The 144,179-nt window shown below is 43.6% G+C and overlaps 1 protein-coding gene and 1 long non-coding RNA gene across 4 annotated transcripts; one reads left to right on the top strand and one right to left on the bottom strand.

The window, feature by feature from the left end:
• Positions 1-39,529: 39,529 nt before the first annotated feature.
• LOC125517290 (uncharacterized) lies at positions 39,530-45,199 on the bottom strand. Of its 3 annotated transcripts, none has more exons than XR_015603593.1 (9): positions 44,236-45,199; positions 43,752-43,950; positions 41,581-41,687; positions 41,244-41,488; positions 40,835-41,093; positions 40,473-40,652; positions 40,215-40,370; positions 39,644-39,933; positions 39,530-39,576 (listed from the first exon to the last, which is right to left on the bottom strand). XR_015603593.1 is itself a non-coding variant. In XM_048682490.2 (9 exons), the coding sequence occupies exons 4-9, from the start codon at positions 41,596-41,598 to the stop codon at positions 39,772-39,774; spliced, it is 1,020 nt and encodes a 339-aa protein (XP_048538447.2). In that variant the 5' UTR covers positions 41,599-41,687; positions 43,752-43,950; positions 44,236-44,330; positions 44,447-45,199; the 3' UTR covers positions 39,530-39,771. The 3 variants fall into 3 exon arrangements, 2 of the variants coding, with proteins under 2 accessions (XP_048538447.2, XP_048538454.2); XM_048682490.2 differs by having other exon boundaries at positions 39,530-39,933; positions 44,236-44,330; positions 44,447-45,199; XM_048682497.2 differs by having other exon boundaries at positions 39,530-39,933; positions 43,752-43,832; positions 44,236-44,330; positions 44,447-45,199.
• Positions 45,200-45,947: 748 nt separating this feature from the next.
• On the top strand, positions 45,948-81,806 carry LOC125517285 (uncharacterized). The gene is made up of 5 exons (XR_007287536.2): positions 45,948-46,112; positions 46,207-46,292; positions 46,891-46,975; positions 47,065-47,171; positions 81,415-81,806. It is a non-coding gene; the product is annotated as an uncharacterized LOC125517285 (long non-coding RNA).
• The last annotated feature ends 62,373 nt before the right edge of the window (positions 81,807-144,179 follow it).

Raw genomic sequence — 144,179 nt, 5'->3', positions numbered from 1 at the left:
GTATAATCCATGGACTTAACATTAGTCATAGAGAACTCACATACTTATTGCAAAAATCTATTAGTTATCGAAACAAAGTACTACGCACATGCTCCTAGGGGCATGGATTGGTAGGAAAAGACCATCGCTCGTCCCCGGCTGCCACTCATAAGGAAGACAATCAATAAATAAATCATGCTCCGACTTCATCACATAACGGTTCACCATACGTGTATGCTACGGGAATCACAAACTTCAACACAAGTATTTCTCAAATTCACAACTACTCAACTAGCATGACTCTAATATCACCATCTCCATATCTCAAAACAATCATCAAGTATCAAACTTCTCATAGTATTCAATGCACTCTATATGAAAGTTTTTATTATACCCATCTTGGATGCCCATCATATTAGGACTAAATTCATAACCAAAGAAAATTACCATGTTGTTTAGGACTCTCAAAATAATATAAGTGACGCATGAGAGTTCATCTATTTCTTCAAAATAAAACCATTGTCGTGCTCTAAAAAGATATAAGTGAAGCACTAGAGTAAATAACAAACTACTCCAAAAGATATAAGTGAAGATCAATGAGTAGTCGAATAATTATGCAACTATGTGAAGACTCTCTAACATTTAAGAATTTCAGATCCTGGTATTTTATTCAAACAGCAAGCAAAACTAAATAAAATAAAATGACACTCCAAGCAAAACACATATCATGTGGTAAATAAAAATATAGCTCCAAGTAAAGTTACCGATGAACGAAGACGAAAGAGGGGATGCCTTCCGGGGCATCCCCAAGCTTAGGATTTTGGTTGTCCTTGAATATTACCTTGGGGTGCCTTGGGCATCCCCAAGATTAGGCTCTTTCCACTCCTTATTCCATAGTCCATCGAATCTTCACTCAAAACTTGAAAACTTCACAACACAAAACTTAACAGAAAACTCGTAAGCTCCGTTAGCGAAAGAAAACAAAACACCACTTAAATGTACTGTAATGAACTCATTCTTTATTTATATTGGTGTTAAACCTACTATATTCCAACTTCTCTATGGTTTATAAACTCTTTTACTAGCCATAGATTCATCAAAATAAGTAAACAACACATGAAAAAACAGAATCTGTCAAAAACAGAACAGTCTGTAGTAAACTGTAACTAACGCAAACTTCTGGAACCTCAAAAATTCTAAAATAAATTGCTGGACGTGAGTAATTTATCTATTAATCATCTGAAAAAATAATTAACTAAATAGTACTATCCAATAAAAGATGGCAGCAATTCTCGTGAGCGCTAAAGTTTCTGTTTTTTACAGCAAGATCAACAAGATTTTCCCCAAGTCTTCCCAACGCTTCTACTTGGCACAAACACTAATTAAAACATAAAAGACACAACCAAAACAGATGCTAGATAATTTATTTATTACTAAATAGGAACAAAAAGCAAATAACAAAAATAAAATTGGGTTGCCTCCCAACAAGCGCTATCGTTTAACGCCCCTAGCTAGTCATGATGATTTCAATGATGCTCACATAAAAGATAAGAATTGTAACATAAAGAGAGCATCATGAATAATATGACTAGCACACTTAAGTCTAACCCTCTTCCTATGCATAGGGATTTTCTGAGCAAACAATTTATGGGAACAATAATCAACTAGCATAGGAAGGCAAAACAAGCATAACTTCAAAACTTTAAGCACATAGAGAGGAAACTTGATATTATTGCAATTCCTACAAGCATATATTCCTCCCTCATAATAATTTTCAATAGCATCATGAATGAATTCAACAATATAACTATCACATAAAGCACTATTTTCATGATGCACAAGCATAGAATTTTTATTGCTCTCCACATAAGCAAATTTCTTCTCATGAATAGTAGTGGGAGCAAACTCAACAAAATAACTATCATGTGAGGCATAATCCAATTGAAAACTAAAATCATGATGACAAGTTTCATGGATATCATTATTCTTTATAGAATACAAGCCATCACAATAATCATCATAGATAGCAACTTTGTTCTCATAATCAATTGGAACCTCTTCCGAAATAGTGGATTCATCACAAAATAAAGTCATGACCTCTCCAAATCCACTTTAATCAATATAATCATCATAAATAGGAGTCATGCTTTCATCATAATAAATTTGCTCATCAAAACTTGGGGGACAAAAAATATTATCTTCATCAAACATAGCTTCCCCAAGCTTGTGGCTTTGCATATCATTAGCATCATGGATATTCAAGGAATTCATACTAACAGCATTGCAATCATGCTCATCATTCAAAGATTTAGTGCCAAACATTTTAATGCATTCTTCTTCTAACACTTTGGCACAATTTTCCTTTCCATCATACTCACGAAATATATTAAAAAGATGAAGCGTATGAGGCAAACTCAATTCCATATTTTTTTTGTAGTTTTCTTTTATAAACTAAACTAGTGATAAAACAAGAAACAAAAAGATTCGATTGCAAGATCTAAAGATGTACCTTCAATCACTCACCTCCCCGGCAACGGCGCCAGAAAAGAGCTTGATGTCTACTACACAACCTTCTTCATGTAGACGTTGTTGGGTCTCCAAGTGCAGAGGTTTGTAGGATAGTAGCAAATTTCCCTCAAGTGGATGGCCTAAGGTTTATCAATCCGTAGGAGGCCTAGGATGAAGATGGCCTCTCTCAAGCAACCCTGCAACCAAATAACAAAGAGTCTCTTGTGTCCCCAACACACCCAATACAATGGTAAATTGTATACACTAGTTCGACGAATAGATGGTGATACAAGTGGTATATGGATGATAGATAAAGGTTTTTGTAATCTGAAAATATAAAAACAGCAAGGTAACTAATGATAAAAGTGAGCACAAACGGTATTGCAATGCTAGGAAACAAGGCCTAGGGTTCATACTTTCACTAGTGCAAGTCCTCTCAACAATAATAACATAATTAGATCACATAACTATCCCTTAACATGCAACAAAGAGCCATTCCAAAGTCACTAATAGCGGAGAACAAACGAAGAGATTATGGTAGGGTACGAAACCACCTCAAAGTTATTCTTTCCAATCAATCCATTGGTCTATTCCTATAAGTGTCACAAACAGCCCTAGAGTTCGTACTAGAATAACACCTTAAGACACAAATCAACCAAAACCCTAATGTCACCTAGATACTCCAATGTCACCTCAAGTATCCGTGGGTACGATTATACGATATACATCACACAATCTCAGATTCATCTATTCAACCAACACATAGAACCTCAAAGAGTGCCCCAAAGTTTCTACCGGAGAGTCAAGACGAAAACGTGTGCCAACCCCTATGCATAGGTTCATGGGCGGAACCCGCAAGTTGATCACCAAAACATACATCAAGTGAATTAATAGAATAACCCATTGTCACCACGGTTATCCCACGCAAGACATACATCAAGTGTTCTCAAATCCTTAAAGACTCAATCCGATAAGATAACTTCAAAGGGAAAACTCAATCCATTACAAGAGAGTAGAGGGGGAGAAACATCATAAGATCCAACTATAATAGCAAAGCTCGCGATACATCAAGATCGTACCACCTCAAGAACACGAGAGAGAGAGAGAGAGAGAGATCAAACACATAGCTACTGGTACATACCCTTAGCCCCGAGGGAGAACTACTCCCTCCTCGTCATGGAGAGCACCGGGTGATGAAGATGGCCACCGGAGAGGGATTGCCCCTCCGGTAGGGTGCCGGAACGGGTCTAGATTGGTTTTCGGTGGCTACGGAGGCTTCTGGCGGCAGAACTCCCGATCTATTCTTCCCCTTGAAGTTTTTAGGGTATATGGGTATATATGGGAGGAAGAAGTACGTCGGTGGACCTCCGGGCTGTCCACGAGGCAGGGGGGCTCGCCCAGGGGGGTGGGCGCGCCCCCACCCTCGTGGGCAGCCTGGGACTCCCCTGGTCCATCTCCGATACTCCGTGGGCTTCTTCTGGTCCAAAAATTAGTTCCGTGAAGTTTCAGGTCAATTGGACTCCGTTTGATTTTCCTTTTCTACGATACTCTAAAACAAGGAAAAAACAGAAACTGACACTGGGCTCTAGGTTAATAGGTTAGTCCCAAAAATCATATAAAATAGCATATAAATGCATATAAAATATCCAAGGTTGATAATGTAATAGAATGGAACAATCAAAAATTATAGATACGTTGGAGACGTATCACTTGCAGAGGCCTCAGCAGTGGCAGCAGCAGCAGAGTCTTCATTGAATTTCCTCACTGCTTCTCTTGCTTGTCTGGCCAACTTGGCCTGGCGCTTGGCCCATTCATCAGGATAATCCTCACCGCGCTTGAGGCTGGTGGGATCTGCTTCTTGGCCAGGTGCCAATGGAGGTCTTGGGCATGGAGGATTGAGAGCGAATTTCTTCATGTAGTTGGGAGTAACATACCTGTACTCCCTCCACTCTCTTGCCCATCTCCTCTCTATTCTTTGAATGCGCACCTTGCGCTGATTTTTGTCCTCCTTACCAAACTTGGCCTCATCAGGAGTGCAATAGTCCTTGTATATATCATCAGGGATCTCAAAAGCAGTATTGACCTCAGGCCTCTTTCATCCCTTCTGTGGCTTCTTTCCATCAGCCATTTTCTTCAGATGAGGAATTTGAACAATGGAATTCTCTAAAGATGTATGCAACTTTTCTTCGAGGAACACTGCAAATAAGTTAAGTTGATGAGAACCTAGTATTCAGCAGCTGCCATGAGTACCTGTGAACAAAGTATAGTTGCGAGGAATATGGAGAGGTCATATGCGTTCTCAAAGGTTTTTCAAAAAGAACAAGTTTGAGGATTTTGACCAGATGAGTCTTGAAGAATTTCACTAAGCGTTCTTTGTCTTAGGTTCCAGCGTTGTATAGATCGAAAATCCACACAATTGAGGAATCTTGAAGAAAAAATATAGCTTAGAGAAATGGATCAAGAACAGATGACATGTGAGGTGTTCAGTGTGTGACGAATTTGAAGAATAAACACCTTTGAAGATTTTGTAGTTATCATTTGAATCAAAGAGGGCAGTAAAAGTAAATTTTAATTACCCTAGATGAAGAACACGACGAACTGAGAGGTGTAGATGTGAAGTTCGTCAGTTCAGATCTTCCACGCCCTAACTTGGCAAAGGAAGACAGCTACGGCGGCGATGGAGTGAAGAAATCCGCAACCGGCACGAGTACGACGGCGACGAGGTCGAGGTAGTGAAGATCTTCCTCACCGGCGACGATGAAGTAGCGGCGGCGCTAGGGTTTGAGAAGCTCGAGCTGGAGTGAGAACGAGCGGAGTAAAAGTGAAGTGAGGAAGGGAAGGGGTATTTATAGCCACGGTGAAAGAACTGTTCGCCCGAAGAAATTGGACGAACGTGCCCCTGACCCTTCTCATTCGCTTGACATGTGTCACCCACGTACTGAGAAGTGGAGATCTTGGGTGAATGGATAAGTATTGTCGTGGGATGTGGAATGGTTTGAGCGGCAAAGCCGAAAAATTAGATAGGATAAGTTAAAAGTTCCGTTCGCAAATTCTTTAGCTGACAAGGACATAGTGAAGATTTTGAACGAGTTTCAAATAGAACGCACATGAAGAATTTGTGAATAGATTGGGTTGAGTATAGCATAGAGGGGGAAGGGTCCGATCACATTCACTTAGCAGGAAAGACAATATGAAGAAATAGCTATAAGTGAATGTTGTAGAGGACATAAACTCATATATACATATATAGCCAATGAAGAAAAACGACGGAAATGGTGAAGACAATGCAAGTTGAAAAACAACTGAGGAATTCCAAAGAACTGGGGAAAAACTCAATTGAAGATTTTTAACATTTTGTGGTGGCGTGACCCACCGTATAAAAATGATGATTTCAGACACCGCGTACAATTGTCGTAGGGTTCTGAGAATCAAATTCTTCGTTAATTTCTTCACACTTAGAGTGTTAGTCTTCATTGATTGAAGAAAAACGTTTCTTCATGTGTTGCACATCTAAGTCATCAATTTTGCATAAGTGTTAGGATGAGTGTCCTTTTCAAAGAACATTAGAAGATTCTAGGATATTTAGCTCACACTGCAACTTGCTAAATCTCTTCTCATCCGAGGCTTAGTGAAGATATCGGCTAGCTGTTCTGTAGTCTTCACATGCTCAATAGAGATGTCGCCCTTCAACACATGATCACGAAGAAAATCATGACGAATCTGAATGTGCTTTGTCTTCGAGTGTTGAAATGGGTTATGAGCAATCTTGATGGCACTCTCATTATCACAGTATAGTGGCACATTCTTCACGTTGACGTCGTAGTCCTTCAGAGTTTGCTTCATCCATAGTAGTTGAGCACAGCAAGAACCAGCAGCAATGTACTCAGCTTCAGCAGTAGACAGTGATACACAGTTCTGTTTCTTCGAGGACCAACAGACCAAGGATCGTCCGAGGAAATGGCATGTGCCAGATGTTGACTTGCGGTCCACACAATTACCAGCATATTCAGAGTCTGAAAATCCAAGGAGATCAAAAGCCGAGCCCTTGGGGTACCATAATCCAAGTGTTGGTGTGTGAGCTAGATATCGAAGAATACGCTTTACAGCCTTATGGTGTGATTCCTTTGGTGTAGCTTGAAATCGGGCGCACATGCAAACACTAAGCATAATATCTGGCCTAGATGCACATAGGTACAATAAAGAACCAATCATGGAGCGGCATACCTTTTGATCGAAGTCAATACCATTTTCATCAGTGCATGATACGTCTCCATCGTATCTATAATTTTGATTGTTCCATGCCAATATTCTACAACTTTCATACACTTTTGGCAACTTTTTATACTATTTCTGGGACTAGCATATTGATCCAGTGCCCAGTGCCAGTTCCTGTTTGTTGCATGTTTTTTGTTTCGCAGAATATCCATATCAAACGGAGTCCAAACAGGATAAAAACTGATGAAGATTTTTTTGGAATATATATGATTTTTGGAAATAAAAATCCACGCGAGACGATGCCCGAGGGGGCCATGAGGCAGGGGGGCGTGCCCCAGGGGGGCAGGCACGCCCCTAACCCTCGTGGCCACCCTGTAAGGCAGTTGATGCCCTTCTTTCGCCGCAAGAAAGATAATATCCGGATAGATATCGTGTTAAAATTTCAGCCCAATCGGAGTTACGGATCTCCGGGAATATAAGAAACGGTGAAAGGGTAGAATCTGAGAACGCAGAAACAGAGAGAGGCAGAGAGACAGATCCAATCTCGGAGGGGCTCTTGCCCCTGCCACGCCATGGAGGCCATGGACCAGAGGGGAAACCCTTCTCCCATCTGGGGAGGAGGTCAAGGAAGAAGAAGAAGGAGGGGGGCTCTCTCCCCCTCGCTTCCGGTGGCACCGGAGTGCCACCGGGGGCCATCATCATCACCGCAATCTTCACCAACAACTTCACCGCCATCATCACCAACTCTTCCCCCCTCTATGAAGCGGTGTAACCTCTCTCTTACCCGCTGTAATCTCTACTTAAACATGGTGCTCAACGCTATATATTATTTCCCAATGATGTATGGCTATCCTATGATGTTTGAGTAGATCCGTTTTGTCCCATGGGTTATTTGATGACCGTGATTGGTTTGAGTTGCATGTTTTATTATTGGTGCTGTCCTATGGTGCTCTCCGTGTCGCGCAAGCGTGAGGGATCCCCGCTGTAGGGTGTTGCAATACGTTCATGATTCGCTTATAATGGGTTGCGTGAGTGACTGAAACACAAACCCGAGTAAGGGGGTTGTTGCGTATGGGATAAAGAGGACTTGATGCTTTAATGCTATGGTTGGGTTTTACCTTAATGATCTTTAGTAGTTTCGGATGCTTGCTAGAGTTCCAATCATAAGTGCATATGATCCAAGTAGAGAAAGTAGGTTAGCTTATGCCTCCCCCTCATATAAAATTGCAATAATGATTACCGGTCTAGTTATCGATTGCCTAGGGACAAATAACTTTCTCGTAACAACAAGCTCTCTACTAAAACTAATTTAGTTGTGTCTTTATCTAAACAGCCCCTACTTTTTATTTACTTGCTCTTTATTATCTTGCAAACCTATCCAACAACACCTACAAAATACTTCTAGTTTCATACTTGTTCTAGGTAAAGCGAACGTCAAGCGTGCGTAGAGTTGTATCGGTGGTCGATAGAACTCGAGGGAATATTTGTTCTGCCTTTAGCTCCTCGTTGGGTTCGACACTCTTACTTATCGAAAACTGTTGCGATCCTCTATACTTGTGGGTTATCAAGACCTTTTTTCTGGCGTCGTTGCCGGGGAGCAATAGCGTGGGGTGAATATTCTCGTGTGTGCTTGTTTGCTTTATCACTAAGTAATTTTTATTTGCTGTTCTTATTTGTTCTCTATCTTTAGTTATGGATATGGAACATGAAATACCAAAAAAATTAGGTGTACTTGCTACTCATGGAGATGAGGAACCTCCTAAAACCCTCGATGCTTGTTATGTGACAGAAATTATGTACTTGATAATCCTGAGAAAACCCCATTCAATCTGGTAATGGGAGTAACATTGGATCAACATGAATACTTTAGGGATTATCGCTTGACACAAAAAGGGAAACTATTATGGGATCAAATTTATAGATTGAATTGGTATGCTAGGCAACTATGCTTGAGATATGATTATACTTGTTGCTCTAGGATGAAGGCTCCACACCTTCCCTTCTCATGTGAATTTAATGATAATGAAACCTTACCTTCTTATGCTAATGGTATATATGATTACTATGATGTGGAACAAATAAAAGAATTTGTTGCTTTTAAGGGTGCTTATGAAATTGAATCTTTGTTTGAAAAGTATGAAGCTTTTGATGATGATGTTTATAGGCTTGAAAATTTAGCTATTCTAAAATATTGCTATGATAATTATGAATATAATTCCTATATTAATGTGCTTATTAAGAAAGTCTCCGCTGTGCAAGAAGAGACTAATATTTTGCAGGAATCTATGGAAGAAGTTGATGAAACTGTGAGCTCATTGGATGAAAAAGATGAGGAGGAGAGCGAAGAACAAAATGAGGAAGAGTGGATTGATCACCCATGCCCACCTTCTAATGAGAGTAACTCTTCAACTCATACATTGTTTAATTCCCCTTTGTGCTTACCGAAGGATGAATGCTATGATAATTGTTATGATCCCGTTGATTCTTTTGAAATATCCCTTTTTGATGATGATTGCTATGCTTGTGGCCAAGATGCCAATATGAATTATGCTTATGGAGATGAACTTGCTATAGTTCCTTATGTTAAACATGAAATTTTTGCTATTGCACCCACACATGATAGTCCTATTATCTTTTTGAATCCTCCAAACTACACTATATCAGAGAAGTTTGTGCTTATTAAGGATTATATTGATGGGTTGCCTTTTACTACTACACATGATGATTTTGATAGATATAATATGCATGTGCTTGCTTCTCCTACTTGCAATTATTATGAGAGAGGAACTATATCTCCACCTCTATGTTTCCAATACGATAAAATTGCAAGAAACTGTTTATACTATGCATTGGCCTTTACTATGTGTTCATGAATTGTTCTTTTATGACATGCCGATGCATAGGAAGAGAGTTAGAATTCATTGTTACATGATATATGTTACTTTGTGCTCACTACTAAATTACAAATCATGTTAATTAAAATTGGCTTTGATATACCTTGGGATCCGGGTGGATTCACTACTTGAGCACTATATGCCTAGCTTAATGGCTTTAAAGAAAGCGCTGCCAGGGAGACAACTCGGAAGTTTTAGAGAGTCATTTATTTCGGTTGAGTGCTTTCATATAGTTTAAAAACAACAAAAATAAAGAGGGGAACCCAAAACTTTATCAAAGAGGAAAGTGAAAGTGAGAGAGACAAGCATTGTCGAAGTGGGAGCTAGCCTTCAACTTTGTTCATGCTCACAGAAACTTTGTGAATCTTGATTACAGAAACTTTTTAACAAAAATAATTATCCCCTTGTACAATTCCATTGTATTATAAAAATAATGTGCCAAGGCTTGCCTTTAGGATGTTTACAAAGCTTGTTGGTTTGTGCGGTGGAGGACAGAAACTTTGGCTGTAGTGCGCGATTTTACATTTTTTACTGGAACGTCAAATGGTTCTGATTCCTTTTGCACTGTCTTTCTATGCAAATTTTTTATTTTACCTAATTTTGGAAGAATTTTTCAAGTATCAGAAGTATGGTGAATGTTCAGATTGTTACAGACTGTTCTGTTTTAGACAGATTCTGTTTTTGATGCATAGTTTGCTTGTTTTGATGAAACTAACGATTTATATCAGTGGATTAAGCCATGGAAAAGTTATATTACAGTAGACACAATGAAAAAACAAAATATGAATTGGTTCGCAACAGTACTTATAGTAGTGATTTGCTTTATTATACTAACGGATCTTACCGAGTTTTCTGTTGAAGTTTTGTGTGGATGAAGTGTTCGATGATCGAGAAGGTCTCGATGTGAGAAGAAGGAAGAGAGGCAAGAGCTCAAGCTTGGGGATGCCCGAGGAACCCCAAGTAAATATTCAAGGAGACTCAAGCGTCTAAGCTTGGGGATGCCTCGGAAGGTATCCCCTCTTTCTTCAACAAGTATCGGTATGTTTTCGGATTCGTTTCGTTCATGCGATATGTGCAATCTTGGAGCGTCTTTTGCATTTAGTTTTCATTTTTATTTTATGCACCATGCTGGTATGAGATAGTCCTTGGTTGATTTATAGAATGCTCTATGCACTTCACTTATATCTTCTGAGTATGGCTTTATAGAATGCTTCATGTGCTTCACTTATATCATTTGAAGTTTGAATTGCCTGTTTCTCTTCACTTAGACAACCGCCATTTGTAGAATGCTCTTTTGCCTCACTTATATTTGTTAGAGCGTGGGCATATCTTTTGTAGAAAGAATTAAACTCTCTTACTTCACTTATATCTATTTAGAGAGATGACAGGAACTGGTCATTCACATGGTTAGTCATAAAATCCTACATAAAACTTGTAGATCACTGAATATGATATGTTTGATTCCTTGCAATAGTTTTGCGATATAAAGATGGTAATATTAGAGTCATGCTAGTGGGTAGTTGTGGATTGTAGAAATACTTGTGTTGAGGTTTGTGATTCCCGTAGCATGCACGTATGGTGAACCGTTATGTAACAAAGTTGGAGCATGAGGTATTTATTGATTGTCTTCCTTATGAGTGGCGGTCGGGGACGAGCGATGGTCTTTTCCTACCAATCTATCCCCCTAGGAGCATGCGCGTAGTACTTTTTTTCGATGACTAATAGATTTTTGCAATAAGTATGTGAGTTCTTTATGACTAATGTTGAGTCCATGGATTATACGCACTCTCACCCTTCCATCATTGCTAGCCTCTTCGGTACCGTGCATTTCCCTTTATCATGTCAAGAGTTGGTGCAAACTTCGCCGGTGCATCCAAAACCCGTGATACGATACGCTCTATCACACATAAGCCTCCTTATATCTTCCTCAAAACAGCCACCATACCTACCTATCATGGCATTTCCATAGTCATTCCGAGATATATTGCCATGCAACTTCCATCATCATCATATACATGACTTGAGCATTCATTGTCATATTGCTTTGCATGATCGTAAGATAGCTAGCATGATGTTTTCATGGCTTGTCCGTTTTTTGATGTCATTGCCACGCTAGATCATTGCACATCCCGGTACACTGCTGGAGGCATTCATATAGAGTCATATCTTTGTTCTAGTATCGAGTTGTAATATTGAGTTGTAAGTAAATAAAAGTGTGATGATCATCATTATTAGAGCATTGCCCCAGTGAGGAAAGGATGATGGAGACTATGATTCCCCCACAAGTCGGGATGAGACTCTAGACGAAAAAATAAAAAAAAATAAAAAAGGAGAAAGGCCAAAAAAAGAGAAGCCCCCCAAAAAAGAGAAAAAAATAAAAAAAATGAGAGAAAAAGAGAGAAGGGGCAATGTTACTATCCTTTTACCACACTTGTGCTTCAGAGTAGCACCATGTTCTTCATATAGAGAGTCTCTTGAGTTATCACTTTCATATACTAGTGGGAATTTTCATTATAGAACTTGGCTTGTATATTCCGATGATGGGCTTCCTCAAATGCCCGAGGTCTTCATGAGCAAGCAAGTTGGATGCACACCCACTTAGTTTCAGTTTGAGCTTTCATACACTTATAGCTCTATGCATCCGTTGCATGGCAATCCCTACTCCTCACATTGACATCAATTGATGGGCATCTCCATAGCCCGTTGATTAGCCGCGTCGATGTGAGACTTTCTCCTTTTTGTCATCTCCACAACCCACCATTCTATTCCACCTATAGTGCTATATCCATGGCTCACGCTCATGTATTGAGTAAAAGTTGAAAAGGTTTGAGAATGTCAAAAGTATGAAACAATTGCTTGGCTTGTCATCGGGGTTGTGCATGATGTGAATATTTTGTGTGAAGAAGATGGAGCATAGCCAGACTATATGATTTTGTAGGGATAACTTTCTTTGGCCATGTTATTTTGAAAAGACATGATTGCTTTATTAGTGGGCTTGAAGTATTATTGTTTTTATGTAAAATGATAGACTATTGCTTTGAATCACTGATGTCTTAATATTCATGCCATGATTAGATATGTGATCAAGATTATGCTAGGTAGCATTCCACATCAAAAATTATCTTTTTTATCATTTACCTACTCGAGGACGAGCAGGAATTAAGCTTGGGGATGCGGATACGTCTCCGTCGTATCTATAATTTTTGATTGTTCCATGCCAATATTCTACAACTTTCATACACTTTTGGCAACTTTTTATACTATTTTTGGGACTAACATATTGATCCAGTGCCCAGTGCCAGTTCCTGTTTGTTGCATGTTTTTTGTTTCATAGAATATCCATATCAAACGGAGTCCAAATGGGATAAAAACTGACGGAGATTTTTTTGGAATATATATGATTTTTGGGAAGAAAAATCCACGCGAGATGATGCCCGAGGGGGCCACGAGGCAGGGGGCGCGCCCCTGACCCTCGTGGCCACCCCGTAAGGCGGTTGATGCCCTTCTTTCGCCGCAAGAAAGCTAATATCCGGATAGAGATCGTGTTAAAATTTCAGCCCAATCGGAGTTACGGATCTCCAGGAATATAAGAAACGGTGAAAGGGTAGAATCTGAGAACGCTGAAACAGAGAGAGGCAGAGAGATAGATCCAATCTCGGAGGGGCTCTCGCCCCTCCCACGCCATGGAGGCCATGGACCAGAGGGGAAACCCTTCTCCCATCTAGGGAGGAGGTCAAGGAAGAAGAAGAAGGAGGGGGGCTCTCTCCCCCTCGCTTCCGATGGCACAGGAGTGCCACCGGGGGCCATCATCATCACCGCAATCTTCACCAACAACTTCACCGCCATCATCACCAACTCTTCCCCCCTCTATGCAGTGGTGTAACCTCTCTCTTACCCGCTGTAATCTCTACTTAAACATGGTTCTCAACGCTATATATTATTTCCCAATGATGTATGGCTATCCTATGATGTTTGAGTAGATCCGTTTTGTCCCATGGGTTATTTGATGACCGTGATTGGTTTGAGTTGCATGTTTTATTATTGGTGCTGTCCTATGGTGCTCTCCATGTCGCGCAAGCGTGAGGGATCCCCGTTGTAAGATGTTGCAATACGTTCATGATTCACTTATAGTGGGTTGTGTGAGTGACTGAAACACAAACCCGAGTAAGGGGGTTGTTGCGTATGGGATAAAGAGGACTTGATGCTTTGATGCTATGGTTGGGTTTTACCTTAATGATCTTTAGTAGTTGCGGATGCTTGCTAGAGTTCCAATCATAAGTGCATATGATCCAAGTAGAGAAAGTATGTTAGCTTATGCCTCTCCCTCATATAAAATTGCAATAATGATTACCGGTCTAGTTATCGATTGCCTAGGGACAAATAACTTTCTCATCACAACAAGCTCTCTACTAAAACTAATTTAGTTGTGTCTTTATCTAAACAGCCCCTACTTTTTATTTACTTGCTCTTTATTATCTTGCAAACCTATCCAACAACACCTACAAAATACTTCTAGTTTCATACTTGTTCTAGGTAAAGCGAACGTCAAGCGTGCGTAGAGTTGTATCGGTGGTCGATAGAACTTGAGGGAATATTTGTTCTGCCTTTAGCTCGTCGTTGGGTTCGACACTCTTACTTATCGAAAACTGTTGCGATCCCCTATACTTGTGGGTTATCAGTGCATAGATGGCCATTTGTGGGCATAGGGATTTTGACTCCTTTGCAATCTTGCATGCCGAATTTCCTCAGTACACCCTTGAGGTATTTCTCCTGAGATATGAATATGCCATTGCGTTGTTGACGAATTTGAAGACCTAAGAAGAATTTCAATTCTCCCATCATAGACATTTCATATTCCTCCCTCGTCATATAACCAAATTCATCAGTATAACGTTGGTCAGTACAGCCAAAGATAATATCATCAACATATATTTGGCACATAAACAATTCACCATGATAAGATTTAGTGAAAAGAGTTGGGTCAAGTGAACCGGGTTTGAAGCCTTTCTTCATGAGGAATTCCTTCAAGGTATCGTACCACGCCCGTGGGGCCTGCTTGAGGCCATAGAGGGCCTTATTCAGCCTGAAGACTTTGTCAGGATGCTTTGGATCTTCAAAACCTGGGGGTTGAGCAACATATACTTCTTCCTCAAGATTACCATTGAGGAATGCACTTTTCACATCCATTTGATATAAGATGATATCATGATGGTTAGCATAAGCAAGTAATATGCGAATAGCTTCAAGTCTGGCAACAGGTGCAAAAGTTTCATCGAAATCAATTCCTTCAACCTGTGTGTAGCCTTGAGCTACAAGCTGATACGTCTCCAACATATCTATAATTTTTGATTGCTCCATGCTATATTATCTACTGTTTTGGACATTATTGGGCTTTATTATCCACTTTTATATTATTTTGGGACTAACCTATTAACCGGAGGCCCAGCCCAGAATTGTTGTTTTTTTGCCTGTTTTAGGGTTTCGAAGAAAAGGAATATCAAACGGAGTCCAAAGGGAATGAAACCTTCGGGAACGTGATTTTCTCAACGAACAAGACCCAGGAGACTTGGACCCTACGTCAAGACACAAAAGAGGAGGCCACGAGGTAGGGGGCGCGCCTACCCCCCCAGGCGCGCCCTCCACCCTCGTGGGCCCCCTGTTGCTCCACCGACGTACTCCTTCCTCCTATATATACCTACGTACCCCCAAACGATCAGATGTGGAGCCAAAAACCTAATTCTACCGCCGCAACTTTCTGTATCCACGAGATCCCATCTTGGGGCCTGTTCCGGAGCTCCGCCGGAGGGGCATCAATCACGGAGGGCTTCTACATCAACACCATAGCCCCTCCAATGAAGTGTGAGTAGTTTACCTCAGACCTACGGGTCCATAGTTATTAGCTAGATGGCTTCTTCTCTCTTTTTGGATCTCAATACAATGTTCTCCCCCTCTCTTGTGGAGAACTATTCGATGTAATCTTCTTTTTGTGGTGTGTTTGTGGAGATCGATGAATTGTGGGTTTATGATCAAGTCTATCTATGAACAATATTTGAATCTTCTATGAATTCTTTTATTATGATTGGTTATCTTTGCAAGTCTCTTCGAATTATCAGTTTGGTTTGGCCTACTAGATTGATCTTTCTTGCAACGGGAGAAGTGCTTAGCTTTGGGTTCAATCTTGCGGTGTCCTTTCCCAGTGACAGTAGGGGCAGCAAGGCATGTATTGTATTGTTGCCATCGAGGATAACAAGATGGGGTTTTCATCATATTGCATGAGTCTATCCCTCTACATCATGTCATCTTGCTTAAGGCGTTACTCTGTTTTTAACTTAATACTCTAGATGCATGCTGGATAGCGGTCGATGAGTGGAGTAATAGTAGTAGATGCAGGCAGGAGTCGGTCTACTTGTCTCGGACGTGATGCCTATATACATGATCATACCTAGATATTCTCATAACTATGCTCAATTCTGTCAATTGCTCAACAGTAATTTGTTCACCCACCGTAGAATACTTATGCTCTCGAGAGAAGCCACTAGTGAAACCTATAGCCCCCGGGTCTATCTTTATCATATTAATCTCCTACTACTTAGTTATTTCCTTTGCTTTTTACTTTGCCTTTATTTTACTTTGCATCTTTATCACAAAAATACCAAAAATATTATCTTATCATATCTATCAGATCTCACTCTCGTAAGTGGCCGTGTAGGGATTTACAACCCCTATTCGCACTGGTTGCGAGGATTTATTTGTTTTGTGCAGGTACGAGGGACTCGCGCGTAGCCTCCTACTGGATTGATACCTTGGTTCTCAAAAACTGAGGGAAATACTTACGCTACTTTGCCGCATCATCCCTTCCTCTTCGGGGAAAACCAACGCAGTGCTCAAGAGGTAGCAAGAAGGATTTCTGGCGCCGGTGCTGGGGAGGTCTACGCAAAAGTCAACATACCAAGTACCCATCACATACCCTTATCTCCCGCATTACATTATTTGCCATTTGCCTCTCGTTTTCCTCTCCCCCACTTCACCCTTGCCATTTTATTCGCCCTCTCTCTCTATCCTCCCTCTCTTTCTCTATTTGCCTCTTTTTGCCCGCTTGCTTTTTGTTTGCTTGTGTGTTAGTTTCCTTGCTTGTCACGATGGCTCTACCTAAATTTGGTGATCTTCACCTTAAAAGATTAGAAGAGATCGAAAGCAATGTCAGGAGCTTTATGGTTTTGCAATTTGAACATAATAGTTTCTTTAGAAACGAGCTTAAGGAACAAAAAAGTTTTATGAGTTTTATGAATAAAGAGCTTGATGACATGTCTAAAGAATTCGATGGTTTGAGATCCCAAATTGCTCATCTTGAAAAGTTGATCACTGAAATTTCGGATAAGTAAGCCACCTTAGTTAATAGGATGGCCGCTAAACCGGATTGCTATGAAAATAAAGATGAAGATCTAAAATTTATTGATGTGTCCCCTATTAAATCTTTGTTTTGCAATATGAATCTTGATAATGATGGGACTGAATATGATCCACCTTTACCTAGAAGGCGTTCCAAGAATTCGGAATTTGTTGATCTTGATGCTAAAATTGATAAAAGTGGGATTGAAGAAATTAAAACCCTAGACGTTGCTAAACCCACTATTATGGATTTCAAGGAATTTAACTATGAAAATTGCTCTTTGATTTATTGTATTTCCTTGTTGCAATATGTGCTAAATTCTCCTCACGCTTATAGTCAAAATAAAGCGTTTACTAAACATATCGTTGATGCCTTGATGCAATTTTATGAAGAAAAACTTGAATTGGAAGTTCCTATCCCTAGAAAACTTTATTATGAGTGGGAACCAACTATTAAAATTAAAATTAAAGATCATAAATGCTATGCTTTATGTGATTTGGGTGCTAGTGTTTCCACGATTCCAAAGACTTTGTGTGATTTGTTAGGTTTCCGTGATTTTGATGATTGCTCTCTAAACTTGCACCTTGCGGATTCCACTATTAAGAAACCTATGGGAATAATTAATGATGTTATTATTGTTGCAAATAGGAATTATTTAACCGTAGATTTTATTGTTCTTGACATAGATTGCAATCCTTCATGTCCTATTATTCTTGGTAGACCTTTCCTTAGAACGATTGGTGCAATTATTGATATGAAGGAAGGAAATATTAGATTCCAATTTCCATTAAGGAAAGGCATGGAACACTTTCCTAGAAATAAAATTAAATTACCTTGTGAATCTATTATGATAGCCACTTATGGATTGCCTACCAAAGATGGCAATACCTAGATCTATCCTTGCTTGTTATGCCTAGGTAAGGGCGTTAAACGATAGCGATTGTTGGGAGGCAACCCAATTTTATTTTTATTCCTTGCTTTTTGCTCCTGTTTAGTAATAAATAATTTATCTAGCCTCTATTTTTGTTGTGTTTTTTGTGTTTAATTAGTGTTTGTGCCAAGTAGAACTGTTGGGAAGACTTAGGGAAAGTCTTGTTACACTTGCTGTAAAAAACAGAAACTTTAGCGCTCACGAGAACTACTGACATTTTTATTTGGAGAGTTCTATTTAGTTAATTATTTTTGAATATGATTAATAGATAAATTACTCACGTCCAGAAATTTATTTTAGAATTTTTGGGGTTCCAGATCTTGCGCTAGCTACAGATTACTACAGACTGTTCTGTTTTTGACAGATTCTGTTTTTCGTGTGTTGTTTGCTTATTTTGATGAATCTATGGCTAGTAAAATAGTTTATAAACCATAGAGAAGTTGGAATACAGTAGGTATAACACCAATATAAATAAAGAATGAGTTCATTACAGTACCTTGAAGTGATCTTTTGTTTTCTTTCGCTAACGGAGCTCACGAGATTTTCTACTTTAAGTTTTGTGTTGTGAAGTTTTCAAGTTTTGGGTAAAGATTTGATGGATTATGGAACAAGGAGTGGCAAGAGCCTAAGCTTGGGGATTCCCATGGCACCCCCAATATAATCTAAGGACACCTAAAAGCCAAAGCTTGGGGATGCCCCGGAAGGCGTCCCCTCTTTCGTCTACTTCTATCGGTAACTTTACTTGGAGCTATATATTTATTCGCCACATGATATGTGTTTTGCTTGGAGAGTCTTGTATGATTTGAGTCTTTACTTTTTATTTTACCACAATCATCCTTTCTGTACACAACTTTTTAGAGAGCCATACATGATTTGGAATTTGTTAGAATACTCTATGTGCGTCGCTTATATCTTTTGAGTTATATAGTTTTGCTCTAGTACTTCACTTATATCTTTTAGAGCACGGTGGTGGATTTGTTGATCTCTCATGCTTCACTTAGATTATTTTGAGAGTCTTAAATAGCATGGTAATTTACTTAAAATCCTAATATGCTAGGTATTCAAGATTAATAATAAAATTTTCTTATGAGTGTTTTGAATACTAAGAGAAGTTTGATGCTTGATGATTGTTTTGAGATATGGAGGTTATAATATCAAAGTCGTGCTAGTTGAGTAGTTGTGAAATTGAGAAATACTTGTGTTGAAGTTTGCAAGTCCTGTAGCATGCACGCATGGTAAACGTTATGTAACAAATTTGAAACATGAGGTGTTATTTGATTGTCTTCCTTATGAGTGGCGGTCGAGGACGAGCGATGGTCTTTTCCTACCAATCTATCCCCCTAGGAGCATGCGCGTAGTGCCGAGGTTTTTGATGACTTGTAGATTTTTGCAATAAGTATGTGAGTTCTTTATGACTAATGTTGAGTCCATGGATTATACGCACTCTCACCCTTCCATCCTTGCTAGCCTCTTCGGTACCGTGCATTGCCCTTTCTCACATCGAGAGTTGGAGCAAACTTCGCCGGTGCATCCAAACCCCGTGATATGATACGCTCTTTCACACATAAACATCCTTATATCTTCCTCAAAACAGCCACCATACCTACCTATTATGACATTTCCATAGCCATTCCGAGATATATTGCCATGCAACTTTCCACCATTCCGTTTATCATGACACATTCATCATTGTCATATTGCTTAGCATGATCATGTAGTTGACATAGTATTTGTGGCAAAGCCACCATTCATAATTCTTTCATACATGTCACTCTTGGTCCATTGCATATCCCGGTACACCGTCGGAGGCATTCATATAGAGTCATCTTTTGTTCTAGTATCGAGTTGTAATCATTGAGTTGTAAATAAATAGAAGTGTGATGATCATCATTTTTTAGAGCATTGTCCCAAGTGAGGAATATATATATATATATATATATATATATATATAAAGAGAAAGGCCATAAAAAAGAGAAGGCCCAAAAAAATGAGAGAAAAAGAGAGAAGGGACAATGTTACTATCCTTTGCCACACTTGTGCTTCAAAGTAGCATCGTAATCTTCATGATAGAGAGTCTCTTGTTTTGTCATTTTCATATACTAGTGGGAATTTTTCATTATAGAACCTGGCTTGTATATTCCAACAATGGGCCTCCTCAAGTTCCCTAGGTCTTCGTGAGCAAGCAAGTTGGATGCACACCCACTTAGTTTCTTTTGTTGAGCTTTCATACATTTATAGCTCCAGTGCATCCGTTGCATGGCAATCCCTACTCCTTGCATTAACATCAATCGATGGGCATCTCCATAGCCCATTGATGAGCCTCGTTGATGTGAGAATTTCTCCTTTTTTGTCTTCTCCACATAACCCCCCTCATTATATTCTATTCCACCCATAGTGCTATGTCCATGGCTCACGCCCATATATTGCATGAAAGTTTATAGGTTTGATATTACTAAAGTATGAAACAATTGCTTGGCTTGTGATCGGGGTTGTGCATGATGAGAGCATTCTTGTGTGACGAAAATGAAACATGACTAAACTATATGATTTTGTAGGGATGAACTTTCTTTGGCCATGTTATTTTGAGAAGACATAATTGCTTAGTTAGTATGCTTGAGGTATTATTATCTTTATGTCAATATGAACTTTTGTCTTGAATCTTTCGGATCTGAATATTCATGCCACAATTAAGAAGAATTACATTAAAATTATGCCAAGTAGCACTCCGCGTCAAATATTCTGTTTTTATCATTTACCTACTCGAGGACGAGTAGGAATTAAGCTTGGGGATGCTTGATACGTCTCCAATGTATCTATAATTTTTGATTGCTCCATGCTATATTATTTACTGTTTTGGACATTATTGGGCTTTATTATCCACTTTTATATTATTTTGGGACTAACCTATTAACCGGAGGCCCAGCCCAGAATTGCTGTTTTTTTGCCTGTTTTAGGGTTTCAAAGAAAAGGAATACCAAACGGAGTCCAAACGAAATGAAATCTTCGGGAACGTGATTTTCTCAACGAACAAGACCCAGGAGACTTGAACCCTATGTCAAGACACAAAAGAGGAGGCCACATGGTAGGGGGGCACGCCCTCCACCATCGTGGGCCCCCTGTTGCTCCACCGACGTACTCCTTCCTCCTATATATACCTACGTACCCCCAAACGATCAGATACGGAGCCAAAAACCTAATTCCACCACCAGAACTTTCTGTATCCACGAGATCCCATCTTGGGGCCTGTTCCGAAGCTCCGTCGGAGGGGGCATCGATCACAGAGGGCTTCTACATCAATACCATAGCCCCTCCGATGAAGTGTGAGTAGTTTACCTCAGACCTACGGGTCCATATTTATTAGCTAGATGGCTTCTTCTCTCTTTTTGGATCTCAATACAATGTTCTCCCCCTCTCTTGTGGAGAACTATTCGATGTAATCTTCTTTTTGCGGTGTGTTTGTTGAGACCGATGAATTGTGGGTTTATGATCAAGTCTATCTATGAATAATATTTGAATCTTCTCTGAATTCTTTTATGTATGATTGGTTATCTTTGCAAGTCTCTTCGAATTATCAGTTTGATTTGGCCTACTAGATTGATCTTTCTTGCAATGGGAGAAGTGCTTAGCTTTGGGTTCAATCTTGCGGTGTCCTTTCCCAGTGACAGTAGGGGCAGCAAGGCACGTATTGTATTTTTGCCATCGAGGATAACAAGATGGGGTTTTCATCATATTGCATGAGTCTATCCCTCTACATCATGTCATCTTGCTTAAGGCGTTACTCTGTTTTTAACTTAATACTCTAGATGCATGCTGGATAGCGGTCGATGAGTGGAGTAATAGTAGTAGATGCAGGCAGGAGTCGGTCTACTTGTCTCGGACGTGATGCCTATATACATGATCATACCTAGATATTCTCATAACTATGCTCAATTCTGTCAATTGCTCAACAGTAATTTGTTCACCCACCGTAGAATACTTATGCTCTCGAGAGAAGCCACTAGTGAAACCTATAGCCCCCGGGTCTATCTTTATCATATTAATCTCCTACTACTTAGTTATTTCCTTTGCTTTTTTACTTTGCCTTTATTTTACTTTGCATCTTTATCACAAAAATACCAAAAATATTATCTTACCATATCTATCAGATCTCACTCTCGTAAGTGGCCGTGTAGGGATTGACAACCCCTATTCGTGTTGGTTGCGAGGATTTATTTGTTTTGTGCAGGTACGAGGGACTCGCGCGTAGCCTCCTACTTGATTGATACCTTGGTTCTCAAAAACCGAGGGAAATACTTACGCTAATTTGATGCATCATCCCTTCCTCTTCGGGGAAAACCAACGCAGTGCTCAAGAGGTAGCACAAGCCATGCCTTATTCCTCACCACAAGGACATTTTCATCTTGCTTGTTGCGGTAGATCCACTTTGTGCCGATGATATTGTGCTTGCGAGGATCTGGACGTTTGACCAGTTCCTAGACATTTTTGAGCTCGAATTGATGTAATTCCTCTTGCATAGCTTGAATCCACCCAGGCTCCATAAATGCTTCATCTACCTTAGTGGGCTCTGTGATAGAGATGAAAGCAAAGTGCCCACAAAAGTTAGATAAATGTGAAGCTCTTGAGTGTGTGAGAGGACCTAGAATGTTGATGTCGCTGATGATTTTCTCAATTTGCACTTCATTTGCAACGCGAGGGTGAGCGGGTTGTCCTTGAGGAATTTGATCAGCATATTCTTCAGCACCATTTTCCTCAGGTGCATCAGCATGACGTTCCTCATGTTCTGGAATGAATTCTTCAGCAGATTCTTCAGTTGGAATGACATCCTCAGTAGCCTTGAACTTAATAGATTCCTCAGGAGGTATTTCATCTGTCACAGGAGGTAGGTGCTCTCTTTGCGAGCCATTAGTCTCATCGAACCGCACATCTATAGTTTCAACAACCTTGTGATGACAGGTGTTGAAGACTCTGTAGGTGTGCGAGTCCTTACCATAACCGAGCATAAAACCTTCATGTGCTTTCGGTGAAAATTTAGAACTGTGATGAGGATCTCTAATCCAACATTTAGCACCGAAGACTTTGAAATAACTCACATTGGGTTTCTTGTCAGTGAGAAGTTCATATGCTGTCTTCTTGAAGAATTTGTGAAGATATACCCTGTTGATGATGTGGCACGCAGTATCAATTGCCTCAGGCCAGAAGCGAGGAGGCGTCTTGTACTCATCAAGCATAGTGCGGGCCATCTCAACAAGAGTCCTGTTCTTGCGCTCCACAACGCCATTTTGCTGAGGAGTATAAGGAGCAGATAACTCATGAGTAATAACAAGTTCATCAAGATAGTCATCAAGGCCAGTGTTCTTGAACTCAGTTCCATTATCACTTCTGATGTGCTTGATCTTCACACCAAAGTTGGTTGAAGCCCTCGAGGAAAATCGTTTGAAGACTTCCTGCACTTCAGTTTTGTAAGTGATAATATGGACCCATGTATATCGAGAATAATCATCAACAATGACAAAGCCATATAAAGATGCATCATTAGTAAATGTGGCATAGTGAGTAGGGCCAAAGAGATCCATGTGAAGCAATTCAAATGGTCAAGTAGTAGTCATGATAGTCTTTGCTGGATGCTTGGCCTTGGTCATCTTTCCAGCTTCACAGGCTCCACATAAGTGATCCTTGAGGAATTTGACATTTTCAATTCCAATGACATGCTTCTTCTTCGCGAGCGTGTGCAGATTCCTCATGCCAGCATGACCAAGTCGTCGATGCCATAGCCAGCCTCCTGAAGCTTTTGCATGTAGACATGTAGCAGGTTGTGGTCCTGTAGAGAAATCAACAATATACAAATCTCCTCTCCTAAAGCCTTTGAAGACTTTGAAATTGTCAGCTTCCATGATCACAACACAATGATACTTGCCAAAGACAACAACCATATCAAGATCACAAAGCATTAAGACAGACATGAGGTTGAACCCTAGGGACTCAACAAGCATGACTTTGTCCATGTGTCGATCCTTTGAGATTCCAACATTACCTAGACCCAATACCTTGCTTTTGCCTTTGTCAGCGTAGGTGATATGCTTCAGATGTGATGGAGATAAAGCAGTGTCCATCAATAAGCTCCTGTCACCAGTCATGTGATTTGTACATCCACTATTGAGGACCCACTCAGTGGCTTTGGGTTGATCATCCTGTAGATGAATTAGTGCAACTTACGAACTCATATACTTCAGCAGTGAAGAATATGGTATTAAATTCATCAGATCAATTTCATCAAGCAATAGAACAGATAAAACAGTATGAGGATGTGAGAAATGAAATTCATTTCTTCATGATTAGCTTGCGTCCTTTCAAGCAAATTCAGGTCTCCAGCAAATTTTTTCAGACGATTAAGTTCGTCTGGAGACCTGACCCTGCATAAGAGATTAGTTCTTTTTCTTCACCACCCACATCTGAAGGGGTGGCAAAGAGTTCATCATTCTGCGAGCTCCATAAGAGAAAGGTGGCATAGATGCCACTCCACTTCGTTTCACATAAGAGTGGTTAGGATAAGCATAAGAGTAAGTAGGGAAATTCTCCGAGGACTTATGAACATAACGATTTGAAGAATAATGCATATATCCATAATCCTTGGATCTTCCCTGCAAAACAGACGGGTTAGCACGATGATGTTCATATGAGGACTTTGATCCTTTTGAGTAATATGATCCATGTGAGGAGTTTGGTCCGTATGAGGACTTGGATCCATATGAAAATTTTGGTCCATATGAAGAATTTGATTTGGGGTTCCTATTCTTCACAGGTGGCGTCATGATGACATTCACCTGAAGATTTTCAAGGCATCTTTTGGGAACCCAGATTTTCTTCATAGGAGGACCGTTCCTGCAGTTAGTGCCAACATATCTAGCAAATACTTCACCATTCTGATTTTTGAATAGTTTATAGTTGGAGTCAATGGACTCGTCAGAAGAATATGAAGATTCACATGTAAAGCCAGATAAAGTAGATGGATCCACTGGAGGTCCCTTTGCAGCAACCCATGAGGTTTTGGGATACTGCTCAGGTTTCTAGTAGGTCCCATCAGCATTGATTTTCCTCTCAAAGGCAATACCCTCTTTCCTAGGGTTCCCGTTGAGGATTGATACGTCTGCATCGTATATACTTTTCCAAACACTTTTGCCCTTATTTTGGACTCTAACTTGCATGATTTGAATGGAACTAACCCGGACTGACGCTGTTTTCAACAGAATTGCCATGGTGTTATTTATGTGCAGAAACAAAAGTTCTCGGAATGACCTGAAACTTCACGGAACATCTTTTTGGAAATAATAAAAAATCCTTGCAAAAGATGAAGACCAGGGGGCCCACACCCTAGCCACAAGGGTGGGGGCGCGCCCCCCTACCTCGTGGGCCCCCTGGAGCTCCTCCGACCTCAACCCCAACTCTATATATTTGCTTTCGGGGAGAAAAAAAATTAGAGAGAAGGATTCATCGCGTTTTGTACGGAGCCACCGCCAAGCCCTAAAACCTCTTGGGAGGGCTGATCTGGAGTCCGTTCGGGGCTCCAGAGAGGGGAATCCGTTGCCATCGTCATCATCAACCTTCCTCCATCACCAATTTCATGATGCTCACTGCCGTGCCTGAGTAATTCCATCGTAGGTTTGCTGGACGGTGATGGGTTGGATGAGATTTATCATGTAATCGAGTTAGTTTCGTTAGGGTTTGATCCCTAGTATCCACTATGTTCTGAGATTGATGTTGCTATGACTTTGCTATGCTTAATGCTTGTCACTAGGGCCCGAGTGCCATGATTTCAGATCTGAACCTATTATGTTTTCATCAATATATGAGTGTTCTTGATCCTATCTTGCAAGTCTATAGTCACCTACTATGTGTTATGATCTGGCAACCCCGATGTGACAATAATCGGGACCACTCCCGGTGATGACCGTAGTTTGAGGAGTTCATGTATTCACTATGTGTTAATGCTTTGGTCCGGTACTCTATTAAAAGGAGGCCTTAATATCCCTTAGTTTCCGCTAGGACCCCGCTGCCATGGGAGGGTAGGACAAAAGATGTCATGCAAGTTCTTTTCCATAAGCACATATGACTATATTCGGAATACATGCCTACATTACATTGATGAATTGGAGCTAGTTCTGTGTCACCCTAGGTTATGACTGTTACATGAAGAACCACATCCGGCATAATTCTCTATCACCGATCCATTGCCTACGAGCTTTCCATATATTGTTCTTCGCTTATTTACTTTTCCGTTGCTATTGCTATCATCATTACAAAATACCAAAAACATTACTTTTGCTATCGTTACCACTACTATCATATTACTTTGCTACTAAATACTTTGCTGCAGATATTAAGTTTCCAGGTGTGGTTGAATTGACAACTCAGCTGCTAATACTTGAGAATATTTTTTGGCTCCCCTTGTGTCGAATAAATAAATTTGGGTTGAATACTCTACCCTCGAAAACTGTTGCGATCCCCTATACTTGTGGGTTATCAAGACTATTTTCTGGCGCCGTTGCCGGGGAGCATAGCTCTATTCTTTGAGTCACTTGGGATTTATATCTGCTTATCATTATGAAGAACTTGAGAGATCCAAAAATCAAGATTTATCCCTCAACTATGAGGGGAGGTAAGGAACTGCCATCTAGCTCTGCACTTGATTCACCTTCTGTTTTGAGTAAGCTTGCGACACCTAAACCTGCTTCTGCTATTCGTTCTGATATGTCACATGTTATTGATGATGCCATTCCTGCTATGCATGATACTTATGATGAAACTACTTCTATGCTTGATACTACTGTGTCACTTGGTGAATTTCTTGATGAACAATTTGCTAGGGTTAGAGAGAATGAAATTATTGAAACTGATAATATTGACGAAAGTGATGATGAAGACTCTCCCCCTAATCAATATGAATTGCCTGTTATTCCTGAGGGTTATGTTTTTGAAAAAGAAGCTGCTCCAGCTATTTTAGCTTGCAAAGATAAATACGAGCTCAAGAGGTTATTAGCTAAATGGAAGCAGCAATCTCTTAATGCTAGAATGAAACCTGACCCTGCTTTTGCTACTTCACCTATCTGTGTTACTGATAAGGATTATGAATTCTCTGTTGATCCTGATATAATTACTTTGGTTGAATCTGATCCTTTTCATGGCTATGAATCTGAAACTGTTGTGGCACATCTTACTAAATTAAATGATATAGCAACCCTGTTTACTAATGATGAGAGAACTCGTTACTTTTATATCCTTAAAATATTTCCATTCTCATTAAAGGGTGATGCTAAGATATGGTTTAATTCTCTGGATCCTGGTTGTGTGCGTAGTCCCCAGGATATGATTTATTACTTCTCTGCTAAATATTTCCCTACTCATAAGAAACAAGCTGCTTTGAGGGATATATATAATTTTGTGCAAATTGAAGAAGAGAGTCTCCCACAAGCTTGGGGGAGGCTTCTCAAGTTACTTAATGCTTTGCCTGATCATCCTCTTAAGAAAAATGAAATACTTGATATCTTTTATAATGGACTAACCGATTCTTCCAGAGATTACCTGGATAGTTGTGCTGGTTCTGTTTTCAGGGAAAGAACACTAGATGAACCTGAAATTCTATTGAATAATATGTTGACAAATGAAAATAATTGGACACTTCCTGAGCCAGCTCCTGAGCCTATTTATAAACCAACTCCGAAGAAGAGGGGTATTCTATTTCTCAGTCCTGAAGATATGCAAGAGGCAAAGAAATCTATGAAAGAAAAAGGTATTAAAGCTGAAGATGTTAAGAATTTACCTCCTATTGAAGAAATACACGGTCTTAATTTATCGCCCATTGAAGAAACATATGATATTAATCCATTACCTATTGAAGAAATACATGGTCTTGATAACCCGACACAGGTAGTAAAGGTAAATTCTCTCTATAGATATGATAAAGCTGAAATCCCTCTTACTAAGTTTGCTAGCCAATGCTTAGATGAGTTTGATAATTTTATGGTGAAGCAAGAAGATTTTAATGCTTATTTTGGTAGACAATTGAAATACAATTCAAATATGCTTGAACACTTGGGTGATTATATGGCTAATGTCAAAGGTGAACTTAAACTTATTAGTAAACATGCTTCTATGGTTACCACTCAAGTAGAACAAGTACTTAAGGCTCAAAATGATTTGCTCAATGAATTGAATAGAAAGAATAATTGAATAGTAAGAATAATGATTATGCCGTTAGAGTGGCTACTAGAACTGGTAGAATGATTCGGGAACCTCTATATCCTGAAGGCCACCCTAAGAGAATTGAGCAAGATTCTCAGAGAAATAATATAGATGCACCTAGTCCTTCTAAGAGGAAGAAAAAGAAAAATGATAGGACTTTGCATGCTTCTAGTGAACCTATTGCTGAAACACCCGAGAATCCAAATGATATTTCTATTTCTGATGCTGAAACACAATTTGGTAATGAACCTGAAACTAGTGATAATGTTAATGATAATGTTTATGTTGATGCTCAACCTAGTAATGATAATGATATAGAAATTGAACCTGCTGTTGATCTTGATAACCCACAATCAAAGAATCAACGTTATGATAAGAGAGACTTTGTTGCTAGGACCCATGGTAAGGAAAGAGAGCCTTGGGTTCAGAAATCCATGCCTTTTCCTCCCAAACCATCCAAGAAAAAGGATGATGAGGATTTTGAGCGCTTTGCTAAAATGATTAGACCTATCTTTTTGCGTATGCGATTAACTGATATGCTCAAAATAAATCCTTATGCTAAGTATATGAAAGAAATTGTTACTAATAAAAGAAAGATACCGGAAGCTGAAATTTCCACCATGCTTGCTAATTATACTTTTAAGGGTGGAATACCAAAGAAACTTGGAGATCCAGGAGTACCCACTATACCATGCTCCATTAAAAGAAACTATGTTAAAACTGCTTTATGTGATCTTGGAGCCAGTGTTAGTGTTATGCCTCTCTCTTTATATCGTAGACTTGATCTGAATAAGTTGACACCTACTGGAATATCTTTGCAAATGGCTGATAAATCAGCTGCTATACCTATCGGTATTTGTGAGGATGTGCCTGTTGTGGTTGCAAACGCTACTATTTTAACGGACTTTGTTATTCTTGATATTCCCGAGGACGATAGTATGTCTATTATTCTTGGAAGTCCCTTTTTGAATATTGCAGGGGCTGTTATTGATTGCAACAAAGGCAATGCCACTTTTCATGTTAATGGTAATGAGCATACGGTACACTTATCGAGGAAACAACCTCAAGTCCACGGTATCAATTCTATTGGAAAAATTCCATCGATTATTTTTGGAGGTTTTGAATTTCCTCTTCCTACTGTCAAGAAGAAATACGATATTCTTATTATTGGGGATGTGCATATCCCCATTGAGGCAACATAGCGTTATTCGAAATTTCTCCGGTTCCATGTTATTCGGAATGAGTTCGTTAACAAGACTTGATCAACCTTGTTAGTGGATTCATTTTGATGATCATGAGATGGATGAAACTAGAAGGCACAACCTTCTGTACCCTCCTTTTACTTTCTGTTATTTATATTAAATAAAATAAAAATAAGTATTTTCCGTCTGTTATCTGAATTATCCGTGCAATATAAAAATACCCCGAAAATAAAAGTTCTCCAAATGCCCTGAAATTTAAATATGATTTTTTCTGGAATATTTGAGAATATTTGGCACTGAGAACACAACAGGGGGGCATCCACCTGGCCACGAGGGTGGTGGGCGCGCCCTACCCCCTGGGCGCGCCCCCTACCTCGTGGGCCCACGGTGGCCCTCCTCCACTTATTCCTGCACCCACCACTTCTTCTTCCTCCCACAAACACCAATATCCAGCTCAAGCACAAGTTCTAGCTCATTTTGCTGCGATTTTCGATCTCCTTGCTCAAAGCACCTCTCACAAAACTGCTTGGGAAGATTGTTCCTTGGTATGTGACTCCTCCATTGGTCCAATTAGTTTTTGTTCTAGTGCTCTATTCATTGCAAATTTGTGTTGCCTAGGTGACCATGTTCTTGAGCTTGCATGTCAAATTTATATGGTCAAAAGTAGTTTTGATGCATGATATAGGCTCTAGGCACTTGTAGGAGTTGTTGCTATCAATTTTGTTGAGTTTGGTTCACTTTTATTTTTGAAGTTACTAAAAATTTCAGAAAGTTTTCAGAGGGGGAAATATGCTTAGGAAAATGTACCAAGGTGGTTCTTCAAGGAAACAAGGACCCATGCTTGCAATGCGTGATGCTGATGATGAGCCACCAAGTGATGCTCCAGTGCGGCCTTGTGAATGGCCTTCAGAGGACTTCATGGATCGAGCGGGGATTAAGGAAGAATTTAACGCATATTTGCGTAACGCTGATCTTGTGAGCTTCGAGGAAGAAAAATGTCGTCAGTACCACTATCTCACTAGTTCCTTTGTGAGGAGGTTTGAATTTTCATCTTCACGTAATTCTCCAACTGTCCTATTTGATCTTTATGAAAAATCTTATACTATGGACTTAGAGGATTTTACCACTGCTTGCAAACTTCCACAATGGGGTAGTGCTAGTGAACCCCGCAAATATGAATTTAGAGATTTTCTTGCTAGTATAACTGCGGGGGAATCTAGAGATATAACACAAGCTACCATAGGGAGCATTCATTTTCCTGCTATACATTATTTTGCTCTCTTCATAGGTAGGTGTATAAATGGTAAAGATGAAGCATGTCATATGTGTGTCCCTGACCTCAGTATTCTTAGGAGTGCTGTGTTAGGAGACAAATCTTATAATTTGGGAGTCATTATTGCACGTAGGTTGCATAATAATAGATTTAATGGAGATTTCTTTGGTGGAATTTATGCAACCCGCTTAGCTGATTTTCTTGGTGTAACCATACGTAATGATGATATTGAATTGCCTCCTGCTTACCTAGACTTTAATGCTATGGTTCATCACCAGTTTGTTGAGAGGAATGAATCACCTCTCTAGTATCGCTTAATCTTTGACAGACGCCGTGCTGTCCGTATTACTCTCCCTGCTCCTGCCTTCTTTGATTATCAGGCAAAAGGAAGATATGTTATTACCAGAGAGGAGGCAGATGAGTACAAGAGGAGGGCGGAGGCTGCTCGTCGCCACGCTGCAGCTCAGGAGGCGATAGTCGCTGCATCTCAGTACGACCCCAACTATTACTATGGATATCCGCCAGGCCAGCCATGGCCATAGACCAACTTAGGCCAAAAGCCTAAGCTTGGGGGAGTATGTATTTCTCACCAATATTATATTCATGTCCACACAGTCATTGCTAGATGTCGGTGCTTATACTTTTTTATTGTATCATCCATGCTAGTTTATTTTCTCTCTTTATGCTTTCTTCTTGCGTGTTTAATAAACCTTAAGAAAAACCAAAAAAATTAGTTGTAGCTTTCAATTAGTTTACTTTCCATGCTTGTAGTAGTAATTAAAAAAGAAAACCCCCCAAAAAAATCATGTTCTTCTTTTGCTTGTTGGGAGTTTTCCCGTGTAAATAGTTTTATTTCTTTTCTTTTCTTTGGGGGTCGATAGAAGAAGACCATGATTAAATTGTTGAAGTGGCTCTTATATGCATTATTGTTGATCTGACAAAAGATCCCATATTGCCTTGTCTTCTCCTGTTTATTGAATGCTTGCAGATTCCAGCTTAGTCCAATGCACGTGCACTATTATTATTATTATTATTATTATTATTATCCACATCGTTCGGTCGTGCAAGTGAAAGGCAATTATGACGATATATGATGGACCGACTGAGATGAGAAAAGCTGGTATGAACTCGACCTCTCTTGTTTTTGTAAATATGATTAGTTCATCGTTCCTGATTCAGCCTATTATGAATAAACATGTTTGCAATGACAACTAGAGATCATAGTTTCTTGTGCCATGCTTGATTAGCTAGGAGCTTATAATGGTTTACCTTGCGTGCCAACATGCTATTAAAATGGTTGTGATATGGTATGATAGGGTGGTATCCTCCTCTGAACGATTCGAGTGGCTTGACTTGGGACATGTTCACGCATGTAGTTGAAACAAAATCAACATAGCCTCTATGATATTTATGTTCATGGTGAATTATATCCTACTCATGCTTGCATTCGGTGTTGATTAATTTTAATGCATGTTCATGACTGTTGTCGCTCTCTAGCTGGTCGCTTCCCAGTCTTCTCTAGCCTTCACCTGTACTAAGCGGGAATACTGCTTGTGCATCCAATCCCCTAAACCCCAAAGTTATGCCATATGAGTCCACCATACCTACCTATATACGGTATCTACCTGCCGTTCCAAGTAAATTTGTATGTTCCAAACTCTAAACCTTCAAATAAATATCCTGTTTTGTATGCTCGAACAGATCATGTATCAACTAGGGTTGTCCGTATCTTCCATGTTAGGCGGGTTATTCTCAAGAGGAGTGGACTCCGCTCCTCACTCACGAGAAAGTGGCTGGTCACCGGGATGCCCAGTCCCATGCTTTATGCAAACTAAATCAAAATAATTGCAAACAAAACTCCCCCTGGGACTCTTGTTAGTTGGAGGCACTCGTTGTTTCGAGCAAGCCATGGATTGATGCTTGTTGGTGGAGGGGGAGTATAAACTTTACCATTCTGTTTGGGAACCGCCTATAATGTGTGCAGCATGGAAGATATCGCCATATCTTGCTTGTTATGTTGACAATGAAAGTATACCGCTCAAAATATTATTCATCTCTATTTCAAAACCGAGCTCTGGCACCTCTACAAATCCCTGCTTCCCTCTGCGAAGGGCCTATCTATTTACTTTCATGTTGAGTCATCATCCTCTCATTAAAAAGCACCAGTTGGAGAGCACCACTGTCATTTGCATTCATTACTGTTAGTTTACATTGAGTATGACTTGACTGGATCTCTTTTACCATGAATTACAATGTCTAGTCAGTCCTTGATCTTTGAAGGTGCTCTGCATTTATGTTTTGCGGTCTCAGAAAGGGCTAGCGAGATACCATCTTATTATATCATATTATGATTGTTTTGAGAAAGTGTTGTCATCCGAGATTTATTATTATTGCTCGCTAGTTGATCATGCCATTGATATGAGTAAACATGAGACCTATGCGTTATTATGAATATGGTTAGTTCATAATCTTTGCTGAAAACTTGAATGCTGGCTTTACATATTTACAACAACAAGAGCAAACAGAGTTTGTAAAAGTTTTTCTTTATCACTTTCAGTTTATCAACTGAATTGCTTGAGGATAAGCAAATGTTTAAGCTTGGGGGAGTTGACACGTCTCCGTCGTATCTACTTTTCCAAACACTTTTGCCCTTGTTTTGGACTCTAACTTACATGATTTGAATGGAACTAACCCGGACTGACGCTGTTTTCAGCAGAATTGCCATGGTGTTATTTATGTGCAGAAACGAAAGTTCTCGGAATGACCTGAAACTTCACGGAACATTCTTTTGGAAATAATAAAAAAATCCTTGCAAAAGATGAAGACCAGGGGCCCACACCCTAGCCACGAGGGTGGGGGCGCGCCCCTACCTCGTGGCCCCCCTGGAGCTCCTCCGACCTCAACCCCAACTCTATATATTTGCTTTCGGGGAGAAAAAAATCAGAGAGAAGGATTCATCACGTTTTATGATACGGAGCCGCCACCAAGCCCTAAAACCTCTCGGGAGGGCTGATCTGGAGTCCGTTCGGGGCTCCGGAGAGGGGAATCCGTCGCCATCATCATCATCAACCTTCCTCCATCACCAATTTCATGATGCTCACCGCCGTGCGTGAGTAATTCCATCGTAGGCTTGCTGGACGGTGATGGGTTGGATGAGATTTATCATGTAATCGAGTTAGTTTTGTTAGGGTTTGATCCCTAGTATCCACTATGTTCTGAGATTGATGTTGCTATGACTTTGCTATGCTTAATGCTTGTCACTAGGGCCCGAGTGCCATGATTTCAGATCTGAACCTATTATGTTTTCATCAATATATGAGTGCTCTTGATCCTATCTTGCAAGTCTATAGTCACCTACTATGTGTTATGATCCGGCAACCCCGAAGTGACAATAATCGGGACCACTCCCGGTGATGACTGTAGTTTGAGGAGTTCATGTATTCACTATGTGTTAATGCTTTGGCCTGGTACTCTATTAAAAGGAGGTCTTAATATCCCTTAGTTTCCGCTAGGACCCCGCTGCCACGGGAGGGTAGGACAAAAGATGTCATGCAAGTTCTTTTCCATAAGCACGTATGACTATATTCGGAATACATGCCTACATTACATTGATGAATTGGAGCTAGTTCTGTGTCACCCTAGGTTATGACTGTTACATGATGAACCGCATCCGGCATAATTCTCTATCACCGATCCATTGCCTACGAGCTTTCCATATATTGTTCTTCGCTTATTTACTTTTCCGTTGCTATTGCTATCATCACTACAAAATACCAAAAACATTACTTTTGCTATCGTTACCACTACTATCATATTACTTTGCTACTAAATACTTTGCTGCAGATATTAAGTTCCCAGGTGTGGTTGAATTGACAACTCAGTTGCTAATACTTGAGAATATTCTTTGGCTCCCCTTGTGTCGAATCAATAAATTTGGGTTGAATACTCTACCCTCGAAAACTGTTGGGATCCCCTATACTTGTGGGTTATCAAGGATCTGCTTTTTAAGCACATCACAAAGAGCCTGATGCCCTTTGAGGCTTTTGTACATGCCTGCCATATACAATTCCTTCAGCCCTGCATCATCAGTGATACTAGCAATGTCCTCAGATGAGGAATTAGTGATAGCAGAGGCAGTTGAGGAATTTGCAGCAATGGAAGTATTTGAGCATTCAGGTGAAGAATTAGCAGTTTCATGTTCAATGCACTTCAAACATGGAGGAACAAATTCATCCTGAGTAGCGCTGATCTGTTGAGCAAGTAATGAATCACACTCCTTCTGAAGATCTTCATAACTCACTCTTAACTGCTCAAGATCTTGCTTTTTTGAAGAAATTCATAAGAAAGCTTCTCATGATCAGATAAGAGAGTGTTATGATGAGCTTGAAGGGTGTCAAACTTAGACTGAAGTCTCTGAAGACTATCAGCCAAAGCTTTCGACTGATCCATTTCTTCACCCAACATATCATCACTTTTATCCAGCATGTATTGAACTTTTTCCAAAGCTCTTTGTTGTTTAGTGGCAAGGGAAGCAAGTTTGACATAACTGGGTCCAAATTCGTCACCAGATTCATCATCACTTGACTCAGAGATAAGTAGCAGTCAGTTACCTTGGCACCTTTTGCCATAAGGCATGGTGCAGAGGATGATGACTCTGGATTGAAAGTCATAGCCTTGCGTGATTCCACGAATTCTTCGAACCATGGATCACGATGAGATCGATGACCTTCATAGACCTCAGAGAGTCGGTCCCAGATGAGTTTTGCATGGCTGAGATGCATAACGTTCCTGAACTGATTTTGTGACAAGCTGGAGCAGATGATGTCCTTCGCCGTGAGGTTGAGAAGTGTGTATTTGCGAATATCATCAGCCTCCGCCATCTTGCATAGGTCAGTAAGACTAATCTCGGTGACGGTACAGAGTTCGTTGTTCATCGCCATGAGGCACTTCTTCATCATGGCCTTCCACTTGGGATAATCATGACCGTCAAAGATGGGGCAAGTCACAATCTTCATTCCTGTGGTCAACATAACTAAAACTCCAGGTGGTTAAACCAAAATCACACAGAACAAGGGAGTACCTTGCTCTGATACCAATTGAAAGTGCGTTATATCGACTAGAGGGGGGTGAATAGGCGATTTTTATGAATTCTTCACTGAGGAATTCGCGGGTGAGGAAATTCCTGAGTGAAGAACTACTTGCAGCGAAATAAGTACTCAGAAGTAAACATAACAGTGCATGAGCATGGTCTTCATGATGAAATGAAAACAAGCACAGAGTGCAGAAAGCGTAAACACAGGATAACACAGGATAAGACAAACAGACTGAAGAAATTGAACTGAGGAAATAGAGGAAGTCTTCAGTCAAAGTCTTCAAACAGATATGAACAAGCACTCAACACATAAATGAGGAAATGGAAGGGTTGAGGAAATGGAACCATGTAGGTTGGTGAAGACAATGATTTGGTAGACCAGTTCCAACTGCTGTGACAGTTGTACTTCTGGTTAGGGCGGCTAGGTATTTAAACCTGAGGACACACAGTCCCGGACACCCAGTTCTGAACACGCAGTCCAGAACACTCAGTCCTCACCATATTCCCCTTGAGCTAAGGTCACACAGACCTCGCCCAATCACTCGTGGTAAGTCTTCAGGTGACTTCCAAACCTTCACAGACTTGGTCACTCGGCGATTCACAATTTCCTCTTGGATGCTCTAGACCATGATGCCTAACCGTCTGGAAGATGCACAGTCTTCAAAGGTAACAAGCGTCGGATCGACGCAGGATCAATCTCTTTAGTGATGCTCAATCACTTTTGGGTTTGTAGGTGTTTAGGTTTGGGTTTTCCTCACTTGATGATTTTCACTCAAAGTCCTTGGAGGATGGGATGCTCTCAAATGACAAGTGTCAGTTTCTCTCGGAGCAGCCAACCAGCTAGTGGTTGTAGGGGGCGACTATTTATAGCCTAGGGAGCAGCCCGACATGATAAGACATAAATGCCCTTCAATGATATGATCGTTAGGTGGGTAGATATTTTGGGACAGCTGGCGCATAGCACATCAACGGTCGGAATTTTGAGTATCAAATTCCTCAGGGCTATCATGTTCCTCACCGTGTAGGCAATCCACACTGGCGAATTCCTAACTCCTCAGTCAGAACAAATTCCTCGGAGACTAGAAGAATTTTGTCTCTATCACTGAAGAATATGACTGAACTGTATGAGATTTCCAATGGCTTCACTCAAAGGGATTGGTAGGTGTAGGATTTGAGTTGAGCATCACATGGAAATTTTTCCTTAGTATTTCCTCGACCCCCTTTAACAGTACGGTGTTTTCTATGACTCAAGAAAGAGAAAAAGAAACTAAGAAAACAAAAGTCTTCATGCTTCATGTTCTTCGAATGAATACCAAGTCTTCAGGATTACACCAATTTCTTCACTTTCAAAGTCTTTAAAAAGTCTTCAAAGATCCAAAGTCTTCAATCGAAGAACTTCATTTTTAGGGGTCGACTTTTTCTGTAAATATCAAACTCCTCATAGACTTATAGACCTGTGTACACTCACAAACACATCAGTCCCTTAACCTATAAGTCTTCAATACACCAAAATCACTAAGGGGCACTAGATGCACTTGCACATATGATGAATCTGACCATACACATGAAACATCAAATTCGTCCATACACATATGAAACCGAACATACAACTATCTCTGGTTCAGTGAGATAACCAGAGATATTTTAGGACAAAGGCAGGGAGTGCCATGGGGCGGCTGTACTAGTGATGCTCTGGTTGATGTACGACCATCACCTACAAGAGAGATTGAGAGATTGAGGGTTCAGAGCATGCCATGGGGCGGCCGTTCATCCAGCCAGACGAACGACGCCGACACATCTAGGGACTATGTCGGAAGCGGGAGGCACGATCCGGGCGGCAGCGAATGGGGCGTGGCCGCTCTGCGTTTTCTCCTTATCTGTTCGAGCGTGGGAAACAAAAAGGGGCGTGAGGGCCGAAGCTGTATGTTTTGCGGGATTTCTCATTTTAGAGCAATTCGGAGCAATAGACCTCTGTATTGCGGATGGGCACTTCCCGTGGGAGTAATTTCAGCCTGAAATTTGGTTTCAATACAGACTGCCAATTCAGTGTCCAGCCAAACAGGTGAATTGAAAGTTTACCAATACGAAATCCAATTCAAGGGCCCCAATTGGGAGATCCAAACACAACGTTCGTGAAGTTGGGGAAAATTAACCATCAGTGTCACCAGTAAATGGATATCCATTCGATTTTTCCTATGTCACGCAACCTAGACCTTTCCCACCAAAACAAATTCTATCCTTGAAGCCAGTTGAAAAACAAACATAATAAATTGCTTAACTGTGAAGCTGCAACTATACTGCTTTAAAGTGAATTTGAGGGAATAGAGTCGATTTAATTGGACTGAGGCAGTCTCATACTTTCAAAACAACAATACTACCTTGAGCCGTGCAAAGCCACACCTAAGAGCATTTTCAATAGAAGATGTAAATTTGAAGATGTAAAACAGGAGATGTAAAAATTTACATCTCCAAAAAGTGTTTTTTACATCTTCAAAAAGAGGCAACTCCAACAGAAGATATATATTGGAGATGTAAAACAACAACTCCAATAGATGGTGTAAATGAAAATGTAAAACTATACTTCAACTAGCACTTCATTTGAAACATATAATTCAAACATAGCAAATTCAACTACTACTTCATTTCAGCATAATAACTAAACATAGTTCTAATTAAAAACATAAATTAAAGGACGACTACTACTCGTTCGAGCTACTACATTCATCAAGTTACTAGTAGTAGTTGAGTTTGCTATGTTTTTATTAATTAGAACTATGTTTAATTATGTTTGAAATGAAGTAGCAGTTGAACTTGTTATGTTTGAAGTATAGATTTCAAATGAAATAGTAGTTGAAGTACAGTTTTACATCTCCATTTGCATCTTCTATTGGAGTTGCTCTTTTACATCGTCAATATACATCTTCTGTTGGAGTTGGCACTTTTGGAGATGCAAAAGGCACTTTTTAGAGATGCAAATTTACATCTCCTGTTTTACACCTTCAAATTTGCATTTTCTATTGGAGTAGTTTAGCTAAACATGCTTTTAGTAACAGATCTTCAGCCTTTTGGGATTCTTACTTCCTTGACTTCATTTTTTAATTCTTGTATTATTTGAGGAATAAAGTCTGGTTATTGTAAAAAAAAAGAAGAAGCCACACCTAATGTAGGAGTAGCACACAACAGGCACATGGTAAGAGGAAGTTGATTTTCCACCGGTGCATATACTCATACACACAAACACATATACTCATACCTATGAGCACATACATACATATCCCTATAAACATATTCGAGAGATTGAGCCAACACATTTTAAGATTGATGAAGTCATTACACATGACGGAAACATCGTCTCCCACTGAAACAAACATCGTCGAAGAGCCTCAAATAAATCCAGGAAAAAAGAACACCAATGTCAGGTCTAAAACTTAAAAACCTTGGTGGCCTTTTATTCATTTATAGTGGATATTTGTGATCTTTCTTTTTCCTGACAGGTGGGTGTTTGTAACTTGAAGTAGCTTTTGATTGGCTTAAGTGAATGACACCATAAAATTCATCAAAATGAGCTATTAATGATTTCGAGCTAAATAATTGAACATTGTGTGAATTGGGACATGGATTGCCAACGTACCTGAGTACCTGATCAGATTCAGAGCAAAAACAGTTGCCTACTGCATCCACCCAAATTACATCCGTATCTAGACAAATCTAAGACAAGTAATTTGGGACGGAGGTAATATTTACCTGTAGATGAGAATCTGTGCAAGTCTTTTTTTTTTGCTAGTATCATTCATTCCTGAAACAATCAATAGTTTTGACTTTTGAATACTTTATTATCTGGGCACTACTCCGTTATCTGAAAAGCAAACTTATTCAGTCTCATGATATTTGCTTCATCCTTTGCACAAGAATGCTACACCTACCTTTGAGAAGGAAAACAGCTGAACAACAACTTCCAACCCCATTGTGCAGTCCCACGAAAGAAAAGAAAACAGAAGGGCCTGCCGTAGCAAAAACAGATGAATCGACATGTTCTGTCTACTAGTAGTCTTCAGCCGTCAAGGAAACGAGCAAACTCCGTGGGCTTGAGCGTGCGTCTCACGTCCTCCCAGTTGTCCACCAGGTCCGGGAGTGGGCTGGTGTGGATCTTGACGTGCCTGCTGGACAGCCTCCTCACCGGGAGCCCCAGGAACTCCTGCACCCGAGACAGCGCCTGCAAACCAAACCATTCCAACAACAATGCTTCGTCACCCACTTACCCCGATGGATGATACTCCCTTCATTCCAAATTATAGTGCTTCCTCTATTCCCGTGCTTCAACTTTGACCATAAATTTAACCAACGAGACCGACTGCGGCGGGAGCAAAAGTTATACCAGTGAATTCGTTGGTTAAATTTATGGTCAAAGTTGGACCTCAGGAAGCGCGGGCACACTATATTTTGAAATGAAGGGAGTATATGATATGATATGATTGATATGGCCGGGGAGCTTACATTGTTGTCGCGGATTAAGTCCTCGTAGTAGAGGATCATGTGGCGCGTGGCGCGGAAGCGGCGCAGGCAGGCGTCCATGGACTGCTCCGCGCTTCTCATGCTTGGGATCAGAGATGACACGTCCACCTCCGGTTTGAACCTCGCTAGGATCTCAGCCTGCATGCACACCACATAATGGACAAGAGCTTTACTCTCTTCTTTCACTCTAGGCAACAAGAACAGACGAATGGATCTGAGATGATTGCATGCGAGAGTCACCTCCTCTTGTGAGTGCACATGCGCTTTGTGGGTGCCGTTCAACTGCTTCTCCTTTTTGTCATGGTCGTTCGCTAACACAGAGACGAGCCTCCTTAATGTATTCCTCCTGAAGAGAAATATCACCATCACACCCTTTTTGATCAAATAATCCACAATCTCATCTGGATAATCCATAAGACCCTGCAAACACATGCACGCACCAATTCATAAACTCCCTATTTTATACTCTATCTATTACTACAATCATTCTACCTAAAACTACTTTTGTTTGGCAATCTATATATATATTTGCACCTAAACTTTGTCGGTTTAATAGCAACAGCAGTATAAGATAGCTGTTAAATAACTGAATGATGGTGTACCTGATTTAGCATCCACTTCAATCCAAATGCAGCCGTGCATTCATTTTTTGCTGCGCTGGTGCGCCAATCCAAATCATACAGCTTGTCAAGAGTCCACAAGATCGACGCAATATCCTCTCTGCGCTCCCTCACCGAGAAGATTTCACCATTTGAGCTCACATTGGGGTGGCTGTTGAGCAGAGTCTCAAACCACCCACTGCCTGATCTTTGCATAGATATAATGACGAAGAAACGGACCGGGGTACATGCGCATTCTCCCCTACGATTTTAACAACATGAATGGATCAGAAAGAGTCAAAAACAGAAAACACAACATGTAAATATGCACTGCATTGCTCTACAAAAACAGGGTCAGGTACAGAAGCGAGGCAATCTGTCTGTACAGAGGAAGTTTTACGACAAAAGTTACCTGTCGTAACTCATAGGTCTTGGAAAGTGCACATACTGCATCTGATCATATGGAATTTCTGAAGGTCTTTTGCATAGAACATTTGTTCGTTCTTCTGCTCCGTTCATTTCTTCTTCTTCATTTTCTAAGGCTATTTGAGTGAAGGAGAAGTAGCAGGCATACAAACCAAATAGTGCAATGAAGAAGACAAGCATTGATCGTACAGGAAACAACGTTCCCTTTGAGCTTTTAGATGAGTACACGATCTGCAAATATGTACATATGAAATTCAGTGATCACATGATGCAAAAAATGAACAGGTCGAACAAAAAAATGAAATATATTCCCGTTATGTTACCATTTTTGCTTGCAACATTTATGCTGCATCAACTGAATGTTAATAGGTTTCCACATTTGCGCCAAGAAGTCTTCGTCCTCATTGAGAACACGGCTGACGCCACTGCACTGCAGGTCATTCACAGGATTAGTAAGTTAGGTCTTCAGCTAGATATACAGATATTGCGGTTTTAGATGTTTATTTCTAGCAAATGAAAGGAACTACTAGTGCAATGATCTTTTTATGGCCCCTAATTGTTACGGCATTAGAAAACATGTTTCTGCTGACAACACTTTTTCTCTCGAACACTTTCTGCTTACAACAATCGGAAAGAGTCATATGATGATTCAGGACAAAAAGAGCAAAGTACACTAAGAAAATCGTGGGTGACGCTGTACCATTGATTGATTGTGAATGATTTGCCTATATTGTTGAAGAATAATCAGTGCAGGCTTGATTGCGCAAGCAACAACCTAAGCAGGAGCATCATTTTCATTTACAAGTACAAGCTGCTCAGCAGGAGAACAAAAAGAGCAGCAACAGCAGCAGCAGCAACAACAACAGCAGCAGCAGCAGCAGCAAACGGCTAGACGCAACACACGGCAGTAACTGCTGAATTCTTGTGCCAAGAATTGGACAGAATGCTCGATCAACCGCAAGACAGGCGAGAACCTCATCAATGAAGTATGACTTCACTTGTTTTACCTGATGACCGATGACTCTGCTTCCAGTGCGGCTGGCGGAAGATGTAATCTTGTCTGTCGGTTCTGCTCTCAGAATTGGAGGAGAAGGTGGCTTGGAATCCGGAGGGAGAGAAAGAGTGTGAGAGAGCGTTGCTGAGTTTGTTTGCTTGGAACTACTAGACTAGAGAGAAAAGAAAGCGCAGAGGAAGGGAAGTGTCAGTAGAGCAGCAGATATGACAGTTTGGAAGCAGCCAAACGGAAATGGCTATGTGTGTAACTGGGACTGCCAGTGTGCAGAGAAAGAGAGACCATATGGACGGGTGGTACTATGACGCAATTTCAGGGGAAATCACCTACCGCGCTATCTGTGTGTGAGAGAGACAAACGCATGCCTCCTAAATTGTGTGAAACACCAACCGCACAAACACTCGTATAGTATGAGCGCTTCATATGACACAACTGAAGACTAAATTTATAAATTATCTAAGAAAATTGAGCACGCCCAAAGCGTTGCTTTTTTAGTACGATCACCTCAATGATGAGTGACAAACAAGTTTATCTCCATGCATAGGTTCAATTTATTTTCAAATGTGTATTTTATTTGTCAAACAGTTTTATGATAGTTTTAATAGTATAGCCAATCGATGGCTATATGCCACTGCCATCTCATTTACATCTATCATTTTTTTACACTCAATCCTCATTGGATTGGCACATGATTGAATCAACAAACCTAAACTGTTTATTTCCTTTTTGGTTACTTACCACGTACACCACCTTGTGACCATTCACATCTACTAGCTAAATGCCCATGCTTTGCAACGGGAATAGAAAGCCATGAGTAGAAATATTCATTCATTCGAGGAACAACGAACATCAATGTTTTGCACACCCATTGAATAAAACATGTTAACAGTGCTTGGCGATATGCCATGTAAATAGCATATATGAAGCACACAAAAGAGGTTACCCTGTTTTTAGAGGGACGGATTGATCAGTACCAACATGGATGGAAACTTAACGCCTTTTGAGAATTAACCCACAAATTTTCTCCAAGCAAATAACACATTTTATTATAAATTTCCAATTAACATGAAAACGACACAACTATATGCAACCGAAACAACTTTTGCAGGAACAAAAGCAGATAATGGTAAAATAGTTTGATAGCCAAATACATATAGTTAGAACACAAATGAAGTTTGCAACCAGTAAATGGAAAAGAGTACATAGGAGCATCGGACACGGTAATGCCATTCGATATGTATAACAATAACTAATTTGACAGTTTTAGGATCTGAAAGACATAGCAGAACATATGCACAGACAGAAAATTGCAACTTTCACACTGCAGGATTATATAACCTTCAATCTAGAAAAAGGATTATAACCTTCAAGCTGTAGTTTATATGGTACGCATCTTGCTAGCAGGAGCAAGATCAAATTGTAGCTAATAAAGCAATGTTGTAAATTAATTATGCAATAAAAAAACAAGTGTCAGGGTGGTACCTTCATGCATCTTGCTAGTAAGCTCAGGATCAAACTGTAACTCATCGCAGAGATTTTGGAGGAACAGTGCTTTCCTAGGAGCTGCAGCGAAATCAATATTAAAGGATTTTGCAAGCCCCTTTCTATATGACGAGATGATTACTTCTGCTTTGTGCTTCCCCAATCCAAATATATTTCTCACATCTTTCAAAGGAATACGCTGCGATTTTTAATCACACAAATATTTACGTTATTAATATACTAACGAATAAAACTTTTCAATGGACATACGACATGAGGCAAAATATAAACTGCGGAAGACCATGTATCATGTCTTTAGAGTCTCATGGTCATACCCAACTAATGAACTCTTGAAAAAATAGGGCAACTCATATCTTATACACCATTAAAGAATATATAGCAAAAATATTTGATCAATGTCTATATGTGTAAGTTTATTGTTCCGTGCAACGCACGGGCATCCCGTTACACAGATACCTCATACCTATGGTAGCATCCCACAGCTGAAGAAGTTTATTCGGGCAACACTGCATATTCTTTTCATATCCAAGTCTGATCTTAATATGTTATACATCCCACCTGTCACAAAGAAAACTGAGGGTTCAGAAATCTTCCGAATAGAAAAAAAAGCATCCCCATTGATTTTAACATGAAAATTTCTTGGGCATACTACAAATCTATATAAGGATGCTTACAAAAAAAGTGACCATGATCAACTCTAATTCTGAGTATTCACATTGAATATATAAGTGTTGCTAATCTCCTGTATTTCAGAGCTAGATACGGTAGTAATCTCCTCTGAATTTGCACATAACACAACTTGTACATTGCACACACAGATTTGCAGCATACATTGCACCAGAAACATCACACGCAGTGGCCTGCTACCCCGCAAAATGTATTCATCACACACGTTAGCCTGCTGCATTACTAATTGCTGAAGCTGATGATCACAATCAACAAGAACAAGACAAAATCATGAAAAAGAGGGTCGAGGTAGTGAGTCATCAGGTCTAATCGTGCTCTGGCGGGGAGCCGGCGGCCGGGAAGAGGAGCAAGACCCCGGCGGCGGTGTTGAGGAGGAGAAGGATCCCGGTGACGGCGCACTACGGTACGCGGCGACGAAGAACCGGGCGCCACGGATCCCGGCGGCGGTGCGAGGAGGTGGGGAAGCTGTCGCGGCCGGCGGCGCCTCGCACCGCGGCTCCCTCCTCCGCTTCCCGGCACAAGAGATCCACCGGCGGCACGCCATCGCCGCGATGCCACCCGCCTGGCCACCAGATTTTTCGTCCGCGCGCGTTTCGCAACGGAGCGGAGCAGGGTTATGTGGGCCCGGCCGCCACGCCCCGAGGCGGCAGCGACTGTTCCTGCTGCGCGCGACGCGACCGCTCACTCTGGTTGTCGGTTGGTGAAGTTTGGCCATTTCTGCCGACACTGCCCGTGATCTCCTTCTCCTGGCTCTCTCTACTCTGTTTTAAGGGCATCCGGACTGAACAAATTTGGCCCGTTAGTGCGTGTCCATTTTAACTCTCTAATTTTCTGTTTATAAGCCGTGTCATTCATTTTTTTTGTACTCCGTTCCTAAATACTTGTCTTTCTAGACATTTCAATAAGTGACTACATACGAAGCAAAATGAGTGAATCTACACTCTAAAATATGTCTACATACATTCATATGTAGTAGTCATTTGAAATGTCTAAAAAGACAAATATTTAGAAACGGAGAGAGTATATCGATCACATTCATATGATCAATGGAGAAGAAGAGATAGAAAAAGATAATAATAAATAAATGCTTTGTGGTGGGCCTAATTTTGTGTGACTGCGCAGGTCCAGTGACCAGACATGTTTGGGCACTATATAAGGGGCATTTAAAAAGATTTTGAAGGGTTTGATTGGGTTAATTTTTTGTTTCTCTCTTCTATCCGATCAGTGATCCCTGCGTCCATCTGGTTAATTTGAAAAGCCCGTTTGTAGATGCTCTAAGCAACCAACGGCAACGGGACGGTGCTCTGCATGTGGGCCCTGCCGCCACACAATCAGGCGGCAGCATTGTTTCTGCTGGGCGCGACGCGACAGCACTGCGAGCTGTCGGTTGGTGGCTTTTGTCCAGTTGTGTCGACACTTCTCTCATAATACATGACGTTTTTTTTTGCGGGAGATAATACACGACGTTCGTTTCTTTATATGAGGCAGGAAGTGCCTCATTTTGCGCAGCCGCCCGCTCACTCCTCTCGTCTCTGCTCTTTACTTTCCCTAGCACACTGAGAAAAACAGCTCAAATAGCTTCTTTGATCATGATTTTGAGCGATTTGAAGGCCGATTCAGAAGAAGTATTAGTTGAAGAAAAGATAGATCAAGGTAAGATCTATTCATTTTTGTTGGTTTCGTTCACATGCATGATGTTTTTGTTCTGTTTGATTAGTTTCTAAGTATGTATTCTCTGTTGTTTTAGGCATGATTTCATCACTTTGTGGAGCCATTTGGAGCTTATGGAGTAGGATTTGTCGTGCGAAGTGAACTACGAAGTTGAAGATCAAGGTACAAGCTTTGCAATACATGGATTTGCTTGTGCATGCACGGTGGAAATTAGTTAGTCTTTTAGCCCATCATTATCTATGTGATGTTTACTGCTTAGAAGTTAGAAAAGTTTTCAGATGACGTATGTTGCATTTTTTTTGTGGAGTAACGTATGTTGCATTTATAGCCATTCTTTTCACATGAGTAAGTTGAAGATGTTGTAGATCAATGTTAGCTGTATCCATTACTAGTAATTTTTTTGACAAGCAAGATGTTGTTACTTTTGTCATTAAGTCGTAATTAGTACTTCTGTTGAACGTTTAGGTTGGGTTAGAGCCAAAACTTGGACAACAAATATTTGACAGTATTGTAGATCACGTTAGGCCTTTCAAATGCATTAATTTAGTTTGACATGCGAAAAGTTCTTAATATGCTAATTAAGAAAAAGTTTGTACTGTAATTGGTCATTGCATGATTAAATGTGATGCTATTTCATGTGGTATGTTTATTAATAATTTTTATAGTCAGGAAACCGTAGGTCTATTTTTTTATGTCGCAATAATCTAAGTTTTGTATATTAAGATTAGATGCTAATATCCTTAATGATGTATGTAATTAGGTAAAAAATATCATCTGAGTAGCAAACAATGAGGAGATGGTGTGATTGAAGAAATTGTGTTTCGATCTTTGATGTCCCTTTTGAGGTGATGATCACATACATGCAAAGTGCCATTTTGATGCTTTTGATAGCAAAAAAAATCCGTGTCTAATATTTATGTTCATGTGATAATAGGTTGACTCCATTGATATATTACTGGTGATATGTTCATGCTGACGGATTTTTTTTGAACTATTGTGGCGCTTAATTTTATTCGGAACAACATCCAAATTGAAGCTGAGGTATAAATGAGACTGTGTAATCTTGTATATATTTTTTATATTGATTTACTATTGTGAATGATGTTACTGCTGCTGCAAATATTTCTAGCAAAAATACGGTTATTTGTTTAGTCATATGATATTTAAATGTTATCATCATACTATTATGTTTAAGGTCCAACCGAATGATACTAAAAAAAGTCGACTATTTTCTAATGAAAATATGTTATTAAAATGTATTCTCATTTCATTAGTTGTAATAAACTATTTTTATTGGATGATATAAAAATGTTATTAAAATCAAAATATACTAAAAGTTTTAATCGTATCTTATTAAAGTGTTATGATCGTATTATTATGTTTAGAGTCGAACCGAGTGATATTACAAAAGCAAAAAAAATCAAATTTTGGAAAATGTTCAGAATTCCAAAATTCTGTTGCTATTTTGAAAAAATATTTGGAACTTGAAAAAAGTTTCCCATTTTTCCAAAAATAAATTACTGTTTTACAATTGTTCGAGATTTCTAAAAAGTTTCCTATTTTTGAAAAGAATTACTGTTTTGCAAAATTGTTCGAGATTTCTAAAGAAAAATGGTATTTTAAAAATATTCCAAATTCAAAAAATAATCTTGGTTTAGTGAAATTTTCACAATTCAAAATAATGTTCGCGTATAAAAGATACACATTTTCGAAAAATATTATGAATTGTCAACAAATGTTCGTCTTTTAAAAAAAAATCACAAATTCAAATAATTTCCATGTTTTTATAATAAAATTTGGTGTTTTCTAAAAATGTTTTTGAATTTTTAAATATTGGTGTTTTTAAAAAATGTTTGTGAATTTTTAAAGATGTTTCTGTTTCAAATATTGTTCGCATTTTTTCTGAAAGTGTACATGGTTTTCAAGAGCATCTTTAGGATTTTAAATATGGTTCATGTTTTCTAAAATATTCAAAAACTTCATACCTTAAAATCTCCTCGATTGAAAGGAAAAGTAGATTGAATAATTCATGGGTCTTCTCTGGCGTACGTTGACGTAACAAAACTCTTAAATGCGATCAATGAATGTAAAAAGAATCACAGATTGATCACTTCAAACCTAGGGAAACCGAGAAGCTAAATGTTCCTTTTTCACGTGCACACAGAGTTTTACTTGCACATATAATTCTAATTAGCTTTAAATGCATATTATTTTCCCCCGTTGCAACGCACGGGCATATGTGCTAGTTATTTCAAATGTAAATATGGATATAAAAATGTTCTTCCCTTTTATTATATTTAAAGTTTTAATCAGCTAATAATAAAATATTCGGTTACTAATTATTTGAAATGTAAATATAGATTAATGATGGCGGCGTTGTTGCACCCATCTATTTTGACAATATAGTGATAATACGTTCCATAAGTATAAGGGAGTCCTTGATCACCAAATTGGAAGGTAAAGTCACTTTTATCCGAGACAAAATTTCACATTATTCATTAGGAATTAACAATCTAAAATAAATGGCATCACTTGTCCAATAGTCAACATCCATCAATTCACCATCATAAAATTAGACGTACAAAGGAACAAGATACAACATCATTCATCGACATCACATACTGATATGTGGACTTTACAACCAGTAGCAATATTTCCATGGCATGTGCTTCTACCTTGTAACGCTGTCCTCCTAATTTGGACCTTTGGTTCCTTCCATTACTTGTGCTTGTCAAAGAAATGTGCCTTTTCCAACCTGGATCTTTCGATCAAATGATTTTTTTGTCGAAAAGGACCAGGTGCCCAACACAATTGTCAAAAAGGACTACCTGTAGATGAAATTGACAAAAGAGACCCCCGGTCGTGGCGGCAAGCGCGGCAGGCGACACATGACACCTGCCGCTAAGGATGGCAATGGATCGGGTTCGGCTCGGGTTGAACAATATCATATCCATACCCAAATCCATGAAGACATTATGTGCCCATCCACACAAAAAATCCATGGGCGAAAAATTATGTCCATGTCCAAACCCGACGAATATTCATCGGGTATGGATAACCATCGGGTTGTCGCAACACATATACATAAGAAGTAGCACAACATTCACATAAGCTCTCAAATTCTCACAAAATGACAAAGCACAAGTGCATAACATCAAATAAGCTCTTAAATTCTCACAAAATGACATAGGACAAGTGAACATCACCAACAAAGCTCTCCGATTCTCATAATGACATAACATTAAATAAACCTAAGTACACAATTCTCTGTCCTCGTAGAATGACATAGCAATAACACAACATCATTTCTCGATCTCGATTTCTCATAAAATGGCATAACACAATGTCAAGCAAGCACATGTACCACCATATGTAGAGAGGTAAAGTCTAGCGGCATCTGGGGCTGCGGGAGGAGGAAGTCGAGGTGATGGAGATGACGCTTAATTGCGAGTCATTTACCGAGGATATAGAAGAATGAGAAGAGGCAGAGAAGTTACGATGGGAACTAGGGAGGGATCGCATAGTTTCTTTTTTACTTTTTATAAAGGAAAATTACATTGAAAGATGGGATAGTGGGGATCATCGAATTTTGCCACGCATGTCATACTATCGGGTCGGGTTCGGGTATATCCATGGATACATAATTATATCCATGCCCTACCCACGATTAATCGGGTCGGGTTCGGGTTCTGCCCATGGACGTAAAAATGTACTCAAACCCTACCCATTCGGGTCAGGTATCCGCGGGTATCCATGTCCATGGATAAAATTGCGGGCCCTGCCGCCACACATTGAGGCGACCAACATCGTATAACATGTTTCCGTGTCGGGACGTAACGGGGTCGGACAGGTGAGCCCTGCCGCCACGGTACGAGGCAGCCTGTACTGCTGCTGCCGCCCGGTTGCCGACACGACATATGCACGCCCGACAAGGCGGTGGGCCATGCCGCCACTCCATGAGGCGGCCGCATTGTTTGTGATGCTTACCAGCCGACAGCATCTGCTGTTGCTTTGGGATTTTTTGTTGAAAAGGACCCTCTCGCCAACACAATTGACAAAATGACTACCTACAGATCAAATTGACAAAAAAGACCCCCTCAACGGTGGCGGCAGGCGCGGTGATCGACGCGTGGCTCCTGCTGCCACGCTCGGAGGCGGCGGGACCGGCCGCCACGCGTTGAGGCAGCCGACCATCTATTACGTAATTTCCAGCGCGCCGGTGCCGGGACGGAACGGGGCCGGGCATGTGGGCCCTGCCTCCACTCGACGAGGCGGATGACACTGCTGTTGCTGCGCGCTAGCCAACAGCACTTGCTGCATGCGCGACGAGGAGGTGGGCCACGCTACCACTCCTCGAGGCGTCCGTGCTGTTGCTGCTGCTCGCGGCGTGACAACTTCGGTGCGGAAGACGGCGATGATTCCCACGCGCGGATGACGCTGATTTCCATGGGAGGGAATCCGATGCTGTGCGGTAGGTGAATTTTTGACGTCTCGTGCCGACACTCTGTGGTGCTTCTCTGCACTCTCTTTGCTTCCCTGCATACACTCTCCACTCCACTCCGTCTGGTTCACATGCTGCTCGGCGGGAATCGTTTTTGGCAGTGATTCTGCTATGATGCTGCCCGTTGTTTGATAATTGCCACTGCTTTCTATGCAGACAACACCGATCAAAAGCAGTGCGTGATTCCCGCCTAAAGTTGTGTTCATCGGTTGCTGCGACCGACGCGAGAACACCGAGGCACACTATGCCGACACTGGTAGCACTGTTTTGAATCATGCGTATTTCCCACCTAATTTTTTTTGTTCGTGCCTATTTTCTCGCCATCGTTTCGTGAGGCCAAGGCAGCAGAAGAAGCTGGCGATGGAAAAGAAAAATATCCACGCTAGACTCAGTAGATACTTGTGGTAGTATTTTAAATTTTGCAACCATTTGTATCTTAATTTGGGTAGTTTAATGTAGCTTTATTTCATTAGTTACATGTAGCATTATTTCTTTTTTTTTGAGGGGAAAGATTGCAATTATATTAAAATATCATCACAGTCATTACAATCAGATTGCACCAGCAACGCCAAAACCAGTGGTAGTTGGCCCATATGGACAGCCCCCCTACCACTGCTCTGGGTTAGTCTGGCTAACTCATGAGCAACTTTGTTGCCATCTCTCCCAATCTTTCGAAAGACAATGTTTGAACTATCTTGAATAAGATCCCTAATCACAATATAATGTTCTCTCCAAGCTGCAAGAGGGGTTGCAGGGGACAGAATGTTCAAAATAACTGCAGCACAATCAGATTCTACGATGATCTTATCATTTCCCAAGTCAAGAGCAGCCTTCAGCCCAGTGACACACGCACAAACTTCAGCCTCTTCGGCACTTGCACAGGGATGGAGTTTTACGCCATCTGCTCTAACAAGTCTGCCCATGAAGTCTCTTATAATGTACCCAGCACTAGATTCACCCGAAATGGCCACAAACACAGCATCTGTGTTTACTTTCAGCCATCCCACAGGAGGTCTAGTCCAACTAGACATACCAGCATGGCTTGGACCAGGTTTGGTCAACACCGACCTATGACACTTCTGCGGAGAAGGCGCAACAACCGGCTTCTTTCCTTTATCATCAGTAGCGAGGCATTCACCCCAAAAAGAAACAGAGAAGTTTTGCAGGAATCTAACCGAGTCTAAAATGGAGCTCTTCCCTTGGTTGTGGACCACATCATTTTGGAGGAACCAAGCACGCCAGAACACAAGAAGCACCAAATCATGCTGCCTTGGTTTGATTTTTGCAAGGAGGATTAGAAGCCAGTCAGGCCCATTGTAAATAAAAACCCTTTCCCCAGGAAGATCCCACACCCCTCGCAACTGATCTCTTAAGGCACGGGCTTTGGTACATTCCACCACAGCATGAAAACTGTTCTCGTCTGCCATACCACAAATATTGCACGTACTATCAATCTCCAGATTCCTTTTGCATTTATTCTGCTTTGTAGCAAGATTATCACAGGCCAACCTCCAACCAAAGGACCGGACCTTGTTTGGGATATCAGCATTCCACACCAACTTCCACATATTCCTGTCCCCCTTTGGAGCAGCGCTACTTCCGGTCAGGTTGTTATTACAGTGCTTCAAATTATATGCAAGCTTGTATGCACTAGGACAGAGAAATGCCCGGACGTTTCATAGTGCCACGCTGGAGTATCCTCCATCTCATGTATCGGAATCTTTATCTTTAAGATCACCTCCACATCATTTGGCCAAAACACCTGTCTTACCAACTCCTCATTCCATTCCTTTCTCTCAGGTAAGAAGAGATCACACACTCTGCGAATCCTAGACCGTTTCCTACTGCCAAGAATTTTTAGGGATGGTTCTATAGGAATCCAATTGTCCCTCCAAATACGGATACAATTACCATTTCCAATCCTCGAGATTACTCCTTTCCTCAAAAGCTCCAAACCAAATTCGATTCCCCTCCACGCTTGAGATGCTTCACCAGAAAACACTGTATCAAGGACATTGCCATTAGGGTAGTACCTTGCTTTGAAGAGTCAAGCACATAAACTCTCTGGCGACTGGATTAATCTCCAAGCCTGTCGTGCTAAGAGAGCCTGGTTGAAACAAACAGTGTCGCGGAAACCGATTCCTCCCTGAGATTTTGGTTTGATCAAGCATTCCCAAGAGGCCCAATGAACCCTCCTCTGTCCTTGCTCCTCCCCCCAGAAGAAACGCCTCATAAGTTTCATATAATCATCATGGAAACTCATCGGCATCTTAAACACACTCATCGTGTAAGTGGGAAGCGCTTGAGCAACGAATTTGATGAGAACCTCTTTTGCAGCCATGGCAATATATCTTTCATTCCAGTCAGATAGCCTTTTGTTGAACCTGTCGTTGATAGGCTGAAACTTCTCAGCCTTCATACGCCCTTCCGGTGTGGGTAGCCCCAGGTATTTCTCCTCGAAAGTACAATTTTGGACACTTAGAATCTCCTTCACTTCTTCCATCCTAGAAGCTGGGCACTCAGAATTAAACAGGAGGGAACATTTCTCATGGCTAAACAGTTGGCCAGTGCTCCTAACAAACACCTGAATCGCCTTATTTACCACTGAAGCTTGCTGACCATTAGCTTCGAAAAACAGGGTAATATCATCAGCAAAAAATAAGTGAGATATCCCAGGGGCAGAACGAGCAATCTTTAGCTCTCTTAGTTCGCCCTTGTTTACCGCATTCTTTAGTAATCTGGACAGACCATCAACGACAAAGAGGAACAGGTAGGGAGAAAGAGGATCGCCCTGGCGTAAACCTCTAGAAGGGGAGAACTCCTCAGAAAGCTCCCCATTCACACTTATGGCATATCGGACAGAAGTAACACACGCCATGACCCAACTCACCCATCTAGGGTTGAACCCCAACTTAGTGAGCACACCCTTTAAATACTTCCAGTCCACACGGTCATAATCTTTTGAGAGGTCCATCTTGAAAGCGCAGAACGAGTCACTTGAGTTCCTCCCCTTTTGGATGGCATGGAAGCATTCAAACGCGATAAGAGTGTTGTCACTAATGAGCCTTCCTGGGATGAAAGCGCTTTTCTCAATGCCAATAAGGTCGTCCAGGAGCGGTCTCAAGCGGTTCACTAAGCACTTCGACACCACTTTGTAAATAACATTGCATAAAGAGATTGGCGGAAAATCTTTTAACTCCACCGCTTGGTTAGTCTTGGGGATGAGAATAATAGTAGTAGTATTCAACTCACTCGGCATGACATCATCCGTAAATAATTGCTTTACAGCTCCGACCACCTCTTCATTTAGAACATCCCAGTTTCGCTGGTAAAAACGCGCGGGGAAACCGTCCGGCCCCGGGGATTTTAGCGGCCCAATCTGAAATAGGGCGTCGCTGATCTCTTTCACCGTAAACTCTTCCATTAATTTTTCATTCATCTCATTTGTAACCAAGGTCTCAAAATGATTCAGCAAGCCCGCAGGGTTCACATTTGAGTCTTCTGTAAACAGATCACAGAAAAACCCCTTTGCAATCGCTTTGATTTCTTCTTCATTGTTTGTGAACCGCCCATTAGCCTTCCGAAGTTTTTTGATCCTGTTCTTTCTGGCACGCCAAGAGGCCCTTCGCTGAAAATATTTGGTGTTTTGGTCGCCCTCACGAAGCCACGTAACTCTACTCCTTTGAAGGTAAAGAAGCTCTTCCCGCAATAACAATTCATCCATTTTTGCTGATAAGATCTTTATTTCCTGCTCATGTGTGTTATAGTCCTTCAACAGATCCGCTAGTTTCCCTCTACATTTGGCTATTTCTTTTGTAATAGAACCAATAGATTGGTTGCTCCAGGCTTTAAGAACTTCCATGATACAGTCCACCTTCTCAGTTAGGTGCTTGAGGTCTCGGACAGGGGCATGATGGTTCCAGACATTCTCAATTATCCCAGCCAAGGCCTCCTCTCTTTCCCACATCACTTCGTAGCGACCTTTTTTTCCTTTTCCTTCTCTTAAATTGCAACTTCTCTAGGCAGAGTAAAAGAGGACAGTGGTCAGATCTCGGCGACACAAGATGTTTGACGCACGCATTAGAGAAAATGTACTGCCATTCAGGCGAAGCAACAGCTCTATCCAACCGCACTCGAACATTTTTATCCCCTAATTGATTGTTATTATACGTCCAGCCCACTCCTTTAAACCCAAGGTCATGCAGATTACATTCAGATAAAACTTCCCTGAAAGCTTTCATCAGGGGTTCACTCCTTCTTTTTCTAGAGATATGTTCGCTTTGCCACATGGCCTCGTTAAAATCACCGATCATGAGCCAAGGTTCACTAGCGTTTGATTTGATGCGTCTTAACAGATCCCACATACAATACCGGTCCTGGGACCTGGGCTCACCATAAACAAAGGTTCCTCTCCATTTTATTTCACCAGAAACAGAAACTTTTACATCGACATGATGGATTCCAAAGTTTATTAACTCGACATCTACGGAATCATCCCAGAAGAGGGCTTGGCCTCCCCCTTCCCTTTCATAGAGACAATGATACTGTGCCCGAAGCCAATTCTACGCCCACCCCCTCCACAAAATACTTGCCTTGCCTAGTTTCAGAGAGGAACACAATCTCCGGGCAGTGAACACGCACAAGGCGTGTCAGCTCCTGGACTGTCCGGGGCCGCCCCAGTCCCCGGCAGTTCCAGGCCAAGATTTTCATGGCTCCTGACGGGCGCTATCACTCGCGCCCGTCAGTTTATCGGCAGCCCCTGGGCCGGCAGCTTCCCGACCACCCTTCTCAACCTTATAGTGCTCTACCTCTACAGAACCCACATCTCTAGGCTTTTTGTTACCTGTGATTACATCATCGCTATTGCTCTCAGGTTCTACAGATAGAGGATCCTTGACTCTGTCCAGCCGCTTGCCGAGAACAGAAGCGGCGCCTCCTCCTTTACCAGAATGCATGTCCCCCTTATGGCCTCTCTTTCTCAGATATACTTTGTTCTTGACCGTGTTTGGATGGTCCATCTCTTTAACAACCCCCTGCAGATTAACAAGATCCTCAACAACACGCTGGGCGTCGTCGACGGAGCCTCCACCAGCACTAGTCTTTGGAGGGAGCTCCGGGACCAGCCCCGCCGGTAAAGTTATTTCTTCAGGCTCAGGTGTCTTCTTGTCTTCTGCCTCATTTCCATGCATTTGGCCCAACACATTGGTCTGCATTTGCACCTTGTCTCCCTCCTTCTTTGTGTTGCTGGGGTTAGGTGCAGAAACCAAGGCAGCATCAACGGTGCGAGAAGCATCCACCATGTCGTTCAGCAGACCCACAACAGCCGAGGCGCCAACTGGATCACTGGGAGATCCATCCCCCACATCAATGTTGTTGTCTGAACCCTTCCGGGGGGCATCGGTTTCCATTAGCTCACCCACTGAAAGGCGAGCAACATCTTCACTCACTTTCTCAACCGTATTCAACACCACATCCACACTTGGAGTGTTGATTTGAGAGCTGCAGTTTGGCTTTGGGGCACACCAAGGAGAGGTAGCAGCCTGCGAGGGCTTTGGTTTCCCCATCTTATCGGCAAGGAACCAGGCACGGGGGTCATCAAAGTGCACTGGACGCACACTGATGTCCTTGGAATACCTCAGTTTTTTCTCATCATTAGGAAGATCACAACTGGCTTCCATATGCCCTAAGAAGCCACAAAATAAACAGAAGTTTGGAAGTCTTTCATAGCGCAGGAAAACAATCACCTCTTCTCCAGTTATCTCGTCAGCCAGGGTGATCTCCTTTGGCAGAGCAGAGTACAAGGGGAGCAACACTCGCATGCAGAAATTTGTCGCAGATGTTGCCCCTCGCGTGTTGATCAACCAGCAGCATCTTGCCAACCTGTTCTCCCAGATTTCGGGCAAGTTCCTCTGTAAGGAGGTAAAAAGGAATACCCTGGAACTGAACCCAAATAGGAACATGAGAGAACACAGCCGAAGCAGGGTCAGCCCCAGATTCCAAGCCTACAACCAAGAACGGGTCTCCCTTGTACTGCCATGGGCCACCCCTAATGACATGTTGTCGATCACCATCTTCTGAGAATTCTAGGACGAATTTACGTCCTTCCTTTGCCGACATCTGATGATCGCCCAACGCCCCACGGATCTTCCAGACCCCTTTCATATGGTCAATCAACTGACGGGAGTTCACCATCAGCACAGACAAGAAGAGACCAACAGCCAGAAAAACGCGTCTGAACCGCTTCGCGAGCCCCCGATATGTTAATGATCAGGGTTTTCTTCACTGGATCCGCAGCAGAGAGGGCAAGCTCCTTACTCGGCCGGCGAATGGCTTCGCCGTCGTCTTGAGCGGCTGAGCTCCCAACGGCCAACAGGGACCCTGACGCATCCCTCGTGGACTTGGACACCATCCCTGGAGACACCAGGGAAGTCATCTTCAGATGGGCTTCAGATGTCGCCATCAGGCAATCGGTCGAACACCTGTAGTGCGTGGAGCAAAGGCTGGTGTGGCTTCCCAAGGAGAATGATGGAAAGCGCATCACCAGCAGCCTCCTAAATAGCAGATCTTCCATGGGCTTGTAAATGCCCTCATTATTCTCCAAATAACTCCCAGAAGATGGAAACGAAAGTTTCTCCTCAAACTGAAATGGAACCCATATACGCTCCAGTTCATCATGGACTTTTAATTCATAAAACGGAAGGGTCTCTGAAGGTGGATCACGACCTGGATCAGGTGGCTCCTTGTCTCCTTCCTCAGGGGAAGGCAATAGTTTGCCACTCACGATCTTCACTCGAAACCTCAGGAACAGGAGGCGGAGCTTTAGTTTCTGGATCTCCCGCAGAGATTTCCTAAAACGACTCTGGAGGGTGGGTGAAAGGGTGTGCTCTGGATGGGGAAGGTTGCATAGAGGGGTCTCGAGGTTGGTTTTCGTAGGTTTCTGGGTTACAGGGACAAGCCATCGACGATTTCCACAGGAGGGTAGGAAATCGCCAATGGAGTCGCCTCTGGCGGGTTTCGGGAGGGGAACGGGCTGTCGCATGATTTTTCTCTACACGGTCCTACATGTAGCATTATTTCAATAGTACAATGTATCTTATTTTCAGTTGTACCGTGTCCAAATGTCTTATTTACCTTCTTTCCTTCTTTCTTTCTCTCCCCACTCGAAAACACTTTAATAATACAAACTAATTATCAAACGTGGTGCAACGACTACAACATCAAATGAAGATCAAACATAATGCCCGTACAATAAGACAGTACAAACTAATAATGCAATTACATCTGAATTAAATGGTAGAGCTGAACTTAAAAACTAAAAATACAGCTTAAAAATTACATGAAGACATCATCGTCATCCTCCGTCGATGCAGAACTCTTGCCCTTCGATGATGCAGAACTCTTGCCCTTCGACGATGTAGAACTCTTGGACTTGGTACTCGGCGTGAAGATATTTCTTTATCATCACTGTCTGCATTCCATCAAAAAATATTTTCTGCTGCAAACTTTAGGTATGATTCACCCTTACTCTGTTGCTTCATCCATCTTCCATGCAATCTGAGAAATTCTTTCTGTATCTCCTCAGAATTCCTGGAAGGCTACCCGCACCTACTTAATGCGTGAGCCAGCTCATTCAGTAGGGTGTCAATATTGATGAGTTTGTCCCATGGAACTAATATGTTGTCTACCTTGAAATCGGCGACTAAATCCAGAAGACATTGAGACATATGAGGGTGAAAACTACGATCAAAAGAATATCTGGACATTTTGGCAAGACTACAAGACTACACTAGAATGCTTACCCAAGTTAGTGCCGAGGGTGTTTTATAGGTTGAGAATACAAACAGAGGCGAGAACTCGGAGGTGGGAAAATATGGCAGGAACTAGATAGCGGGAAACTATGGCGGGAACTAAGAAAGCGGGAAAATATGGCGGGAGATATAGGCGGGAAACTATGGCGGGAGATATAGGCGGGAAACGGCGGCGTGAGATAAACGCGGGAACTCAGAAGCGAGAAACTATGGCAGGAGATATACGCGGGAAACATTGTTGTCGCCTGGTCCAGTAGCGGTAGGTCCTCATACATAGATGTTTCTTACATACATCGGAAAGTCTAAAACTGACATAGGTAGATACAATAGGTTGCACACGTAGATAAATGAATCACCCTAGTCGATGATGGCCACCTGGCCTTTCCCGAGGACCAGAAAGCGTCAAGCGATTAGGTGGTCGAGTTACATGAAGACCGCAGCCATACTCCCCTTTGGCTTCCTATGTCTGCGACTCCTGCGTAGGTGGTGGAGTCTGGAATCCTTGTTGCGATCCTGATGCGTAATTGTAGGCGTATGGTTGTGACTCCTCATGGATAAAAGATGGGCCAATAACATCCCCTCCGAAGAAGTCTGTAACTAATGCTACAACCGTGTCGCCATGATCATGTGATGCTCCCCGGATGCGTGTGTTGAGGCCACGTTGGGTGTCCTCATCGTCCCATGTACGATCATGTATGTCCTACACAGAGAAACATTGTAAATAAATTGTTAGAGGATAATATATGATATCATTGTAAATGCATTAAAAATGTAAACATGACTACCTGATCAGTTCCCTCGCCCGTAGTGTGTGTCCATTGTTCGTCATAGTGGTTTATCTTTGGGACACGAGTCCCCTCCGGCATGGAGATCCCTCGCATGGAGAGATACGGCTGAGATCCCTCACCTTGGATGTATTCGCCATATCCTGCGTACGCACATGGGTTCGGGGAAAGAGTCTGCTCGGGCATCGAATCCAAACCCGTTCCATGGTCCTGAGATGTCTGCCCATGACGAAGCTGCACCGAAGAAGAGCGATGCAATAGCAGAGATGAGTCATGTCGTGGCAATGTTGTTGTAGTACTCAGACCCTCCCCCCCGCGCCCATGGCTCGTACGCGCCTCGCTCGGTCTGGACGGCGGCGCCGCACTCGGTCTGGCTGACCTTGCTATTGGTATGTTGTATGCTCCAGTGACAACGTCATTGCCTCTACCGCAACTCAACTTTGTGGCCATGTAGAGGCGACGACATTGTCACTAGAGCGTACAACATGCCGGTAGCGAGGTCATCCAGATCGAGTGCGGCTCCGTTGTCCAGACCGAGCGAGGCGCATACGAGCCATGGGCGGTGGGGGATGGTCCGAGTACTACAACGACATTGCCATGACATGGCTCATCTCTGCCACTGCATCGCTCTTATTCGGTGCAGCTTCATCATGGGCAGACATCCCAGGACCATGGCACGGGCTTGGATTTGATGCTCGAGCAAACTCTTTCCCCGAACCCATATGCGTACACAGGATATGGCGCATACACCCAAGGTGAGGGATCTTATCCATATCTCTCCACGCGAGGGATATCCATGCCCGAGGAGACTCGTGTGCCAGAGATAAACCACTATGACAAACAATGGCCACAAACTACAGGCGAGGGATCTGACCAGGTAGTCATGTTTATGTTTTTAATGCATTTATAATGATATCATATATTATCATCTAACGGTTTATTTACAATGTTTCTCTGTGCAGGACATACCCGATCGTACATGTGACGATGAGGACACCCAACATGGCCTGAACACACACATACGGGGAGCATCACATGATCATGGCGACATGGTTATAGCATTAGTTACAGATTTCTTCGGAGGGGACGTTATTGGCCCATCTTTTATCCCTGAGGAGTCACAACCATACATCTACAATTACGCATCAGGATCGCAACAAGGATTCCATTCTCCATCACCTACGCAGGAGTCGTAGACACATGAAGCCGAAGGGGAGTATGGCCGCGGTCTTCGTGTAACTCGACCACCTAATCGCTTGACGCTTTCCGGTCCTCAGGAAAGGCTAGGTGGCCGTCGTCGACTAGGGTGATTCATTTATCTATGTGTGCGACCTATTGTATCTACCTATATCAGTTTCAGACTTACCGATGTATGTAATAAACATCTATGTATGAGGACCTGCCGCTACTGGACCAGGCGACAACAATGTTTCTCACGTATACCTCCCGCCATAGTTTCTCGCTTCTAAGTTCTCGCATTTATCTTGCACCGTCGTTTCCCGCCTATATCTCCTGCCATAGTTTCCCGCCTATATCTCCCGCCATATTTTCCCGCTTTCTTAGTTCCCGCCATATTTTCCCGCTATCTAGTTCCTGCCATATTTTTCCGCCTCTGAGTTGCCGCCTCTGTTTGTGTTCTCAACCTATAAAACACCCTCGACACTAACTTGGGTAAACATTCTAGTGTAATCTCGTAGTCTTGCCAAGATGTCCGGATATCCTTTTGATCGTAGTTTTCACCCTCGTATGTCTCAGTGTCTTCTGGATTTAGCTGCCGATTTCAGGGTAGACAACATATTAGTTCCATGGGACAAATTCATCAATACTGACACCCTACTGAATGAACTGGCTCACACATTAAGTAGGTGCGAGTGGCCTTCCAGGACCTTTGAGGAGATACAGAAAGAACTTCTCAGGTTGCATGGAAAATGGATGAAGCAACAGAGTAATGGTGAATCATACCTAAAGTTTGCAGCAGAAAATACTTTTTTATGGACTATGGACAGCGAGGATGAAGACGATATCTTCACGCCGAGTACCAAGGCCAAGAGTTCTGCATCGTCGAAGGGCAAGAGTTCCGCATCGTCGAAGAGCAAGAGTTCTGCATCGACAGAGGATGACGATGATGCCTTCATGTAGTTTTTAAGCTGTATTTTTAGTTTTTAAGTTCAGTTCTACTATTTAATTCAGATATACTTGCATTATTAGTTTGTACTGCCTTATTGTACGGTCATTATGTTTGATCTTAATTTGATGTTGTAGTTGTCGCACAACGTTTGATAATTAGTTTGTATTATTAAAGTGTTTTCAGGTGGGGAGAGAAAGAAAGAAGGAAATAAGGTAAATAAGACATTTGGACACGGCACAACTGAAAATAAGATACATTGTACTATTGAAATAAAACTACATTTAACTACTGAAATAAAGCTACATTAAACTGCCGAAATTAAGATGCAAATGGTTGCGAAATTTAAAATAGTAGCACAGGTATCTACTGAGTCCAACGCGGATATTTTTCTTTTCCATCGCCAGCTTCTTCTGTTGCCTTGGCCTCACGAAATGATGGCGAGAAAATAGGCGTGAATAGATGAAATTTTAGGTGTGAAATACGCGTGATTCAAAACTGTGCAACCAGTGTCGGCATAGCATGCCTTGGTGCTGTCGCGTCGGCCGCAACAACCGATGAGCAAAACTTTAGGTAGGAATCACGCGCTGCTTTTGATCGGTGTCGTCTGCATAGAAAGCAGTGGGAATTATCAAACAACGGGCAGCACCGCAGCGGAATCACTGCCAGAAATGATTCCTGCCGAACGACATGCGAAACACACAGAGTGGAGTGGAGAGTGTACGCAGGGAAGCAAAGAGAGTGCAGAGGAGCACCGTAGAGTGTCGGCACAAGACGTCAAAAATTCACCTACCGCACAACATCGGATTCCTGTCCGTGGAAATCAGTGTCGTCCGCATGTGGGAATCATCGCCGTCTACCACAGCGAAGTTGTCACGCCGCGAGCAGCAGCAACAACACGACTGCCTCGGGGAGTGGTGGTGTGGCCCACCTCCTCGCCGCGTGTGCAGTAGGTGTTGTCGGCATGCATGCAGTAGCAACAGTGCCGACCGCCTCGACGAGTGGCGGCAGGGCCCACATGCCCGGCCCCGTTCCGTCCCGGCTCCCGGCGCGCTGGAAATTACGTAATAGCCGGACGCCCGCCTCAGCGCGTGGTGGTAGGGCCCGCCGCCTCCTAGCGTGGCGGCAGGAGCCACGTGTCGGCCGCCGCGCCTGCCGCCACCGTTGAGGGGGTCTTTTTTGTCAATTTGATACGTAGGTAGTCCTTTTGTCAATTGTGTTGGCCAGAGGGTCTTTTTCGACAAAAAATCCGATCAAATACGACCACATCCTACAATAGTATAGCACAAATCATTAACATGTAGCAATATGATATTAGAAAGCATGTAGATTTACTGATTATGTATCTTTGATCTTTTATAAAATTAAGATATATTAGCTTGGGCTATAACGAAATAAGTAAGTGTTGTACTCATAATTGCCTCTAATCCTACACATGGTCAAATAGTTTGCCAACTTTCTACTTTGTGGAATATAAGAGGGATGCATGTAGATGAACTAAATCCCACAAAATGAGGGAGCTCAGTAGCTAGAGAAGAGCACTGTAGCAGAATTCAGAGTGCCGAAGTTGGTTAAGTCAGAGTCTATCCTAAATAGGCAGAACAAAGAGAGTTATTCCATGGGATAACGACTTAACCAGGAAAGTCAAGAGCTACAAATAGTTCCAATTTTAACAATGTGTCCTCTTGGTACTTCTCACAGAATTAGTAAACTACATTTACCCATACAAACGATAAGTCCACTACAAATATAGCCAAAAAGGAGAAATATTCAATTTATTATTGTCATAGATGTTCATGATAATCGAAGCTGGCCAAGCTTCAGAAAGGATAAGCTCATAACCTAGAAAATATTATTCTTTACTTATTTTCTCCCAGGCTAAATATTTTCTTAGTACAACAAAAGTAATCTTTAGTGGGCTCAGGCTGCGCCAGCGGGGCAATCTGTCATCATATAAGCCAGAGCAACCAACATTTAACATACTATGTTCCACTGTTATTGACTTTGCCCTATCTCGGAAGTTAAAATTTGAGCATTTATATTGTGCGATGCATTTATTAAATGGGAAGGAAATGCATGGTAACCAAAAAATTGTAGGAAACATGTAACCACACAATTTTTTAAATACCATTAGCGAAAACTTTCAGGGTTTGATTAGTCAGACACTGGGGGCACACTTTATGAGGTTTGTAGGTTGAATCCACCGCAAGATGTACTCCCTCCTTTCTGGTTTATATGGCTCATCTACAAAAAATCCTTTTCCATTTTATATCAATTCTACTACTCATCATCACATGTTTAGATTTCAAAATGCATTAAATCACTGCATGCAAGGATCAACAAAAAACTAACCAACGCATGTTGAAGTTTTTGGTCGTTTAATGGTCACACATGCATGCGTTGTAATTAATGCATCGGTAAATACAACTTTTTGAGAAAAAACAAGTGTAGTAATCAAGTATTTTTTTCAAACTACGAAATTTATTTCACCACTCACTATCTACCTTGGTTGGAGAGATTTACAAATTGAGCCATATAAACCGAAAAGGAGGTAGTATAAACCTTATTAGTTAAGTAACTAAACTCTCTTGCCTTTTAGATTGTATGTGCCATCCTTTATGACAAAGCTTCATCCAAGCTGAAAGCAAAATTTCCCAAACTACGTGGGCACCGCCATGACAATACCTCCGAGAAATTCCAAGTTTTCCCACCTTCCAAATTTCTTTGTTATCTTTTATTTTGCTAGATGAGCAAGATTCTTGTCATCCCATGGAAGGCATTCAAGAATTATGTGAGCCAAAAAAATATTATGTAAAAAAGTTGACTATTTTGGAATGTAAAAATAAATAAATTGAGATGTTCACTAACATCATTTTCTAAAGAGGGAATTCTATATTTTTTAACAAATTAGTGCCAAGAAAAGAATTAATGTAATACTGGATGACTTAAAGAGGCACGTAACCATCCTCGTTGTGCATGCCAGCTTCTAGTATAGTTGCTGCACAGAAAATCATAAAGTGGATTGGTTACTGTACTAATTTCAAGAGATGAAGAGAGAAATTAAAAATATAAATGAATGTACAATATAAATAAGAGAAACACATAGATGTTAGTAAACCTGGTTAGACTAGCCACAATGGAGAGTAACATACACTAGTAACATACACATATCCCTAGACTATGTTACTACCTTCATAGTGGGTAGTAACATAAGTGTGGTGTCATGCAAAGCTTCATTTATTAGGTTATAGACTCATATTGCATTGGGACATGTGATGTTACAGTAATTAGCTAAGTTACTCAAACTACCTCTCTCCTCATTAACTCATTGCCACATAAGCAATTTGCTGAGTTGGACTCGATGTTACTGTTGAAGTTATTCCCACTGTGGCTAGTCTTATACAACTACTTCTTGAATTTCTCTGCATGTGGTTTCCCCTCAGGATTAAATGCACAAGACTCCTGTGACAGAATTGAAGTATTTTCCAAGTTCAAACCTTTCATTGTTAAAGCAAACGAAAAGTTATATCATTTTCTTTCTGCTCAATTCTGTAAAAGAGAAAGAACCAACTAAAAAAGTATCACCAACATACATTTTACACTTAAAAAAACGATCAAATGGTACATAAAAGAAACAAGAGAAATTTGAGTTTTATTTGGAATATCTTGAACAAGTAGACAAAAAATGATCAAATAGATACAATGGAACTCACATGATTCAATCGAGTGTATCAGTGATAATTGTCAAGGGCCTTGTATCATGTCAAAGCTCTCACGCAAAGGAGATATTCTAAGACCTAGCAAGCTGCATGAGAGCGTCTGCAGCCATTTCTTTTGGGATTCTCGTGTATTGGTCGATGGCATTCCCCTGTAGCCTAGGCATATTGCGTAAGGGGAAAGGAGAACTGTACCTGTAGGTAAGGGACTACCAACGTGGAGCAAGTGCAGCCGGGTTGCAGCCATCTTGAGCTGTACCTGTAGGCAAGGGACTGCCAACATGGAGCAAGTGCAGCAGGGCGGCGGCCATCTTGAGCTGTACCTGTAGGCAAGGGACGACCAGTGTGGAGCAAGTGCAGCAGGGCAGCAGCCATCTTGGAACTTGGATGGCAACGCACATGTGGATGACGACCTACTTGACAAGCAGGAAGAGATTGAGATCGGGGCCGGAGGACCAGATCGGTGAAGTCGGCGCCTAGCCTAGTTTTTCCCCGAGAGGTGGCCGCTGCCGTCGTTTGTTCGGCAATCGGCATCCGACGTTAGCGCATGCTAGTGAACGAGATTCTTCCGATTCAGCCGCGGGAATAGCGGCCCAGGACATCCGTACCAGCATCAGCCCACACGTGACAAAAACTTGCCCTGGACGGTCAGGGACAGCCGAGACGCGTGATCCGACGACCTAAATCAGTGGGGGCGTTAGAGGACTTGGAAAGGATTCAGTTATACATAATGGAAAATTTGTTAGTGTTCTATATGGGGATGTTGTACGTGAAGGTCCTTCCGGGGTCGATGTGTCCATGTTCGGATCGACGACAGTGGTAGTGAGAGACATGGTCAAAGTAGATTATGCGGCAGTCAGAAGATACATCTGAGCGGCGTTTGGTCTTGAGATGCATGGAAAGAAAATGACCATGGAGGCCTTTGTCGTTGTCGGATGTAATGATGGTATAGTTGCCCGTTGGGGTCTGCGGCAGGTCATAGGAGAAAACTTGTGGGGGTCGTACATGAGGTTTGCAAGCAATCCTAGTTGCTCTATGTTTGGAGAACCGATGGTGTATGTGGAGTTCATTTCTATCAATGATGATGCCGGATGTAGTAGCAGCGGTGGTGAGGCCGAGTTGGCCATCACAACAGCCCCTAGCGCCGGCCCATCAGAACCGACATGCGGAAACCAAGTGTATGGCACAAGATATTGGTCTGCAACCGTTTACTTGAGCGGACATGTGGAAGGATTGCCGGAGGCACTAGATGATGACGATGCCGGTCATTCTTCTGCCTCTTCGGACTCAGGAAGAAAGAAGAAGTTGTTCCTCCTTAGAGGGCGGTCGCGGCACCATTGGAACCTAAGTTTTTACAGGTTATGAGCATCATCAATGAATTTCACTTTGTTTCCGAACTAGAAGCGGGAAGTCTACAGGTTGGGCAGATTTTCCCAGACAACAAATCTTCTTACCAGACAATAAATAACTATGCAATCGCCCTCCACACCAGCATAGAGTGGAGCAGTCTGATAAAAAAGAGTTGAAGGTCATCTGCATCCATTCCGCTGAGGGTTGCCTTGGAAGAGTTGTCGCTCGCCTAAAGCCTGGGGTATGTCAGCCATGGCATATCATAAAAATAGTGGCCCATAGCTATGAGCAAACTAGGACTCTTTCAGATCACTGCAATGTGACCACATAATATGTGTCACAGAGGATGCAAAGGACTGTGGAACAAAGTCTCAACATTAGTATTAGGGCTTTGAAGAAAACAACCGAAGATCAAATTAGCCTTCCTATTAGATACAACAAAGCTAGGCGTGTGTTAGGACCGGTTTTCCAATAAAACGTTTATTGAAAAAACCGACCATTATATCAGACCAGTATAGAAGAATCCTCCTTACTGGTAGACAAATCCTTGATACAGAAATCCAGAAGTACTAACTATTATACAAGGTTGAGCTGAGGCTGCTCAACAATTTATTACAAGCACGCCGATATTATACATAAAGGCGGATATGACACAAAAGGTATGGTGGCATAACTACTGACTCGTAATAAAAGTGGTGGTGGATATATCACAGTGAAGTGGGTGACATGACTCCAAAATCTTACATCTCATCAAGCGCCGGAGTGAGGCTCGATGATTTTATTAGGGTAGCGGAAGCGTATATAATACAAGTGACCAACTCCAGGATCGCATGGGACTGATTGGGACTCCTCTAGGCGTTGGACTCGCTATCGTACTCTTCATCCATAAGATCGCCTTCGTCAACATCTGTCCAAATCAACAAGCCAGGTGAGTACTTTGAATGTACTCACAAGACAGTTTGGACATAAGATATAACGAATGCAAACATGATGCACATGAGCAGACTAGTAATGCGCACTCAGATAATAAATTTGCACTACATGTTAAATAAAAAAGAAAGTTAGGCGGTAGTCCTCCCGAAATCCCAATAAAATAGTTGAAGACCGATCGGGTGTCTGAAGCGACGCCTTGAAAGGTAAAATAACTTAACATGCCGCAGTCGGGCGTCAGGGCGACACCACATAAAGAGCTTATATTGAAACATAAATGACAGTACGTGCCACAGTCGGACATCTAAGCGACATCTCGAAAAGGGCTTATAATGAAAGTAAATAACAAGGATGCCGCAGTCAGACGTCTGAGCGACATCACATAAAAGGCTTATATCAAAAGTAAATAACAAGAATGCCACAGTCGGACATTTAAGCGACATCACATAAAGGGCTTACATCAAAGTAAATAACAAGAATGCCACAGTTGGACGTCTAAGCGACATCACATAAAGGTCTTATATCAAAGTAAATAACAAGAATGCCACAGTCGGACGTCTAAGCGACATCACATAAAGGGCTTATATCAAAGTAAATAACAAGAATGCCACAGTCGGACGTCTGAGCGACATAACATAAAGGGCTTATATCTCATCATTCGAATTCAAGTAGCTCATGAAGGTAACATCATTCCACGGGATACTCGGTACATGATAATAAACTGGTTAGTCCATCCACAGGAATAATATTCGGCCGGGTTTACCACTCTCAGTTTCATGCTTATTCTCTGGAGACTGTCACTGAGACTGACACTGAGACTGATACTGAGATTGACACTAATATGTTGATCAAAGTCCTTGACCATGGACATGGTTACTCGAATGGTTTTGACTCTGCAGAGTTTGTACTCTTTAACCACAGCCAACGGTTTTCAGTAGTCACAAAGGACTAGTTCCTTTTACGGTATTTTAGGAGAAACACATCTAACCAGTACACACCCATTCCACATTTCGCTGCCAGGAATCACCCTAGGCAACATTCAAGAAAAACTCTAAGATGGGGAGGCTACAACCTCGAATAGCATGGGATCAAATTTATATCGCGCGCTCTAAGGGGTGCCCCCTCTTGGTCCCAACCGGAAACACCCATGCCCCCTGACCGGATGACGGGCTTTAATCCAGGGCCATGGAACCCTCATCACGGCCCCTCTATTTTGTGTGTACAAGGAAAGAGGTTTGCAACTTACTAAACCGTATTCTTTGCAGAAAACATGTGGTAGCACGGAAGGGGACGAACGGGAACAAGACTTGATCCACGTTAATACTGGAGTTAAACAGTTGATATAAAACTGGCATGATTCAACAATACCAGCTTGCAACCTATCATGCCACCACATGATCAGGTTATCTCACCATCATATGAACACATCGAATTTCGAAGCTCACTAGCAGCTTGCTTGCATGAAATATAACATTCACAAATGCTTATAAACATGTCATGAGAAAACCACTTAAGCAATCATGAAAAACACTCATCATATCAAAGGTTCAAACATGCTTGCCTGGTTCGGAGTAGTCAGAGTCTAGCTCGGCGAAGTTTGCGGCTCCATCACCTCTTTCGGTATCTATGTTATAAAAGAAATCGGATACTAATGTAAATACCGTGCGTGCATAAAAATTGTTCCAAATATTTTTCAAATAAATATTATAAAAAACTAGATAGAAAAATAAAGATGATAGAAAAAGAATCAACTCAAAATCATCTTCTGTTTAAAAGTTATTAAGGTTTTAGTCCAGGGACTAATCTGTGATGAAACAAAAACTTTCCAGGGGCTAGCTTAAAAAACAGAAAACGTTTCGGTTGGAAATACGCCAACCCAAAGGGAAAACGTACTTTTCCCGAAGGCGCTTTCAGAAAACGTTTCGAATAAAAGAGGAGAAGCTGACGAGGGGGTCCCGCATGTCAGGTTTAAAATCCGACCGCCGGCCGAAGCAAACGATGATCGCCGGCGATGATCGACGGCGATCCAGAGGAGGGCAAGGGTATGGTTGCACTCACGGGACAATTCCGCGTCGGTGGGTGGTGGATTTGGTCGTCGGCGAGCACCACGCCGACGGCGGCTTCCACTCCGGCGGACGGCGGTTCGGTCGAGGATGGATCCCTCCGAAGAGAGCTGCAAACGCCAAATTGAAGCACGAGTTAGGGGAGTGGGTGCACTAGGAGGTTCCTCCCCAAGTTTGAGCTAGAGCTATGCAAGGAATCGAGTGAATCAAGCTGGCTACCAGAGCGGGTCGTGGCGGCCGGAGTTGGGGAAGAAGGCCTCCTCGAGGTCCTTCTAGCGGCTAGGCGCGACTCTGGTGAGGTGGAGGAGTGGTGCTGGGTCGAAGGCGAGCTCGGGGCCTCTATTTATAGTCGGCCTGAGGCGGTTGCCGAGAACGGGATCACTCCGGCGAGCGATTACGGCGAGGCAGTGGTCGGGCTGGAGGTTTAGGTGACTAGGCACCTTCGGATTGGTTCACTGGTTCCATTCAACAGCTAAGCTTGATTGGACTTGGCCTGCTCCCGTGGCCTCGATGGAACAGAGCTCACAGGCTCGTCGACGGCAGAGAGCGCGCTCTGCGCCTCTCAGGCCACGGCGACGGTTCTGCAGCACGCACAGGGAAGAGGACGGCCACGCGGAGGCTCTTGGTGGTGTGGGCGGTGTTGGACGGCGCCGTACTGCAGGGCTGGCCCCTGCTGGTCGCCACGGCGGTTCTGCCACCGCGGAAGACGCCGGAGTTGACGTGACACGTCGCCACCGACGCTTGCGACCGGCCAAACAACCGTGCGGCGCATTGGATAAGAAGGAGCAGCGAGCAACGATCCAAGGCAGCTACTGGCGAGATTGACGAAGAGCCCTAACGAAAACGACACTGCGACTGAACCCAACACTGAACTTCTGAAACTTGACAGGAACAGTGCCGGCCACCTGTTCGACGAAATTATTTATGCACGTGGAAAATTTTTCTAGAGCTGAAACTTGGTGAAGTGATCTCTTGATGCATCTGGAGACTGCCTGAATTATCTCAGAATTTTTGGAAAAGAAAAAGAATGAAATTCACCAAAAATGGCAAATCCGGTCCAAACTTGCAGCAAGCAAAATTTGAAAAATTTGTACTGTGGACTAGCAGATCTTGATGGATCTAGGTTGAGGACACTAAGGAATAGCCAGAGGAATTTATTTGGAACCAAAACTCAAAGGAAATCTAGTAGTTCCTTTGTAAATCACTAAGGTCCAAATAAATGGCAGAAAAAGATTTTGAGTTTAAAATAAATAGAATTAAAATCTAGGGGAAGTTGAACTTTGCTGTACTTGATGCTTGACTTGACCCAAAGTGGGGAGGTGGGTTTTGGAAGAAAGTTTTCAACATAGGTCATGGCAAGAGAGTAATTTTTGAATGGGGAAGAATAAAAGTCATAATTTATAGGAATTCTTTTTAATAAAAAGGAATTGTAAAAACCTTCCAAAATTATTTGTATTGAGCCAACACAAGATGAAAAATCTTCAAGACCAAAAATCAAGATTGGGAAGAACTCATGAAATATTTGTCATAAAAAGATTTGAGAAGATGAGCCCCTTTTTTTTGAAAAATTCAAGTGACCTTCTTTAAATCAAATAAAGAAGTTGATAAAAATCAAAACCAAAATTTTGGGGTGTTACAACACCTACCCCCTTAGGAAAAATATCACCCCCGAGATTTCAGCTGATCCTCAAATAGGTGTGGGTACTCTGCCCGAAGGAAATCTTCTCTTTCCCATGTTGCTTCATCCTCGGTGTGATTACTCCACTGGACCTTGAAAAACTTAATTGTTTTCTGACGGGTCCTTCTTTCAGACTCCTCCAATATATTTATTGTACGTTCCGTGTAGGTGAGATCTGGTTGCATGTCAATTTTCTCGTGAGATACATGCTTTTCTGGGTTGCTTACACATTTCCTCAACTGTGAGACATGGAACACGTCGTGGATGTCGTGAACATGTCAAGTTTCGGTTGGAAATACGCCAACCCAAAGGGAAAACATACTTTGCCTGAAGGCGCTTTCAGAAAACGTTTCGAATAAAAGAGCAGAGGCTGACGAGGGGGTTCTGCATGTCAGGTTTAAAATCCCACCGCCGGCCGAAGCAAACGATGATCGCCGGCAACGATCGACGGCGATCCAGAGGAGGGCAAGGGTATGGTTGCACTCACGGGACAATTCCGCGTCGGTGGGTGGTGGATTTGGTCGTCGACGAGCACCACACCGAAGGCGGCTTCCACTCCGACGGACAGCGGTTCGGTCGAGGATGGATCCCTCCGAAGAGAGCTGCAAATGCCAAATTGAAGCGCGGGTTAGGGGAGTGGGTGCACTAGGAGGTTCCTCCCCAAGTTTGAGCTAGAGCTATGCAAGGAATCAAGTGAATCAAGCTGGCTACCAGAGCGGGTTGTGGCGGCCGGAGTTGGGGAAGAAGGCCTCCTCGAGGTCCTTCTAGCGGCTGGGCGCGGCTCTGGTGAGGTGGAGGAGTGGTGCTGGGTCGAAGGCGAGCTCGGGGCCTCTATTTATAGCCAGCCCGAGGCGGTTGCCGAGAACGGGAACACTCCGGCGAGCGATTACGGCGAGGCAGTGGTCGGGCGGGAGGTTTAGGTGACTGGGCACCTTCGGATTGGTTCACTGGTTCCATTCAACAGCTAAGCTTGATCAGATTTGGCCTGCTCCCGTGGCCTCGACGGAACGGAGCTCACGGGCTCGTCGGCGGCAGAGAGCGCGCTCTGCACCTCTTAGGCCACGGCGACGGTTCTGCAGCACGCACAGGGAAGAGGACGGCCACGCGGAGGCTCCTGGTGGTGTGGGCGGTGCTGGACGGCGCCGTATTGCAGGGCTAGCCCCTGCTGGTCGCCACGGCGGTTCTGCCACCGCGGAAGACGCCGGAGTTAACGTGACACGTCGCCACCGACGCTCGCGACCGGCCAAACAACCATGCGGCACATTGGATAAGAAGAAGGAGCAGTGAGCAACGATCCAAGGCAGCTACTGGCGAGATTGACGAAGAGCCCTGACGAAAATGACACTGATGACTGAACCCAACACTGAACTTCTGAAACTTGACAGGAACAGTGCCGGCCACCTGTTTGAAGAAATGATTTATGCACGTGGAAAATTCTTCTAGACCTGAAACTTGGTGAAGTGATCTCTTGATGCACCTGGAGACTGCCTGAATTATCTCAGAATTTTTGGAAAAGAAAATGAATGAAATTCACTAAAAATGGCAAATCTGGTCCAAACTTGCAGCAAGCAAATATTTGAAAAATTTGTACTGTGGACTAGCAGATCTTGATGGATCTAGGTTGAGGACACCAAGGACTAGCTAGAGGAATTTATTTGGAACCAATACTCAAAGGAAATCTAGTAGTTCCTTTGTAAATCACTAAGGTCCAAATAAATGGCAGAAAAAGATTTTGAGTTTAACATAAATAGAATTAAAATCTAGGGGAAGTTGAACTTTGCTGGACTTGATGCTTGACTTGACCCAAAGTGGGGAGGTGGGTTTTGGAAGAAAGTTTTCAACATAGGTCATGGCAAGAGAGTAATTTTTGAATGGGAAAGAATAAAATTCATAATTTATAGGAATTCTTTTTAATAAAAAGGAATTGTAAAAACCTTCCAAAATTATTTGTGTTGAGCCAACACAAGATGAAAAATCTTCAAGACCAAAAATCAAGATTGGGAAGAACTCATGAAATATTTGTCATAAAAAGATTTGAGAAGATGCGCCCCTTTTTTGAAAAATTCAAGTGACCTTCTTTAAATCAAATAAAGAAGTTGATAAAAATCACAACCAAAATTTTGGGGTGTTACAACACCTACCCCCTTAGGAAAAATCTCGCCCCCGAGATTTCAATTGATCCTCAAATAGGTGTGGGTACTCTACCCGAAGGATATCCTCTCTTTCCCATGTTGCTTCATCCTCGGTGTGATTACTCCACTGGACCTTGAAAAACTTAATTGTTTTCTGACGGGTCCTTCTTTCAGACTCCTCCAATATTTTTATTGGACGTTTCGTGTAGGTGAGGTCTGGTTGCATGTCAATGTTCTCGTGAGATACATGCTTTTCTGGGTTGCTTACACATTTCCTCAACTGTGAGACGTGGAACACGTCATGGACGTCTGACCGTTCTTCGGGTAGGTCTAGCTGGTAGGCCACTGTGCCTCTTCGTGCAATCACACAGAAGGGTGCAATAAACTGTGGTGCTAGCTTTCCTTTAACTTTGAATTGTTGCAGGCCCCTCATAGGAGATACTCGTAGGTACACATATTCACCGGGTTCAAAGCTGACTTCACGATGTTTTTGATCGTAATAACTCTTTTGTCGGCTCTGGGCTGTCTTGAGTCGATCCCTGATTAGTCTAACTTTCTCCTCAGCTTCCTTGAGCATGTCTGGGCCGAAGATACGACTGTCTCCTGTTTCTGGCCAATTTAATGGGGTACGACATCTTCGCCCGTACAAGGCTTCAAAAGGTGCCATTTGTAGACTGGCTTGGTAACTGTTGTTGTATGCGAACTCGGCATACGGCAAGCTTTCTTCCCAACTGGTTCCATAGGTGAGAACACATGCTCTTAGCATGTCCTCTAAAATTTGGTTCACGCGTTCAGTTTGTCCTCCAGTCTGGGGTGGTATGCTGTACTGAATACTAGTTGAGTTCCCAGATCTTGTTGTAAATGATCCCAAAATCTAGAGACGAATTGAGTGTCTCTGTCGGATATTATAGTCTTTCGAATTCCATGCAGACAGACTATACGGGAGAGATAAAGTTTGGCAAGCTTCTGAGTGGTGTGGGTTGTCTTTACTGGGATGAAATGTGCCACCTTAGTTAATCTATCTGTGATGACCCATATGGCATCATTTCCGTGTCATGACCAAGGTAGTCCGACAATAAAATCCATTCCAATTTCGTCCCACTTCCACTCAGTACTCAGTACGTTCCCAGTCAACACAATACCTGCCACTGTTTTGTTTGATTCTGGAGCTTCTCACTCGTTCATTTCAAAGAAATTTTCTTTGAAACATGATTTTTCGATGCTTCCCTTGGAAAAATCCATGACCATCAAGTCCCCCGGGATTAAGAAAATCACTCAGAATTACTGCCAAGGTGTGGTTATTGAGATTGAGGGACTAAAGTTTCAGGCAAACCTCATTGTATTGGAAAATAAGGGACTGGATGTTATCCTAGGAATGGACTGGTTAACCACCAACAAGGGATTTATCGACTGCTTCAATCGGACTGTAATTCTTACTCATCATCACGGGAAGACGATAAAAATTGCAGCTCAAGAAAGACCAATATCACGGCAACCAAGGTTGAACAAGGTGGACATTTCAGAGTTAAGAAAAGTTCCAGTGGTGTGTGAGTTCCCTGACGTATTTCCTGAAGAACTACCAGGCATGCCACCAGACCGGGAAATAGAGTTCATCATTGAACTAGCACCTGGAACCACCCCCATTTACAAGAAACCCTATAGAATGGCACTCTCCGAGTTGGTAGAATTAAAGAAGCAAATAAAAGAATTACTGGACAAAGGATTTATACGGGCCAGCTCCTCACCTTGGGGTTCACCAGTATTATTTGCCAAGAAAAAGGATGGGACACTGAGATTATGTATAGACTATCGATCACTCAACATGGTCACCATCAAAAACAAATATCCGATGCCACGAATAAATGATTTATTTGACCAGCTTGCACAAGTCAAGGTTTTCTCAAAAATTGATTTAAGGTCAGGGTATCATCAATTAAAAGTACGGACAGAAGATATCCCTAAGACAACATTCACCTCCAGATACGGATTATATGAATTTACAGTAATGCCGTTTGGACTGACAGGCGCCCCCGCATATTTTGTCCACCTCATGAACAAAGTGTTCATGAAATTTATGGACAAATTTTTTGTGGTGTTCATTGATGATATTCCGGTATACTCTAAGACACCAGAAGAACATGCTGAACATCTCAGAATTGTACTGGGAGAATTAAAGAAACATCAATTATACGCCAAATTCAGCAAATGTGAATTTTGGTTAAGACATGTTGGTTTTCTAGGCCACGTATTAACCCAAGAAGGTGTTGCCGTGGACCCAGAAAACGTCAAGGTCGTACTTGGCTGGAAACCACCAGCCAACGTAACAGATGTACGAAGTTTCCTGGGGATGGCTGGATATTACCGAAGGTTTATTGAGGGGTTCTCTACCATAGCAAAACTAATGACACAGTTACTCAAGAAGGATAAGAAAATTGTATGGACTGAAGCTTGCGAGAAAAGTTTCCAAGAACTCAAAAGGAAATTAACAACAACACCAGTATTGGTTGTACCAGACATACACAAAAGTTTTGAAGTATATTGTGACGCATCCCGGAAGGGCCTCGGATGCGTACTAATGCAAGAAGGCAAAGTAGTCGCATACGCTTCCAGGCAACTATGAAAACATGAAGAAAATTATCCTACTCATGACTTGGAATTGGCAGCAGTCATTCATGCACTCAAAGAGTGGAGGCACTTTTTGCTTGGAAATCGTTGTGAAATATATACGGACCATAAAAGCCTCAAATATATTTTCACACAACCAGAACTCAATTAATGACAACGGCGCTGGTTGGAACTAGTGAAAGATTATGATGTTGGCATTCACTACCATCCAGGAAAGGCGAATGTAGTGGCAGATGCTCTTAGTCGAAACCCCAGCTCGGGCAACGACAGTCTACAGAACTTGAGACCTGAATTTCAGCAGGAGTTCGCCAAACTCAACTTGGTGATGGTCATTGAAGGCAATGTGTCAAATTTGGAAATATAGCCCACCCTAATGGAACAGATTAAGAAGGCTCAGCATGGACACCCCAGCATCGAAGGCATAAAAAGTAAAGTGAGTCTGGGCAAGGCTTCAGAATTCGTCGTAGACGATAAGGGAATATTATGGTATGGAGACAGACTTTGTGTACCAAATATAGAGGACCTCAAACAGCAAATTCTAGCCGAAGGCCACACCGCTCCATATTCAATCCACCCTGGAGGAACCAAAATGTACAAGGACATCCAGGAAATTTTTTGGTGGCACGGTATGAAGAGCGATATAGCCACATTCATTGCATGTTGTGATTCATGTCAGCGCATTAAAGCCGAGCACCAAAAACCGGCAGGAATATTACAGCCAAACAGGATACCTGAGTGGAAGTGGGACGAAATTGGAATGGATTTTATTGTCGGACTACCTTGGTCACGACACGGAAATGATGCCATATGGGTCATCACAGATAGATTAACTAAGGTGGCACATTTCATCCCAGTAAAGACAACCCACACCACTCAGAAGCTTGCCAAACTTTATCTCTCCCGTATAGTCTATCTGCATGGAATTCGAAAGACTATAATATCCGACAGAGACACTCAATTCGTCTCTAGATTTTGGGATCATTTACAACAAGATCTGGGAACTCAACTAGTATTCAGTACAGCACACCACCCCAGACTGGAGGACAAACTGAACGCGTGAACCAAATTTTAGAGGACATGCTAAGAGCATGTGTTCTCACCTATGGAACCAGTTGGGGAGAAAGCTTGCCGTATGCCGAGTTCGCATACAACAACAGTTACCAAGCCAGTCTACAAATGGCACCTTTTGAAGCCTTGTACGGGCGAAGATGTCGTACCCCATTAAATTTGCCAGAAACAGGAGACAGTCGTATCTTCGGCCCAGACATGCTCGAGGAAGCTGAGGAGAAAGTTAGACTAATCAGGGATCGACTCAAGACAGCCCAGAGCCGACAAAAGAGTTATTACGATCAAAAACATCGTGAAGTCAGCTTTGAACCCGGTGAATATGTGTACCTACGAGTATCTCCTATGAGGAGCCTGCAACAATTCAAAGTTAAAGGAAAGCTAGCACCACAGTTTATTGCACCCTTCTGTGTGATTGCACGAAGAGGCACAGTGGCCTACCAGCTAGACCTACCCGAAGAACGGTCAGACGTCCACGACGTGTTCCACGTCTCACAGTTGAGGAAATGTGTAAGCAACCCAGAAAAGCATGTATCTCACGAGAACATTGACATGCAACCAGACCTCACCTACACGGAACGTCCAATAAAAATATTGGAGGAGTCTGAAAGAAGGACCCGTCAGAAAACAATTAAGTTTTTCAAGGTCCAGTGGAGTAATCACACCGAGGATGAAGCAACATGGGAAAGAGAGGATATCCTTCGAGTAGAGTACCCACACCTATTTGAGGATCAATTGAAATCTCGGGGGCGAGATTTTTCCTAAGGGGGTAGGTGTTGTAACACCCCAAAATTTTGGTTGTGATTTTTATCAACTTCTTTATTTGATTTAAAGAAGGTCACTTGAATTTTTCAAAAAAGGGGCGCATCTTCTCAAATCTTTTTATGACAAATATTTCATGAGTTCTTCCCAATCTTGATTTTTGGTCTTGAAGATTTTTCATCTTGTGTTGGCTCAACACAAATAATTTTGGAAGGTTTTTACAATTCCTTTTTATTAAAAAGAATTCCTATAAATTATGAATTTTATTCTTTCCCATTCAAAAATTACTCTCTTGCCATGACCTATGTTGAAAACTTTCTTCCAAAACCCACCTCCCCACTTTGGGTCAAGTCAAGCATCAAGTCCAGCAAAGTTCAACTTCCCCTAGATTTTAATTCTATTTATGTTAAACTCAAAATCTTTTTCTGCCATTTATTTGGACCTTAGTGATTTACAAAGGAACTACTAGATTTCCTTTGAGTATTGGTTCCAAATAAATTCCTCTAGCTAGTCCTTGGTGTCCTCAACCTAGATCCATCAAGATCTGCTAGTCCACAGTACAAATTTTTCAAATATTTGCTTGCTGCAAGTTTGGACCAGATTTGCCATTTTTGGTGAATTTCATTCATTTTCTTTTCCAAAAATTCTGAGATAATTCAGGCAGTCTCCAGGTGCATCAAGAGATCACTTCACCAAGTTTCAGGTCTAGAAGAATTTTCCACGTGCATAAATCATTTCGTCAAACAGGTGGCCGGCACTGTTCCTGTCAAGTTTCAGAAGTTCAGTGTTGGGTTCAGTCGTCAGTGTCATTTTCGTCAGGGCTCTTCGTCAATCTCGCCAGTAGCTGCCTTGGATCGTTGCTCACTGCTCCTTCTTCTTATCCAATGTGCCGCATGGTTGTTTGGCCGGTCGCGAGCGTCGGTGGCGACGTGTCACGTTAACTCCGGCGTCTTCCGCGGTGGCAGAACCGCCGTGGCGACCAGCAGGGGCTAGCCCTGCAATACGGCGCCGTCCAGCACCGCCCACACCACCAGGAGCCTCCGCGTGGCCGTCCTCTTCCCTGTGCGTGCTGCAGAACCGTCGCCGTGGCCTAAGAGGTGCAGAGCGCGCTCTCTGCCGCCGACGAGCCCGTGAGCTCCGTTCCGTCGAGGCCACGGGAGCAGGCCAAATCTGATCAAGCTTAGCTGTTGAATGGAACCAGTGAACCAATCCGAAGGTGCCCAGTCACCTAAACCTCCCGCCCGACCACTGCCTCGCCGTAATCGCTCGCCGGAGTGTTCCCGTTCTCGGCAACCGCCTCAGGCTGGCTATAAATAGAGGCCCCGAGCTCGCCTTCGACCCAGCACCACTCCTCCACCTCACCAGAGCCGCGCCCAGCCGCTAGAAGGACCTCGAGGAGGCCTTCTTCCCCAACTTCGGCCGCCACGACCCGCTCTGGTAGCCAGCTTGATTCACTCGATTCCTTGCATAGCTCTAGCTCAAACTTGGGGAGGAACCTCCTAGTGCACCCACTCCCCTAACCCGCGCTTCAATTTGGCATTTGCAGCTCTCTTCGGAGGGATCCATCCTCGACCGAACCGCCGTCCGCCAGAATGGAAGCCGCCGTCGGTGTGGTGCTCGCCGACGACCAAATCCACCACCCACTGACGCGGAATTGTCCCGTGAGTGCAACCATACCCTTGCCCTCCTCTGGATCGCCGTCGATCGTTGCCGGCGATCATCGTTTGCTTCAGCCGGCGGTGGGATTTTAAACCTGACATGCGGAACCCCCTCGTCAGCCTCTGCTCTTTTATTCGAAACGTTTTCTGAAAGCGCCTTCAGGCAAAGTATGTTTTCCCTTTGGGTTGGCGTATTTCCAACTGAAACTTTTTCTGTTTTTTTAAGCTAGCCCCTGGAAAGTTTCTGTTTCATCACAGATTAGTCCCTGGAGTAAAACCTTAATAACTTTTAAACAGAAGATGATTTTGAGTTGATTCTTTTTCCGTCATCTTTATTTTTCTATCTAGTTTTTATCATATTTATTTGAAAAAATATTTGGAACAATTTTTATGCACGCACGGTATTTACGTTAGTATCCGATTTCTTTTATAACATAGATACCGAAGGAGGTGACGGAGCCGCAAACTTCGCCGAGCTAGACTCCGACTACCCCGAACCAGGCAAGCATGTTTGAACCTTTGATATGATGAGTGTTTTTCATGATTGCTTAAGTGGTTTTCTCATGACATGTTTATAAGCATTTGTGAATGTTATATTTCATGCAAGCAAGTTGCAAGTGAGCTTCGAAATTCGATGTGTTCATTTGATGGTGAGATAACCTGATCATGTGGTGGCATGATAGGTTGCAAGTTGGTATTGTTGAATCATGCCAGTTTTATATCAACTATTTAACTCCAGTATTAACGTGGATCAAGTCTTGTTCCCGTTCGTCCTCTTCCGTGCTACCACATGTTTTCTACAAAGTATACGGTTTAGTAAGTTGCAAACCTCTTTCCTTGTACACACAAAATAGAGGGGCCGTGATGAGGGTTCCATGGCCCTGGATTAAAGCCCGTCATCCGGTCAGGGGGCATGGGTGTTTCCGGTTGGGACCGAGAGGGGGGCACCCCTTAGAGCGCGCGATATAAATTTGATCCCATGCTATTCGAGGTTGTAGCCTCCCTGTCTTAGTGTTTTTCTTGAACGTTGCCTAGGGTGATTCCTGGTAGCGGAATGTGGAATGGGTGTGTACTGGTTAGATGTGTTTCTCCTAAGATACCGTAAAAGGAACTAGTCCTTTCTGACTACTGAAATCCGTTGGCTGTGGTTAAAGAGTACAAACTCTGCAGAGTCAAAACCATTCAAGTAACCATGTCCATGGTGAAGGACTTTGATCAACATATTAGTGTCAATCTCAGTATCAGTCCTAGTGTCAGTCTCAGTGACAGTCTCTAGAGAATAAGCATGAAACTGAGAGTGGTAAACCCGGACGAATGTTATTCCTGTGGATGGACTAACCAGTTTATTATCATGTACCGAGTATTCCGTGGAATGACGTTATCTTCATGAGCTACTTGAATTCGAATGATGAGATATAAGCCCTTTATGTGATGTCGCTCAGACGTCCGACTGTGGCATTCTTGTTATTTACTTTGATATAAGCCCTTTATGTGATGTCACTTAGACGTCCGACTATGGCATTCTTGTTATTTACTTTGATATAAGCCCTTTATGTGATGTCGCTTAGACGTCCAACTGTGGCATTCTTGTTATTTACTTTGATATAAGCCCTTTATGTGATGTCGCTTAGACGTCCGACTGTGGCATTCTTATTATTTACTTTTGATATAAGCCCTTTATGTGATGTCGCTCAGACGTCCGACTACGGCATCCTTGTTATTTACTTTCATTATAAGCCCTTTTTCGAGATGTCGCTTAGACGTCCGACTGTGGCACGTACTGTCATTTACGTTTCAATATAAGCCCTTTATGTGGTGTCGCCCTGACGCCCGACTGCGTCATGTTAAGTTATTTTTCCTTTCGAGGCGTCGCTTCAGACACCCGATCGCTCTTCAACTATTTTATTGGGATTTCAGGAGGACTACCGCCTGACTTCCTTTTTATTTAACATGCAGTGCAAATTTATTATCTGAGTGCGCATTACTAGTCTGCTCATGTGCATCATGTTTGCATTTGTTATATCTTATGTCCAAATTGTCTTGTGAGTACATTCAAAGTACTCACCTGGCTTGTTGATTTGGCCAGATGTTGACGAAGGCGATCTTGTGGATGAAGAGTATGATAGCGAGTCCGACGCCTAGAGGAGTCCCAGTCAGTCCCGTGGGATCCTAGAGTTGGTCACTTGTATTATATACGCTTCCACTACCCTAATAAAATCACCGAGCCTCACTCCGGCGCTTGATGAACTGTAAGATTTTGGAGTCATGTCACCCACTTCACTATGACATATCCACCACCACTTTTATTACGAGTCAGTAGTTATGCCACCATACCCTTTGTGTCATATCCACCTTTATGTATAATATCAGCGTGCTTGTAATAAATTGTTGAGCAGCCTCAGCTCAACCTTGTATAATATTTAGTACTTCTGGATTTCTGTATCAAGGATTTGTCTACCAGTAAGGAGGATTCTTCTATACTGGTCTGATATAATGGTCGGTTTTTCAATAAATGTTTTATTGGAAAACCGGTCCTGACAACCTTGTAGCGACCGGTTTTTCAGGATATATTTCCCAGAAAATGGTCCTTGTGCTCACCAGCCCCAGGATTACTGTTAGCTGATGAGGCACCAACTTGATACAGAAATTCCAAGAAAAATACAAAATATGTAGTACAAGACCATTCTGGCCTATGAGTACAACACAAGGTTTCTAGTGGCTGATGGCGGAAGCGGTTTGTGGTTCGTCAGTGTCTATGGGACTCCATTTCCCACAGGAACAGCTGACCTGGATAACTCCTATCTTCGCGAGGCTGCTAACACCATTGCGTAGGTTCTGGGGCTGTCATCGCAACGCTCCTCTCCATGCAAGAAATCTAGCCAAGACAATAGCCAGGGACAAGCCAGTGAGTACTTTGAATGTACTCGCAAACATTATGAACAGATGTATAATATAACAAATGATAATCATGCTCTGAAATATTCCATGATCACAACGTCAGTCACGAAATAAAAATCCATGATGCACGCAAGCAGGTTATTCATGTCAAACATGAATATGCAATCAGAGAGTAGAATTAGAATGCACCGATCGGGTGTTTGAAGTGACGCCTCGAAAGGATAATAATATAAAGCATGCCTCAGTCGGGCGTTTGAGCGACACCACATAAAGGGCTTACAAATAAAATAAATAACAAGCATGCCACAGTCGGGCGTCTGTGCAACACCACATAAAGGGCTTATAAGTAATTTAAATAACAAGCATGCCACAGTCGGGCGTCTGAGTGACACCACATAAAGGGCTTATAAGTAATTTAAATAGCAAGCATGCCACAGTCGGGCGTCTGAGCGACACCACATAAAGGGCTTATAAATAATTAAATAGCAAGCATACCACAGTCAGGCGTCTGAGCGACACCACATAAAGGGCTTATAAGTAATTTAAATAGCAAGCATGCCACGGTCGGGCGTCTGAGCGACACCACATAAAGGGCTTATAAATAATTAAATAGCAAGCATGCCACAGTCGGGCGTCTGAGCGACACCACATAAAGGGCTTATAAGAGAATAATCAAAGTGAATATCCAGGAGGTAGAACCGTCCCAGGGATACTCAATAATTCAATTAATACCAATGGTTAGGCTATAGTAATAATAATCATAATCATCATATGTCCCAAGTCATGATCAATGTTCTGGTTAACAATTTTTCCTCCGAAGACCGACACTAAGACCGACACTTGACCCATCCCAGACTGTAGTCCTTAACCATGGACACGGCTATTCGAATAGATATAATCTCTGCAGAGGATGTACTCTTTACCCACGAGTAACAGATTCCTTTAGTCCATTGGGGCTAATTCCGTCTACGGTCTTTTAATTGAAAACACATCTGACCGCACACACCAGCCTAACTTACCGGTGTCTGGAATCACCCACGACACCCGTTAAGCGAAACTCTAAGTGGGGAGGCTACAACCTCGACTAGCATGGGATCACAAAATTTATAACGCGCGCAAACTAGGGGAGCTACCCCCTCGGCTCCAACCGGAAACACCCATGCCCCCGGACCAGGTGGCATGTCTACTGGATGCAGCTAGTATCTTCCACCATGGCCTCTCTGTACGGTGTGTGCTAGGAAGGGGTTGACAACTTACTGAACCATACCCTACCTATGGCAGGGACAAGTGGTAGTACGAAACAAGTATGGGGGTTATTGGAACAAGACTCGATCTATGATCGACTCAGGAGATTAAGGCATTCCCTGCAGGATTAGTATAACAAATATATTTCACACCAACAAACAAAATCACCACTCATCATACCTCACCATGCCTTACCGGACATAATCGTCTCAACGAATTATTAGAGACAAGTTCGTGTCTACCCAAGACAGAGAGTTTCCCGGATTCCTCCCGATAGGCATGAAAGGCATACGAGGGTGATTACTATCAGAAGCATATCAAATTCCAACAGCAAGGAATCATCATTATGCACTCATGAATATGATCATAACACCACATAAAATACCGAACACTTCATGTCAAGGTGGTGTCGTATTATCATCGAACGACACACACAAAATATTATGCCAGGGTTCAGAATGCTTGCCTTCAAGAGTATGCAAGTGGGGGTGCACTTTTTGAAAGTTGCTTCCTTCTTCAAAATCCTAGTTTAAGAAAATTTAAATTAACACATAGTTTCAAAACAGTACAAAAAAGTTGTTTGGAAATTTTTCAAATAAATATGGAAATAAACTAGATGGAATTTGGGAAACAACAAAAAAAGAATCAGGTCAAACAGAGTTATATTTAAAAAGTTATAGCTAGTCAAAGTTTCACTCAAATCTGTTTTTAAATTAAACAGAAAAAGAAAAACGGTTCGAATAAGAATACGCTTTCGAGACAGAGAAGACGTACTCCTGTGTTTTACGTTTCCACTTAAAACACATCGACAGAGCTGGGGTCACTGGCAGGTGGGGCCGTCGGGTCCACTGGTCAGGTTTGACCAGTCGCCCACGCCCTCCTTCCTTCTCTGGCTGAGCGGTGGCGGGGCTCCGACGATTGCCGCTGACGAACGGCGGCTCCCCACGAGATTCTGAGGGCGGGGATGGATCCGCTGGTCCAGGGCGGTCCTCCCAGTGGTCGATAGGCTGGCAAGGTGGGGTCGGTCGCCGGCGGCGAGCTCCGCGGCGGACGGTGGTTTCAGGTGGATTGGGGTATCGAGCTATGGTGGCTCTCGATCGGGCTAGAGAGGTGGGGCGGCTCCGCACGGTTGAGGGGAGTCGGACGGTGGCGCTAGAAGAACTGGGGAGGCCCTGCTCGCGACGTACGGCATCGGAGCGTGGCGGCAGCCGAACTGGCCGGAGACGAGGCAGACGGCCTCCCTCCGTCGATTGCTGGCTATGGGAGCACTAGGGAGATGGCCTGAGGTCGCCTAAGGGCCTGGACGAGCTCGGTGGCTCCTTTTATAGGCGGTCGAGGTCGGTTCCCGCGGCTGCAGATAAGAACGCCGGTGAACCGCCATTCTGACATGGCAGCCACGGGCGCTAGCAGACGGGCTCGTGGATGAGCTCGAGCTGTTCCAGAGGGCAGCTGGCGGGCGGCTGTGGCTTGGGCGGCGCTGCCATGGCAGGGGCGTGTTGTGGACGCCGACGTGCCGCCAAGAGGGCTCTGACGGCGGCGCTGTGGGGCGCCAGGGGCGGCTTGGAGGCTTCTGGCGAGCGGACGAGAACGGGGCGCGGCCCTGCGGGCGAGCAAAGGCCAGGGGCAAGACATGGCAGCTCGGTTGCGCGTGTGTGCAAAACATGCGCTCTGGGCGCGCCCAGAGCACGCACGCTACATGCTCGACAGAAAGCTAGGGTGGCCTAGAGGGCTTGGGTGAGGCTGGCAAATAACAGGTCTAGGTTAGAGGTGGCTAGGAGATTAGTGGAGATGCTGGTTTGTCCAGAGGGGCAAGATCACAGTGCAAACATAAAACTATGCCAAAGCTATCCATGAACACAAGGTGCTCGACAGAATGCGATGGGCATCTATGCATCTCTTCTGGTGGCCCAAATCTCCAGGTTGGGGATCTCTTTAGGTGCAAGTAATGATGGCAAGGCTATTTTGGAAGAACCATAAACTTGTTAGTGCAAGTTTTGCAAATCTTCAGTTCTGGACAGAAAGTGAAGTGCATTATTCCATGGACCAAAAATACTCCAATGGGTCCAATCTCCTAGACTTAAGGGTTTGGTAGGCTGGTCTATAAGCAGGAGAAAAAAATCAAGGGCAATATGGCAAGATAAAGCATGGTTGCAGTACAAAACACCAAACTGGACCAAAATGAAGATGAGGATGATTTGCTCAAAATTTTCAAAGAACACCAATGGTTTTTTTTGCATAAAGTTGAATTATACACTACTACTAACATCCCCCAATTTTGGTGGAATTTTTAAAGAAATATTTAAATAGGTTGTAGTGCAAATTACAAACTGGACCAGATTTGAAAACTTGGGGTAGGGCTCAAAATCTCCAAATGACTAAAATAAATTTTTGCATAAAAGTGGTGTGGGAACATCACATGACATCCCCAAACTTTGGTGGAAATTTTAAAGAAGTATTTAAAAGGGTTGTAGTGCAAATGGAACTCTAAAACTTATGAAAAATCATTTTTTAAAGAAATAAAGCTCAGGAAAAATAATTGTAGAAATAATTCCACTGATAAAAAGAAATGGTCTTGGGAAGATATACAAGTCCAACAATATTTTTGAAAGGTTTCCACCTAGAAGGAAAAACTCAAAAATTCAGAGGGACAGAGTGATCTGAAATTAAAAGATAAAACTAGAAAATAAAAATTTAATATCCTGGCAAAATTTTAATTAATAAATCAAGGTCAAAATTTTGGGGTGTTACAACACTACCCCCCTTAAGAAAAAATCTCGTCCTCGAGATTTGCTAATGGCTGCTTGAAAAGAATTACTCCTACTATCTCAAAGTAATATCACAAAATAACCATCCTACTCTTGCAATAAAATGTGGCTATAGTGAGTGGGCAATGTAAGTGGTGTAAAACTACAGTGTGGAATACTGGCACTGCGTGGAAAAATCTATGGTTGGGGAAAAACGAGAAATTTCTACTTTTGGTTACAGTGAATTTAGAATAAATTTCTAAATTTCTAAAACACGCTGGTCGTACCCGAGAGCACAGTGCTCTCTTTGGCTGACAGGTGGACACGGGGCCCACTGTCAGTCTCTTCTTCTACCTCTGGCTCTCTTTTCTTCCTCTCTCTCGCGTGCTTTCCCGCGCTTTCTCCACCGGCGACATCTAGCGTGTAGAGCATCTAGGCCGTACTGCGGCAGTGCGCGGCGCGCTAACTGCCGGTGCAGCGTGCAGTCACCTCGCGGGCCAGTGCGCTGCCGGCACTGCTCGTGGATTCGCCTCCGAACACCAGCGATCGAGCGATGAGCGGTGCTGGTGGACTTCGCCCACCGTACACCGATCTCGAGCTATAAAATGACTGAGGTGCTCCTTTCTTCTTCCTCACACCTGGCCTCGCTTCTCCTTCTGCTTCCTTCTCCTCCATTTCTGTTTGCAGGAGCTCGAGACGAGGCTCTAATGGTGGAGGTGATGCCGGACTGGTACATGATCCTGATGTGTGGAGGGTTGGCGGCATTGCTGGGGTTCTCCATGCTCTTGTGCGTGATGATCCTCGATGATCGTCGTGATGCTACCGCTCAAGTGTTAGCTCTCCGCGGTGGCGGTGATCATGAGGATTAAGTGCGATGTCGGGTGCTAACTGTTGTCAGTGTGTTGGAGGCAACTTGCACTCGAATAATTACCCACAAATCTCTCCTTCAGAGACTGTGGTGTGCTAGGGAGGTGACCAGTTAGGTGCAAAATGTGCACGTGGATTTGCAATTAGTGCACGTGGTCGAGTGGTTGTGGTTGTGAGTCTGCTGTCGTGGTGCCGCGTGAATAAAAATCTATGTCGCGAAGAGATATACGCTGCAACAACTCAGGGAAAAATCTCACTTCAGAATCTACCGAGAGTGAAATTAGTTAATCAAAATTAACAGCAGTAAAAACTACTCACATTAATTGAAACCAAATATTTAATTCATCACACAAATTTAGGATACCACGCATAAGTTGCAACACATGACTAGATGCTGGGACAATAAACATAGCAGTGACGTCTACAATGAAAACGGCAAATAGACATGGTCCTGAGAAAACGTCTCTGGTACTGGGGCACACTCCTCTTCTATCGGGGGAAGCAGGTTGACTAGTCGAAGAACGCGTCTCCCTTGGTCGGGCCTCAGTGGTCTGCCGATGGCGATCTGAGGATTTAAATCAGTGAGGCTCTGGAGATAACCCATTACTCGTTGGGTCAAATGCTCTTGGGCGATGACATACTGGGCAAGGTTGGCCAGTACTGGGTGTCTCTCAATTCGTCCAACCGGGAAAAGATGCTACTCTTCCGGGTGCTACACGGCTCGGGAAGTAATAATACCCTAGTTCGCTGGCATAGGGTACCGCAAATCGAAGGCGAGCAAGCGCTTCGTACGCATCAGCTATGGCCATTTGCGGAGTCGGCATAGATTCCCCCACGAAGGAGACTTCCGTTGGGTCTTGGTTTGGGTTTGCGGGAGGGATGTGCACCACTGCCCAATATTTCGAGGTGGATGGGGTGATCCTCGATTTGAGCAACTCGTATTGGGGTGGATGGGTAGAACTCATTGTACTGCAGGTAAAGTCCCACAATATTTTAACAAAACTACATGGGGTTGCATCTGGAGTTCTCAGATAAATACCAGGGCTTGGCATGGCAAGGAATGGCTGTGAGTGTTGTGCACAAGGTGAGGGGTACTTGGCAAGATCACGAGGTGGCCTTTTATATAGCCACGAGATTGCAATGGACATAAAGGGCTTACAAATAAAATAAATAACAAGCATGCCACAGTCGGGTGATAACCCACAAGTATAGGGGATCGCAACAGCTTTCGAGGGTAGAGTATTCAACACAAATTTATTGATTCGACACAAGGGGAGCCAAAGAATATTCTCAAGTATTAGCAGCTGAGTTGTCAATTCAACCACACCTGGAAACTTAGTATCTGCAGCAAAGTGCTTAGTAGAAAAGTAATATGATAGTGGTGGTAGCGGCAACAAAAGTAAAGACAGCAAAAGTAATGTTTTTGGTATTTTGTAGTGATTGTAACAGTAGCATCGAGAAAGTAAAATAAGCGAGAACCAGTATATGGAAAACTCGTAGGCACCGGATCAGTGATGGATAATTATGCCGGATGCGGTTCATCATGTAACAGTCATAACATAGGGTGACACAGAACTAGCTCCAATTCATCAATGTAATGTAGGCATGTATTCCATATATAGTCATACATGCTTATGGAAAAGAACTTGCATGACATCTTTTGTCCTACCCTCCCGTGGCAGCGGGGTCCTATTGGAAACTAAGGGATATTAAGGCCTCCTTTTAATAGAGAACCGGAACAAAGCATTAGCACATAGTGAATACATGAACTCCTCAAACTATGGTCATCACCGGGAGTGGTCCCGATTATTGTCACTTTGGGGTTGCCGGATCATAACACATAGTAGGTGACCATAGACTTGCAAGATAGGATCAAGAACTCACATATATTCATGAAAACATAATAGGTTCAGATCTGAAATCATGGCACTCAGGCCCTAGTGACAAGCATTAAGCATAGCAAAGTCATAGCAACATCAATCTCAGAACATAATGGATACTAGGGATCAAACCCTAACAAAACTAACTCGATTATATGATAAATCTCATCCAACCCATCACCGTCCAGCAAGCCTACGATGCAATTACTCACGCACGACGGTGAGCATCATGTAATTGGTGATGGAGGATGGTTGATGATGACGACGGCGACGAATCCCCCTCTCCGGAGCCCCGAACGAACTCCAGATCAGCCCTCCCGAGAGGTTTTAGGGCTTGGCGGCGGCTCCGTATCATAAAACGCGATGATTTCTTCTCTCTAATTTTTTTCTCTTCGAAAGAAAATATATAGAGTTGGAGTTGGCGTCGGAGGGTTTCCAAGGGGCCCACGAGGTAGGGGGGCGCGCCCTAGGGGGGGGGGGCACCCCCACCCTCATGTGAAGGGTGTGGGCCCCCTGGTCTTCATCTTTGGCGAGGATTTTTTGTTTTTTCTAAGATGTTCCATGGAGTTTCAGGTCATTCCGAGAATATTTGTTTTCTGCACATAAAAGAACACCATGGCAATTCTGTTGAAAACAGCGTCAGTCCGGGTTAGTTCCATTCAAATCATACAAGTTAGAGTCCAAAACAAGGGCAAAAGTGTTTGGAAAAGTAGATACGACGGAGATGTATCAACTCCCCCAAGCTTAAACCCTTGCTTGTCCTCAAGCAATTCAGTTGACAAACTGAAAGAAAGAAAGAAAAACTTTTACAAACTCTGTTTGCTCTTGTTGTTGTAACTATGTCAAGCCAGCATTCAAGTTTTTAGCATAGATCATAACTAACCACACTTGCAATAATTCTCAGGTCTCACAATTACGCATATCAATAGCATAATCAACTAGAAAGTCATAATAATAAATCTCGGATGACAACACTTTCTCAAAACAATCATAATATGATATAACAAGATGGTATCTCGCTAGCCCTTTCCGAGACCGCAAAATATAAATGCAGAGCACCTTTATAGATCAAGGACTGACTAGACATTGTAATTCATGGTAAAAGAGATCCAATCATAGTCATACCCAATATAAATTAACAGTGATGAATGAAAATGACGGCTGCGCTCCCCAGCTAGTGCTTTTTAATAAGAGGGTGATGACTCAACATAAAAGTAAATGGATAGGCCCTTCGCAGAGGGAAGCAGGGATTTGTAGAGGTGCCAGAGCTCGGTTTTGCAATAGAGATAAATTGTATTTTGAGCGGTATACTTTCATTGGCAACGTAATGTTGGAAATATGCCCTAGAGGCAATAATAAAAGCATTATTATTATATTTCCTTGTTCATGATAATTGTCTTTATTCATGCTATAATTGTATTATCCGGAAATCGTAATACATGTGTGAATAATAGACACCAACATGTCCCTAGTAAGCCTCTAGTTGACTAGCTCGTTGATCAACAGATAGTCATGGTTTCCTGACTATGGACATTGGATGTCATTGATAACGAGATCACATCATTAGGAGAATGATGTGATGGACAAGACCCAATCCTAAACATAGCATAAGATCGTATAGTTTGTTTGCTAAAGTTTTCCAATGTCAAGTATCTTTTCCTTAGACCATGAGATCGTGTAACTCCCGGATACCGTAGGAGTGCTTTGGGTGTACCAAACGTCACAACGTAACTGGGTGACTATAAAGGTATACTACGGGTGTCTCCGAAAGTGTCTGTTGGGTTGACACGGATCAAGACTGGGATTTGTCACTCCGTATGACGGAGAGGTATCACTGGGCCCACTCGGTAATGCATCATCATAATGAGCTCAAAGTGACCAAGTGTCTGGTCACAGGATCATGCATTACGGTACGAGTAAAGTGACTTGCCAGTAACGAGATTGAACGAGGTATTGGGATACCGACGATCGAATCTCGGGCAAGTAACATATCGATTGACAAAGGGAATTGTATACGGGGTTGCTTGAATCCTCGACATCGTGGTTCATCCGATGAGATCATCGTGGAGCATGTGGGAGCCAACATGGGTATCCAGATCCCGCTGTTGGTTATTGACCGGAGAGCCGTCTTGGTCATGTCTGCCTGTCTCCCGAACCCGTAGGGTCTACACACTTAAGGTTCGGTGACGCTAGGGTTGTAGGGATATGTATATGCAGTAACCCGAATGTTGTTCGGAGTCCCGGATGAGATCCCGGATGTCACGAGGAGTTCCGGAATGGTCCGAAGGTAAAGAATTATATATAGGAAGTGCTATTTCGGCCATCGGGACAAGTTTCGGGGTTATCGGTATTGTACCGGGACCACCGGAAGGGTCCCGGGGGTCCACCGGGTGGGGCCACCTGCCCCGGAGGGCCACATGGGCTGTAGGGGGTGCGCCTTGGCCTACATGGGCCAAGGGCACCAGCCCCAAGAGGCCCATGCGCCTAGGGTTCACAAAAGGGAAGAGTCCCAATAGTGGAAGGCGCCTCCTAGGTGCCTTGGGGGGGAGGGAAACCTCTCTTGGCCGGCGCCCCCCCTAGGAGATTGGATCTCCTAGGGCCGGTGCCCCCCCTTGGCCCTCCTATATATAGTGGGGGAAGGAGGACTTTTCATCCACGCCTTTGGTTGCCTCCTTCTCCCTCTCCAACACCTCCTCCTCCTCCATAAGCGCTTGGCGAAGCCCTGACGGAGTACTGCAGCTCCATCACCACCACGCCGTCGTGCTGCTGCTGGAGCCATCTTCCTCAACCTCTCCTTCCCTCTTGCTGGATCAAGAAGAAGGAGACGTTACGCTGACCGTACGTGTGTTGAACGCGGAGGTGCCGTCCGTTCGGTGCTAGGATCTCCGGTGATTTGGATCACGTCGTGTTCGACTACATCATCCCCATTCTTTGAACGCTTCCGCTCGCGATCTACAAAGGTATGTAGATGCATCCGATCACTCGTTGCTAGATGAACTCATAGATGGATCTTGGTGAAACCGTAGGAAATTTTTTGTTTTCTGCAACGTTCCCCAACAGTGGCATCATTAGCTAGGTCTATGCGTAGTTCTTCTTGCGCGAGTAGAACACAATTTGTTGTGGGCGTAGATGTTGTCAACTTTCTTGCCGTTACTAGTCTTATCTTGCTTCAACGGTATTGTGGGATGAAGCGGCCCGGACCAACCTTACACGTACGCTTACGTGAGACCGGTTCCACCAACTAACATGCACTAGTTGCATAAGGTGGCTGGCGGGTGTCTGTCTCTCCTATTTTAGTTGGAGCGGATTCGATGAAAAGGGTCCTTATGAAGGGTAAATAGAAGTTGACAAATCACGTTGTGGCTTTCACGTAGGTAAGAAAACGTTCTTGCTAGAACCCTACTTCAGCCACGTAAAACTTGCAACAACAATTAGAGGACGTCTAACTTGTTTTTGCAGCAAGTGCTTTGTGATATGATATGGCCAAAGTTGTGATGAATGATGAATGATCTATATGTGATGTATGAGATGTTCATGCTATTGTAATAAGAATCACGACTTGCATGTCGATGAGTATGACAACCGGCAGGAGCCATAGGAGTTGTCTATATTTTTTGTATGACCTGCGTGTCATTGAGAAACGCCATGTAAATTACTTTACTTTATTGCTAAACGCGTTAGCCATAGTAGTAGAAGTAATAGTTGGCGAGCAACTTCATGGAGACAAAATGATGGAGATCATGATGATGGAGATCATGGTGTCATGCCGGTGACAAGATGATCATGGAGCCCCAAGATGGAGATCAAAGGAGCTATGTGATAATGGCCATATCATGTCACTATTATTATTTGATTGCATTTGATGTTTATCATGTTTTGCATCTTGTTTACTTAGAACGACGGTAGTAAATAAGATGATCCCTCATAATAATTTCAAGAAAGTGTTCCCCCTAACTGTGCACCGTTGCGACAGTTCGTAGTTTCAATGCACCACGTGATGATCGGGTGTTTGATTCAAACGTTCACATACAACGGGTGTAAGACAGATTTACACATGCAAACACTTAGGTTGACTTGACGAGCCTAGCATGTGTATAGACATGGCCTCGGAACACAGAAGATCGAAAGGTCGAGCATGAGTCGTATAGAAGATACGATCAACATGAAGATGTTCACCGACGTTGACTAGTCCGTCTCACGTGATGATCGGACACGGCCCAGTTGACTCGGATCATGTTATACTTAGATGACTAGAAGAGGGATGTCTATCTAAGTGGGAGTTCATTGAATAATTTGATTAGATGAACTTAATTATCATGAACTTAGTCTAAAATCTTTACAATATGTCTTGTAGATCAAATGGCCAACGTAGTCCTCAACTTCAACGCGTTCCTAGAGAAAACCAAGCTAAAAGACGATGGCAGCAACTACACGGACTGGGTTCGGAACCTGAGGATCATCCTCATAGCTGCCAAGAAAGATTATGTCCTACAAGCACCACTGGGTGACGCACCTGTTCTCCCTGCAGAACAAGACGTTATGAACGCTTGGCAGGCACGTACCGATGACTACTCCCTCGTTCAGTGCGGCATGCTTTACAGCCTAGAGCCGGGGCTCCAAAAGCGTTTTGAGAGACATGGAGCATATGAGAGGTTCGAAGAGCTGAAAATGGTTTTCCAAGCTCATGCCCGGGTCGAGAGATATGAAGCCTCCGACAAATTCTTCAGCTGTAAGATGGAGGAAAATAGTTCTGTCAGTGAGCACATACTCACTATGTCTGGGTTACATAACCGCTTGACTCAGCTGGGAGTTAATCTCCCGGATGATGCGGTCATTGACAGAATCCTCCAATCGCTTCCACCGAGCTACAAGAGCTTTGTGATGAACTTCAATATGCAGGGGATGGAAAAAACCATTCCTGAAGTATTTTCTATGCTGAAATCAGCAGAGGTAGAAGTCAAGAAGGAACATCAAGTGTTGATGGTGAATAAAACCACTAAGTTCAAGAAGGGCAAGGGTAAAAAGAACTTCAAGAAGGACGACAAGGGAGTTGCCGCGCCCGGCAAGCAAGCTGCCGGGAAGAAGCCAAAGAATGGACCCAAGCCCGATACTGAGTGCTTTTATTGCAAGGGAAGTGGTCACTGGAAGCGGAATTGCCCCAAATACTTAGCGGACAAGAAGGCCGGCAAAACAAAAGGTATATATGATATACATGTAATTGGTGTGTACCTTACTAGTACCCGTAGTAGCTCCTGGGTATTTGATACCGGTGCAGTTGTTCACATTTGTAACTCAAAGCAGGGGCTGCGGAATAAGCGGAGACTGGCAAAGGACGAGGTGACGATGCGCGTTGGGAATGGTTCCAAGGTCAATGTGATCGCCGTCGGCACGCTACCTCTATATTTACCGTCGGGATTAGTTTTAAACCTCAATAATTGTTATTTAGTGCCAGCTTTGAGCATGAACATTGTATCGGGATCTCGTTTAATTCGAGATGGCTTCTCATTTAAATCCGAGAATAATGGTTGTTCCATTTATATGAGAGATATGTTTTATGGTCATGCTCCTATGGTGAATGGTTTATTCTTAATGAATCTCGAGCGTAATGCTACACATATTCATAGTGTGAGTACCAAAAGATGTAAAGTTGATAATGATAGTCCCACATACTTGTGGCACTGTGCCTTGGTCACATAGGTGTCAAACGCATGAAGAAGCTCCATGCAGATGGACTTTTAGAGTCTCTTGATTACGAATCATTTGACACGTGCGAACCATGCCTCATGGGTAAGATGACCAAGACTCCGTTCTCAGGAACAATGGAGCGAGCAACCAACTTATTGGAAATCATACATACTGATGTGTGCGGTCCAATGAGTGTTGAGGCTCGCGGTGGCTATCGTTATGTTCTCACCCTCACTGATGATTTGAGTAGATATGGGTATATCTACTTAATGAAACACAAGTCTGAAACCTTTGAAAAGTTCAAGGAATTTCAGAGTGAGGTTGAGAATCAACGTGACAGGAAAATCAAGTTTCTACGATCAGATCATGGAGGAGAATACTTGAGTCACGAATTTGGCACACACTTAAGAAAATGTGGAATAGTTTCACAACTCAGGCCGCCTGGAACACCTCAGCGTAATGGTGTGTCCGAACGTCGTAATCGCACTCTATTAGATATGGTACGATCTATGATGTCTCTTACCGATTTACCGCTATCTTTTTGGGGCTATGCTTTAAAGACTGCCGCATTCACTTTAAATAGGGCTCCGTCGAAATCCGTTGAGACGACACCGTTTGAATTATGGTTTGGGAAGAAACCTAAGCTGTCATTTCTAAAAGTTTGGGGATGCGATGCTTATGTCAAGAAACTTCAACCTGAAAAGCTCGAACCCAAGTCGGAAAAATGCGTCTTCATAGGATACCCTAAAGAAACTGTTGGGTATACCTTCTACCTCAGATCCGAAGGCAAGATCTTTGTTGCCAAGAATGGATTCTTTCTAGAGAAAGAGTTTCTTTCGAAAGAAGTAAGTGGGAGGAAAGTAGAACTTGATGAAGTATTACCTCTTGAACCGGAAAATGGCGCAACTCAAGAAAATGTTCCTGAGGTGCCTGCACCGACTAGAGAGGAAGTTAATGATGATGATCAAGATACTTCTGATCAAGCTCCTACTGAAATTCGAAGGTCCACAAGGACACGTTCCGCACCAGAGTGGTACGGCAACCCTGTCTTGGAAATCATGTTGTTAGACAACGGTGAACCTTCGAACTATGAAGAAGCGATGGCGGGCCCGGATTTTGACAAATGGCTAGAAGCCATGAAATCTGAGATAGGATCGATGTATGAAAATGAAGTATGGACTTTGACTGACTTGCCAGTTGAACGGCGAGCCATAAATGGATCTTTAAGAAGAAGACAGACGCGGATGGTAAAGTGACCATCTATAAAGCTAGGCTTGTCGCTAAGGGTTATCGACAAGTTCAAGGGGTTGACTACGATGAGACTTTCTCACCGGTAGCGAAGCTAAAGTCCGTCCGAATCATGTTAGCAATTGCCGCATTCTATGATTATGAAATATGGCAAATGGACGTCAAAACGGCATTCCTTAATGGTTTCCTTAAGGAAGAATTGTATATGATGCAGCCGGAAGGTTTTGTCGATCCTAAGAATGCTAACAAGGTGTGCAAGCTCCAACGCTCGATTTATGGGCTGGTGCAAGCATCTCGGAGTTGGAACATTCGCTTTGATGAGATGATCAAAGCGTTTGGGTTTACACAGACTTATGGAGAAGCCTGCGTTTACAAGAAAGTGAGTGGGAGCTCTGTAGCATTTCTCATACTATATGTAGATGACATACTTTTGATGGGAAATGATATAGAACTCTTGGACAGCATCAAGGCCTACTTGAATAAGAGTTTTTCAATGAAGGACCTTGGAGAAGCTGCTTATATATTAGGCATCAAGATCTATAGAGATAGATCAAGACGCCTCATAGGTCTTTCACAAAGCACATACCTTGATAAGATATTGAAGAAGTTCAATATGGATCAGTCTAAGAAGGGGTTCTTGCCTGTGTAGCAAGGCGTGAAATTGAGCTCAGCTCAATGTCTGACCACGGCAGAAGATATAGAAGAGATGAGCGTCATCCCCTATGCCTCAGCCATAGGTTCTATTATGTATGCCATGCTGTGTACTAGACCTGATGTAAACCTTGCCGTAAGTTTGGTAGGAAGGTACCAAAGTAATCCCGGCAAGGAACACTGAACAGCGGTCAAGAATATCCTGAAGTACCTAAAAAGGACTAAGGAAATGTTTCTCGTTTATGGAGGTGACGAAGAGCTCATCGTAAAAGGTTACGTCGACGCTAGCTTCGACACAGATCTGGATGACTCTAAGTCACAGACCGGATACGTGTATATTTTGAATGGTGGGGCAGTAAGCTGGTGCAGTTGCAAGCAAAGCATCGTGGCGGGATCTACATGTGAAGCGGAGTACATGGCAGCCTCGGAGGCAGCACATGAAGCAATATGGGTGAAGGAGTTCATCACCGACCTAGGAGTCATACCCAATGCGTCGGGGCTGATCAAGCTCTTCTGTGACAACGCTGGAGCTATTGCTCTTGCCAAGGAGCCCAGGTTTCACAAGAAGACAAGGCACATCAAGCGTCGCTTCAACTCCATTCGTGAAAATGTTCAAGATGGAGACATAGATATTTGTAAAGTACATACGGACCTGAATGTAGCAGATCCATTGACTAAACCTCTCCCTAGAGCAAAACATGATCAACACCAGAATTCCATGGGTGTTCGATTCATCACAATGTAACTAGATTATTGACTCTAGTGCAAGTGGGAGACTGTTGGAAATATGCCCTAGAGGCAATAATAAAAGCATTATTTTTATATTTCCTTGTTCATGATAATTGTCTTTATTCATGCTATAATTGTATTATCCGGAAATCGTAATACATGTGTGAATAATAGACACCAACATGTCCCTAGTAAGCCTCTAGTTGACTAGCTCGTTGATCAACAGATATTCATGGTTTCCTGACTATGGAAATTGGATGTCATTGATAACGAGATCACATCATTAGGAGAATGATGTGATGGACAAGACCCAATCCTAAACATAGCATAAGACCGTATAGTTCGTTTGCTAAAGTTTTCCAATGTCAAGTATCTTTTCCTTAGACCATGAGATCGTGTAACTCCCGGATACCGTAGGAGTGCTTTGGGTGTACCAAACGTCACAACGTAACTGGGTGACTATAAAGGTATACTACGGGTGTCTCCGAAAGTGTCTGTTGGGTTGACACGGATCAAGACTGGGATTTGTCACTCCGTATGACGGAGAGGTATCACTGGGCCCACTCGGTAATGCATCATCATAATGAGCTCAAAGTGACCAAGTGTCTGGTCACGGGATCATGCATTACGGTATGAGTAAAGTGACTTGCCAGTAACGAGATTGAACGAGGTATTGGGATACCGACGATCGAATCTCGGGCAAGTAACATATCAATTGACAAAGGGAATTGTATACGGGGTTGCTTGAATCCTCGACATCGTGGTTCATCCGATGAGATCATCATGGAGCATGTGGGAGCCAACATGGGTATCCAGATCCCGCTGTTGGTTATTGACCGGAGAGCCGTCTTGGTCATGTCTGCCTGTCTCCCGAACCCGTAGGGTCTACACACTTAAGGTTCGGTGATGCTAGGGTTATAGGGATATGTATATGCAGTAACCCGAATGTTGTTCGGAGTCCCGGATGAGATCCCGGATGTCACGAGGAGTTCCGGAATGGTCCGGAGGTAAAGAATTATATATAGGAAGTGCTATTTCGGCCATCGGGACAAGTTTCGGGGTTATCGGTATTGTACCGGGACCACCGGAAGGGTCCCGGGGGTCCACCGGGTGGGGCCACCTGCCCCGGAGGGCCACATGGGCTGTAGGGGGTGCGCCTTGGCCTACATGGGCCAAGGGCACCAGCCCCAAGAGGCCCATGTGCCTAGGGTTCACAAAAGGGAAGAGTCCCAATAGTGGAAGGCGCCTCCTAGGTGCCTTGGGGGGGAGGGAAACCTCTCTTGGCCGGCGCCCCCCTAGGAGATTGGATCTCCTAGGGCCGGTGCCCCCCCTTGGCCCTCCTATATATAGTGGGGGAAGGAGGACTTTTCATCCACGCCTTTGGTTGCCTCCTTCTCCCTCTCCAACACCTCCTCCTCCTCCATAAGCGCTTGGCGAAGCCCTGACGGAGTACTGCAGCTCCATCACCACCACGCCGTCGTGCTGCTGCTGGAGCCATCTTCCTCAACCTCTCCTTCCCTCTTGCTGGATCAAGAAGAAGGAGACGTTACGCTGACCGTACGTGTGTTGAACGCGGAGGTGCCGTCCGTTCGGTGCTAGGATCTCCGGTGATTTGGATCACGTCGTGTTCGACTACATCATCCCCGTTCTTTGAATGCTTCCGCTCGCGATCTACAAAGGTATGTAGATGCATCCGATCACTCGTTGCTAGATGAACTCATAGATGGATCTTGGTGAAACCGTAGGAAATTTTTTGTTTTCTGCAACGTTCCCCAACACGTAACAACTAAGAGATGGCGATATCTTCCATGCCAAACACATTATAGACGGTTCCCAAACAGAATGGTAAAGTTTATACCCCCCTCCACCAACAAGCATCAATCCATGGCTTGCTCGAAACAACGAGTGCCTCCAACATACATCAGGTCCCAGGGGGAGTTTTGTTTGCAAATAATTTTGATTTAGTTTGCATAAAGCACGGGACTGGGCATCCCAGTGACCAGCCATTTTCTCGTGAGTGAGGAGCGGAGTCTACTCCTCTTGAGAATAACCTGCCTAACTCGGAAGATAAGGACAACCTTTGTTGATACATGAGCTATTCGAGCATACAAAACAGAATGTTTATTTGAAGGTTTAGAGTTTGGCACATACAAATTTACTTGGAACGGCAGGTAGATACCGCATATAGGAAGGTATAGTGGACTCATCTGGAATAACTTTGGGGTTTAAGGGATTGGATGCACAAACAGTATTCCCGCTTAGTACAAGTGAAGGCTAGCAAAAGACTGGGAAGCGACCAACTAGAGAGCGACAACAGCCATGTACATGCATTAAAATTAATAAACATTGGATGCAAGCATGAGTAGGATATAATCCACCATGAACATAAATATCGTGAAGGCTATGTTGATTCTGTTTCAACTACATGCGTGAACATGTGCCAAGTCAAGTCACTTAAATCATTCAAAGGAGGATACCACCCCATCATACCACATCATAATCATCTCAATAGCATGTTGGCACATAAGGTAAACCATTATAACTCATAGCTAATCAAGCATGGCACAAGCAACTATGATCTCTAATTGTCATTGCAAACATGTTTATTCATAATAAGCTGAATCAAGAACAAGGGACTCATCATATTTACACAAAGAAAAGAGGTCGAGTTCATACCAGCTTTTCTCATCTCAGTCAGTCCATCATATATCATCATAATTGCCTTTCACTTGCACGACCGAATGATGTGAATAATAATAATAGTGCACGTGCATTGGACTAAGATGGAATCTGCAAGGATTCAATAAACCGGAGAAGACAAGGCAATATGGACTCTTTTGTCAGATCAACAATAATGCATATAAGAGCCACTTCAACAATTTAATTTATGGTCTTCTCCTATCGACCCCCAAAGAAAAGAAATAAAACTATTTACATGGGAAAGCTCCCAACAAGCAAAAGAAGAACGGGAAATATTTTTGAGTTTTCTTTTTAATTATTACTACTACAGCAGAAAAATAAACTACTACTAATTTTTTGGTTTTTCTTAAGGTTTAACAAACACACAAGAAGAAAACAGGAAAAAGAAAATAAACTAGCATGGATATTACAGTGAAAAAGTATGAGCACCGACATCTAGCAATGAGTGTGTGTGAGCATAAATGTAATGTCGGTGAGAAATACGTACTCCCCCAAGTTTAGGCTTTTGTCCTAAGTTGGTCTATGGCCACGGCTGGCCTGGCGGATATCCATAATAATAGTTGTTGGGGTCGTACTGTGATGAGGAGGAATAGTTGGGATCATACTGATGTGCAACGGTTATCGCCTGCTGTGCTGCAGCGTGGAGTCGAGCTGCCTCCGCTCTCCTCTCGTACTCTTCTGCCTCCTCTCTGGTAATAACATATCTTCATTTTGTCTGTGAATCAAAGAAGGCAGGAGCAGGGAGAGTAATACGGAAAACACGTCGTTTATCAAAAATTAAGCGATATAAGAGAGGTGATTCAGGCCTCTCGACAAACTAGTGCGAAGCCATAGAGTCATAATCTAAATATGCAGGAGGCAACTCCATATCACCCTCACGAATGTCTATCTCAAGAAAATGAGCTAAGTGGGTTGCATAAATTCCTCCAAAGAAATCTCCATTATGCCTATTATGATGCAACCTACAAGCTACAATGGCTCCCATATGATAAGATTGGTCTCCTAACACAGCACTCCTAAGAATGCTAAGATCAGGGACACACATGTGACATGCTTCATCCTTAGCATTTATGCATCTACCGATGAAGAGAGCAAAATAATGTATAGCAGGAAAGTGAATGCTCCCTATGGTAGCCTGCATTATATCTCTAGATTCCCCCACAGTTATACTAGCAAGAAAGTTTCTAAATTCAGATTTAGGGGGATCCCTAACACTACCCCATGATGGAAGTTTGCATGCAAGAGTAAAATCCTCTAGGTTCATGGTATAAGATTTGTCATAAAGATCAAACATGACTGAAGGAAAATTATGCGAAGATGAATACTCAAACCTCCTCACAAATGAACTTGTGAGATCATGATACTGGGGGCATTTGTTAGCCTCAAAATCCTCAAGACCGGCATTGCGCAAATATGATTTGAATTCTTCTTTAATTCCCGCACGGTCCATAAAATTTTTCGACGGCCATTCGCAAGGCCGTACTGGAGCGTCTCTTGGTGGATCCTCGTCAGCATCGTGCATAGCAATCCTGGGTCCTTGCTTCTTAGAGGAACCACCTTAGAACACCTTCCTAAGCATATTGTTTTTCTCTGAAAAATTCTGAAATTTTTAGTAACTTCAAAATAAAAGTAAAACAAACTCAATAATATTGATAGCAACTACTCCTACAAGTGCCTAGAGCCTATATCAAGCATTAGAACTACTTAGAACCATATAAATTTGACATGCAAGCTCAAGAACATGGTCACCTATGCAGCACAAATTTGCAAAGAATAAAGCACTAGAACAAAAACTAATTGGAGCAATGGAGGAGTCACATACCAAGGAACAATCTCCCCAAGTAGTTTTGTGAGAGGTGCTTTGAGCAAGGAGATCGAAAATCGCAGCAAAAGTGACTGGAACTCGTGCTTGAGTTGGTTTTTTGGGTTTGTGTGAGATAGAGGAAGAAGATGGGTGCTGGGATAAGTGGAGGAGGGCCACCGTGGGCCCACGAGGCAGGGGGGCGCGCCCTAGGGGGGGGCGCCCACCACCCTCGTGGCCAGGTGGCAGCTCCTCCCGCGGTAATTTTTGCACAGTAAATCCTCAAATATTCCCGAAAAAATCATATTAAATTGGCATGGCATTCTAAGGACTTTTATTTTCAGGATATTTTTATATTGCACGGATAAGTCAGGAAACAGACAGAAAATACTATTTTTACTTTATTTAATATAAATAACAGAAAGTATAGAGAGGGTACAGAAGTTTGTGCTTCTAGTTTCATCCATCTCATGCTCATCAAAAAGAATCCACTAACAAGGTTGATCAAGTCTTGTTAACAAACTCATTCCGATAATCATGAAACCGGAGAAATTTCGAATAACACTAAGTTACCTCAAGGGGATATGCACATCCCCAATAATAAGAATATCATATTTCTTGTTGACAGTAGGGAGAGGAAATTCAAAACCTCCAAATATAATTGATGGAATTTTCCCAATAGAATTGATACTATGAACTTGAGGTTGTTTCCTCGGAAAGTGTACCATATGCTCATTACCATTAACATGAAAAGTGACATTGCCTTTGTTGCAATCAATAACAGCCCCTGCAGTATTAAGAAAAGGTCTTCCAAGAATAATAGACATACTATCATCCTCGGGAATATCAAGTATAACAAAGTCCGTTAAAATAGTAACGATTGCAACCACACCAGGCACATCCGCACAAATACCGACAGGTATAGCAGTTGATTTATCAGCCATTTGCAAAGATATTTCAGTATGTGTCAGCTTATTCAAGTCAAGTCTACGATATAAAGAGAGAGGCATAACACTAACACCAGCTCCAAGATCACATAAAGCAGTTTTAATATAATTTCTTTTAATGGAGCAAGGTATAGTAGGTACTCCGGGATCTCCAAGTTTCTTTGGTAATCCACCCTTAAAAGTATAATTAGCAAGCATGGTGGAAATTTCAGCTTCCAGTATCTTTCTTTTATTAGTAATGATATCCTTCATATATATAGCATAAGGATTTGTTTTGAGCACATCAGTTAATCTCATACGCAAAAAGATAGGCCTAATCATTTCAGCAAAGCGCTCAAAATCCTCATCATCCTTTTTCTTGGATGGTTTTGGAGGAAAAGGCATGGGTTTCTGAACCCAAGGTTCCCTTTCTTTACCATGTTTCCTAGCAACAAAGTCTCTTTTATCATAACGTTGATTCTTTGATTGTGGGTTATCAAGATCAACAACAGGTTCAATTTCTACATCATTATCATTACTAGGTTGAGCATCGTCATGAACATCATCATTAATATTTTTACTAGGTTCCTGTTCATTACCAGATTGTGTTTCAACATCAGACATAGAAATATCATTTGGATTATCAGGTGGTTCAGCAATAGGTTCACTAGAAGTTTGCACAGTTCTATCATTTTTCTTCTTCTTCTTTTTAGAAGAACTAGGAACATCAATATTATTTCTTTGAGAATCTTGCTCGATTCTCTTAGGGTGGCCTTCAGGATACAAAGGTTCCTGAGTCATTCTACCAGTTCTAGTAGCCACTCTAACAGCATAATCATTTTTCTTATTATTCATTTCATTAAGCACTTCTTTTTGAGCCTTAAGTACTTGTTCTACTTGAGTGGTAACCATAGAAGCATGTTTGCTAACAATTTTAAGCTCACCTTTAATATTAGCCATATAATCACCCAAGTATTTAAGCATATCAGAATCATATTTCAATTGTCTACCAAAATAAGCATTGAAATTTTCTTGTTTAACAATAAAATTATCAAACTCATCAAAGCATTGCCTAGCAGGCTTATAGTGAGGGATATCACCTTCATCAAATCTATAGAGAGAATTTACCTTTACTACCTGTGTCCGGATATCGGGATCAGGAGGTTCTTCAGTAAATAAATAATTAAGATCATATGTTTCTTCAACAGGCGGTATATTAAGACCATGTATTTCTTCAATAGGAGGTAAATTCTTAACGTCTTCAGCTTTAATACCCTTTTCTTTCATAGATTTCTTTGCCTCTTGCATATCTTCGGGACTGAGAAATAGAACACCTCTCTTCTTCGGAGTTGGTTTAGGAATAGACTCAATAATTGGAGCAGGAGATGGCTCAGGAGGTGCCCAATTATTTTCATTTGTCAACATATTATTCAATAGAATTTCAGCTTCATCCGGTGTTCTTTCCCTGAAAAGAGAACCAGCGCAACTATCCAGGTAATCTCTGGAAGCATCGGTTAGTCCATTATAAAAGATATCAAGTATTTCAGGTTTCTTAAGAGGATGATCAGGCAAAGCATTAAGCAACTTGAGAAGCCTCCCCCAAGCTTGTGGGAGACTCTCTTCTTTAATTTGAACAAAGTTGTATATTTCCCTCAAAGCAGCTTGTTTCTTATGAGCAGGGAAATAGTTAGCAGAGAAGTAATAAATCATATCCTGGGGACTACGAACACAACCAGGATCAAGAGAATTAAACCATATCTTAGCATCACTCTTTAATGAGAATGGAAATATTTTGAGTATATAAAAGTAACGCGATCTCTCGTCATTAGTGAACAAGGCAACTATATCATTTAACTTAGTAAGATGTGCCACAACAGTTTCAGATTCATAGCCATAAATGGATCAGATTCAACCAAATTAATTATATCAGGATCAACAGAGAATTCATAATCCTTATCAGGAACACATATAGGTGAAGTAGCAAAATCAGCGTCAGGTTTCATTTTATCTCTAAGTGATTCTTTGTTCCATTTAATTAATAACCTCTTAAGCTCATATCTATCTCTGCAAGCTAAAATAGCTAAAGAAGCATCTTGATCAAATAAATAACCCTCAGGAATAACAAGTGATTCTTCATCATCACTTTCATCTTCATAATCAGATTCAATATTTTCAATCTCTCTAGCCCTAGCAAGTCGTTCTTCTAGAAAATCACTAAGTGGCACAGTAGTATCAGGCATAGAAGCAGTTTCATCATAAGTATCATGCATAGCAGAAGTGGCATCATCAATAACATGCGACATATCAAAACGAATAGCATAAGCAGGTGTAGGTGTCGCAAACTTACTCATAAGAGAAGGTGAATCAAGTGCAGAGCTAGATGGCAGTTCCTTACCTCCCCTCGTAGTTGAGGGATAGATCTTGGTTTTTGGATCTCTCAAGTTCTTCATAGTGTCCAGCAGATATAAATCCCAAGTGACTCAAAGAATAGAGCTATGCTCCCCGGCAACGGTGCCAGAAATTAGTCTTGATAACCCACAAGTATAGGGGATCGCAACAACTTTGTAGGGTAGAGTATTCAACCCAAATTTATTGATTCGACACAAGGGGAGCCAAAGAATATTCTCAAGTATTAGCAGCTGAGTTGTCAATTCAACCACATGTGGAAACTTAGTATCTGCAGCAAAGTGTTTAGTAGCAAAGTAATATGATAGTGGTGGTAGCGGCAACAAAAGTAAAGACAGCAAAAGTAATGTTTTTGGTATTTTGTAGTGATTGTAATAGTAGCAGCGAGAAAGTAAAATAAGCGAGAACCAGTATATGGAAAACTCGTAGGCACCGGATCAGTGATGGATAATTATGCCGGATGCGGTTCATCATGTAACAGTCATAACATAGGGTGACACAGAACTAGGTCCAATTCATCAACGTAATGTAGGCATGTATTCCGTATATAGGCATACGTGCTTATGGAAAGGAACTTGCATGACATCTTTTGTCCTACCCTCCCGTGGCAGCGGGGTCCTATTGGAAACTAAGGGATATTAAGGCCTCCTTTTAATAGAGAACCGGAACAAAGCATTAGCACATAGTGAATACATGAACTCCTCAAACTATGGTCATCACCGGGAGTGGTCCCGATTATTGTCACTTTGCGGTTGCCGGATCATAACACATAGTAGGTGACTATAGACTTGCAAAATAGGATCAAGAACTCACATATATTCATGAAAACATAATAGGTTCAGATCTGAAATCATGGCACTCGGGCCCTAGTGACAAGCATTAAGCATAACAAAAGTCATAGCAACATCAATCTCAGAACATAATGGATACTAGGGATCAAACCCTAACAAAACTAACTCGATTACATGATAAATCTCATCCAACCCATCACCGTCCAGCAAGCCTACGATGCAATTACTCACGCACGACGGTGAGCATCATGAAATTGGTGATGGAGGATCGTTGATGATAACGACGGCGACGAATCCCCCTCTCCGGAGCCCCGAACGGACTCCAGATCAGCCCTCCCGAGAGGTTTTAGGGCTTGGCAGCGGCTCCGTATCGTAAAACGCGATGATTTCTTCTCTCCGAAAGCAAATATATAGAGTTGGAGTTGGTGTCGTAGGGTTTCCAGGGGGCCCACGAGGTAGGGGGCGCGCCCTAGGGGGGGCACACCCCCCACCCTCGTGAGAAGGGTGTGGGACCCCTGGTCTTCATCTTTGGCGAGGATTTTTTTTTGTTTTTTTCCTAAGATGTTCCATGGAGTTTCAGGTCATTCCGAGAATATTTGTTTTCTGCACATAAAACAACACCATGGCAATTCTGCTGAAAACAACGTCAGTCCGGGTTAGTTCCATTCAAATCATACAAGTTAGAGTCCAAAACAAGGGCAAAAGTGTTTGGAAAAGTAGATACGATGGAGACGTATCATCGGGCGTCTGTGCGACACCACATAAAGGGCTTATAAGTAATTTAAAGAACAAGCATGCCACAGTCGGGCATCTGTGCGACACCACATAAAGGGCTTATAAGTAATTTAAATAACAAGCATGCCACAGTCGGGCATCTGAGCGACACCACATAAAGGGCTTATAAGTAATTTAAATAGCAAGCATGCCACAGTCGGGCGTCTGAGGGACACCACATAAAAGGCTTATAAATAATTAAATAGCAAGCATGCCACAGTCGGGCGTCTGAGCGACACCACATAAAGGGCTTATAAGAGAATAATCACAGTGAATATCCAGGAGGTAGAACCGTCCCAGGGATATTCAGTAATTCAGTTAATACCAATGGTTAGGCTATAGTAATAATAATCATAATCATCATATGTCCCAAGTCATGATCAATGTTCTGGTTTAGCAATTTTTCCTCCGAAGACCGACACTAAGACCGACACTTGACCCATCCCAGTACGAGTTGCTCAAATCGAGGATCACCCCATCCACCTCGAAATATTGGGCAGTGGTGCACATCCCTCCCGCAAACCCGCATATCTCTTCATGACATAGATTTTTATTCACGCAGCACCACGACAGCAGACTCACAACCACAACCACTCGACCACGTGCACTAATTGCAGATCCGCGTGCGCGTTTTGCACCTAACTGATCACCTCCCTAGCACACCACAGTCTCTGAAGGAGAGATTTGTGGGTAATTATTCGGGTGCAAGTTGCCTCCAGCACACTGACAACAGTTAGCACCCGACACCGCACTTAATCCTCATGATAACCGCCACCGCAGAGAGCTAACACTCGAGCGGCAGCATCGCGACGATCATCGAGGATCATCACGCACAAGAGCACGGAGAACCCCAACAATGCCGCCAACCCTCCGCACATCAGGATCATGTACCAGTCTGGCATCACCTCCGCCATTAGAGCCTCGTCTCGAGCTCCTGCAAACAGACATGGAGGAGAAGGAAGGAGAAGGAGAAGCGAGGCCAGGTGTGAGGAAGAAGAAAGGAGCACCTTGGTCATTTTATAGCTCAAGATCGGTGTACGGTGGGCGAAGTCCACCAGCGCTGCTCGTTGCTCGATCGCCGGTGTTCGGAGGCGAATCCACGAGCAGTGCCGACAGCGCACTGGCCCGCGAGGTGAGTGCACGCTGCACCACCAGCTAGCGCGCCACACACTACTGCAGTACGGCCTAGATGCCCTACGCGCTAGATGTCGCCGGTGGAGAAAGCGCGGGAAAGCACGCGAGAGAGAGGAAGAAAAGAGAGCCAGAGGTAGAAGAAGAGACTGACAGTGGGCCCTGGGTCCACCTGTCAGCCAAAGAGAGCACTGTGCTCTCGGGTACGACCGGCGTGTTTTAGAAATTTATTCTAAATTCACTGTAACCAAAAGTAGAAATTTCTCGTTTTTCCCCAACCATAGATTTTTCCGCCCAGCGCCAGTATTCCACACTGTAGTTTTACACGACCTAAATTGCCCACTCACAGTAGCCACATTTTATTGCATGAGTAGGATGGTTATTTTTGTGATGTCACTTTGTGTTAGTAGAACTAATATTTTCGAAACAACTTTTAGCAAATCTCGAGGACGAGATTTTTCTTAAGGGGGGTATTATTGTAACACCCCAAAATTTTGACCTTGATTTATTAATTAAAATTTTGCCAGGAAATTAAATTTATATTTTATGGTTTTATCTTTTAATTTCAGATCACTCTGTCCCTCTGAATTTTTGAGTTTTTTTCCTTCTAGGTGGAAACCTTTCAAAAATATTGTTGGACTTGTATATCTTCCCAAGACCATTTCTTTTTACCAGTGGAATTATTTCTACAATTATTTTTCCTGAGCTTTATTTCTTAAAAAATGTTTTTTCATAAGTTTTAGAGTTCCATTTGCACTACAACCTATTTAAATATTTCTTTAAAAATTCCACCAAAATTGGGGGATGTCAGTAGTAGTGTATAATTGAACTTTATGCAAAAACCCATCGGTGTTCTTTGAAAAATTTGAGCAAATCATCCTCATCTTCATTCTGGTCTAGTTTGGTGTTTTGTACTGCAACCATGTTTTATCTTGCCCTATTGCCCTTGATTTTTCTCCTGCTTATAGACCAGCCTACCAAACTCTTAAGTCCAGGAGATTGGACCCATTGGAATACTTTTGGTCCATACAATAGTAGCCTTTATTTTCTATCTAGAACTAAAAATTTGCAAAACTTGCACTAGCAAGTTTCTGGTTTTACCCAAATAACTTTTCCATCACCACTTGCACCTAAAGAGACCCCAACCTGGAGATTTGGGCCACCAGAAGAGATGCCTAGAAGCCCATGGCATTTTGTCGAGCACCTTGTGGGCATGGCCAGTTTTGGCTTAGTTTTTAGTTTGTGATCCCCTGACCTAACAACCATGTCCACTAATCTCCTAGCCACCTCTAACCTAGACCTGTTAATTGCCAGCCTCACCCAAGCCCTCTAGGCCACCCTGGCTTTCTGTCGAGCATGTAGCGTGCGTGCTCTGGGCGCGCCCAGAGCGCATGTTTTGCACACGCGCGCAACCGAGCCGCTGCGTCTTGCCCCTGGCCTTTGCTCGCCCGCAGGGCCGCGCCCCGTTCTCGTCCGCTCGCCAGAACCCTCCAAGCCACCCCTGGCGCCCTACAACACCGCCGTCAGAGCCCTCTTGGCGGCACGCCGGCGTCCGCAACATGCCCCTGCCATGGCAGCGCCGCCCAAGCCACAGCCGCCCGCCAGCTGCCCTCTGGAACAGCTCGAGCTCATCAACGAGCCCGTCTGCTACCGCCCGTCGCCGCCATGTCGCCCTGCCAGCAACAGAAGGGCGGTTCGTCGGCGTTCTTATCCGCAGCCGCGGGAACCGGCCTCGACCGCCTATAAAAGGAGCCCCTGAGCTCGTCTAGACCCTGAGGCGACCTCAGGCCATCTCCCTAGTGCTCCCATAGCCAGCAATCGACGGAGGGAGGCCGTCTGCCTCGTCTCCGGCCAGTTCGGCCGCCGCCACGCTCCGGTGCCGTACGTCGCGAGCAGGGCCTCCCCAGTTCTTCCAGCACCACCGTCGGACTACCCTCAGCCGTGCGGAGCCGCCCCACCTCTCTAGCCCGATTGGGAGCCACCATAGCTCGAGACCCCGATCCACCCGAAACCACCGTCTGCCGCGGAGCTCGCCGCCGGCGACCCCCTCCACCCCGCCAGCCTATCAACCACTGGGAGGATCGCCCTGGACCAGCGGATCCATACCCGCCCCCAGAATCCCGCGGGAAGCCGCCGTTCGTCGGCGACAATCGTCGGAGCTCCGCCACCGCTCGGCCAGAGAAGGAAGGAGGGCGCGGGCGACTGGTCAAACCTGACCAGTGGACCCGACGGCCCCACCTGCCAGTGACCCCAGCTCTGCCGACGTGTCTTAAGTGGAAACGTATTTCACCGAATATGTCTTCGCTAAGGAGAAAGCGTAAGCCCCCGAACCGTTTTTCTTTTTCTAATTTTTATTAAAAACAGAATTTTGACTTTTTAAATATATGTCCAATTGATTTGATTCTTTTTCTGTTGTTTCTCAAATTTTGCCTAGTTTATTTTCATATATATTCGAAAATTTTACAAACAACTTTTTGTACTATTTTGAAACTATGTGTTAATTTAAATTTTCTTAAAATAGGATTTTTGAAGAAGGAAGCAACTTTCAAAAAGTGCACCCCACTTACATACTCCTGAAGGCAAGCATTCTGAACCCCGACATAATATTTGTTGTGTGTCGTTCGATGCTAATACGACACCACCTTTACATGAAGTGTTCGGTATTTTATGTGGTGTTATGATCATATTCATGAGTGCATAATGATGATTCCTTGCTGTTGGAATTTGATATGCTTCTGATAGTAATCACCCTTGTATGCCTTTCATGCCTATCGGGAGGAATCCGGGAAACTCTCTGTCTTGGGTAGACACGAACTTGTCTCTAATAATTCGTTGAGACGATTATGTCCGGTAAGGCATGGTGAGGTATGATGAGTGGTGATTCTGTTTGTTGGTGTGAAATATATTTGTTATACTAATCCTGCAGGGAATGCCTTAATCTCCTGAGTCGACCGTAGATCGAGTCTTGTTCCAGTAACCCCCATACTTGTTTCGTACTACCACTTGTCCCTGCCACATGTAGGGTACGGTTCAGTAAGTTGTCAACCCCTTCCTAGCACACACCGTACAGAGAGGCCATGGTGGAAGATACCAGCTGCATTCGGTAGACATGCCACCTGGTCCGGGGACATGGGTGTTTCCGGTTGGAGCCGAGGGCGTAGCTCCCCTAGTTTGCGTGCATTATAAATTTTGTGATCCCATGCTAGTCGTGGTTGTAGCCTCCCCACTTAGAGTTTCGCTTAACGGGTGTCGTGGGTGATTCCAGACACCGTTAAGTTAGGCTGGTGTGTGCAGTCAGGTGTGTTTTCAATTAAAAGACCGTAGACGGAATTAGCCCCGATGGACTAAAGGAATCCGTTACTCGTGGGTAAAGAGTACACCCTCTGCAGAGATTATATCTATTCGAATAGCCGTGTCCATGGTTAAGGACTACAGGCTGGGATGGGTCAAGTGTCGGTCTTAGTGTCGGTCTTCGGAGGAAAAATTGCTAAACTAGAACATTGATCATGACTTGGGACATATGATGATTATGATTATTATTACTATAGCCTAACCATTGGTATTAATTGAATTATTGAGTATCCCTGGGACGGTTCTACCTCCTGGATATTCATTATGATTATTCTCTTATAAGCCCTTTATGTGGTGTCGCTCAGACGCCCGACTGTGGCATGCTTGTTATTTATTTTATTTGTAAGCCCTTTATGTGGTGTCGCTCAGACGCCCGACTGTGGCATGCTTGTTATTTAAATTACTTATAAGCCCTTTATGTGGTGTCGCACAGACGCCCGACTGTGGCATGCTTGTTATTTATTTTATTTGTAAGCCCTTTATGTGGTGTCGCTCAGACGCCCGGCTGAGGCATGCTTTACATTATTATCATTTCGAGGCGTTGCTTCAGACACCCGATCGGTGCATTCTAATTCTACTCTCTGATTGCATATTCATGTTTGACATGAATAACCTGCTTGCGTGCATCATGGATTTTTATTTCGTGACTGACGTTGTGATCATGGAATGTTTCAGAGCATGATTATCATTTGTTATATTATACCTGAGTTCATAATGTTTGCGAGTACATTCAAAGTACTCACTGGCTTGTCCCTGGCTATTGTCTTGGCCATATTTCTTGCATGGAGAGGAGCGTTGCGATGAAAGCCCCGGAACCTACGCAATGGTGATAGCAGCCTCGCGAAGATAGGAGTTATCCAGGTTAGCTGTTCCTGTGGGAAATGGAGTCCCATAGACACTGATGAACCACAAACCGCTTCCGCCATCAGCCACTAGAAACCTTGTGTTGTACTCATAGACCAGAATGGTCTTGTACTACATACTTTGTATTTTGCTTGGAATTTCTGTGAGCTGAGGCTGCTCAACAATTTATTACAAGCACGCCGATATTATATATAAAGGCGAATATGACACAAAGGGTATGGTGGCATAACTACTGACTCATAATAAAAGTGGTGGTGGATATGTCATAGTGAAGTGGGTGACATGACTCCAAAATCTTACAGCTCATCAAGCGCCGGAGCGAGGCTCGATGATTTTATTAGGGCAGCGGAAGCGTATATAATACAAGTGACCAACTCCAGGATCGCACGGGACTGACTGGGACTCCTCTAGGCGTCGGACTCGCTATCATACTCTTCATCCATAAGATCGCCTTCGTCAACATCTGGCCAAATCAACAAGCCAGGTGAGTACTTTGAATGTACTCGCAAGACAGTTTGGACATAAGATATAACGAATGCAAACATGATGCACATGAGCAGACTAGTAATGCGCACTCAGATAATAAATTTGTACTGCATGTTAAATAAAAAGGAAGTCAGGCGGTAGTCCTCCCGAAATCCCAATAAAATAGTTGAAGAGCGATCGGGTGTCTGAAGCGACGCCTCGAAAGGAAAAATAACTTAACATGCCGTAGTCGGGCGTCAGGGCGACACCACATAAATGGCTTATATTGAAACGTAAATGATAGTACGTGCCACAGTCGGATGTCTAAGCGACATCTCGAAAAGGGCTTACAATGAAAGTAAATAACAAGGATGCCGCAGTCGGACGTCTGAGCGACATCACATAAAGGGCTTATATCAAAAGGAAATAACAAGAATGTCATAGTCGGACGTCTAAGCGACATCACATAAAGGGCTTACATCAAAGTAAATAACAAGAATGCCATAGTCGGACGTCTAAGCGACATCACATAAAGGGCTTATATCAAAGTAAGTAACAAGAATGCCACAGTCGGACGTCTAAGCGACATCACATAAAGGGCTTATATCAAAGTAAATAACAAGAATGCCACAGTCGGACGTCTGAGCGACATCACATAAAGGGCTTATATCTCATCATTCGAATTCAAGTAGCTCATGAAGGTAACATCATTCCACGGGATACTCGGTACGTGATAATAAACTGGTTAGTCCATCCACAGGAATAATATTCGGCCGGGTTTACCACTCTCAGTTTCATGCTTATTCTCTGGAGACTGTCACTGAGACTGACACTGAGACTGATACTGAGATTGACACTAATATGTTGATCAAAGTCCTTGACCATGGACATGGTTACTCGAATGGTTTTGACTCTGCAGAGTTTGTACTCTTTAACCACAGCCAACGGTTTTCAGTAGTCACAAAGGACTAGTTCCTTTTACGGTATTTTAGGAGAAACACATCTAACCAGTACACACCCATTCCACATTTCGCTGCCAGGAATCACCCTAGGCAACATTCAAGAAAAAATCTAAGATGGGGAGGCTACAACCTCGAATAGCATGGGATCAAATTTATATCGCGCGCTCTAAGGGGTGCCCCCTCTTGGTCCCAACCGGAAACACCCATGCCCCCTGACCGGATGACGGGCTTTAATCCAGGGCCATGGAACCCTCATCACGGCCCCTCTATTTTGTGTGTACAAGGAAAGAGGTTTGCAACTTACTAAACCGTATTCTTTGCAGAAAACATGTGGTAGCACGGAAGGGGACGAACGGGAACAAGACTTGATCCACGTTAATACTGGAGTTAAACAGTTGATATAAAACTGGCATGATTCAACAATACCAGCTTGCAACCTATCATGCCACCACATGATCAGGTTATCTCACCATCATATGAACACATCGAATTTCGAAGCTCACTAGCTGCTTGCTTGCCGACTATGGCATTCTTGTTATTTCCTTTTGATATAAGTGTAACACCCCGGATGTAACTTTCCCAATTTGTACTCCAACTCTTGCTGTTCCCGGCGTTAAGTTATATTTATTTTCTCGGGTTCGGGTTTTTGTCTCCGGTGGTCATTTCTAGCTCTCTTTCGTGTGTGGGGATTAAACATTTCTGGATTGGACCGAGACTTGCCAAGCCGCCTTGGTTTACTACCGATAGACCGCCTGTCAAGTTTCGTGCCATTTGGACTTCATTTGATACTCCAACGGTTAACCGAGGGACCGAAAAGGCCTCGTGTGTGTTGCAGCCCAACACCCCTTCAATTTGGCCCAAAAACCCACCAAACTCTGCTCCATCATCTAGAGCGTTCGATCACGATCGCGTGGCCGAAAACCGCACCTCATTTGGACTCTCCTAGCTCCTCCTATGCCTATATATAGGTCCTCCCCAAAAATTCCGGATCAAACCCTAGCCCCTCTCCTCCTCCGACCGCCGGACAAAATCTGGACGGCCGGACGTGTCCGCCCGATCCGCCCGGGCCAATCCCGCAAGGCCACATGGCGCCCTGCGCCCCACATCGCCGCTCCGCGCCGCCGGCCCGCGTAGGCCCAGGGCAGGCCCTCCGCCGCTCCCGCCAGGGCCGAGGCTCGCCCGCACCCCGCCGCCGTCTCCTTCGCCTCCGGGAGCGCGCCGCCCCCCTCCGCCGCGGATCGCCGCCCCGACCGCCGCATCCCTCGCCGGCGAGACGTCCGGCCTCGCCGCGCCCTCCTTCCGGCCCCGCCGCGCCGGCCGGCCACGCCGCCACCGCTCCGGCGAGCTCCGCCGCCCCTCTCCACCGCCTCGGCCTTGTCCCCGACTCCGGCCGGCCCAACTCCGGCGACTCCTCCGGCCGTCGAACCTCGGGCTCCATGCGATCCAGATTTGGATCGGGGTGAACAGTGAAACCCTAGGTCGTTTTTTTCTCTAAGTCCCGGATATTTTTAGTTCATATGCCCCTGTTCGTGGCTCCGTAACTTTGCATCCGTAGCTCCGATTCATGCATATAGCATATGAAAATGTTCATCTCAGAGAGTACATCATTTCATTCCATTACATCATTTTCATTTGAGCTCATCTTGATGCCCGAAATTCTATTAGAAGAGGGCTACTTGAGTTAATTGTCAGATCTGTTACTCCGTTTAGCACTTTTGTCATTTTTGCCATGATTAATGTGTGCATGATATGCCCGTGAGTTCTTCATATGTTTTGTTAAGGGTTTTGTATTCTATCCAGAGGTGAAACCCATGTATTTTTAGGATGTGTGTGGTGACTTGTGCAAGCTTGCAAAGTGGTGCACTTGCTAATTCTGTTTTCAGGGACTTAGTAATTTCACTAAGTCCTGGAGCTGTTTATCTCATGATGCCATATGTTCATGTTGTTTCCTAGCAATCCGTGCCTCTTTTGAGGATGATCCATAAGGGAGTTTTGTTAATATTGTAGTGCTCTATCCATCCATGTCTTTGTTTGCAATTATGGAGCACCCTAGCTTGAGTCAATCGAGCTCTACTTTTGCTTCGTTGCGAATCTGGGCAGATCGTCAACTTGTTTGCGATTTTGCCGATGTTATTGTAGTTGATCCGTGCATGCTATGCCATTGTTCTTGCCATGTATAGCTTGAATTTTGTGCCCTCTTAAGGGATGTATGCTTGTCTTGCCATGACTTGCACCGTGGTGAGTGCATCGAGCTCGTAAACATGCCTTCGTGAGTTATGTTTCAGCATGTCCCAGTTTTTCACTAAGTCTGAAAACTGATTATGTTTTTGCTATGTTCGTGTGCTTGTTAGTATATTTTGTGATCCCTTTTGGCTCAAGGTCACTAAGGGACTTTTGTTAAGCTTGTTGAGTAGCTCCATGCCATGTCTTTCTTTGTCATTTTCAGGTCCTGTAGCATGTTGTTTTGTTGCTCCGAAAACGGCTATATGATCTGAAATTCCAGACAAGTGTTAATTTCACTAAGTCTGAGATCTGTTTGCCATTTGCATTTTTTCCATGCTTTTTTGAACCTGTTAATGGATGATTTGGCCGTAGCTTAGTGCTAGGATTTTGTTAAGCATCTTGAATGTTTCCCTACCATGTATTTTGTTGCCATGTTTGGGTGCTGTAGCATGATCATTTCGTTGCATTTAGATGCCTACTTGCTGTAAATCGCAGACCGGTGTCATATTTGAATCGCTTGCCATTTCCAAACCGTAACTCCGATTCCGGCGTTCTTTATATAGTTTTCAAGCGATTTCATCTCATCTTTCCATTGGAACACTTGGATTTCCATGTTGAGGCCAGCTTCATGCATTTCCTGTCATATCTTGCATTTTGCATCCCGCATCGCATCCCGCATAGCATATCATCTTTGCATCGTGTTGTTTGAGTTTGCACGTGGTTTATTGTATCCTTGTTGCTTGTTTGTCTTGTTTGGGTAGAGCCGAGATATGAGTTCGCTAGCGAGGAGCCCGTTGAGTTTGCTTTTGAGGATCCAGTCAACTCTGAGAACTGTGCAGGCAAGATGATCATACCCTCGAAATCACTACTATCTTTGCTATGCTAGTTTGCTCGCTCTTTTGCTATGCCATTGCTACGATGCCTACCAATTGCTTGCAAGCCTCCCAAATTGCCATGTCAAACCTCTAACCCACCATGTCCTAGCTAATCGTTGATTGGCTATGTTACCGCTTTGCTCAGCCCCTCTTATAGCGTTGCTAGTTACAGGTGAAGATTGGAGGCCGTTCCTTGTTGGAACATCTCTTATTTACTTGTTGGGATATCATTATATTGCCATGTTATCTTAATGCATCTATATACTTGGTAAAGGGTGGAAGGCTCGGCCTCTCGCCTAGTGTTTTGTTCCACTCTTGCCGCCCTAGTTTCCGTCAGATCGGTGTTATGTTCCCGGATTTTGCGTTCCTTACGCGGTTGGGTTATAATGGGAACCCCTTGATAGTTCGCCTTGATTAAAGCTTTTCCAGCAATGCCCAACCTTGGTTTTACCATTTGCCACCTAGCCTCTTTTTCCCTTGGGTTACCGGAGCCCAAGGGTCATCTTATTTTAAACCCCCCCGGGCCAGTGCTCCCTCTGAGTGTTGGTCCGAACTGAGCTGCCTGCGGGGCCACCTCGGGGAAACTTGAGGGTTGGTTTTTACTCATAGCTAGTCTCATCTGAGTGTGCCCTGAGAACGAGATATGTGCAGCTCCTATCGGGATTTGTCGGCACATTCGGGCCGTGTTGCTGGTCTTGTTTTAACCTGTCGAAGTGTCTTGAGTTACCGAGATACCGAGTCTGATCGGATCGTCTTGGGAGGAGGTCTATTCCTTCATTGACCGTGAGAGCTTGTCATGGGCTAAGTTGGAACTCCCCTGCAGGGATTCAACTTTCGAAAGCCGTGCCCGCGGTTATGGGCAGATGGGAATTTGTTAATGTCCGGTTGTAGACAACTTGAACCTTAATTTAATTATAATGAATCAACTGAGTGTGTTACCGTGATGGCCTCTTCTCGGCGGAGTCCGGGAAGTGGACACGGTGTTGGAGCAATGTTTGCGCAGGTTGTTCTCTAGCTTCTCGCTCGTGCTTTGCCTCCTCTTCTCGCTCTCTTTTGCGATTAAGTTAGCCACCATACTTGCTAGTCGCTTGCTGCAGCTCCACTCATATTTTACCTTGCCATACCTATAAGCTTAAATAGTCTTGATCGCGAGGGTGCGAGATTGCTGAGTCCCTGTGGCTCACAGATTACTATTACACCAGATGCAGGGCCTGATGATTCCGCTCCAGGAGACGCGTATGAGCTCAAGTGGGAGTTCGACGAAGACTCTCAACGTTACTATGTCTCTTTTCCCGATGATCAGTAGTGGTGCCCAGTTGGGGGTGAACGGGACCGTTGTCGCATGTTGGGTTCTCTTTTATTTTGGCTCCGTAGTCGGGCCCTGAGTGTTTGGATGATGTAATGTTATTTATGTACTTGTTTGACGTGGTGAGTGTAAGCCAACTATGTTATCTCTCTTTTTATTATCTTATTACATGGGATGTTGTGAAGATTGCCTAACTTGCGACATATGCCTTCAATGCGATTATATCTCTAAGTCGTGCCTCGACATGTGGGAGCTATAGTCGCATCGAGGGTGTTAGAAGTTGGGAATCAGAGCCTTCCCCGACCTTAGGAGCCCCATTGCTTGATCATTTTTAGCGGCCGAGTTGTGTCTAGAAAAAATGTTTTGAGTCATTTAGGAATTATATATCGGAGAGTTTAGGAATTCTTTTTACTTCCCAGTCTCCTCATCGCTCTGGTAAGGCATCCTGACGTAGAGTTTTGACACTTCTCTTCTCAAATTTCACTAAATTTTTTTTTAGGATCACGCGGGTATCTTGGAATCGTTCCGATGGTTTTATGATGAGAACATTGTCTTGGTGCCTCCTGTCAGGGGTTTAGTGGAAGTGTCCCGGGGAGTTGAGCTCTGAGGTGTTGTCATCATAATTTTATCGTTGCAGTTCTGGAATACCTGAGTCTAGTACGCCGACATCGAAAATCTCTTTTATGCAGTTCGTTGGTGAGATAACCTCGACGCCACCCAGTACTGGGGCGGGAGTTCGGGAGTATCGCCATAACTTGTATAACGGATGCTTTTCGAAGGTTGAGGTAGATGGTTTCCGAAGGTTTCTTGGTTATGTGTTGAAGGATGGATACAGCTGGATGTAGGATTTGCTAGTTTGGGTGAGATATTATGCTTCCCCTGTATCCCCAACACCTGATTGCATAACCGGAAAGGTTCGGGAGTTTCATAGGTGGGAATTCTAGTAGCTCTAGTTCTTCTTCTACGGATATTGGTTTGAGATTGGGATTTCTTACCGATTATTCGTTCTTGATCCGTACCTTGTTGATTTATTTCTCTACCTTAATTCTACGTGGCTTCTCAATTTATGGATATGTGACCATTTCAAGAGGAATGCATTCGTTCATTTTGTTCGGATGTGAAGACTATATGTTGCAATTTTCATTCCGTTGGATTCAGCTTCAATATTTATCTATCAATGTGCTAATGGTGGTCAACCTCTTCAGGATGGCTCCTCCAACACGCACGACTCTGAATCCTGATCCGCCACCACCTCCACCTCCTCCGGAGGCATGGCAAGCTGTGATGGCCGCAACCAATGCAAACACACAGTTGATCATGCAAATTCTTCAAGAGCGCAATCAAGGCAACCAAGGGAATCAAGGTAGCAATCAGAGTCACTTTGCTACACTCAACCAGTTCCTTGCTAATGGGCCAAAGACTTTCAGCAATTGTGTTGAGGCAACCGATGCTGACGATTGGCTTGTGGATCTGTGTAAGCATTTCGAGTGCAATAACGTCAGGCCTCAAGACTTTGTCAAGTTCGCTTCCTTCCAACTCAAAGATCAAGCTGCAGAATGGTTCCAACAGTACAAGGACTCCAGAGGTGGACGAGTTATCACTTGGGATGATTTCCGTCGAGATTTCCGAGCTCATCATATTCCCGAGAGCATGGTTGAAAGCAAGCATGAGGAATTCCACAACCTGAAGCAAGGCTCTTTGTCTGTCTATGACTACAACAAGTTGTTCCAGAAGCTCGCCCGCTTTGCCAAGCAAGACGTCCCTGATGAGAAGAGCATGATATACCAGTTCAGGGGTGGTCTCAGAGAAGATATTCAGCTCGCTCTTGTTCTCTTTGAGCCCTTGAGATACGATGAGTTCTACAACATGGCACTGAAGCAAGAGGCTGCTCAGTTGAGGTGTGATGCTTCCAAGAAGCGAGTTAGAGATGTTACTCCTTCTTCCTCTACTCAAGTGGCCAAGCAGCAGAAGTTTTGGCTTCCTCCTCCTCTGTTCCGTCAGCCGTATCAGCAGAAGAGCAAAGGTGGCAGTGGTTCTTCCCACCCACCCAACCCTGGCTTTCAGAACAAGACTTTGTCTCAAGCTCCAAGATCGAGTGCTCCGTATCACCATCCGCTTTCAGAGGTCACGTGCAACAAGTGCCAACAGAAGGGTCACTATGCCAACAAGTGTCTCAACCAGAGGCGTCTTCCTCCTCCTCCTCCTGTCAGATCGACAAGTACAGCTGTGGTCAAGCATAACCCCAAGCATGCCAAGGTCAATTTGATGAATGCAGCTCAGGCAGAGGACTCGTTAGATGTGATAATGGGTAACCTTCCTGTTAACGATGTTCCTGCAAAAGTACTTTTTGACTCTGGTGCATCGCATTCCTTCATGTCATTCCCATTTGCATAGGAGAACAATTTTAGTACTAAGGCTTTACCTAGAGCTATGCAAGTCGTCTCTCCGGCTAAGCGTCTGAGTTCTAGTTTGATGGTTCTGGATATTTCTATCTTGATGGGTGATTTCAAGTTTCTGGCTTCTCCAATGGTTCTTGGTAACTTGGATATTGATCTTATTCTCGGGATGGATTGGCTTTCTAAGCACAAGGCTCAGCTTGATTGTGCAGCCAGGCAGATTCAATTGACTCATTCGTCTGAGGGTGTAATTGTCTTTGCCGCTCGGGATAATACCATCCGTCTGTTTTCTCTCAATGAGAAGGGTGAACTGGATGCTATCTCGCAAATTCCAGTCGTTTGCGAATATCAAGACGTCTTTCCAGAAGAGCTTCCAGGAATGCCTCCGCACCGGCCAGTTGAATTCGTTATTGATCTTGAGCCTGACACGGAACCTGTGTGCAAACGTCCTTACAAGCTCGGTCCTGAAGAGTTGAAGGAGCTGAAGAAGCAACTCGATATGCAAGAGAAAATGGGTCTCATCCGGCCTAGTTCTTCTCCGTGGGGTTGTGGTGTTCTTTTTGTGAAGAAGAAGGATGGAACAGACCGACTTTGTGTTGATTACCGTCCAGTGAACAAGAAGACCATCAAGAACAAATACCCACTTACCAACATCAATGAGCTGTTCGAACAACTCAAAGGTGCCCAAGTATTCTCGAAGCTTGATCTCCGTATGGGTTATCACCAGATTCACATTCGTGAAGAAGATATTCCCAAGACAGCATTCAGAACAAGCTTTGGTTCTTATGAATACACTGTCATGTCTTTTGGCCTTGCCAACGCTCCTCCGACATTCTCTCGCATGATGAATTTCATCTTCAACGCCTACACCAATGACTTCGTTTTGGTCTATCTCGACGACATTCTGGTTTTCTCCAAGAACAAGGAAGATCATGCCAAGCATTTGCGTTTGGTTCTCGATAAGCTTAGAGAACATCAGTTCTACGCCAAGTTCTCCAAGTGTGAATTTTGGCTTGATGAGGTTCTTTATCTTGGTCATATCATCTCTGCCAAGGGCATTACCGTGAATCCTAAGAAGGTGTCTGCAATTGTGAATTGGGAACCTCCTCAGAACATGAAGCAACTCCGCAGTTTTCTCGGTCTCGCAAGCTATTGCCGAAGATTCATTGAAAACTTTTCTAAGATCGCGAAGCCTCTCTCTAATCTTCTCCAGAAGCACATCAAGTACGTTTGGTCTCCGGAGTGTGATATTGCTTTCAACACTTTGAAAGAGAAATTGATCACTGCTCCAGTTCTGACTCCGCCTGATGAATCCAAGCCGTACGAGGTCTTTTGTGATGCCTCTCTCCAAGGTCTTGGCGCAGTATTGATGCAAGAGAAGAAAGTTGTTGCTTATACATCTCGCCAGTTGAAGCCTAATGAGAAGAAATACCCCACTCATGATCTCGAGTTGGCGGCAGTTGTGCATGCTCTTTTGACTTGGAGACATCTTCTATTGGGAAGAAAAGTGGATATTTTCACTGATCACAAGAGTCTCAAGTACATCTTCACTCAGCCTAATCTCAACCTCAGGCAAACTCGATGGGTCGAAATGATTCAAGAGTATAATCCGAGTATTGAGTACACTCCAGGCAAGGCTAATGTGATTGCTGACGCTTTGAGCAGGAAGGCTTACTGCAACAGTCTGATTCTTAAGCCTTATCAACCCGAGCTTTGTGAAGCTTTCCGCAAACTTAATCTGCAAGTTGTTCCTCAAGGTTTCCTCGCCAACCTTCAAGTCTCTCCTACCTTAGAAGACCAGATTCGCCAAGCCCAGCTTCTTGATGCTATGGTGAAAAAGGTGAAGATTGGGATTGCCAAGAGTCAGTCCAAGTACAAGTGCTACCGCCTTGATGACAAGGACACTCTCTTCTTCGAGGATCGTATTGTTGTACCCAAAGGTGACCTCCGTAAAGTGATCATGAACGAGGCTCACAATTCTCTCCTCTCTATCCACCCTGGGAGCACGAAGATGTATCAGGACCTTAAGCAAGCTTATTGGTGGACTCGAATGAAGCGCGAGATCGCTCAATTCATGAATGAATGTGATGTCTGCAGAAGAGTGAAAGCAGAACACCAAAGGTCAGCAGGTCTCCTCCAACCTCTTGCCATTCCAGAATGGAAGTTTGACCACATTGAAATGGACTTCATGACTGGGTTTCCAAAGTCCAAGCGTGGCAATGATGCTATATTCGTTGTCATCGACAAACTCACCAAAATGGCTCATTTTCTACCTATCAAAGAGTCGATCACTACAGCTCAATTGGCGGAACTCTATACCTCTCGAATTGTCTCTCTGCACGGTATTCCTCAAGTGATCTCTTCAGACCGTGGCAGCATCTTTACCTCGAAGTTTTGGGATTCTTTTCATAAGGCCATGGGCACTAACATCCACTTCAGCACAGCTTTCCATCCTCAAACTAGCGGTCAAGTCGAGCGTGTCAACCAGATTCTTGAAGATATACTCAGGGCTTGTGTGATCTCCTTCGGCATGAAGTGGGAGGATTGTCTTCCTTATGCTGAATTCTCCTACAACAACAGTTTTCAAGCAAGTTCGGGCAAGGCCCCATTTGAAATTCTGTATGGAAGGAAGTGCCGTACCCCTCTCTACTGGTATGAAACCGGTGAACGTCAGCTTTTGGGTAATGACTTAATCACAGAGGCAGAAGAAATGTGCAAAGTCATTCGAGATAACCTCAAAGCGGCCCAATCCCGCCAGAAGAGCTACTATGATAATAAGCACCGTGATTTGGCTTTCGAGATCGGAGATCATGTTTACCTCCGTGTCTCTCCTATGAAAGGTACTCGTCGCTTCGGTATCAAAGGGAAGCTTGCCCCCAGATACGTGGGACCTTTCAAGATTGTCAGCAAGAGAGGCGACCTCACCTATCAACTCGAGCTTCCTTCAAACTTTGCAAATGTTCGTGACGTGTTCCATGTCTCTCAGCTTCGAAAGTGCTTCAAGACTCCGGACCGCACCGTCAACTTCGAGGACATTGAGCTCCAAGAAGATCTCTCTTATCGTGAGCACCCAGTTGCTATTCTTGAAGAGACTGAACGTAAGACTCGCAACAAGTCAATCAAATTTCTCAAAGTCAAGTGGTCACACCATTCCGACCGTGAAGCTACCTGGGAACGCGAGGACCACCTCCGTTCTGAGTACCCGGCGTTCTTTCAGTTCTAGATCTCGGGATGAGATCCTTTCGTAGTGGTGGAGTGTTGTAACACCCCGGATGTAACTTTCCCAATTTGTACTCCAAATCTTGCCGTTTCCGGCGTTAAGTTATATTTATTTTCTCGGGTTCGGGTTTTTGTCTCCGGTGGTCATTTCTAGCTCTCTTCCGTGTGTGGGGATTAAACATTTCCGGATTGGACCGAGACTTGCCAAGCGGCCTTGGTTTACTACCGGTAGACCGCCTGTCAAGTTTCGTGCCATTTGGACTTTGTTTGATACTCCAACGGTTAACCGAGGGACCGAAAAGGCCTCGTGTGTGTTGCAGCCCAACACCCCTTCAATTTGGCCCAAAAACCCACCAAACTCTGCTCCATCATCTAGAGCGTTCGATCACGATCGCGTGGCCGAAAATCGCACCTCATTTGGACTCTCCTAGCTCCTCCTATGCCTATATATAGGCCCTCCCCAAAAATTCCGGATCAAACCCTAGCCCCTCTCCTCCTCCGACCGCCGGACAAAATCCGGACGGCCGGACATGTCCGCCCGATCCGCCCGGGCCAATCCCGCAAGGCCACGTGGCGCCCTGCGCCCTACATCGCCGCTCCGCGCCGCCGGCCCGCGTAGGCCCAGGGCAGGCCCTCCGCCGCTCCCGCCAGGGCCGAGGCTCGCCCGCACCCCGCCGCCGTCTCCTTCGCCTCTGGGAGCGCGCCGCCCCCCTCCGCCGTGGATCGCCGCCCCGACCGCTGCATCCCTCGCCGGCGAGATGTCCGGCCTCGCCGCGCCCTCCTTCCGGCCCCACCGCGCCGGCCGGCCACCGCCGCCACTGCTCCGGTGAGCTCCGCCGCCCGTCTCCACCGCCCCGGCCTCGTCCCCGACTCCGGCCGGCCCAACTCCGGCGACTCCTCCGGCCGTCGAACCTCAGGCTCCGTGCGATCCAGATCTGGATCGGGGTGAACAGTGAAACCCTAGGTCGTTTTTTTTCTCCAAGTCCCGGATATTTTTAGTTCATATGCCCCTGTTCGCGGCCCCGTAACTTTGCATCCGTAGCTCCGATTCATGCATATAGCATATCAAAATGTTCATCTCAGAGATTACATAATTTCATTCCATTGCATCATTTTCATTTGAGCTCATCTTGATGCCCGAAATGCTGTTAGAAGAGGGCTACTTGAGTTAATTGTCAGATCTGTTACTCCGTTTAGCACTTTTGTCATTTTTGCCATGATTAATGTGTGCATGATATGCCCGTGAGTTCTTCATATGTTTTGTTAAGGGTTTTGTCATCTTTCCAGAGGTGCAACCCATGTATTTTTAGGATGTGTGTGGTGACTTGTGCAAGCTTGCAAAGTGGTGCACATGCTAATTCTGTTTTCAGGGACTTAGTAATTTCACAAAGTCCTGGAGCTGTTTATCTCATGATGCCATATGTTCATGTTGTTTCCTAGCGATCCGTGCCTCTTTTGAGGATGATTAGTAAGGGAGTTTTGTTAATATTGTAGTGCTCTATCCATCCATGTCTTTTTTTGCAATTATGTAGCACCCCAGCTTGAGTCAATCGAGCTCTACTTTTGCTTCGTTGCGAATCTGGGCAGATCGTCAACTTGTTTGCGATTTTGCCGATGTTATTGTAGTTGATCCGTGAATTCTATGCCATTGTTCTTGCCATGTCTAGCTTGCATTTTGTGCCTTATTAAGGGATGCATGATTGTCTTGCCATGACTTGCACCGTGGTGAGTGCATCGAGCTCGTAAACATGCCTTCGTGAGTTATGTTTCAGCATGTCCCAGTTTTTCACTAAGTCTGAAAACTGATTATGTTTTTGCTATGTTGGTGTGCTTGTTAGTATATTTTGTTATCCCTTTTGGCTCAAGGTCACTAAGGGACTTTTGTTAAGCTTGTTGAGTAGCTCCATGCCATGTCTTTATTTGTCATGTTCAGGTCCTGTAGCATGTTGTTTTGTTGCTGCGAAGAGGGGTATATGATCTGAAATTCCAGACAAGTGTTAATTTCACTAAGTCTGAGATCTGTTTGTCATTTGCATTTTTTCCATGCTTGTTTGAACCTGTTAATGGATGATTTGGTCGTAGCTCAGTGGTAGACTTTTGTTAAGCATCTTGAATGCTTCCCTGCCATGTATTTTGTTGCCATGTTTGGGTGCTGTAGCATGATCATTTCGTTGCATTTAGATGCCTACTTGCTGTAAATCGCAGACCGGTGTCATATTTGAATCGCTTGCCATTTCCAAACCGTAACTCCGATTCCAGCGTTCTTTATATCGTTTTCAAGCGATTTCATCTCATTTTTCCAGTGGCACACTTGGATTTCCAAGTTGAGGCCAGCTTTATGCATTTCCTGTCATATCTTGCATTTTGCATCCTGCATCGCATCCCGCATAGCATATCATCTTTGCATCGTGTTGTTTGAGTTTTCATGTGGTTGATTGTATCCTTGTTGCTTGTTTGTCTTGTTTGGGTAGAGCCGGGAGACGAGTTCTCTAGCGAGCAGCCCGTTGAGTTTGCTTTTGAGGATCCAGTCAACTCTGACAACTGTGCAGGCAAGATGATCATACCCTCGAAATCACTACTATCTTTGCTATGCTAGTTTGCTCGCTCTTTTGCTATGCCATTGCTACGATGCCTACCACTTGCTTGCAAGCCTCCCAAATTTCCATGTCAAACCTCTAACCCACCATGTCCTAGCTAACCGTTGATTGGCTATGTTACCGCTTTGCTCAGCCCCTCTTATAGCGTTGCTAGTTGCAGGTGAAGATTGGAGGCCGTTCCTTGTTGGAACATCTCTTATTTACTTGTTGGGATATCATTATATTGCCATGTTATCTTAATGCATCTATATACTTGGTAAAGGGTGGAAGGCTCGGCCTCTCGCCTAGTGTTTTGTTCCACTCTTGCCGCCCTAGTTTCCGTCATATCGGTGTTATGTTCCCGGATTTTGCGTTCCTTACGCGGTTGGGTTATAATGGGAACCCCTTGATAGTTCGCCTTGATTAAAGCTTTTCCAGCAATGCCCAACCTTGGTTTTACCATTCGCCACCTAGCCTCTTTTTCCCTTGGGTTACCGGAGCCCAAGGGTCATCTTATTTTAAACCCCCCCGGGCCAGTGCTCCCTCTGAGTGTTGGTCCGAACTGAGCTGCCTGTGGGGCCACCTCGGGGAAACTTGAGGGTTGATTTTTACTCGTAGCTAGTCTCATCTGAGTGTGCCCTGAGAAAGAGATATGTGCAGCTCCTATCGGGATTTGTCGGCACATTCGGGCGGTGTTGCTGGTCTTGTTTTAACCTGTCAAAGTGTCTTGAGTTACCGAGATACCGAGTCTGATCGGAACATCTTGGGAGGAGGTCTATTCCTTCGTTGACCGTGAGAGCTTGTCATGGGCTAAGTTGGAACTCCCCTGCAGGGATTGAACTTTCGAAAGCCGTGCCCGTGGTTATGGGTAGATGGGAATTTGTTAATGTCCGGTTGTAGACAACTTGAACCTTAATTTAATTAAAATGAATCAGCTGATTGTGTTACCGTGATGGCCTCTTCTCGGCGGAGTCCGGGAAGTGGACACGGTGTTGGAGTAATGTTTGCGCAGGTTGTTCTCTAGCTTCTCGCTCGTGCTTTGCCTCCTCTTCTCGCTCTCTTTTGCGATTAAGTTAGCCACCATACTTGCTAGTCGCTTGCTGCAGCTCCACTCATATTTTACCTTGCCATACCTATAAGCTTAAATAGTCTTGATCACGAGGGTGCGAGATTGCTGAGTCCCTGTGGCTCACAGATTACTATTACACTAGATGCAGGGCCTGATGATTCCGCTCCAGGAGACGCGTATGAGCTCAAGTGGGAGTTCGACGAAGACTCTCAACGTTACTATGTCTCTTTTCCCGATGATCAGTAGTGGTGCCCAGTTGGGGGTGAACGGGACCGTTGTTGCATGTTGGGTTCTCTTTTATTTTGGCTCCGTAGTCGGGCCATGAGTGTTTTGATGATGTAATGTTATTTATTTACTTGTTTGACGTGGCGAGTGTAAGCCAACTATGTTATCTCCCTTTTTATTATCTTATTACATGGGATGTGTGAAGATTGCCTAACTTGCGACATATGCCTTCAATGCGATTATATCTCTAAGTCGTGCCTCGACACATGGGAGCTATAGTCGGATCGAGGGTGTTACAATAAGCCCTTTATGTGATGTCGCTCAGACGTTCGACTGCGGCATCCTTGTTATTTACTTTCATTGTAAGCCCTTTTCGAGATGTCGCTTAGACATCCGACTGTGGCACGTACTGTCATTTACGTTTCAATATAAGCCCTTTATGTGGTGTCGCCCTGACGCCCGACTACGGCATGTTAAGTTATTTTTCCTTTCGAGGCGTCGCTTCAGACACCCAATCGCTCTTCAACTATTTTATTGGGATTTCGGGAGGACTACCGCCTGACTTCCTTTTTATTTAACATGCAGTGCAAATTTATTATCTGAGTGCGCATTACTAGTCTGCTCATGTGCATCATGTTTGCATTCGTTATATCTTATGTCCAAACTGTCTTGCGAGTACATTCAAAGTACTCACCTGGCTTGTTGATTTGGCCAGATGTTGACGAAGGCGATCTTATGGATGAAGAGTATGATAGCGAGTCCGACGCCTAGAGGAGTCCCAGTCAGTCCCGTGCGATCCTGGAGTTGGTCACTTGTATTATATACGCTTCCGCTGCCCTAATAAACTCATCGAGCCTCGCTCCGGCGCTTGATGAGCTGTAAGATTTTGGAGTCATGTCACCCACTTCACTGTGACATATCCACCACCACTTTTATTATGAGTCAGTAGTTATGCCACCATACCCTTTGTGTCATATCCGCCTTTATATATAACATCGGCGTGCTTGTAATAAATTGTTGAGCAGCCTCAACTCACAGAAATTCCAAGCAAAATACAAAGTATGTAGTACAAGACCATTCTGGTCTATGAGTACAACACAAGGTTTCTAGTGGGTGATGGCGGAAGCGGTTTGTGGTTCATCAGTGTCTATGGGACTCCATTTCCCACAGGAACAGCTAACCTGGATAACTCCTATCTTCGCGAGGCTGCTATCACCATTGCGTAGGTTCCGGGGCTTTCATCGCAACGCTCCTCTCCATGCAAGAAATATGGCCAAGACAATAGCCAGGGACAAGCCAGTGAGTACTTTGAATGTACTCGCAAACATTATGAACTCAGGTATAATATAACAAATGATAATCATGCTCTGAAATATTCCATGATCACAACGTGAGTCACGAAATAAAAATCCATGATGCATGCAAGCAGGTTATTCATGTCAAACATGAATATGCAATCAGAGAGTAGAATTAGAATGCACCGATCGGGTGTCTGAAGCGACGCCTCGAAATGATAATAATGTAAAGCATGCCTCAGCCGGGCGTCTGAGCGACACCACATAAAGGGCTAACAAATAAAATAAATAACAAGCATGCCACAGTCGGGCGTCTGTGCGACACCACATAAAGGGCTTATAAGTAATTTAAATAACAAGCATGCCACAGTCGGGCGTCTGAGCGACACCACATAAAGGGCTTACAAATAAAATAAATAACAAGCATGCCACAGTCGGGCGTCTGAGCGACACCACATAAAGGGCTTATAAGTAATTTAAATAGCAAGCATGCCACAGTCGGGCGTCTGTGCGACACCAGATAAAGGGCTTATAAGAGAATAATCACAATGAATATCCAAGAGGTAGAACCGTCCCATGGATACTCAATAATTCAATTAATACCAATGGTTAGGCTATAGTAATAATAATCATAGTCATCATATGTCCCAAGTCATGATCAATGTTCTAGTTTAGCAATTTTTCCTCCGAAGACCGACAGTAAGACCGACACTTGACCCATCCCATCCTGTAGTCCTTAACCATGGACACGGCTATTCGAATAGATATAATCTCTGCAGAGGGTGTACTCTTTACCCACGGGTAACGGATTCCTTTAGTCCATCGGGGCTAATTCCGTCTACGGTCTTTTAATTGAAAACACACCTGACCGCACACACCAGCCTAACTTACCGGTGTCTGGAATCACCCACGACACCCATTAAGCGAAACTCTAAGTGGGGAGGCTACAACCACGACTAGCATGGGATCACAAAATTTATAATGCGCGCAAACTAGGGGAGCTACCCCCTCGGCTCCAACCGGAAACACCCATGCCCCCGGACCAGGTGGCATGTCTACCGAATGCAGCTGGTATCTTCCACCATGGCCTCTCTGTACGATGTGTGCTAGGAAGGGGTTGACAACTTACTGAACCGTACCCTACATATGGCAGGGACAAGTGGTAGTACGAAACAAGTATGGGGGTTACTGGAACAAGACTCGATCTACGGTCGACTCAGGAGATTAAGACATTCCCTGCAGGATTAGTATAACAAATATATTTCACACCAACAAACAGAATCACCACTCATCATACCTCACCATGCCTTACCAGACATAATCGTCTCAACGAATTATTAGAGACAAGTTCGTGTCTACCTAAGACAGAGACTTTCCTGGATTCCTCCCGATAGGCATGAAAGGCATATGAGGGTGATTACTATCAGAAGCATATCAAATTCCAACAGCAAGGAATCATCATTATGCATTCATGAATATGATCATAACACCGCATAAAATACCGAACACTTCATGTCAAGGTGGTGTCGTATTAGCATCGAACGACACACAACAAATATTATGTCGGGGTTCAGAATGCTTGCCTTCAGGAGTATGTAAGTGGGGTGCCCTTTTTGGAAGTTGCTTCCTTCTTCAAAAATCCTATTTTAAGAAAATTTAAATTAACACATAGTTTCAAAACAGTACAAAAAGTTGTTTGTAAAATTTTCGAATATATATGAAAATAAACTAGGCAAAATTTGAGAAACAACAGAAAAAGAATCAAATCAATTGGACATATATTTAAAAAGTTATAGCCAGTGGTTACCGGCCATTTTCTCATGAATGATGAGCGGAGTCCACTCATCGTGAGAATAACCCACCTAGCATGGAAGATATAGACAGCCTAGTTGATACATGAGCTATTCGAGCATACAAAACATAATTTCATTTGAAGGTTTAGAGTTTGGCACATACAAATTTACTTGGAACTACAGGTAAATACCGCATATAGGAAGGTATGGTGGACTCATATGGATTAACTTTGGGGTTTATGGAAGTGGATGCACAAGCAGTATTCCCGCTTAGTACAAGTGAAGGCTAGAAAGAGACTCGGAAGCGACCAACTAGAGAGCGACAACAGTAATGAACATGCATTAAGATTAATCAACAATGAGTGCAAGCATGAGTAGGATATAAATCACCATGAACATAAATATCATGGAGGCTATGTTGATTTTGTTTCGACTACATGCGTGAACATGTGCCAAGTCAAGCCACTCGAATCGTTCAAAGGAGGATACCACCCTATCATACCACATCACAACCATTTTAATAGCATGTTGGCACGCAAGATAGACCATTATAAACTCCTAGCTAATTAAGCATGGCATGAGCAACTATAATCTCTAATTGTCATTGCAAACATGTTTCATTCATAATAGGCTGAATCAGGAACAATGAACTAATCATAGTTACAAAAGCAAGATAGGTCGAGTTCATACCAGCTTCTCTCATCTCAATCAGTCCATCATATATCGTCATTATTGCCTTTCACTCGCACGACCGAACGGTGTGGATAATAATAATAGTGCACATGCATTGGACTAAGCTGGAATCTGCAAGCATTTAATACAAGGGAGACGACAAGGTAATATGGCTCTTGGTTAAATCAACAATAATGCATATGAGAGCCACTCAACATTTTCATCATTGTCTTCTCCTCTCAACCCCCAAAGAAAAGAAAAGAAATAAAACTATTTAAACGGGAAAGCTCCCAACAAGCAAAAGAAGAACGAGAAATATTTTTTGGGTTTTCTTTTAATTACTACTACTACAGGCATGGGAAGTAAACTAGCTAAAAGCTACAACTATTTTTTTTGGTTTTTCTTAAGGTTTTTCAAACATACAAGAAGAAGGCTTAGAAAAGAAAATAAACTAGCATGGATAGTACAATGAAAAAGTATGAGCACCGGCAACTAGCATGAGTGTGTGAATATGAATGTAATGTCGGTGGGAAATACGTAATCCCCCAAGCTTAGGCTTTTGGCCTAAGTTGGTCTATGCCCATGGATCGAAGCTACTCTCTCCGGTGTACTGAGAAGGGTCCTCAGGGTGCCATTGGTTGGCGATCTCCTCCGGATCCCACTGATAAACAGACTGCCGATAAGGGTTAAGTGATGGCTTAGGCTCAGGCTCTGGGACTTGTGTCAGCCTCTAGTATGCATAAATGGCCTCGGGCAAGATGAGCTACGTGCCTGCAACTATGTTAAACAAAGAGGGTGCAGGCAAGGTAATAGTCTCACAGTGAGTTTTATAAAATATCAAATTATACTTAAGCATCTTCTTCTTATTTTTAACAATAAATTCATGTGCTACCATACTCTTAGAATCTAGAAAATTAGGGGGCAACAACTTTTCCTCTTTCTCATAATGCCTAATAGGTATCTCAAAGTGTTTAGCAAGGCATGAAGCAAAGATGCCTCCGAAGATGGGGCCCTTTGTACGGTTCATACTTAATCGTTTAGCAACAATAGCGCCTAAGCTGAAAGTTGTATCACGAAACAAAGCATGCCGCAAAATGACAAGATTGGGAGCACTAAGATTTCCACTGTTCCCGCGACCAATTAAGCATCTACTAGCAAATATCGCAAAGTAACGTAGAACAGAAAATGTATACTAGTAATTCTTGCAGAGGAAACTTTCCTCGTTTGCCCTACAGGAATTCTATCAATAAATCCATCCACATCAATACGAAGTGGTTCCTCGATGCTGCCCACAAAGGGTATCTTGCAGACCCGACAAAAATCATGGAGGGACATCTCCTTAACCTCATCATATAAGTGAAACTTCACCGAAGGTGGTGATTTCTTAGCATGGAAATAAAAATTTTGCACAAAAATATTAGTGAGTAGGAGATACTATTCGCGCTGGTCGTGGAGGAAGTCCGGGAGGCCTGCATTCTCAGCCAAGTAATAAAAGTCATCGTAAATTCTGGCGGCTCTCAAGAACGCACCACAAGGCCATTCGCACGACCGAACCTCCGCGGTGCGAGGAAGGTTGTACTTGGGCTTTTCATTCTCTTCATTCTCTTTTCCCTTCGAACCCCGGCTTGAGGAGCCTCTTAACAATCTCTTCAACATTCCCTCTGAAAATTTCTGAATTTTTTAGTGACTCAAAATAAAAGTGAACCAAACTAAACAAGATTGATAGCAACTACTCCCACAAGTGCCTAGAGACTATATCATGCATTGAAACTACTTTGGACCATATAAATTTGACATGCAAGCTCAAGAACAGGGTCACCTAAGCAACACAAATTTGCAATAAATAAAGCACTAGAACAAAAACTAATTGGACCATTGGAGGAGTCACATACCAAAGAACAATCCCCCAAAATAGTTTTGTGAATGGAGCTTTGAGCAAAGAGATCGAAAATGGCAGCAAGATGAGCTAGTACACGGGTTTGAGCTATGGGAGGATTTTTTTTCTAGAGGAAGACAAAGTGAGTGGGTGCTGGAATAAGTGGAGGGGGTCCACGTGGGGCCCATGAGGCAGGGGGCGTGCCCCAGGGGGGTGGGCGCGCCCTATGCCCTCGTGGCCAAATGGTGGGCCCCTGGTGTGTCCTCAGTGCCAGAAATTCTTAAATATTCTACAAAAAATCATATTTCATTTTCAGGATGTTTGGAGAACTTTTATTTTCGGGGTATTTTTATTGCAAGGATAATTCAGAAAACAGACAGAAAATACTATTTTTGAGAGTTGTGCTTTCTAACTTCATCCATCTTGTGCTCATCAAAAGGAATCCACTAACAAAGGTTGCTCAAGTCTTGTTAACAAACTCTTTCCGGATAACATGAAACCGGAGAATTTTCGAAAAACACTAGGTTACCTCAACGGGGATATGCATGTCCCCAACAATAAGAATGCCATATTTCTTCTTGACAGTAGGAAGAGGGAATTCAAAACCTCCAATAGTAATAGTTGAAAATTTTCCAATAGAATTGATACTGTGGACTTGAGGTTGTTTCCTCGAAAATGTACCGTATGCTCATTACCATTAACATGAAAAGTGACATTGTCTTTGTTGCAATCAATAACAGGCCCTGCAGTATTCAAAAAAGGTCTACCAAGGATAATCGACATATTATCGTCCTCAGGAATATCAAGAATAACAAAGTCCGTTAAAATAGTAACATTTGCAACCACACCAGGCACATCCTCACAAATACCGACATGTATAGCAGTTCATTTATCGGCCATTTGCAAAGATATTTCAGTAGGTGTCAACTTATTCAAATCAAGTCTACGATATAAAGAGAGAGGCATAACATTAACACCGGCTCCAAGATCACATATAGCAGTTTTAACATAGTTTCTTTTAATGGAGCTTGGTATAGTTGGTACTCCTGGATCTCCTAGTTTCTTTGGTATTCCACCTTTAAAAGTATAATTGGCAAGAATGGTGGAAATTTCAGCTTCCGGCATCTTTCTTTTATTTGTAACAATATCTTTCATATACTTAGCATAAGGATTCATTTTAAGCATATGAGTCAAACGCATACGCAAAAAGATAGGTCTAATCATTTCAGCAAAGCGCTCGAAATCCTCATCATCCTTTTTCTTGGATGATTTAGGAGGAAAAGGCATGAGTTTCTGAACCCATGGTTCTCTTTCTTTACCGTGCTTCCTAGCAACGAAGTCTCTCTTATCATAACGTTGATTCTTTGATTGTGGGTTATCAAGATCAACAACAAGTTCAATCTCTACATCATTGTTATTGCTAGGTTGAGCATCAACATGAACTGTTTGTATAAATTAAGAATGACTGCTTAATGTATGAATGAAATCTATTCTTAATTACTGAATTTTAGTTGCAAAAATTACATTGTGCTAATGATTTCTAGCTGCATATTTTGACAAATCGCAGTGTTACAAGGATTGTCAAATGTTAATGTTACTAGATCAACAAATGTAAATCTGTCCAGTTTCACAAATGGCAACATACCCAATATGAAAGATGCAAATCTTACCCGATATGACAGGTGAATCAAGTGCAGAGCTAGATGGCAATTCCTTACCTCCCCTCGTAGTTGAGGGAAAAATCTTGGTTCTTTGATCTTTCAAGTTCTTCATAGTGACTAGCAGATATAAATCCCAAGTGACTCAAAGAATAGAGCTATGCCCCCCGGCAAGGGCGCCAGAAAATAGTCTTGATAACCCACAAGTATTGGGGATCACAACCGTTTTCAAGGGTAGAGTATTCAACCCAAATTTATTGATTCGACACAAGGGGAGCCAAAGAATATTCTCAAGTATTAGCAGCTGAGTTGTCAATTCAACCACACCTGGAAACTTAATATCTACACCAAAGTGTTTAGTAGCAAAGTAATATGATAGTAGTGGCAACAGTGGTAAAAGTAACGGTAGTAGTTTGGTTTTATAGTGATTGTAACAGTAGCAACGGAAAAGTAAATAAGCGAAGAACAATATATGAAAAGCTCGTAGGAAATGGATCAGTGATGGATAATTATGTCGGATGCTATCAATCATGCAATAGTTATAACATAGGGTGACACAGAACTAGCTCCAGTTCATCAATGTAATGTAGGCATGTATTCCAAATATAGTCATACGTGCCTATGGAAAAGAACTTGCATGACATATTTTGTCCTACCCTCCCCTGGCAGCGGGGTGTCAGGACCCCGATTCCAAGTCACATCGATCTAGCCGGTAACACCTCATATCACTTTGCGGCCTCACGCACGGTATCCCACGGGTGTCGCCTTACCATGGCCCGGGACCGTTTGCGCCTTTTGGCTCACGTATATGATAGTGTCGCTAGCATCCATATGACAGAGAACCTGGGCCGACATGGCTAGTCATGAAACCAAAACGGCACAGACCTATGGAGACAGGCATACATGAATCACATCAAGCATGTCGGTCATCAGCGAGTGATTCCGGGCTGTAGCACTGGGCTAATAGGACTCCGGGGAACCCGGGCTGTAGCAGGCTAGGCAGGACTCCGGATATCACCGCGTGACATTTCCCCGAAGGAACAGACATAGGAACGAAGTGAAACACATGCCAGCCAGTCAAGTGTCCTGAGCAGTAGTGCTGGGCTAGCAGGACTCCGGTGAACCGGGCTGTAGAGGACTACTATGGCTCGAGGAACACTAGACTACATTTCCCCATAAGAAAGGCTGCCGAGGATAAACAACTAGATTGTCGGATCCCACTCATACCAAGCATTTCAATCATACACACAATATGCCCGATATGAGTACATACAACATGGCATCACAACAAAACTCTATAACTCAAGTACTTTATTTAAAGGCTCCAGAGAGCCATACATAACAAGTTCATACAGATAGGGGTCACATGACCCGACACTCAAGTCATACAATCATACAGGCACATGCGGAAGTAACTAGTCTGAGTACAGACTCTAGAAAGAAAGAAGGCTTCTCGAAGCCTGTCTATCTACATAGGGCCCTCCATGGCCAGGATCACCACCTGGGTGGCTAGTCACTCGTCGACGTCAAGGTCTACGTAGAAACCATCGGAGAGGGCGGTGTTGTCGTCTGAAGACAGTAATTAAGCAAACATGAGTACGAAGGTACTCAGCAAGTCTTACATCAGAACCTACTAAACATGCTTATTCTCAAGAAGGTGGTGGGGTTAAAGCAGCAAGCCAGCTTTGACTCTTGGCTAAGCTATCCTACGGAACTCCACCAGTAAAATAGTTTTTGCACACGAGTCCACTACTCACCAACACAATACTCCACCGGGGATCCTCCCTCGTCATCCTACGAGAGGGCCATCCTCGGTACTCACACTTATCTTGAGTCCTTTAGTAGTATCCATTAACTTGTCTATGAACTGTATAGGCAACCAAGTAGTCCTTTACCGCGGACGCGGCTATTCGAATAGTTTTATACCCTGCAGGGGTGTACTTCTTCATACACGCTTTCACCACTTACTGCCGCTTACACGACATGTACTCGGCAACCTTCAAGCGGAAGCCCAGCGAGGGTGTCGGCCACGGCATACCTAAACACTTAAGTCTCTAGTCCAGGTTTGTCGCCTATCCAGGTTCCATCCGCAGGGAGTTCGGCCAAGGTTTCCACATACGGCCCCGAACGATGTGAATAGCGTCCCGAGACGCCTAACGGGCGCTCGGCATACCCGGCCACGGTGTATCTACCGCAACATAGCCCACCCCTAGGGTAAGCGCTACACACGGCCGTCAACACATAACCTACAAACACCAGAAACTATTTGCAACTCCTGGACAGAGTACTAGGGTGATTAAGAAGCCGAGAGGGTCCATTGGTTTCGGGCCCAATGTACGGTAGTAACTGCATCTTAAATCACACATACAGATCTCAGTTCTTAGGGACGGCCTCAATGAAACAACCCACCATGTACTCCTACATGGCCTCTCATCGATACCTTTACCAAAACATGTTCAACACATCCCTCACATTACCGACATAAGCATTTCACTCTAGCCCATCACCCAGATGAACCAGACCTGACACAACTCTAAGCATAGCAGGCATAGCAAGGTAGGAATCACATACATGGATCAATCAACTCCTACACATGCTAGTGGGTTTCATCTAGTTACTGTGGCAATGACAGGTCATGCAGAGGATAAGGGTTCAACTACCGTAGCACACAGCAGATTGAAACGCGTTGTCTTAATGCAGTAATCAAGAGCAGAAGCGAGAACATGGGTTGTATCGGAATGATCCATGGTTGCTTGCCTGATGGAGTGGTAGTGGGATACTGCCCTTCAGTTGGATACTCGTGAATATCCTCGGAGGCAGAACCTACCACGAAGAACACATCGGAACACAATCAACACATGATGATATGCAACAATATGATGCATGCTATGATATGGCAATATGAATGTGTCTTGGCCTAATGCAAGCTATAACAGAAAGGATTGAACTTATTTGAATCAAAGATTCAATTATTAGCTCATTAAACATGGCCTTAATAGTGCATTTCCTTATTCTGCTTAAACAGCAAGGTAAACTTGTTTTGTCATGCATGAAACCATTACAGATGGATAGATTGAATTTTTCTGATCATTTTTCATATATAAATCTTTGCATTTGGAGCTATGGTTGATTTTCTATGATTTTTAGAAGTTTTGACTATTTTCTAGAATTTCCTGTATAAGAATAATTCCAGTAATTTAATTACTGCGTCAGCATTATGTCAGGGTGACGTCAGTGGTCAACGGGGACGTCCAGGTCAAACCTGACTGGTGGGTCCCGCATGTCAGTAGTTAATTAAGCTAATTATTTTTAGTTAAAACTAATCTGATTTAGTTAACAGAGGGGGCCCACTTGTCATTGACCCAGGGGAGTCGAACTTGGGTCAAACCCCTGGTCGGCGGGGCTAATCCCGCCGGCGTTGAGCTGCCGGCGAGGCCGAGACGGTGGAGGGCTTCGGATTTGGTCCATTGGTGACCAAATCGATGGCGGAGACGTGCTACGTGTAGCTGGGGCTCGCGCGCATCTAGTGGGGCAAGTGGGAGGAGCTGGGGTGGAGCGAGCTCGCCGGAATCGAGCTCGTGGCGGCGGCCGGAGTTCGGGCGGGGTTGGTTTCGAGGCTACGGTGCATGGGAGAAGGAGCTGGTGGTGGCTACGGGTTCCTGGTGCTGCGCTGAGCTCAATGGTGGGCTTGGCTTCGAGCCACTGTGGGTCTGGCCACGACGGCGCCATGGCCGGCGGAGGGGAGCTCTCGGGTGCGGTGGAGGTGGCGGCTACAGGGGCCAAACGAGCACGGGAGCTAGGGGAAAAGGAAGAGGAGCTCACAGGGAGGTCGATGAGCAGCTCAGTGGGCTTGGGGGCGACCGGAGCGAGGCGAATCGATGAACGGCGTCCGGTGGGTACCGAGGTTGAATACAAGGGCGAAGACGGCGTTCGGCGGCGGTTGGAGTCGCGTGGGTCGGCGGGGAGGTGCAGGGCGACGAGGCGGAGCTATTGGGCTCGTCGGAGGGGCGAGGGGGTGGCTCTGGTGGAAACTACGGCGATCGGCAGCGAGGTTCGCGCTCGGCCATCACGGGGGAGAGTGAGAGAGACGAGGGGGAGAGTGCGAGAGGATGAGAGGGGGACGTGGGGGTCGCGTGGCATCCCTGGACGTCTCCAAGGCGTCGGCGGAAGCAGGAGGTGGCCGGCGTGTGGCCGCGGGCGCCGGCCACGCGCTCCGCGTCCTTCTGGCGGGAGGAGGACGACGACTGGCAGCCAGTCGGCTGGGCCGAGCCAGGTGGGCTGGGCCAGCACAGGTAAGGCCCAGGTAGCTTCCCTCTCTCTCTTTTTTTGTTTCTGTTTTTCTATTTAACTGCAACTGTTGGGCTTTAATTAAAATACTAAAACGTTTCCAAAAATCCTGAAAATAATTGTGGGCTCTGTTTAGATTATTTCCAACAGCAAACATTTATTTCCAGAATTATTTGAGCATTTAAATTATTTTATAGCATTTAAATGCCCAAATTCAAATACTTATGGTTTAATTCAATGACCTTCTGTTGACCTAGAAAATTGTGCACCAATTTTGCCAGAGGTTCTAACCCAAGACAAAGAGGGTGAACTTTTTAGAAGGGCATTTTAGGTTCATTGAAAATAATTTTAGTAAACCCTAGTTGTTTCCGGGGGGGGGGGGGTGTTTGGGGTTTCTGCCTTCCCCATTTCAAATTTAAAAGAAATTTAAACATGATGCACACTCTAATGCTTGAACTAGCTAGGGTGTGACAACTCACCCCCACTCAAAAGAATCTTGTCCCGAGATTTAGGATCCTCCGGGAAGAAGGTGGGGTACTCGAGTCGAAGACGATCCTCCCTTTCCCAAGTGGCTTCTTTCTCGGAATGGTGTGACCATTGAACCTTGAGAAACTTGATATTATGACGTCGAGTGGTACGCTCGGCTTGATCAAGGATACGAATGGGATATTCCCGATAGGAGAGGTTATCTTGTAGATCAAGCGTTTCGTGGTCCACTCCACGGATAGGATCCGCGAAGCAACGCCTGAGTTGTGAAACGTGGAAGACATCGTGAACTCTGGAAAGATGCGGAGGTAGTTCCAATTGGTAGGAAACTTCTCCTCGTTTGGCAAGAATGCGAAAGGGTCCAATGTAACGAGGAGCCAATTTGCCTTTGATACCGAAACGATGGGTTCCCTTTAACGGGGTAACCCGAAGGTAAGCCTTCTCATCGACTTCATAAGTCATTGGCTTACGTTTACGATCATAAGGACTCTTTTGACGAGATTGGGCTGTTTTCAATTTCTCACGAATAACGCGAACCTGCTCTTCTGCTTCCTGAATCATATCCGGGCCAAAGAGTTGTCTTTCCCCGGTTTCTGACCAGTTAAGAGGCGTTCGACATTTTCGTCCATAGAGAACTTCGAAAGGAGCCTTGCCCAAGCTGGCTTGATAACTATTGTTATAAGCAAACTCCGCGAATGGGAGGCAATTCTCCCAACCCATTCCGAACGAGATGACAGAGGCTCGGAGCATATCTTCCAGAATTTGATTGACTCGCTCTACTTGACCACTTGATTGAGGATGGAAGGCGGTACTAAAAGAGAGACGAGTTCCCATAGCATTCTGGAAACTTTCCCAAAATCGAGAGGTGAAGAGACTCCCACGGTCTGATTTAATTTCCAATGGAACACCATGAAGAGACACTATTCGGGAGATGTATAAATCGGCTAGCTGGCTAGCGGTGATACTCTCACGAACGGGTAGAAAGTGGGCTACTTTGGAAAGTCGGTCGATCACGACGAAGATGGCATTATTCCCTCTCTTGGTCCTGGGAAACCCAGTGATGAAATCCATACTGATTTTATCCCATTTCCATTTAGGAATAGCCAAGGGTTGAAGGGTGCCAGCAGGCCGTTGATGCTCTGCTTTAACACGACGACAAACGTCGCAATTAGCAATGTAATGGGCGATTTCCCTCTTCATCCTAGTCCACCAAAACCTCTGGCGTAGGTCTTGATACATTTTGGTACTGCCGGGATGAATGGTGAGAGGGGATTCATGAGCTTCCTTAAGGATCAGCCGCCTCAGGTTTCGTGCCTTTGGAACCACTAGGCGATTTCCAAAGTATACGACACCTTGATCATCAATGGAGAAACAATTCACGACTCCTTTCTTAATGTTTCTCTTAATACGGGAGATTCCCGGATCTACCTTCTGTGCCTTGATGATCTGATCCATAAGGGTAGGTTTCGCCACCAGGGTGGATAGGAATCCTCGAGGAACAATGTGAAGATTAAGCTTACGAAATTCCTCATGGAGAAGTGGTTGACTTTGTTGTAACATCAGGTTGTTACAATAGGACTTACGGCTTAGCACATCAGCCATGACATTGGCTTTTCCCGGGGTGTAAGTTATTCCTAAGTCGTAATCCGAGATCAACTCAACCCAATGTCTTTGCCTGAGATTCAAATCTGGTTGGGTGAAGATATATTTCAAACTTTGGTGATCGGTGAAGATTTCGCAACGATTACCGAGGAGGTAATGTCGCCAGGTTTTAAGTGCATGGACTACAGCTGCAAGCTCTAGATCATGTGTGGGATAATTTTCCTCATGTGGGTGTAATTCCCGTGAAGCATAGGCAATTACCTGACGATCTTGCATGAGTATGCAACCTAGTCCTTGTCGCGAGGCGTCACAATAGATAATAAAGTCCTTGGAGAAATCTGGTGGTACCAGTACGGGAGCAGATGTCAGGCGTCTTTTCAGTTCCTGAAAACTGAACTCCACTGTGGAGTCCACTTGAACTTTTTATCTTTCTTGAGGAGTTCAGTCAGAGGTTTAGCAACCTTGGAGAAATTCTCGACGAAGCGGCGGCAATAGCTCGCTAAGCCAAGGAAGCTCCGAACTTGCTTAACCGTCTCAGGTGGAGTCCAATCAAGGACGGCTTGAACTCGCTCGGGATTGACAGCAATACCCTTACCAGAGATTACATGGCCTAGATAGGTCACTTCTGGCAACCAAAATTCACACTTGGAGAATTTGGCGTAAAGGCGATGCTCTCGAAGTTTCATCAATACCAGCCTTAGATGTTCGGCATGTTCCTCTTCATTCTTGGAGTAGATGAGTATGTCATCGAGGTATACTACGACAAATTTGTCCAAGTACTCCATGAAAACCGAGTTCATTAACCGGGAGAAGGTGGCTGGGGCATTGGTTAAACCAAAGGACATCACAGTGTACTCGTATTGGCCATAAGGAGTAACAAAGGCCGTTTTGGGAATGTCCCCGTTTCTGATTTTTATTTGATGGTAGCCCAACCTCAAATCCATCTTGGAAAAGACTGAGGATCCAGCGAGCTGATCATACAGATCATTGATCCTGGGAAGAGGGTATTTGTTCTTGATGGTGACCAAGTTGACAGGTCGATAATCCACAACCCTTCGATCTGTTCCATCCTTCTTCTTAACGAAGAGGACAGGGCAAGACCAAGGAGAGGAACTAGGACGGATGAAACCCTTTTTCAAGGACTCATCGAGTTGGTTCTTAAGCTCGGCTAGTTCTAAGGGTGCCATCTTGTAGGGTCTTCTAGAAATTGGAACGGTTCCTGGAACAAGGTCTATCACAAACTCGACATCCCTGTCAGGTGGAACACCTGGCAGTTCTTCTTGAAAGACATCCGGAAAGTCTCGGACTACCGGAACATCCTCAAGGTCTGGAAGGGGGTTGGCATTTAAGGAGTAAAGCTGGCGCTTGGCCACTCGAGTTAAGACATTGACTGTCTTGCCCAATGGGTGAGTAAGTTGAACGGTTCTAGTGGCACAATCGATCTTAGCATAATGAGCTGACAACAAGTCCATACCCAAGATGATGTTTATGTCCGAGGACTTGAGAGCTATTAAGGATGCAAGGAAGGCAAGTCTATCGATAAGGATTTCGTTCCCATGGCTTACTCTAGAAGTTTGCCATCTAGAGCCAGGAGTTTGAATTTCCATGGTAGAGGGCATGTCACAGAATGTCGTGTTGTGCAATCGAGCATAGTTCTCGGATATGAATGAATGAGATGCTCCAGTATCGAAAAGAACAGATGCCGGATGGCAGTTAACAAGGAGCGTACCAAGAACAACATTGGGATCCTCATGAGCCTCCTCGGCTGAAACATAGTTGACATGGCCACGGGCAGTGGTGACCGGCTTGGCGTAGAATGTTTTTCCCGCGGGCTTACCACGGCCAACGGACTTTCCAGTCTAAATGGGGTTGTTGTTCTGGGGACACTCTCGACTATAGTGACCCGGCTCTCCACACTTAAAGCATGTCACCATAATGGGGCGTGGAGCAACATTAGCAGCGGGGCCACCATAGGGCTTGGGCGGTGCAAATTGCTGGTTGGGATGAGGCGCCTCAAAGGATGGCCTCGGGATGAACCTGGGTGGCAGTGCTGTGCTTGGAATCCACACCCGGTGCTTCTGAGCTCCAGAGCCGGATGAAGAGCCAAAATCACAGGAGTGCTTGCGTGAAGCGTCATAATCAGTCTGGCCCGTCTCAGAACTGATGGCTTTATTGACCAACTTCTGAAAGGAGGTGCACTCGTGCAGACGAAGATCGCGGCGAAGCTCAGGGCTAAGTCCCTTGCGGAACCTTGCTTGCTTCTTAGCGTTAGTAGATACCTCTTCGGGAGCATAGCGTGCCAGATTTCCAAATTCACGACTATATGCATCCACAGTCAGTCTTCCCTGGGTGAAATTGCAGAACTCCTCCCTCTTGCGATCCATGAGACCTTCCGGAATGTGATGCTCACGGAAAGCCTCACTGAATTCAGCCCAAGTAGTGATTTGGCCGACCGGGCGCATAGCTTCGAAGTTTTCCCACCAAAGGCTAGCAGGGCTTTCGAGGTGATAGGCAGCATAGGTAACCTTGTCGGCTTCGGCTACGTTGGCAGAACGTAGCTTGTGGGTAATGCTGCGAAGCCAGTCATCCGCGTCGAGGGGTTCAACGGAATGGTTAAACTTTGGTGGGTACAGCTTGATAAAGTCATTGATCGACACCAAGTCATTTCACGGGTGGCGTGCAGTGTTCTGCTCAATCCGCTCTAGCAGGCAGTTAGTCTCACGCTTGTTTCTTTCCGCCTCCAGCATTACTTCGGCCAGAGAAGGCGGGTGAGGCAGATTTTCACCCCTAGCTGCACTGGCTTCCCCCTGCTCCGAGGCAGCAGGGTTGCTGCGGGTGTTGACCATCCTAGGAGAAAACAAGACAATGGTTTAGATAAGGATGGCTCAAACTTAGCAAGGAAGTGCAGTATGTAATGGATAACACGGAATGCAGAGATGTTCATCCGTATGTCATGGTAATATAAAACTGCCATATATATACCAACGGTCATACACATCATACATAGTTTAGTACAAGCCCAGGCTACAGTACAACTATGATGAAAGACGTTACATCTCATCGGAGGCATTCCAAGCTCCTATACATTATTTGTCTACACCTCCGAAATTGACTACACACTAAGTCGTATTCCACAAGTCACGCAGGACAGTGGAGATACAACTACTACAATACT

The sequence above is a fragment of the Triticum urartu genome, chromosome 1A, assembly GCF_056163025.1.
Source record: "Triticum urartu cultivar PI428250 chromosome 1A, HENAU_Tu73, whole genome shotgun sequence".
NCBI classification, from domain to species: domain Eukaryota; kingdom Viridiplantae; phylum Streptophyta; class Magnoliopsida; order Poales; family Poaceae; genus Triticum; species Triticum urartu.
This window is presented reverse-complemented; position numbering and strand designations above follow the sequence as displayed.

Excerpts from the sequence above, each read along its gene's own strand:
- LOC125517290 (XM_048682490.2), bottom strand. Across the intron at positions 40,653-40,834 it reads TGAAGTGGATGCTAAATCAG|GGTCTTATGGATTATCCAGA; the intron begins GTACACCATCAT and ends ATGTGTTTGCAG. Across the intron at positions 40,371-40,472 it reads ATGTGCACTCACAAGAGGAG|GCTGAGATCCTAGCGAGGTT; the intron begins GTGACTCTCGCA and ends GTGTGCATGCAG.